The following is a 141,213-nucleotide window of genomic DNA, read 5'->3' on the forward strand; positions in this document are numbered from 1 at the left end:
AGCAAGATCCTGTTTCAAAGTAAAAAAAATAAAAAGGGTTGGGGATGGGGCTCAGTGGTTAAATGCCACTGGGTTTGATCCTTATACCAAAAAAGAAAAAAAAATGGAAAAATTCAGAATAGGAAACGCAGTCCATGCAGATCTCAGCAGAGCCCCTCAGCTCTCAGGAGCTGGTCTGTGAAGTGCAGGTGTTGGTGAGGTGACCTCTGAGGTCTGACACTCCCTGTTCTGAGGGACATGTGCCTGGCTCTGGGCTGTGAGTCATAGCTGTGTTAACACCGGCTCTATGCAACATAGAAGGTATTGTTTATGTCTGGAATAATTGTTTTCTTAAAAGAGTTAGGCCTGATAGCCCTCCAACCAAAACACTTAATGTCTCATTGACACATTTTCTTCCTTAATAGGAGTTGGGCAGATCAGGCATTTGAGGTATCTATAAAGCCATGGAAACTCTTGGAGGGGGGGGAAGTGTGACAGATCTCTCTCCTAAGCACCAGAGGAATAAGAACCAGGTCGGTCAGATAAAGGGTAGTTATTTATTATAAACCACCTGGGATGACACTGGTCTTTATGTGGGAGGAATTCACTGTCTAGCTCCTTGATTGACTGACCATGTACGGTCACAGGCGAGCCTGAGTCATGGGGTCCACAGAGGGCAGGCACCACGTGGGGAGTTAGGAGTGTTCTCTCCAGAATACCGTCAAAACACAGAGCAGCAGATCCGGGAAGTAAGATTTTCATCCTGTGATTTCTGTTTCTCATCTGTGCTCTTGACCTATCCCCCTCCCTGACAGATGCGACTGCTTGCTGTGTCTGTCACCAGCATCTGTGGACCTGGGGATGGAGAGGGGAAATGTCGCCTGAGTCAGGCATGGGTGGGGATGAGGTGTCAGCACCTGTGGACCTGGGGATGGGGTGGGGAAATGTCAGCCTGAGTGGGGCATGGAGGGGGATGAGGTGTCAGCACCTGTGGACCTGGGGATGGAGAGGGGAAATGTCGGCCTGAGTGGGGCATGGAGGGGGATGAGGTGTCAGCACCTGTGGACCTGGGGATGGAGAGGGGAAATGTCGGCCTGAGTGGGGCATGGAGGGGGATGAGGTGTCAGCATCTGTGGACCTGGGGATGGAGAGGGGGAAATGTCAGCCTGAGTGGGGCATGGAGGGGGATGAGGTGTCAGCACCTGTGGACCTGGGGATGGAGTGGGGAAATGTCGGCCTGAGTCGGGCATAGGTGGGGATGAGGTGTCAGCACCTGTGGACCTGGGGATGGAGAGGGGAAATGTCGGCCTGAGTGGGGCATGGAGGGGGATGAGGTGTCAGCACCTGTGGACCTGGGGATGGAGTGGGGAAATGTCAGCCTGAGTCGGGCATAGGTGGGGATGAGGTGTCAGCACCTGTGGACCTGGGGATGGAGAGGGGAAATGTCGGCCTGAGTGGGGCATGGAGGGGGATGAGGTGTCAGCACCTGTGGACCTGGGGATGGAGAGGGGAAATGTCCCTGAGTCGGGCATGGAGGGGGATGAGGTGTCAGCACCTGTGGACCTGGGGATGGAGTGGGGAAATGTCGGCCTGAGTGGGGCATGGAGGGGGATGAGGTGTCAGCATCTGTGGACCTGGGGATGGAGAGGGGAAATGTCCCTGAGTCGGGCATGGAGGGGGATGAGGTGTCAGCACCTGTGGACCTGGGGATGGAGAGGGGAAATGTCGGCCTGAGTGGGGCATGGAGGGGGATGAGGTGTCAGCACCTGTGGACCTGGGGATGGGGTGGGGAAATGTCGGCCTGAGTGGGGCATGGAGGGGGATGAGGTGTCAGCATCTGTGGACCTGGGGATGGAGAGGGGAAATGTCGGCCTGAGTCGGGCATGGAGGGGGATGAGGTGTCAGCACCTGTGGACCTGGGGATGGAGAGGGGAAATGTCGGCCTGAGTGGGGCATGGAGGGGGATGAGGTGTCAGCATCTGTGGACCTGGGGATGGAGTGGGGAAATGTCAGCCTGAGTCGGGCATAGGTGGGGATGAGGTGTCAGCACCTGTGGACCTGGGGATGGAGAGGGGAAATGTCGGCCTGAGTGGGGCATGGAGGGGGATGAGGTGTCAGCACCTGTGGACCTGGGGATGGGGTGGGGAAATGTCGGCCTGAGTGGGGCATGGAGGGGGATGAGGTGTCAGCATCTGTGGACCTGGGGATGGAGAGGGGAAATGTCGGCCTGAGTCGGGCATGGAGGGGGATGAGGTGTCAGCACCTGTGGACCTGGGGATGGAGAGGGGAAATGTCGGCCTGAGTGGGGCATGGAGGGGGATGAGGTGTCAGCATCTGTGGACCTGGGGATGGAGTGGGGAAATGTCAGCCTGAGTCGGGCATAGGTGGGGATGAGGTGTCAGCATCTGTGGACCTGGGGATGGAGTGGGGAAATGTCAGCCTGAGTCGGGCATAGGTGGGGATGAGGTGTCAGCACCTGTGGACCTGGGGATGGAGAGGGGGAAATGTCGCCTGAGTGGGGCATGGGTGGGGATGAGGTGTCAGCACCTGTGGACCTGGGGATGGAGAGGGGAAATGTCCCTGAGTGGGGCATGGAGGGGGATGAGGTGTCAGCACCTGTGGACCTGGGGATGGAGAGGGGAAATGTCAGCCTGAGTCGGGCATGGGTGGGGATGAGGTGTCAGCACCTGTGGACCTGGGGATGGAGTGGGGGAAATGTCAGCCTGAGTCGGGCATAGGTGGGGATGAGGTGTCAGCACCTGTGGACCTGGGGATGGAGAGGGGAAATGTCGGCCTGAGTGGGGCATGGAGGGGGATGAGGTGTCATCATCTGTGGACCTGGGGATGGAGAGGGGAAATGTCGGCCTGAGTGGGGCATGGAGGGGGATGAGGTGTCAGCACCTGTGGACCTGGGGATGGAGTGGGGAAATGTCAGCCTGAGTCGGGCATAGGTGGGGATGAGGTGTCAGCATCTGTGGACCTGGGGATGGAGAGGGGAAATGTCGGCCTGAGTGGGGCATGGAGGGGGATGAGGTGTCAGCATCTGTGCACCTGGGGATGGAGTGGGGGAAATGTCGGCCTGAGTGGGGCATGGAGGGGGATGAGGTGTCAGCACCTGTGGACCTGGGGATGGAGAGGGGAAATGTCGGCCTGAGTGGGGCATGGAGGGGGATGAGGTGTCAGCATCTGTGCACCTGGGGATGGAGTGGGGGAAATGTCGGCCTGAGTGGGGCATGGAGGGGGATGAGGTGTCAGCACCTGTGGACCTGGGGATGGAGAGGGGAAATGTCGGCCTGAGTGGGGCATGGAGGGGGATGAGGTGTCAGCACCTGTGCACCTGGGGATGGAGTGGGGGAAATGTCGGCCTGAGTGGGGCATGGAGGGGGATGAGGTGTCAGCACCTGTGGACCTGGGGATGGAGTGGGGAAATGTCGGCCTGAGTGGGGCATGGGTGGGGATGAGGTGTCAGCATCTGTGGACCTGGGGATGGAGTGGGGAAATGTCGGCCTGAGTGGGGCATGGAGGGGGATGAGGTGTCAGCATCTGTGGACCTGGGGATGGAGAGGAGAAATGTCCCTGAGTCGGGCATGGAGGGGGATGAGGTGTCAGCACCTGTGGACCTGGGGATGGAGAGGGGAAATGTCGGCCTGAGTGGGGCATGGAGGGGGATGAGGTGTCAGCACCTGTGGACCTGGGGATGGAGAGGGGAAATGTCGGCCTGAGTGGGGCATGGAGGGGGATGAGGTGTCATCATCTGTGGACCTGGGGATGGAGAGGGGAAATGTCAGCCTGAGTCGGGCATGGAGGGGGATGAGGTGTCAGCACCTGTGGACCTGGGGATGGAGTGGGGAAATGTCAGCCTGAGTCGGGCATGGGTGGGGATGAGGTGTCAGCATCTGTGGACCTGGGGATGGAGAGGGGAAATGTCGGCCTGAGTGGGGCATGGAGGGGGATGAGGTGTCAGCATCTGTGCACCTGGGGATGGAGTGGGGGAAATGTCGGCCTGAGTGGGGCATGGAGGGGGATGAGGTGTCAGCACCTGTGGACCTGGGGATGGAGAGGGGAAATGTCCCTGAGTCGGGCATGGAGGGGGATGAGGTGTCAGCACCTGTGGACCTGGGGATGGAGTGGGGAAATGTCGGCCTGAGTGGGGCATGGAGGGGGATGAGGTGTCAGCATCTGTGGACCTGGGGATGGAGAGGAGAAATGTCCCTGAGTCGGGCATGGAGGGGGATGAGGTGTCAGCACCTGTGGACCTGGGGATGGAGAGGGGAAATGTCGGCCTGAGTGGGGCATGGAGGGGGATGAGGTGTCAGCACCTGTGGACCTGGGGATGGGGTGGGGAAATGTCGGCCTGAGTGGGGCATGGAGGGGGATGAGGTGTCAGCATCTGTGGACCTGGGGATGGAGAGGGGAAATGTCGGCCTGAGTTGGGCATGGGTGGGGATGAGGTGTCAGCACCTGTGGACCTGGGGATGGAGAGGGGAAATGTCCCTGAGTGGGGCATGGAGGGGGATGAGGTGTCAGCATCTGTGGACCTGGGGATGGAGTGGGGAAATGTCAGCCTGAGTCGGGCATAGGTGGGGATGAGGTGTCAGCACCTGTGGACCTGGGGATGGAGAGGGGGAAATGTCGCCTGAGTGGGGCATGGGTGGGGATGAGGTGTCAGCACCTGTGGACCTGGGGATGGAGAGGGGAAATGTCCCTGAGTGGGGCATGGAGGGGGATGAGGTGTCAGCACCTGTGGACCTGGGGATGGAGAGGGGGAAATGTCAGCCTGAGTCGGGCATGGGTGGGGATGAGGTGTCAGCACCTGTGGACCTGGGGATGGAGAGGGGGAAATGTCAGCCTGAGTCGGGCATAGGTGGGGATGAGGTGTCAGCACCTGTGGACCTGGGGATGGAGAGGGGAAATGTCGGCCTGAGTGGGGCATGGAGGGGGATGAGGTGTCAGCACCTGTGGACCTGGGGATGGAGTGGGGAAATGTCAGCCTGAGTCGGGCATGGAGGGGGATGAGGTGTCAGCACCTGTGGACCTGGGGATGGAGAGGGGGAAATGTCAGCCTGAGTCGGGCATAGGTGGGGATGAGGTGTCAGCACCTGTGGACCTGGGGATGGAGAGGGGGAAATGTCAGCCTGAGTCGGGCATAGGTGGGGATGAGGTGTCAGCACCTGTGGACCTGGGGATGGAGAGGGGGAAATGTCAGCCTGAGTCGGGCATAGGTGGGGATGAGGTGTCAGCACCTGTGGACCTGGGGATGGAGAGGGGAAATGTCGGCCTGAGTGGGGCATGGAGGGGGATGAGGTGTCATCATCTGTGGACCTGGGGATGGAGAGGGGAAATGTCAGCCTGAGTCGGGCATAGGTGGGGATGAGGTGTCAGCATCTGTGGACCTGGGGATGGAGTGGGGAAATGTCAGCCTGAGTGGGGCATGGAGGGGGATGAGGTGTCAGCACCTGTGGACCTGGGGATGGAGAGGGGAAATGTCGGCCTGAGTGGGGCATGGAGGGGGATGAGGTGTCAGCACCTGTGGACCTGGGGATGGAGTGGGGAAATGTCAGCCTGAGTCGGGCATGGAGGGGGATGAGGTGTCAGCACCTGTGGACCTGGGGATGGAGTGGGGAAATGTCAGCCTGAGTCGGGCATGGGTGGGGATGAGGTGTCAGCATCTGTGGACCTGGGGATGGAGAGGGGAAATGTCGGCCTGAGTGGGGCATGGGTGGGGATGAGGTGTCAGCATCTGTGGACCTGGGGATGGAGAGGGGAAATGTCGCCTGAGTGGGGCATGGAGGGGGATGAGGTGTCAGCACCTGTGGACCTGGGGATGGAGAGGGGAAATGTTGGCCTGAGTCGGGCATAGGTGGGGATGAGGTGTCAGCATCTGTGGACCTGGGGATGGGGTGGGGAAAGGTCGGGGTGGGGGACCAGAGACTCCAGCTTTTGCTGGCCATGGCTGGACTTTGCCGTAGCTAAAGTCGTGGTGAAGTGGAGGCGCTGGTCTCCACAGTGCCCACAGGGTGAGTGACAGGCAGTGAGTGACAGGTCAGCCTGACTCGCCTCTGAGGGTTTGGGGGCAGCTGGCCTGATGGGGACAGGTTTGGCTGGTTGTGACATTTTTACAGTCATCTCTCTTTAGGGGTCCATTGAAACCCAAGAGAATGAAGAATAAAAATACGTGGCCAGGTACAGGGATGTACCCTCTCAGTGACTTGGGAGGCTGAGGCAGGAGGATGTGAGTCCCAGGCCAGCCTCAGCAACTTAGCAAGCCCTGTCACAGAAGGCCTGGGGTGTGGCTCAGTGGTACAGTGGCCCTGGGTTCATCCCCAGCATCAAAGAAGAATGATGATCCCTGACTCAGTCAGACTAGGTGGGGATCCATAGCAGCCCCCTATTAATAAATACCCACGAGGGAGCCCTTTGTGTCACAGACTTTTAAGGTGGAGGCGAGAAGCTGGAAGAGACGGTAGGTGGTATGGAAAAGAGCAGCCACAGCAACTGGAAGACCATGGTGGGGAGAGTTCTAGGAGAGGGGCAGGAAGAGGCAGCTGGAGCACACAGAGTCCCTTCAGTTTGAAGTGGGCCACACTGTGGGGTGTGATGGGGGCGAAACCCCAGGAATGGCTGAGACAGAGCCATGTCAACAGCAGGACTGACGTGGGGGTGCACATAGAGCAGGGGAGGTTGAGGGGGTGTACCGTCACCTCTGTCACTGAAGGGCTGTGGCTGTGCCTAGAGCCTTGGGAAAGGATCAGGAGAAGGACCAGCTGCGAGCACAGTGCAGAAGGGGCAGGAGGCACAAGCCGCCTTGTGAACGTGGTCTGGGGCAGAGAAACCTCTTCCTGTGAAGTAGAAGTGAAAATTGTGGAGATGGATACATTTGAATACCTTCTTGGTCCATGGCTCAGGGGTGAGGTGGTGAGGGAGTTTGTGTCTGATGGCTCGTCTTCACTCCATGAACTTGGGGCACATGACACCACTCACATCTGAGCAGAGGCAGAGCCTGGGTGCAGTGAGCACAGCAGCAGAGAGAAGCAGCACAGGGTGGCTGGAGGTAGGTCCCACCGGACAGGGGCACCCTGGGTTGGGGTCCGCCCCACGGATTTCTATTGGCAGCTACACATAGATGGCAGAGCTCAGTCATCCAAGCCCACACAGGTCATTGGCTGTGTTCATGCTGGTGAAGGGCAGAGTGGATACAGAGGCCAGGGTCTGTGGACTTTGTGTCCTGGTGAAAGGTTCACTATGCCTCCGGATGGGGTAGAAAAATAAGAGATCCATTAGGGTCATGATGAACTGGGGGTCAGGGCAGAGTTTAAGAGCCTCTCAGTGAAGCCCAGGACAGTCAACTCTGGGGAACGCCAGGGCCCTTCATGGAGATGAGAGTCAGATCTGGGATACTAGAACTTGTATCCAGAAATGAGAGCAGCCCCAGATCCAGATTGAGCTGCCTTTGGCTTAATGCAGTGGCAGGACTTTGGGTGAAGAGCTTTAGATTGGGAATTGATGGGCATCCGCTCGAAAGCAGTCATGGGTGGCTGTGGCGGGGCAGGAGAAGATGAGTCACACCAAGGCCCAGTGGTGGCAGGTGAGCAGGCTACAGCCCACGGTGACCTGAGGTGTTTTGTCGGTTGACGGTTTCTTCATAGGTGGAGTTCACGTACCCTTCACAGCCTGGGTGGCAGACAGGACTGCTGGGGCAACTTCACAGATAAAGGCTGAGATGTAAGTTGGGATCTGGTGAACAAGAGTCACTGAGGCAGAGAGAGATGGAGTTGAGGTGGAAGCCCGCGTGTCCCGACTGTGGATCTCAGGTTCCTTCCAAGATGGCACATTGTCCTGGCTCAGATGCAGTCTACCTGGGAGCAGAGGAGTGCTCTGAAACAGCCATGCTGTGATCCAAACACAAGATATAGTACTTGTGCAATTCAGGAGCCCTCTGTGCTCAGTGGTGCTGTCCCAGATGCTGCTAAAAGAAGGAAAAGCTTCTGCACAGGTTGAGTCAGGACCCACCCTGAGTCAGGCTGCCCCTGCTGAGGGCAGAACCGACCCCACCGCACCACAGGTGCCTCCCCATAGAGCCTCACTGACACCTGGGGAGGCAGGGAAGGCTCAGGACACATGGCTGGCCCTGAGCTAGCTACCTAAAGATGTCAGAGGGAGCGGGCTGCCCTGTCCATCTCGCAGGACCCTGTGTCCTCTCAAAGATGGACACACTGATAACACTCGCAGAAAAGGCTCTGGAAAGCGCCACCCTGTCCAGGAGCAGGAAGCAGAGACGTGGTTGTTTGAACTTCTGGTTGGCTCAACAGGACTAGCAAGGCCCAAAGCACGCCATGCGCAATAAGTTCTCACCCCCCCTCCTTCCTGTCATTGTCACTCTGGAGTCTATCATGACAAAACACCGACAGAGTGAGGTGGGTCGCGGGAGGCTGGGCTCCTGCCTGCCCAGGGCAGGGCAGAATGTGTCAGGGCTAGGAAATGGCAAAGCCCACGGCCCACTCACGACGGGCAGGTCTGGGAGGGAGAAAGTGGCCGAGAAAGGCAGGCCCAGCACCCTCGGTAGGAAGCCTTGAAATGGAGGGGAACCAGGTTCAAGAGCCTGGTGGAGCTGTGAACCTTCTTTCCATCTGGATGGCAGTGGACATTCAGGAGGTGCGGGAGGGGACCCCCTTTTAGGGAGGTGCCAGATGGGCAGGTTGCCTTGGATTTGGATGGAGTGGATTCACAGATGGCAAGACAGAAGAAAATGAGAATCACAGAAAGATATCAGACGCACAATGGTGAGCCAGCTGCTTCCTGGGCGGACTCCATGGAGAGGATTTGAACCTAAGGAAGTCTGGCAGCTTCACCTCCTTAGGTGTGGGGAGGAGCAGGAAGAGGCTGAGCTGGGAGGCAGCTGCAGTCAGACGCCACCCAGACCGGGTTGCAGAAGGGAGTCCACCAAGACCCCCCTGCAGGGCCCTAAGGCAAGAAAGAACTCTGTTGATGGAGGTGAAATGGCTGAGACCATCAGCCTGGTCCCAGGAAAGGGCTGCCAGATGCAATGGGCACCATCACTGGGGGACTGAATGAAGGAGGTTTATAGAAGATGGTGTGACAGTGGGTGCTGGAGTACTATGGGTCACACCCTAGGGGTCTGAAGCATGGAAACAGCAGCCTGACCCAGAGACACATCTCACAATGCCGGCCGCAAATACCACCCGGGCCCAGCCCTGTACCACCTGAGCACAGAGAGATACTGCCGGGCATGCGACACTCAGGAAAATCCGTCTTCAGCTTTGACACTGCGTGCACGTGCTGATCGGTGCCCTGTAAGGAGGAGCCCATGCACTTGAGCAGCCCCTACTCAACCTCAGAGCACTCAGCTCTGCCCAGAACATACCCTGGCTCCTGGCTTCCCACTCTGACCTGTTGGCCAGTTCACCCTGCTTACTGACCTCATCATGGTCGGCACTCTGCAAGTGGGCTGTTCTTGACACAGGGACGGATGGGCTCACTGAGGCTATTCCCTCAAGAGCCCTGCTGGACACAGACCAAGGCCCTGCCCTCTGGGGGAGAAAAGAGGGATCAAACGTCTGGATGGGAATCATCCTGTCCCACAGGATATTGAGGCTTCACTGAAAGAAAAATAGAGTGTGACCTTCTTGAAAGGTCCTCTTCTCCCCGACGTCCCCCTTCCCTGCCTCTACAGTGGCCACCAGTTCCAGGGAATAGAAGAAAGCTGGTGATTGTAGATCCTGACCTCATACACAAACTGGGAAATGGAGACTGAGGACTGAGGTGTCCAGTCCCAGTCCTGGAGCAAGTCCTGGGCGGAGCTGGTGGTGGAGCTCAGAAGGCCCGAGAGAAAGGCCAGGCAAGTCCCTGCTCCCATGAGCCCTGGCAGGAGGGCTGTGCAGGTTTCAGGGGCAGAGCCAGGCTCAGCATCTACACAGAGTCAAGGGAGGAAACAAGGCCACCAGATGGAGCTGTCCAAGCCAGTCTTGAGGACAAACCCAGAGTGGCCCCAGTCCTTGTCCCTGTACCAGGAAGAGGGAGGGCAGAGAGCTATCTGCCCAGACCAGGAAACAATGAGCAGGGAAGACCCGACCCAGGAGGGCCATGAGGAGGACAGAGAGCTGCCTGACCCGACCCAGGAGGGCCGTGAGGAGGACAGAGAGCTGCCTGACCAGACCCAGGAGGGCCCCGAGGAGGAGACAGCAGGCCCAGGAGGGCCATGAGGAGAATGGAGAGCTGCCTGGCGGACCCAGGAGGCCCATGAGGAGGACAGAGAGCTGCCTGACCAGACCCAGGAGGGCCATGAGGAGGACTGACCAGACCCAGGAGGGCCATGAGGAGGACTGACCAGACCCAGGAGGGCCGTGAGGAGGACAGAGAGCTGCCTGACCAGACCCAGGAGGGCCACGAGGAGGAGACAGCAGGCCCAGGAGGGCCATGAGGAGAATGGAGAGCTGCCTGGCAGACCCAGGAGGGCACAGATCTTCCAGACCAGAGCCCTCAGGGAAGCCGCAGTAGGCCAGCCAGGGCCTGTGGTGCCCGTGTGGGACAGTGATCAGCAAGCAGCACCCTCTCTGGGCCTGTCTGCGTGGACTACCCACCACAACTGTGTTGAGACTGGGAAGAGAGGAATTGAGAAGCCCTGTCCCTCCGGCCAAGCTCTGCCTGGCATCAGCCGCTGAGCAGTGAAACGCAGAGTTCCAGGTCCTCTCTCCCAAGTTGGCACATCAGACTGACAGCAGTGCACATGCCACTCACACTGTGACGAGGTCCAGGTGAATATGCACAGATGCCCTTCAAGGCCACAGCCGTCCGCTGCATCCATCCTGAACCTCCAGTCCTGCGGCCCCTCGGGGGTCACATGGGGCTGGTGGAGCGCCCACAGGCCGCCAGGGCTGTTTTTCTCCCAAAATCTGTCTGTGAGCAAAGCTGAGGATGCTCCTGGCCTCATGCCTGCAAGCACACGAAGAATCGCGTGGTGGTAAAAATTGCAATGCTAAGAACATTTTCCCCAAGAAAGCAAATAGGCAAATGAGAATAGCAAATATGTCTGCAAGATTCATAAATAAACCAATCAACCAAAGACCCACTAATAGGCTGAAGATTAAGGTAAATTATCACACAGGATCGAGAGCAAAATTTTTATTATAAATAATTTATTATAAATATGTCTAATTCCAAAGCTTGTGAAATACGGCCTCATGGAAAAAATAAATGAAGAAGGTTAGTCTTTGGGTCTGAATCCCCTTCAGGTCTCCCTGGTTCTGCCACCTTGGGCAAGTTGCTTGCCCACTCTCTACTTTTCTGCACCTTGGTGTTCTGTGTGTAAGTGGAGATTGGAAGCCCAGGCTGGATGGCTTGCGCTGGGAAGACATCTAAAAAGGACTCTCCTAACGGGCCCTCCCGGCCAGGCCCGCCTGGCAAGCACCTGCAGCAGGGATGGAGCCCCGGGGTTGTGCGTGTCCCATTGAGCTGCCCGTGAGCCCGCGCAGCACAGGCACCTGGAGCCATGGGCTCAGTGCTCCTCGACTTCTGCGGGGCCTCCCTAGCACAGCTGCTTGTGTCTCCCCTTCCTATCAGGAGTGGCTAGTCCATCCCCTGAGTGCCCAGGCTTGGCGCCCACCCAACTACAATCCTCCAAAGCAGGCTCTGTCTCTGCCAGCACTTTGGAGCTGCTGTAATTCCCCTTTCTGAAAGTTCTCCCTCTGACCGGGCTGTTCCTTGGTAGACTCCAGGTCAAGTATTCTAACAAGCTATGAAAACCTGCCTCGGTTCCGGGAATTGCCCAGCAGCTGTGGGCAGAGCTCACGTGCCCCTCCATCCCTCCCTAACAGTTGCTACGGCAAGGCTCCTGGACCTGCCCCTGCCGGGACACTGACAGCTCCTAGAGGTCTGGCCTGTCCTGGGTCATCTTTTCTACAGCGCCTGACGTCAACTGGGAGTTGAGATATTTAGTTCCGCAAATGAAGAGATAAACCACTGTCATTGTCTACTAGCTGTGGACACCTGAGTGTGGGAGACAAACCTCGCACACGACTGAGTTAACTCCCCTGCTGGGCGATGTGGCGTCAGGCACCCATGCTGCTAGACTGCCCCGCTCTTCTAGGGTTCCAGTGACTGTGTCTTCATGCCTAGGCATGGCTTCCTACAGCCCCGTGGGTGGAGCTACGCTCACCTGTTCCTTTGTAATATAACCCCTTGCCCTGTTTAGGATAGAATCTTCCATGGAAGTGCCTTGTGTGTGTCCCCTTATCTTACTGTGCCCTGGGGTGTGGCCTACGCAGATGTCAGTCAACCTGCTGACAGTGGACATCATGAAGATAGACTCAGCCCCCTGAAACCTGACCCCTGGCCTCATTTGAATAGCTTTTCCTCAATAAAAGGGGTCAGCACCTCCTTCTGAAGGAAAGGCCATGAATCTTGGTTAAGTAACTCAAGGTGAACAGCTAATAGAGAAGCTTACAAGGTCAGGAAGAAGGAGCCCTGGGGAGAGAGCAAGGTCCCGGCAGCTGAGGGCCTCTGTGCTATCAACCTCGTCTTGGGGCCTGAGTAAGCCACGGCAGAAAGACCCAGATGCAAGGGGGGAGGGGCTTTGCCCTCTGAGCCATCTACATACCCAGGCTCACATCTGTCTCTTACCCTCCCACAACCAACTTCTGAAAAGGGTCTTTGTTGACAAGTTGTTTTGTAGAGACCATATGAAATACAATCTTCCTGAAGCGGAGATTTTCCGAGAGAGGTGCTCTGAGAAATTAGTTGGGTTTCTCCTCCAACAATATTCAAAACTAACAATGTTTTTATTAGTTAGACTGCAAAGGCTGCAGGCATGCCTCTTCTCCATGCAGTGGACGCCTGTGCATCCCACCCTGCCCAGGGCCTGGTGGGGATGGGCTCAGGCCAGCCACCCAGCCAGACCTCTTCCTGGGGGGCACTGTCCCCTGAGGTGCTTGGGGATCAGTCCAGGCCAGCCTACGGCCTTCAGGTCACATCTGAAAGAGGAAACCACAGAATCTTCATGGGAAAATTAGACAGGATATAAAAGTATGATCTAGCACCCCAGGGAGGTCGTAAGGCTGACCTGAAAAAGGCCAAAAACTCCGGGAGAAGCAGAGAAAGCCAGGCTGGGTAGAGGCCAATCCCAGCTGCGAGGGCCGTGGGTGCTGCTCTCTGGACCTTGCTTCCTTTCTGGCCATGTACCAGTGAGGTCCTGTGAGACACGGCTGGTGCTGCTCCAAGTAACTCCCTTTGTAAGAAGCAAAGTAGAAACCCCAACAAACAACCAAAACCTAAAACAAGACTGATTTTGAATGTGTGGAAAGCAGAAGGGACGTTTTGCCTTCTGGTAGTTGACTGGAGTCCAAGACTTTGGGCCTCCTGCCCTCACAGGCCCTTTTCCTCCCAGAGAAAGGTGCCACCAAGCTGGCCCTCAAGGGTCCTCAGGGCTCAGCCCCTCACCTTCGCAGCTGCAGACTCCACCAGGCAGGGTGAACATCCCTCCTTTGTGCCTCTAGTCACCCCTGGTGCATTGCTTAAAGTCACCTCTTGCCCACCTGTAGCTGCTAAGCTGTTCTGACTGCCTGGGCTGGAGCAGGATGCTCACTCCTGGGGAAGAGACCATCTTAAAAATCCTGGCATCCTCAAGTTGGTGGCAATGCTTAGGATGGAGTGAAAGGTCACAAAGATATGTGCAGGTAAACAGGAAAATGAGAAAAAATGGGCACAGAAAACAGAGAAAGGTACTGGCAATAGCCTGTCTTTCAAATTCTTCCCCAAAGAGATGGCAGAACACTTGGTCCAGGTGCCATGCAGCTTTCCAGCATCCCTGGGCCTGCAGGTGCTCTTCCCTCTTCACCCATCATCTGGAGAGAGGCCCTGGCATCTCTGCCTCTGTCCTCTGGGTGGGGAGTGTGCTGTCAGGCTGCCCTGCATCTCTGCCTCTGTCTCCCAGTGGCGGGGCTTGTGCATGTCCAGCTCAGGACCACTTGTATCCTTCTTCTCCTCCCCATACATATCTACAGCATTCCTTGCTTCCTGGTTGGGAGGAAAGGACTTCTAATCTGATTGCTGAGCTGCCTGTGAGATGCTCTTTTTAGTGTGAAGTCCCTCTGGAGCAAGGCTGCTATTGCAGTTAATCACCAGCCAGTCCTGTGGCTGCTCCTCAGGGGGGGACGTACGTCTGCCTGCTGGCTGATTTGTCCTCTCCAGCCTGCTCTCCGTGTCTTCCTGCTTCTCTCCACTGGGGGCCTCATGTGTCTGTGGGAAAGCACTACTCTTCTCTCCTACTCCACTCACGGTCAGCGTGGTCAGGTTAGAAAGGCTGAAGAAGACAGAGCCGCACATGTATGCCAAGGCGCTCTGACCTAGGCAGCACGAGGCCCCAATGTGGACGCCAGGTCAGTTGTGTGGACACTGTGGCCCTCTGATGTGGACCTGGGAGGAAGAATCTGCTGTAGCACTTTGATGTGAGCAGGGGCAGAAGGCAGCTTCTGCCGTCATTAGGAAGATATACAAATGTTGGCATTGCAGAGGGCCTTCGGGGTCACTCAAACTGACCTAATCCTCCATCATCCCTCTTCTTGGGTGTCACATGGCTCTCAGGGGAGGAGACCCTGTCTTCAGGAGCCCCGGGTGACATGGTAGAGTGTCCAGTGTGCTCTGGTACCCATGTGACTGCAGATGGAGATGCACAGGCCAGGGAGCAGTGGCTCCTTCCAGCTCACGGGAGCAGCTAGAAGTGAGTCCAGGACCAGAACCTATGGCTGGTGCTTGTTAGCAGCGCAAGGCTTTTCCCAAGCAGCTCCCAGCAGATTCAAGTGTCCACCCTTCAAATCACCTGTTTGTTAGAGTCTGTCTCCAAAAGCTCATCAAAATGCCAGCATGCACCTCTCGGCTTTGCTGCCGTGGATTTGTACAGATGAGTTCCCGACACTGAGTAGAAGGGGGAACCCGGGAGATTGGGTCCATGGACAAGAGCGCCTCATGTTGGCTGACATTCTAAGTCTCTGTTTTTCATAATACTGTGATCTGTCAGATACCAATTGAGGACAAAAAGAGAAATAATTTTGGTAACTCAATTGATAAACATTGGAACAAACACAATTAAATGGGTTTTTTATTTTTGCTCTGCAAATGGCCCTATAAAAAGTATGAAAAGACAAACGGCACACAAACTATTTGCTAACTGCATCTGACAAAAGACTCTTATATAGGATATTTTGAAAGTTCTCAAAATTCAATAATAAAACAGAGAAAAAACATAAATGGCAAAAGAGCAAACTCTTGAGAGGAAAATTCATCAGGATGAACGTGCAGGTGGCAGCACACACGGGAAAGGCCTCAGTACCACTAGACAAGGACACAAGCACTGTCCTCAGTGCCACATGGTGCTCACACTCGTGGCTTGAGCAGGTAACACCAGATGTTGGTAAGGCCATAGAGTGGCTGGGCTCCCTACTCGTTGTTATTAAGCCTACCAGATGGCATCACTGTCTAGAAAATAAGTCAGAAAATCAAATATAAGCCAAGCCAGGCAAGGTGGTACAGCCTGTAACCCCAGCAACTCAGGAGGCTGAGGTAGGAGGATGACAAATTCAAGGCCAGCCTCAGCAACTTAGTGAGGCCCTAGGCCACATAGCCAGATCCTGTCTTAAAGTGAAAAAAAAAAAAAAAAACAGGGCTGGGGATGTGCTCAGTGGTTAATATCCTTGGGTTCAATTTATAATACCAGAATTTAAAAAAACAACAAATATATATTTAACATACAACCCCCAGTCACACTCCTGGATGTTTATGCCAGAGAAATGAGAACTTGAGAGGAATGTCCGTAGAGGCTCTGTTGGTAATAGCCAGGAGTTGAACAGAGTGCCAATGTCCCCCAGTGGCTGATAGGTGCATGGTGTGAAGACGAATGGACAACTGTGTGTGCAGCAACTTGGAGGAGTCTCAAGGAAGACTCGCTGAGTGAGAAGGATCCCCTCCCATAGCTACATGTGCCTGGGCCACTCATGCTACATTCCCCAGGGACAAAGCTGCAGAGCGGGAGACAGCAGTTGCTCCAAGGGCAGGCTGACGCCACATTGGACCGGTGGCCATGTGTCTGGGCTGACGTCCTGAGCTGAGGAGCCCTCAGCATCCCGAGGGCACTTGGAGCCGTGAGATCAGATGAGGATACCGTGGAAGGGCAAGACAGAGAGGTGCCCTCCCAGGACTGAGCCTGGGTCCCAGAGCATCTGAGAATCACCAGGAGAGGGGGGCTGGCACGGGAAGCAACGGCGATCTGGCCCAGAGTCAGGGCCGGGGGACTTGGGGTGGTTTCCTTCTTTTTTTACCTTCTGGTTCTGCAACTTTAGAAATGATAAACAGTTTAAATCAGTCTTGCATGTGTTGGCCAAACTGTTGGCATCAGAGCCAATCTGAGAGCTTCCTGGGTTTCCGTGTCAGGGACCCCACAGGACAGAGCTGCTCATGCAGGAAGACGGTACAGCAGAGGACCCAGTTCACCTGCCTCGTGTTCTCACTCTCACATGAAGGACAAGGACCCTGGACGCATCCCTGATGATCCCCTGTCCTGCAGAGAGTCCTGGCGGGGATCCTGATACCCCAGGCCAGTGGCAGCATGTTTCCAAGTCTTGTGAAACATAGGTTAGCTGAGAGCCCAGACACCTGACCCTTGCTCCATGGAGCCCGCCTGGTTGGTGGCCAAGCCCTGGTGGAGCTGGTCCACAATGTTTACATGTCTGCATTTTTGCCCTTTAATGGATGCAACTTTATAGGCCATAAATTAAAAGGCCCAGAGAACCTCAGAAGTTATTTATTCTTGCCCTCGTTGCCAATCCTCTGTGTTGAATTCCTGACTCCACAGAGCTTAGCTGAAACTGGCATTATTCTGACACTAATAATATTCTCTCTGTTCTTCAGGGTCTTTCTTGCAAGAACTTCAGAGAGCAGAGAGGAAGCAGGAAAAGGCCTTATGTCTGCTCAGAGGCCACATCTGAAAGGCATAGGCACTAGCCCCCAGACATTCTCTGTCCCAACACACCTGACCTCAGCGAGTGAGGAGCTGGTTCTGCCTGCAGCAGAGTGGTTGCCAGGCCCAGCATGACTGAGAGTGCTGGATACGCATTCAAGAAAGTTCTGAGAGTTAAAGGCCCTAGGCCCAACTCTTGCAGCCACCTATGTATCTGTCTGTGGCTCTTCTCTTTGCCTCAGTGGTGATAACTGTAGTGACTGCTTCCAGAATGTCTCGTCAGCCACATGTGTCCCTGTGCCTTGCCTCTCAGTTCTGAAGGAGCCGCAGACTATTCTTCCGCAGCACCTTCATGTTCACAATTTTTGCAGAAAGGCTGAGACCCGACTGGGGAACCCCATGGTTATCCTTGGGGCCTTTTGTCCTGATTCTCCCAGAGTCGTTAAACTAAGGAATGGGCTGAGCTGCCCGCTTCGTGCCCATGTTGGCCTGGGATCTGTTGCAGCGTTGGACCTAGCATCAGGAACACCAGGCGCTGAGCCGGGGAAGCTGAGAGAAGGCCAAGAGCCAGCACTTCCCAGTGCTCCCTGGTGTCAGCTCATCTATGTGTCCTGAAGAACCCTGCCTGGCCCTCCCCGCACCTCAGGGGAGGGCCAGAGGAAACCAGGCAGGGAAAGATCCAAGGTTTGCAAGAAAGTTGGGGTCTGTTGTTGACCCTCTGAGAGGAGGATCTTCCCTGTGAGAAACGAACCAGAAGGCTGAGGACAGATGTGATGGTTCAGAGGCTGTGCCACAGAGGTGGGAGGAGTGGGAACGGGCTCGAAGCTGCCCAGGTGGGAGCCATACTGCCTGCTTTTCCACAGAGGAGACTCTGGCTTCACTCTCCTGGAAGCCGACAGCCCTGAGGCTGCCTGCCCCTCACCCCGCCTTCCAGCCTGGGAGCAAGGATGGAGCCCTGAAGAGCCAGAGCCTCCTCCCTACCCGGCAGCTGCGAGTCCCAGGAAGCTTGGTGAAGCCAAAGACCGAGAGCACATCTGTCTTTTTACTGCTGTCTCTGCCCTTGTTATGAGAGGAGACAGGACTGTCACCTGCCTGCATGAGGAGAAGGCAAGCTCTTGCCCCCTGTGGTGCAGCCGACAGCTCTCTAGCTTCTTCCTTGACATTTAGATGGGTAACTGGACTTGGCTCTGTCCAGTGCTGGTGGCCATATTCAGAGTGAGGGCTAAAATGGCCACAAGTTGGTCCCAGACATAACCTGGCACCTCACCTCTGGAGCCTGGTGGGTTTTTCATCCCTTCATCTGGGATGGAGTCACACTGCTGGGCCTGCAGCCTGCCCTGTGTGTCAGACTCAGAAGCAGAAGAGTCTTTGATAACAGCAGAGTCTTTGATCCCTATCCCTGGAGATGAGTCCACTGGGAAAGCAGGGGTGAGGCCAGGAGGCCACGTGCAGGGGCCTGGGGAGGAAGCTGGCTTTATCTCTACCTGCCACCCACTGACCAGGAGGAGGTGCAGCTGTGGATCTGAAAGAAGGGCACTGCCCACCCCACAGCTGTGCCTGCCCCAGGGACAACCCGTCCAGGGTCTCCACGGTGAAGCAGAAGCAAGGTTGTTCCCTGGAGACTATTTGATGAGCTCAAGTTCATGGGGCAAGCGGTGAAGGAGGGAAGCAGGACCTGCATCAAATGACTGACGGAAAGGCAACCACTCCAGGGCCACCCACCCGGGGCCAGTGCTGTGCCAGACCTGAGGGCAAGATCAATAAATGAATGGGATTCCTGTCTGTGTACACAAAAAAGCAAAAGGCAGTGTGCAAAAGGACCTCCAATCCACTCAACATAATCCCACAACCAGAGGCCTGAGTGGGTGACTTGAACACGCTTTAGTAAGGCTGGACGCAGAATGATTGGCTCTGTGTGCCAGGGTCCACGTCCACAGTGGACTACATGTACCACAGTCCACATCCATGCTAAATTGATCTACATGGGCAAGGCACCCAGGCCAGGGGTGATACAGCTGTAGAAAAGAAGGGCATTCTAGGGCGATTCTGAGAACCCGGAAGCCCAACATGCTTTTCACTAGAACAAACCCAAATTTTCCCATCAAACATTTTCCTAAAATTATCCAGATGCTATTTGATGTCTCTGGGAAAGTTCATTGTCCCAGTAAATCCCAGAGGGGCCAGCGCATAATCCTAGACTCTTGCAAGTTGTGCAAGAGAAAAGTGGGTGGGGAGCATGAATCTCTGTAGAACTCTCCTCTGCTGGTGGGAGCTGTCCCGGCATCCAGGAGCTCTCACAGAGGGCTGCTGTGCGTGAACCACAGGCCAGGGGGAAAGGCCTCGTTGCACCTCACCACTCCGGGCAGGCCTGCTGCAGAGTGCCACTTTCTGAGCACACTGGGTCAAGTGCCCCCTAAATATGGCACATATGGTCACAGTTGGTCCTCACTGCAGGTCATCTGAGTTGGTATTGATACTCCCATTTTTACAGATGCATAGTCAGAAAATCTAAGAGGTAAACAATGTTCCTTTGTTTGCAAAGTAGTGATTAATAGTTAAGATTTTTTTTTTTTTTGACTCCTCAACTAAGATACAGAGAACACTATGCCAGGCCTTCAGAAGAGGTGATCATAACAAATCTTGGTTCCTGGTTGCCAGAACCTTCCCATGTGCTGGGGAAGCAAACGTTGGTGACAGTGAAGTGGTGGTGGGAGAGTGAAGAGTCAGCAGCATCAGAGAGAAAAGTGAAGGGTGGGTCCTGAAGGAGACAGGCACTCTGTGAGACCCCAGGCGTTGACCCTGCATGTGTGGGCACTGGATTCTGGGCAATGTGCCGGTGTGGTGGTGCCCAAGGTTGGTGGGTGGACGAGCTGGAGTCCAGGTACACAGTCTTGAGGCTCCAAGGTAGGGTATGGCCCAGAGAGGGGAGTAAGAAAGAGCAGGACTACACACCATCCCCTCAATGGAGAAATTTTAAATCTGAAAATTCTGATTGCATTTCTGGATATTTTCTATGGATAAAAATTTTCATTGTTGTTTTTCTGAGAAAATCTTCTCAGTAGATTATGTTCAATAATGTGAGCCTAGGTTTTATTTCTCAGCTCTTCCCTCTAATTTCTCTCCCTCCTGTCTACCTAGATCATCTGGCAGGTATGAGAAGGGAGTGGATCGAGATCTCTGAGCCCTGTGGAGTGCAGAGCTGGGACAGTGGGAGGCCGAGTCAGGAGCCTACTGTGGAATCAGGCCTCCCCACAGCAATGGTGCCCATGTGCTCCGTCCACACGGCTGGACTTGGCACAGAGGGCTGTCAGATGAATACCACAGAGCCGGCTGAGCCCCAGCACAGGTCTGTGTGGTGCTGGCTCTGCACTCTTGCTGGATGAGCCTACAGTTTTGCTCTCAGTGAGTCCATCTGGCTGCATTCTCTGTTCCTTCACCAGCACATTGACACCCAGAGAGAGGCTAATCACAATCTTCTGTGAGCACTTCAATTTGCTTTCTCATGTGTTGCTAATATCATTGATTCTGCTAATGTTGTTTTAAACATCTGCCAAAAAATAAACAATCACTTGGAATCTGTGGCTTTCTTTCTCCGTGAGTGTTAGAATTTGCTGCAGTACAAATTCCAAGCAGTTGGGGACAGTGTGTTTGATACACTTAGCTGTGCCGTCGCTCTGGAGACACGCTGAGCACTGGGGGGTGTGTGGCAGAGCCAGGGAGAGCCGGGAGGCCTGCCTCGGCGGGAGATTCTGAGAAGTAGAGGAGACCTGAACAGGACTGGTGGGTTCTGCATCAGCAGCTGGCTCTGCTTTTGTTCAGCCTGCAGAGTCGTGGCCGAAGGGACATCCTCCTGGCTTTGCAGGTCTCCTGCTGCTCCTGGTAAATGCTGCTACTACATCATCTACTGTCTGGGACTGGCAAACCGTCCTATAGGATCCTCAGCCCTTCAGACGCTGGGGACCAGAGCTGTGCTGTGCAAGCTGTGCTCCGTGCCTAACAGAGCTGTAAGGCCATGCTCCATCCTACCTTGGAGTGTCTACGTGTCTTCTGCCACATTAACCAGCTAGTGCAGGAGGTAGGCTCTCCCAATTCGAAAGCCAGGCCCTCTGCTCCACAGGCAGTAGAATACACCCCTGCACTGTGGACTGCTGCTGCCTGTGGGGACCGTCTGGCTCTGGAAAGGTGCAGCAGACACCTTGAGAGGGAGAACTTGTGCCCCACTGGACCCTGTCACCTGGACCCTCACACAGCATTGGTCTCCCTGAGGAGCCAGCGGGGGGTGCTATGAGCTGGGGAGACTTGAGATCAGGACGCCAAGCCCAGGGTCAGGGCGCACCCAGCTCACAGGGTCTCAGATGAAGCCGCATTCATTCACTCTGAAAGGCATCAATCTTGGGTGGAGAATTAGGTAAGTGGTAAACCATCATCTCCAACAAAACACAGAATCTCTCCAGCATACCTAAAACCCCTCATTTCCACCTCTTGGGGCCTTGCCTGCCTTCTGACCTGCAGCCTGACAGTCCTGGCCTAGATTTCCTGTCAGTGCAGAGCACACACACTTTCCGGCGAGTTGGGTTGGCTCAACATACTCTTGAGCTCTATCCACGGCTTTGCAGGTCTCACAGCCATTTCTTCACTTCGACTGAATGATTCCCTGAGTATGAACATGCCCCGAATGTCCATTTCCCCTTGGTATTCTTCTGAATTCTTTCCAGTCTCTGACTATTATAAGTAAGGTTAAGAAGTGCAAATTATTGTTTTTACGTATCTTTTCATTTCTTGTGGGTAAATATTTAAAACAGAGTTGCTGGACCATAGTGCCCATATTTTTTACTTAAAATGAAGCAAAACTTGCATGCAGGGTTTGAAAGTAGTTTATCACTTGTTATGGTTTAGATGAGGTGCCCCCCAAATCTCCTCTGTGAGACAATGTTCAGCGGTGGAGTGATCGGGTCATGAGATCCTTAACCTAGTCAGTGCATTAATCCACCTTAAGGGATTAACTGAGTAGTAACTGTAGACCAGTGGGGTATGGCTGGAGGAGGGGGTCCCTGGACGTGACTTTGGGGTTTCTCTCTTGTCCCTGGTGAGCTGAGCTCTCTACTTCCTGGCCGTCATGTCTTGAGCAGCTCTTTCTTCCACACCCTTCCACCATGACACCTGCCTCACCCCAGGCCCACAGCAATGGCATTGGCCAATTATGGACTGAAAGCTGTGAGCCAAATGAGCTTTTCCTCCTGTTGCTTTGTTCTTGTTAGTCTTTTGATGACGGTGTGTAATCCTGGGCCCTGGCATCCTGACACCCTCCACCCTGTGTCACTTGGAGAGAGTGTTCAGGGCTTCACCAGCAAGATAAGACTTGGAGCAAGGCCTCCTCCAGGAGAATGCAGCCCTGCAGGACCCAAGAAGCACAGGAGTGTCTACAGTAATACGCTAGCTTTAAGTCACTAAATTTTTGTTGCTTTATTATGCAATAACAGATAACTGAAGTAGAAATTGATTTTGTTTTCAAAATTCTTCCCCCAGAGAACAACGTAGCCTAGACAATTCCCTAATGGATGTCACGACATTAGTGGAGAAGTAGAGCATTCTGTCATGAAGTGGAGAAGCAAGGCACACCTCACAGCTCACTTCACAAGGTCACCAACTCCGATGTGAACAATGAACAAGGGTATTTATTACAAAGAAAAGGATGTCAGGTCCATAGTCCTCGTGAACACAGGAGCAAACGTCCCTCAGAGGCCATGGGCAGTTGAATCAAGAAATACACAAACTGGAAATCAAACCAGTACTAGGTGAGTTCCATTCCAAGACTGCAGAGTTGGTCTACAGTGGCCAGCCCACACTCACTAGCTGAACACAGCAAGGGAAATACCACCGTCTCTGGAGAAGGGTGCTTACAATGAAGAAGTACTCAGGAAAGCAGGGGTGGAAAGGAGCTTCCTCTGATGAAGGCCACTCGTGAAAGTGCTGTGGCCAGCAGGGTCCTTCTCCCAGGATCCAGAATGGGCCATCCTGCTCCCACCCCTTTCACTCCACCCAGAACTCAAGGTTCTGGCCAGAAGCAGATCAGGGGGCAAATGTAAAAGATTGGGCTTAGAACTGAGTACATATTGATTGACCAATTCAAATATTTACTTAAAAACAACATAGTTGTTTACATAGAAATTTCCACAGAACCCTATTTCCACTGGGAATGATCTGTTGAGGGCTGGTGAAGCCAGTTGCTCACAGTCCAGGAGGAGCCTGGACTTAGGTGGCAGACACACATCTTTTATTTCAGGTCACATGTTAATAAAGGAGCATGTTTACTGCGGAAGAACCTCAGACCCTGCTCACCACTAGGAGCCAGTTAATGACATCGGTGATGGCAGTGAAGGTCACCAGCCATGCGCCTCTGGATGCCATGCCACGGGGACAAAGCAGCCCCGAGGATGTGGCCTGTGGGCTCCAGGATCCAAATCTAACCATGAAGACGTGTTTTCAAAGACAGTCAGGAACACTCTGAAACCTTTGTTCTCAGCCAAGAGTCAAGGAAGGCCAAGGAAGGAGGTCTTGAAAACTAAATTCCGGGGCTGGAGTTGTGGCTCAACGGTATAAATAAAACAAATGTAATGTGTCTAACTCCAACTAAAAAAATAAATATTAAAAAATTATTTTAAAAAAAACCCTAAATGCCCTGGGAGACACAGGTTTAGGAGGTCCCAGGGGCTTCCAGCGAGATTCAGAGGTGAGGCTGGCGGCGAGCCATAGGCAGCATGGAAGGTCAGAGTCCTGTTGGCCAACAGCCCAGGCCCCTGTGGCCCATGTGCTGCCGCAGGGATCCCAGTGCCAGACACAGCTGCAGAGCTCAATATCTGCTGGGTTTCAGTCCCACTCTTCTCTGATCCTCCTTTACACCCACAGATTCCACCCTTTGGAAGGGACATGTTTTCCTGAGACCCTGCAGCTTGCAAGTATGCAGCTGTGTTTCTGCCTTCTTACAGGGACATGCCTCAGTGGAGACTTTGGATTTGGAATTTGAGCAGTGCTAGAAAAGTTGGCTGGGGACATTTGGAGATGGACTGAATGTGTTTTTCCCTACCTAAGGACATGGTACTCTGAATTCTATTGATAGTTTCAAAGCACTGAGGTTCATGGAGAACAGATTAAGAAGCTGTGGGCAGAACCATCTCTCATAACCCTGTGTAGCTCCAGGTTATCATAGGCTTTGCTTCAGGCCTATGCTCCCACAAAGCCCTGTTTCCCACTTCTAATGTCCAAAAGGGATATTTAGAGATCAAGCTTGTCTTGAATGCAGCCATAATAAAGCAATATTGTTAACAGTGCAAACCAATCAAGGTTGGGTTCTCTTTTTTCCCACCAAGGCCCCAGGTCCTCTGCTCTTCTCCCACCAAGGCCCCTGATCCTCTGCCCCTCACCCACTAAGACCCCAGGTCCTCTGCTCTTCTCCCACCAAGGCCCCTGATCCTCTGCCCCTCACCCACTAAGGCCCCAGGTCCTCTGCTCTTCTCCCACCAAGGCCCCTGATCCTCTGCCCCTCACCCACTAAGGCCCCAGGTCCTCTGCTCTTCTCCCACCAAGGCCCCTGATCCTCTGCCCCTCACCCACTAAGGCCCCAGGTCCTCTGCTCTTCTCCCACCAAGGCCCCTGATCCTCTGCCCCTCACCCACTAAGGCCCCAGGTCCTCTGCTCTTCTCCCACCAAGGCCCCTGATCCTCTGCCCCTCACCCACTAAGGCCCCAGGTCCTCTGCTCTTCTCCCACCAAGGCCCCTGATCCTCTGCCCCTCACCCACTAAGGCCCCAGGTCCTCTGCTCTTCTCCCACCAAGGCCCCTGATCCTCTGCCCCTCACCCACAAGGCCCCAGGTCCTCTGCTCTTCTCCCACCAAGGCCCCTGATCCTCTGCCCCTCACCCACTAAGGCCCCAGGTCCTCTGCTCTTCTCCCACCAAGGCCCCTGATCCTCTGCCCCTCACCCACAAGGCCCCAGGTCCTCTGCTCTTCTCCCACCAAGGCCCCTGATCCTCTGCCCCTCACCCACTAAGGCCCCAGGTCCTCTGCTCTTCTCCCACCAAGGCCCCTGATCCTCTGCCCCTCACCCACTAAGGCCCCAGGTCCTCTGTTCTTCTCCCACCAAGGCCCCTGATCCTCTGCCCCTCACCCACTAAGGCCCCAGGTCCTCTGATTTTCTCTCACCAAGGCCCAAGTCATCTGCTCCTTTTCTCTCAAGTTCCAGATTATCAGCCATGATTAATTAGTTGCCTTTGTTGAGTTGGCCAGTGAGCGGCAGAGCCTGGATACATTCTCAGTATTTGTGGACATCCATTTGGACATCCAAGTGACTGACTATGCTTAGGGTAGGGTTGCAAAAAAGCAGAGAGGGCCGTTGTTCAAAGACAAATGCACACACATACACACTCACTTATACAAGTACATATACACACGTAGACACATACATACATACACACATACATATAAATGCATACATATACACATACACACATATATACTCATACATACACATACACAAAAAACATGTACACACATATATAAATGTACACTCAAACACATATATACACACACATACATACACAAATACATACACATATATACACACATGCATATAAACATATACACACATAGACACATACATTCACATCCATACATTCACACATATACACATATGCATATAAACATTACACATACAGACACATGCATTCACATCCATACATATGCACATACATATACACATACACACATATACATGCATACAGGCATAAATGTGTACACACATACATACACATACATTCACACACATACATATTCATATACATATACACACATACTCTCATACATACACACACACATACACACATACATATACATATTCATGCACACATACGTAGTCATACATACACACATTCACTTGTGCACGCATACACATACATTCACACACATACATATTCATATACATATACACACATACTCTCATACATACACACACACATACACACATACATATACATATTCATGCACACATACGTCGTCATACATACACACATTCACTTGTGCACGCATACACATACATTCATGCACATACATATAGACACACATGCATATACACATATACACACATACACATACATGCGCATATGTTCACACACGCACACACACACACATACACACATTTATAAGTGCTTTGATTTGATAAAGGTCACTTTGTCTCATCTGTGGCTGGACTCTGGCCTTGGCTCCTGGGCCTCCTCCCGCCTCCAGTCTCTGTGGCAGCCTGACCTTAGAGTCGGAACCAAGGTCCTTTGTAAGTGGTCCCCAGCCAGCCCTGCAACACTGAGGAGATCTCAGCAGGAGAGGGCGGCAGCCCAGCAGCACAGCCCTGGGGAGGTCCCAGCCCTCTCCTGCTGCAGCCTCCTCTGCAGCCCTGGATTGGTCCCGAGAGCCAAAGGGGGCTGGGCCAGAGCCCTATATATCTCTCAGCGGGAGAGGCAGCCCCAGACCCTGAGGAAGTTTTCAAAGACTTTTCCTGTTCACTGTTGAGAAGTTGTGTGCAGAGCGGAGGCCCCAGACCACTTGCCAGGATGTGTAAGGGGCTCGCAGCGCTGCCCCATTCCTGTCTGGAGAGGTGAGAGGTAGAGCTCTGATGTTATCTGGGGGTGCCAGGGGGTTCCTCACCCTGAGGCACATCTGCTGTGGCAGAGCTGGGTTGACTGGGGTCATCTGTAAAGAGCAGAGATTCTGAAGGGTCCTCACACCTCCCTTAGGACCCAGAACAGTGTTCCTCCCTGGTGGGGGTGCTGCCTGTTCCACAAGTGCTTGTGCAGAGTGAGGGAACAAGGCTCAGAATGCAGATGCCATCAGCAAACTGCCTGGGCCATGTCCTACCTCCTCTGCTCCAACTGAGGCTCTGGCCAGTGTGTTTAAGCTCTCTATTTCAGTTTCCTTATCTATCTGTAATACGCAGATGCTGAGAGTCTGCCACAGGCTGGCTCCGGGGATTGAGTGAGTTCCTGAGGAGATGTGCTCAGAAGGGGTCTGGATGTGCAGATGGTCACCTTCCCTAATGACAGGGAGAGGAGGGGGCTGGTGGAGGCAGAGGGGGCTTCTCTCTGTGCTCAGAGGGTCTGGATGTGTAGATGGTCACTTTCCCTCATGACAGGGGCCAGGAGAGGAGGAGGCTGCTAGAGGCAGAGGGGGCTTCTCTGCCTTCTCTGTACCCTGACTGCATCAGATAGAAGTAGCTAGATTGCTGGACAGAAGAAGGTATTGGGATGCAGGGGTTACCCAGCCCGCATTCCTGGAGCTGGTTGTCCTGGGGCCGGACAGTGCTCTTGAGGATGTCCCAAGTGTCTAAAGTGAACAGAAGCAGAGCAAGTATCTCATTAGAAAATTTCTCCTAACAATCCTGTGTGGTGCATGGAGGAAGGGACGTTTCTCCTATTATAAGGAATGGATTTGACTAAGTTTAGTTTGATCTGTATTATCAAAGGAAAAGCACTTGCATTCTGCCCTGAAGCCATGCCAAGGCTTATCTGAGAAAGTCACCTAGAACTTCTGTCTCTTTAAGAACCCGGGTCTTATTTTGGATGACTTCCACCCTGGACACAACATCAAATTGATTTCTTGGGAGATAACACAGCCTGTTTCTGGTTTCCACAAGGCTCTATAGTGATTTGAATGAGGCCCGAGGGGGCTTGTTCACTGTGGTCAACAGCAAGATAGTTAAGGCCCTGCACACAAGAGGGCCTGGGAGCAGTTAAGTCCCAGCTGTCAGCCTCCGCTAGGGCATCCGTGTGGCCCAGGGACCCATGCAGGCCAGAGCTGCTGCTGTTCACGGCTGCCCCTGCCCCTACCTGCTCTGGGTAAAGCCTGAGGAATGGGCTCAGGTACAGAGCTGGAGCCCAAACACCTGGAGATGAGCTGCAACCAGCAGCCTCCTCTGCCCCCAGAGAGCTCAGCTTGCCTTACCTGTGTGTCTTGGAGACTCGCTGGGCCCAGCTTGCCTCTCCCCTTCCACCGCCCCAGAACTCAACAGCCTCAGGCCTCGTGGCCCTGAGGCACACTCCTTGGCCAGCAGAACACCCAGCGTTGGCTTGCCACTGGTTCTGCCCTCCATATTTTTGTAAGTTGGCTTAAAGTTTCCTGAGACTCCTGAGGGAAGGCTTGTCTAGTCGTCTCCATCACTGATGTGTCTGATTCACTGTCACCATCATCACTCCTGGGGGAGCGCTTGCCCAGCTGGGGTCAGATCAGCAATTCTGTGCCATGTACACCAGGTGGACTCACACCTGATCCTCATGTGTTGTTCAGGGTCTCACCCTGGGCTCTGGGTGGGCAGGGTGGCACACTTCCCACTGTGTGGTTCTATTGATACAGTAAATCCTCATACTCCAGGATGAGTGTTCACAGGGAACATCAAACAACAGCTAGGGAGCCAGCTCTTTTTAGCAGATTGATGAACTTTCTAATTTACTGCATGTGTACAATCCTGAGATTAATACGTGCTGTTGCATGTGCTTCATGATCTTCTGCCACTGTGAGTAAAATTGTACTTTTAATCACATGTAGCCTAGCAGAATGTTCTGCAGAGATGGAAGCAGACCTGGGAAGCTGTTAGCAGGCACCCAGGGAGCCGCTCTAGGACTGTTCTCAGAGGCACCTGAGAAAGTGCAGCCCACCACCCTTGCCTCCCTGGCTCTCAGTTCCTGCACCCACAAGGTCCTTCCTTTCCATCCTCCTCTCCAAGCACCAGAAGGGACCTGGTGGCTGCCTCACTGAGGGCAGGCGAGAACCTTTATGAAATAGGTAGGGTAGTCTTGTGCTTTGCCAACAGGTCAACTTCTAAGGGAAAGCTCTGAATTATACCCTGCATCAGGCCCTAGAAACAATCAGCTTACAGAAGCCCAGTGAACACATTGTCCCTGTCACATGGAGGCCTGCTTGTGGGCACTCAAGCAGATCCGCTCTGTCGGTTTCCAGGTCATGCCCCTGGGCAGCTGCTTTCCCCCTGAGACCCTGCTTTCCAGCTGAGCAGGTGAAACTTGGATTCATGGCTCTGTGCAATATAGAGATGCACCCAACATCAGTGACCAGGAAGACAACCCCAGGGATGTTGGTTCCCCTGGCTTTTCTCCGAAAGTCTGGAGTGGGTTGGATGGAGGGAGTGGGAAAATGTGGAACCCTTAGGGCCCCAGGCCTGGGGAACCAGGAGTGGTTCTAGAGCCTGAGGGGCTGTGCTTGACCTCATGAGGGAGGCCATAAGGCCATGAGAGCTTCTCCCAGGCCTGGGCAGCCCCAGGTCAGAGACAGCTGCCACGAATGTGTAGGAACTGTGTCTGTATGCCTAGGTTTGCCCCATGGTAAAGTGGTGAGCTGGTACCTCATGCCCCATAGTGTGTGATGAGTTAGGAATTCTGTGTAGGAAACAGGGCCAACCCCAGATGTTAGAGTTCTCTGGGCTCTATAAGGTGTGATGAGTTAGGAGTTCTGTGCAGGACCAGGCCAACCCCAGATGTTAGAGTCCTCTAGGCTCAGGAGGGCGTGGTGAGGTAGGAGCTCTGTGCAGGACCAGGGCCAACCCCAGATGTTAGGGTCCTCTGATCTCAGGAGGGTGTGGTGAGGTAGGAGTTCTGTGCAGGACCAGGCCAACCCCAGATGTTAGAGTCCTCTAGGCTCAGGAGGGCGTGGTGAGGTAGGAGCTCTGTGCAGGACCAGGGCCAACCCCAGATGTTAGGGTCCTCTGATCTCAGGAGGGTGTGGTGAGGTAGGAGCTCTGTGCAGGACCAGGGCAAACCCCAGATGTTAGGGTTCTCTAGGCTCAGGAGGGTGTGGTGAGGTAGGATCTCTGTGCAGGACCAGGGCCAACCCCAGATGTTAGAGTCCTCTAGGCTCAGGAGGGTGTGGTGAGGTAGGAGCTCTGTGCAGGACCAGGGCAAACCCCAGATGTTAGGGTTCTCTGATCTCAGGAGGGTGTGGTGAGGTAGGAGCTCTGTGCAGGACCAGGCAAAGCCCAGATGTGAGAGTCCTCTAGGCTCAGGAGGGTGTGGTGAGGTAGGAGCTCTGTGCAGGACCAGGCCAAGCCCAGATGTTAGAGTCCTCTAGGCTCAGGAGGGTGTGGTGAGGTAGGAGCTCTGTGCAGGACCAGGCAAAGCCCAGATGTGAGAGTCCTCTAGGCTCAGGAGGGTGTGGTGAGGTAGGAGCTCTGTGCAGGACCAGGGCCAACCCCAGATGTTAGGGTCCTCTGATCTCAGGAGGGTGTGGTGAGGTAGGAGCTCTGTGCAGGACCAGGCCAAGCCCAGATGTTAGAGTCCTCTAGGCTCAGGAGGGTGTGGTGAGGTAGGAGCTCTGTGCAGGACCAGGCCAACCCCAGATGTGAGAGTCCTCTAGGCTCAGGAGGGTGTGGTGAGGTAGGAGCTCTGTGCAGGACCAGGGCCAACCCCAGATGTTAGGGTCCTCTGATCTCAGGAGGGCGTGGTGAGGTAGGAGCTCTGTGCAGGACCAGGGCCAACCCCAGATGTTAGGGTCCTCTGATCTCAGGAGGGTGTGGTGAGGTAGGAGCTCTGTGCAGGACCAGGGCCAACCCCAGATGTTAGGGTCCTCTGATCTCAGGAGGGTGTGGTGAGGTAGGAGCTCTGTGCAGGACCAGGCTAACCCCAGATGTTAGGGTTCTCTAGGCTCAGGAGGGTGTGGTGAGGTAGGAGCTCTGTGCAGGACCAGGGCCAACCCCAGATGTTAGAGTCCTCTAGGCTCAGGAGGGTGTGGTGAGGTAGGAGCTCTGTGCAGGACCAGGATCAACCCCAGATGTTAGAGTCCTCTAGGCTCAGGAGGGTGTGGTGAGGTAGGAGCTCTGTGCAGGACCAGGCCAAGCCCAGATGTTAGGGTTCTCTAGGCTCAGGAGGGTGTGGTGAGGTAGGAGCTCTGTGCAGGACCAGGCTAACCCCAGATGTTAGGGTTCTCTGATCTCAGGAGGGTGTGGTGAGGTAGGAGCTCTGTGCAGGACCAGGCCAAGCCCAGATGTTAGGGTTCTCTAGGCTCAGGAGGGCGTGGTGAGGTAGGAGCTCTGTGCAGGACCAGGCTAACCCCAGATGTTAGGGTTCTCTGATCTCAGGAGGGTGTGGTGAGGTAGGAGCTCTGTGCAGGACCAGGCCAAGCCCAGATGTTAGGGTTCTCTGATCTCAGGAGGGCGTGGTGAGGTAGGAGCTCTGTGCAGGACCAGGCCAAGCCCAGATGTTAGGGTTCTCTGATCTCAGGAGGGTGTGGTGACGTAGGAGCTCTGTGCAGGACCAGGCCAACCCCAGATGTTAGGGTTCTCTGATCTCAGGAGGGTGTGGTGAGGTAGGAGCTCTGTGCAGGACCAGGCTAACCCCAGATGTTAGGGTTCTCTAGGCTCAGGAGGGTGTGGTGAGGTAGGAGCTCTGTGCAGGACCAGGCTAACCCCAGATGTTAGGGTTCTCTGATCTCAGGAGGGTGTGGTGAGGTAGGAGCTCTGTGCAGGACCAGGGCCAACCCCAGATGTTAGGGTTCTCTGATCTCAGGAGGGTGTGGTGAGGTAGGAGCTCTGTGCAGGACCAGGCTAACCCCAGATGTTAGGGTCCTCTGATCTCAGGAGGGTGTGGTGAGGTAGGAGCTCTGTGCAGGACCAGGCTAACCCCAGATGTTAGGGTTCTCTGATCTCAGGAGGGTGTGGTGAGGTAGGAGCTCTGTGCAGGACCAGGGCCAACCCCAGATGTTAGGGTCCTCTGATCTCAGGAGGGTGTGGTGAGGTAGGAGCTCTGTGCAGGACCAGGGCCGACCCCAGATGTTAGGGTCCTCTGATCTCAGGAGGGTGTGGTGAGGTAGGAGCTCTGTGCAGGACCAGGCCAAGCCCAGATGTTAGAGTCCTCTGATCTCAGGAGGGCGTGGTGAGGTAGGAGCTCTGTGCAGGACCAGGCCAACCCCAGATGTTAGGGTCCTCTGATCTCAGGAGGGCGTGGTGAGGTAGGAGCTCTGTGCAGGACCAGGCCAAGCCCAGATGTTAGGGTTCTCTGATCTCAGGAGGGCGTGGTGAGGTAGGAGCTCTGTGCAGGACCAGGCTAACCCCAGATGTTAGGGTCCTCTGATCTCAGGAGGGCGTGGTGAGGTAGGAGCTCTGTGCAGGACCAGGCTAACCCCAGATGTTAGGGTTCTCTGATCTCAGGAGGGTGTGGTGAGGTAGGAGCTCTGTGCAGGACCAGGCTAACCCCAGATGTTAGGGTTCTCTAGGCTCAGGAGGGTGTGGTGAGGTAGGAGCTCTGTGCAGGACCAGGCTAACCCCAGATGTTAGGGTTCTCTGATCTCAGGAGGGTGTGGTGAGGTAGGAGCTCTGTGCAGGACCAGGGCCAACCCCAGATGTTAGGGTTCTCTGATCTCAGGAGGGTGTGGTGAGGTAGGAGCTCTGTGCAGGACCAGGCTAACCCCAGATGTTAGGGTCCTCTGATCTCAGGAGGGTGTGGTGAGGTAGGAGCTCTGTGCAGGACCAGGCTAACCCCAGATGTTAGGGTTCTCTGATCTCAGGAGGGTGTGGTGAGGTAGGAGCTCTGTGCAGGACCAGGGCCAACCCCAGATGTTAGGGTCCTCTGATCTCAGGAGGGTGTGGTGAGGTAGGAGCTCTGTGCAGGACCAGGGCCGACCCCAGATGTTAGGGTCCTCTGATCTCAGGAGGGTGTGGTGAGGTAGGAGCTCTGTGCAGGACCAGGCCAAGCCCAGATGTTAGAGTCCTCTGATCTCAGGAGGGCGTGGTGAGGTAGGAGCTCTGTGCAGGACCAGGCCAACCCCAGATGTTAGGGTCCTCTGATCTCAGGAGGGCGTGGTGAGGTAGGAGCTCTGTGCAGGACCAGGCCAAGCCCAGATGTTAGGGTTCTCTGATCTCAGGAGGGCGTGGTGAGGTAGGAGCTCTGTGCAGGACCAGGCTAACCCCAGATGTTAGGGTTCTCTGATCTCAGGAGGGCGTGGTGAGGTAGGAGCTCTGTGCAGGACCAGGCCAACCCCAGATGTTAGGGTCCTCTGATCTCAGGAGGGCGTGGTGAGGTAGGAGCTCTGTGCAGGACCAGGCTAACCCCAGATGTTAGGGTTCTCTGATCTCAGGAGGGCGTGGTGAGGTAGGAGCTCTGTGCAGGACCAGGCCAACCCCAGATGTTAGGGTTCTCTGATCTCAGGAGGGCGTGGTGAGGTAGGAGCTCTGTGCAGGACCAGGCTAACCCCAGATGTTAGGGTTCTCTGATCTCAGGAGGGCGTGGTGAGGTAGGAGCTCTGTGCAGGACCAGGCCAACCCCAGATGTTAGGGTCCTCTGATCTCAGGAGGGTGTGGTGAGGTAGGAGCTCTGTGCAGGACCAGGCCAACCCCAGATGTGAGAGTCCTCTAGGCTCAGGAGGGTGTGGTGAGCTAGGAGCTCTGTGCAGGACCAGGCTAACCCCAGATGTTAGGGTTCTCTGATCTCAGGAGGGTGTGGTGAGGTAGGAGCTCTGTGCAGGACCAGGCCAACCCCAGATGTGAGAGTCCTCTAGGCTCAGGAGGGTGTGGTGAGCTAGGAGCTCTGTGCAGGACCAGGCTAAACCCAGATGTTAGGGTTCTCTGATCTCAGGAGGGCGTGGTGAGGTAGGAGCTCTGTGCAGGACCAGGCCAACCCCAGATGTTAGGGTTCTCTGATCTCAGGAGGGCGTGGTGAGGTAGGAGCTCTGTGCAGGACCAGGCCAACCCCAGATGTTAGGGTCCTCTGATCTCAGGAGGGTGTGGTGAGGTAGGAGCTCTGTGCAGGACCAGGCCAACCCCAGATGTGAGAGTCCTCTAGGCTCAGGAGGGTGTGGTGAGCTAGGAGCTCTGTGCAGGACCAGGCTAACCCCAGATGTTAGGGTTCTCTGATCTCAGGAGGGTGTGGTGAGGTAGGAGCTCTGTGCAGGACCAGGCCAACCCCAGATGTGAGAGTCCTCTAGGCTCAGGAGGGTGTGGTGAGCTAGGAGCTCTGTGCAGGACCAGGCTAAACCCAGATGTTAGGGTTCTCTGATCTCAGGAGGGCGTGGTGAGGTAGGAGCTCTGTGCAGGACCAGGGCCAACCCCTGATGTTAGGGTCTTCTAGGCTCAGGAGGGTGTGGTGAGGTAGGAACTCTGTCAGGAATTTGGAACAGAGAACACATATATATATATTTCTCATTGTGCCGCAGAGCTACCCCTGGCCTCTGGCTTAGAGTCAATTATAACAGTCAATAAGTGCTGGCCCTGAGTCAGGGTACCCTTTCTTTTCCAACTGTTCAGCCTGCCGTGCTCCATGTGGAGACCTTCTGAGGTGGAGGGAATCCCGTCTGCGCTCTCTCCCATCCTGTTGGTCAGATGAAAGGCTGGGTGCTGCAAAGAGCCCCGCAGCCCTGACTTGGGCTGAGACCTACGTCTCCTGCCCTGAGCCTTCCGAGTGTTGAGTGATGTCAGGCTTCCTTCCTTCTCACTGCCTTCTCCTGCCTTTGCCTCGGCTTCTTCCTTTTATCTATACCCAGATCTCTACTCAGGGGGTGGCATGAGTTTTGCCCATTCTGTGGCCTCTGCCATGGGCCCTTGCCAGTCCCCAGGAGCCTCCTGCATCACCCTGCCCCTGCAGTGGCCAGTGGCTTTGCCCAGGTGCTGAATGAGGGGCTACTGGTACCACTGCACCCTACAGGGCCCTGGGGGTTTTTCCAGAGAGGAGAAGGCACAGTGCCCCAGACCCTTGGGCATCTCCCTTCTCCCAGGCCTGTAGTGGCAGCCCTAGTCCTCTGACGACTGTGTCTAGTGATGGGAAGTAATGTGGGTGATATGGAACATAAAGGGGACAGCCTCGTGCTGGGAAAGCATCCTCTGCCCTAATTCCCAGATCCACCAGCATGGGGGCCTCTGCTTTAGCACTCCTGTGCTGAGCCCATGAAGGCTGGACCAGCCTGTCCTGCCTGTCTCCAATCCACCCCTTTAGACAGCCCATGTGTTAGTTCCCGTCCCATGTCTCTGAAGATGATCTCTGCCCGTCGGGGGTTATGGGTTTCAAATTGAACTCCTGGTCTGCAGAAGTGACAGCCAGCCTTGCAGACCTGTGTGGTGCCTCTGAGCCCTGGTGCCTAACCCTGGAAAGTGAAGCCCATGGTCAGCATCTGATCCTGTCTAGATGCCCGCAGCCTCCAAGGTTCCAGCCTCAGCTCACTCCCTGCTGTGTGCAGGAGGAAGATGTCCAGAGTCAGCCCAGGTCTGCCTGGCTGCAGACTCTATGTCCACCATTTCGTGCCCCCGGGTGGCCATGCCCAACAAGGACAGGGATATCTCCTTCTAGACCCGGGATGTCCTGTTGATGGCAGGTCCTACTTCAATGTGCCATCAAATTCCCACAATGGAGACCCCCTCATGAGATGAGACATTTGCTGTGGGTATGCCTTTGATAGGTTTGGTTGCCACTGCCCTTCTCTCTGGCCAGGTCTGTGGCCACTCCCCCTGACTCAGTGGAAACTGGAGTACAGCAGCTGATCCACTGCTTGATTCTTCCATCACCGCTGGGGAAGCTGCAGGCCAACCTCTGGTCTGAGCTGTTCTCCCTTCTTTGGCTGGGGTGGCACCCTCAGCTGGACACGGTCCATTCATCTTAGAAGTGCTGTCCACTAGCCCAGCATGGCTTTGTCAGCCAGTCGAGTGCTCATGGGCACGGTCCAGGTGATGGCAGAATCTGCAGCTCTTACACTGTGCCAAAATAGTTCTGGGGAAAAAGGCTCCGTGGGTCCATCTCCTCCTTGCACCCTGGAAGCACGATTCTGTGTAAGTTCCCCCAGCTCACAAACTACCTGCTCTGCACAGCCGCCCATGAGAGGGCTTGCACATGGCCCAGGCACAGTGTTCAAGGCTCAAGACTCCTTTTTGTTCAAGGGTAGAGAGATGGTTTTGACTAATGTCCAGTGGCAAGGTAGGACATGCCCCTCCGAGGGAATCCTCTAGTATGTGTTGTGGCAGCACTGGTGGGAGGTCCTTGGGCTCTTGTCAGAAGCCCCAGGGTGCATAAAATGGTGGACATAGAGAGTGCAGCCAGGCAGCCCTGGGCTGAGTCTGGGCATCTTCCCCCTGCACATCCCAGGCAGAGTCCCCGCCAGTACTCTCGCTGCACCGACAGTGCTGTGGACCTGCGAAGAGCGTCTTCAGTTAGCAGGGCTTAGAGATCCGATTTCAGTGTCTCTGGTTTTACAGTCAGGTATGGAAACAGGTCCCAGCTGCATATGTTATCATGCCAGGTCCAACACGTGAGCCACTTCACAGAGCCTGTTCAGAGTCCAGCTCTGGGAATCTGTTGACCTTTCAATTCTTACGTGTCTCTCAGGGGGCATGAGGAAACGTGAAACTTCTGACTCCCTGATCATTTTACCTACTCATACAGAAGCTCTGGATCCCCTGCTGGGGCCGAGCCCAGCCCAGTGCCTTGGCCCCTCCTCATCTGGTCTCCATAGAGTGGTCCAACTTTTGCTTCAGGCAGTTTTGCAGGTCAGGTTCCTGATCATAGTTATTGTCTCCTGGTTTTTTAAACTTCTCCAACCTGGAAAACAGAGGGGCCTGTGTGGGGCCCTCTAATGTGGGAGGATCATGGGGTTTCTTGTCCCCAGCCCTCCGGGTGTCACACTGGACTGGCTTCCAGCCATCGATGGCCCTTGTATTCTTCTATCCTCCCTCCTCTTTGTTATGTCCAGTGTTGCACTGGCCCACCTCATTTCTTGGTGACCTTTTAAACATTTCGACCTTGGAGAAGAGTCTGGCTCTCCCTTCCAAACTCTTCCCTCCGTGTCAATCAGTCTGCTGTCTTATTGGCACCTGTAAGACACTCAGGAGGAAGCAGTGAATTTGACAAGGTTTCCTGGTTCTTGCTCCCCCTGCAGCAGTAAGGTGGGGAGCATTTGCCATGCCCAGGAAGCAGGCCTATTCTGTGGGTGGACACTGAGAATCACACGGCCAGCCTGCACACTCACATGCTGTGCTCATCCGCTGCCACCTCTGGGATACGTCACTTGGTATTCCTGCAGGAAGAGGGATGGTCACAGTGTTCCTCAGCAGTCCTGCAGGTGGGGGGACCCAGCCACAGCCGCCTGCCCCTAGACCAGGCACAGCCTCTGTAGAGGCCTGCTAGCCCCACCCACTGCAGGAAGCTCCTCAGGAGACTGAATTCCCTCCAGAACCCACAGCAGCCCCTTGCCCTGAAGCCCCAGACATCGCTTGGCTTCACCACCCCACCCTGGCTACCTCTTGGTGACCAGAAGTACTTTTGCTGTGTGGGTGAATTTTCCCTTTGCCAGCGGCTTCTAGGTTGGTAGTTAAAGCTCGGACAGACCCACCTCTGGGCTTGTCTGCAGTGGATCCTCAGTGGTGCTGAGGATTGGAACCCGGGCCGCACGCATGCCAGGAGAGCGCGCTACCGCTTGAGCCACATCCCCAGCCCCTTTGTTTGATTTTTTAAAAAAAGTGTGAACCACAAATGGTAGCCATGCCTGAGATCCCCGTGACTCAGGAGGCTGAGGCAGGAGGATGGCAAGTTCCAGGCCAGCCTGGGCAGTTTAGTGAGGCCCTGTCTCAAAGCAAAATAAAAAGGTCTGGAGTGAGCTCGTGGCAGAGTGTTTGCCAGCACATGCTGGGTCCTGGATTTTATCCCCAGCACCAAAAAACCAGCTGCACTTTCTGTATGCAAGGCTCTAGGGATTAATTCAGACAGCACACACATGTACACACGTGTAAAAACCAGGCTATGTGGACAGGTATGTAATGGAGGCCGTCAGACACGTCTGGTTTGAGCTTTTGGGCCAGGGACAGAGGAACAACAGTGGGCACAGCTGGGCCAGGAGGAGGCCACAGGCTAGAAGCAGATCATCTGGCCCAGGGGCAAATGGGCAGAGCCTGGCCTTAGGTGTCTACATGGTCTCTCTGAGGAGCAAAGGCTGAGTGCTCCTTGGGGTCAACTTGCCCGATGGCTATAGCCTTGCCGCAGGCTGAGTTATTCTCAGACAGGGCTGGAGGTCTCAGGGAGAAGGCCAGCACCACCTGCAGGTACATCCCACACATCCACTGGAGGCCGAGGGAGGAAGACATCGTTGGCCTCTCCTTACTTCGAAGGCCATCCGCATGCCTGGACCACGGCTCCATCCTTTACCCTCACAACCAGCAGTAGCATCTTGCAGTACTTCTGCTTCTCATCACATGACCCTGGCCCTCCTGCCTTGCCCATCATGACCCTTTGACCACCCGAAAGCCCAGCATAACCCCCACTGCAGATCCCGCACTTGACACCTATTGCAGAATTTTTTTTAAAACTTTTTTACAGTTAGCAGCACTTCTTACCCTATTTTTCTCAGATTCAACTTTGGTATTTGATATTTTCTGCAAAGCCCCTTCCTGTCCAGGCACTGAGGCCTGGGTGTCACTGGAGGGCCATTATGCTCCAGCCAGGACCCTGGGGGAAGGGGAACCTTCTCAGTGCAGGCCTGGTCTTTTCAAAGTTCAACCTTGTGGTTTCCTCTTGGAAGTCACGGTTCTTCCCTTTTCTCTGGGGCTGTCTCTGAGTTCTCAGGTCTTGTTCCTTGGTGTGTTTGATATCCAACAAGGGTCTGTCATCACCACTTGCTTTTCTGACATGAAAGCATCTCTTCAATTGCCTCAGTGGCACTCGACGGAGCTCAGCCTCGGGCTGGTGGACTCGGGGCACTGGAGAGACCTGGGCTTCCACTGGTGGTACTGGTGACCTCTACCTGGCTCTTACCCTCTGCCTCCACTCAAAGCCTGGTCTGGTCTGGGGCTCAGCAACCCCTGTTCGGTAACCACCCATGTGGGCGGCTGTCAGTCTTGTACTCGATGTGTGACAGTCACCTGGCAGACTGTACTGCTGGATGGGGGAAGCTGGAGGGGTGGTTTCAGAATTCTGGGGAGAAATTTCCAGGAGTGTGATCCTCAAATACATGCACGGACCTTGAAAACCTCTTTAAAATTTCCAGGAAGTGTTTTAGAACTGAAAGTGTGAGCTTCTATTAAACATTGGGAGGAAAACCTACAGAGCTGGGAGAGGCTTTGGGGTACACATGTTCTCTTCTTTCCTGGCATGCAGGGTCTCAGCCATGTCAGACATCCCCAGATACCTGCCTACCCAGGAAACTTTTCCTAGTTCTCCCCAGGGAGAAGCTAGTTCTCCATGCTTTTAACTATTGCAGAATTTTTTAAAACCTTCTTACAGTTAGCAGCACTTCTTACCCTATTTTTCTCAGATTCAACTTTGGTATTTGATATTCTCTAATTTAATTCTCAGTAAGATGTGCAGAGCAGGTATTGTCAACCTCACAGCTTTGCCAGTGAATTCAGTGTGCTCTCTGGGCTGGGGTCAACCGCAGGGTGCCGACCCCAACCAAGCTCTCTGCAGCACATCTCAGCAGCATGCTGTGTACTGCTGTGCCCTGAGGGGGTGGAAGCTACAAATAAGAAGGGTTTCCCCTGGTTTGGGAAACATCCCCATGGTTTCCAGGACAGCATGGCAAATAGCGGCTGCTGTGCTCAGGTCTTACAAGTAAATTAGTACAGAAAGCAGAGTTCTTGAGAATAGGACATTTAGTAGGGCGACATTTTGGGACCTAATTCTACACTACAGAATGGTGTTCTTATTCTCCTTGAGTCATCATTGGCTTGCTGAACATGCCCTTTTAGCCACGTGGCAAAGATACATGCCAACCAAAATGTTGGTGGCTGTGAATCTGCATCTCCACTGAGGCTCTGGGGGCTGACCGTTATTGAGTGACAGGACTCCTGTGCGTGCTCACCGAGATCCACTGGCTCTATTCTCCTCCTCCCTCCCCCTCCTTCTCCAATGCCCGGCCTCACTCTGGGTGCTTTTCTTTTGTCATGAATGAAACAAGGTTAAATGAAGGCCCACCTACAAGAAGCGCTGCATCCTGAAGTCCTTATTGGCCATTGAGAGAGGGATGTGGAGATGCTCCAGGGCTGTGGGAGGACAGCATTGAGAGAAGCTCTCACGGGAATTTCCCCTGACCCTCCACCTTTGGGACCCAAAATAGCCATGGCGTCTGTCTGCCCCAACCAGAGGACCATTTTCCCACAATTCATTATCTAGTTTTCAAACTGGATTTCCAAAAGTCTAGAAACGCTGCCAGTGACACTTTGAATAAGATGGGACTTGAAGGTCAGAGGGAAGGGAGCTGTTTCTGTCCTGCCTGTGTGTCCCCCCCCCCCCCGACCCCTCTCACTCCAGAGGAGGATGTCAGAGACAGGCCAGAAAAGCATGGGAATGTCCTGGTCTCCATGGGAACCCTTAGCTTGGGGAAAACAATACTATTTTTAAAATACCATGGGGGTGATACTGCCATGTGCCTGAGCCACCCAAGGTAGCTGCAGAGGCCTCCAGCTCACTACCTTTGTCCCTCCACCTCCGGGTGCCCAGTGAAGGGCCAACAGCAATATTCTCCAATATTCTCAATGCTTTCAGAACGAGTCCCATAGTTATGAGGGGGAGATGTTCTGGAAGGAGCTCATCTTGAGTGCCCAGGGGATCTTTGTATACCCCTTTCCACCCCATCCCACCTTGTCCTATCCCATCCCATTCCACCCCATCTCATCCTATGCACGTGCTCCATCCTATCTCATTCCATCCATCCCATCCCACCCCATCCTATCCCATCCCACCCATCCCATGCCATGCCATCCCACCCAATCATATCCCATTCTATTCCATCCCACCCATCCCATCCCATCCACCCATCTCATCCCATCTTATCCCATCCATCCTCTCAATCCATCTCATCCAGTTCTATTTCACCCTATCCTATCCTATCCCATCCCATCCCATCCCATCCATCCTATCCCAACACCCTATCCCACCCCATCCTATCCCATTCCATCCCATTCTATCCCATCCCATCCATCCTATCCCATCCTAGCCCATCCATCCTCTCCAATCTATCTCATCCCATTCTATTTCACCCCATCCTATCCCATCCCGTCCATCCCATTCATCCCATTCTATCCTATCCCTTCCCATCCCATCCTATCCCATCCCATCCTATCTCATCTGTCCCATCCTATCCCATCCCATCCCATCCCATCCTATCCCATCCCATCTATCCTATCCCACCCAATCCATCCCTCCTTCCTATGCAATCATACTTCATCCCTTCCACACATCTGTTTAGCGTCTGCCCATTAACCACACCTTCTGCACCTCGCCACCATGGGGGAGTGTCAGTAATAAGAAGTAGCCATGTGGTGGGTGTTTTCTGTGCACTGAGTGTATTCTAAATGCTTGAGTGCATTGTTTTCCTCAGCCTCACAATGTGTCCATGAGGTAGGAACTCTATTATCACCATTTTACCCAGGAAATGAGGACTTGAAATGAGGGAACCTGCCCAAGTCACCCTGCTGGTAAGGAGTTGGAACAAGCCCAAGGCCTGGTGGCTTCTCCTCTCTGCCCCAGCAGCTAAAGCAACGTCAACCACTTACCACTGTTGAGATGCTCTGTAGAGACGCAGGCAGCATGCCCTGCCTTGCTCCAGGAGGCTGTTCCCTGAGAATGTGAACATGGAACTCTAGGAACCAAGAAAATCTGCTGTCCTAGCTCTGCTGCTTACTAGCTATAAGAAGTGGAGGACATCTTCCAATTTCTATGTACTCAATTTTTCCACTTTTAAAATGGGAGCAAAGCAAATTATTATTTTTTTTGAGAATTTTTTTATTGGTTGTTCACAACATTACAAAGCTCTTGACATACCATATTTCATACATTAGATTGAAGTGGGTTATGAACCCCCAATTTTACCCCAAATGCAGATTGCAGAATCACGTCGGTTACACATCCACAATTTTACATAATGCCCTATTAGTAATTGTTGTATTCTGCTACCTTTCCTATCCCCTACTATCCCCCCTCCCCTCCCCTCCCATCTTCTCTCTCTACCCCATCTACTGTAATTCATTTCTCTCCTTGTTTATTTTCCCATTCCCCTCACAACCTCTTATATGTAATTTTGTATAGCAATGAGGGTCTCCCTTCATTTCTATGCAATTTCCCTTTTCTCTCCCTTTCCCTCCCATCTCATGTCTCTGTTTAATGTTAATCTTTTCTTCCTACTCTTCCTCCCTGCTCTGTTCATAGTTGCTCTCATTATATCAAAGAAGACATTTGGTATTTGTTTTTTAGGGATTGGCTAGCTTCACTAAGCATAATCTGCTCTAGTGCCATCCATTTCCCTGCAAATTCTATGATTTTGTCATTTTTATTGCTGCATAGTACTCCATTGTGTATAGATGCCAAATTTTTTTTATCCATTCATCTATTGAAGGGCATCTGGGTTGGTTCCACAGTCTAGCTATTGTGAATTGTGCTGCTATGAACATCGATGTGGCAGTATCCCTGCAGCATGCTCTTTTAAGGTCTTCAGGGAATAGTCCGAGAAGGGCAATAGCAGGGTCAAATGGTGGTTCCATTCCCAGCTTTCCCAGGAATCTCCAAACTGCTTTCCAAATTGGCCGCACCAATTTGCAGTCCCACCAGCAATGTACAAGTGTACCCTTTTCTCCACATCCTCGCCAGCACTTGTTGTTGTTTGACTTCATAGTGGCTGCCAATCTTACTGGAGTGAGATGGTATCTTAGGGTGGTTTTGATTTGCATTTCTCTGACTGCTAGAGATGGTGAGCATTTTTTCATGTACTTGTTGATTGATTGTATGTCCTCCTCTGAGAAGTGTCTGTTCAGGTCCTTGGCCCATTTGTTGATTGGGTTATTTGCTATCTTATTGTCTAATTTTTTGAGTTCTTTGTATACTCTGGATATTAGGGCTCTATCTGAAGTGTGAGGAGTAAAAATTTGTTCCCAGGATGTAGGCTCCCTATTTACCTCTCTTATTGTTTCTCTTGCTGAGAAAAAACTTTTAAGTTTAATTAAGTCCCATTTGTTGATTCTTGTTATTAACTCTTGTGCTATGGGTGTCCTATTAAGGAATTTGGAACCCGACCCCACAGTATGTAGATCGGAGCCAACTTTTTCTTCTATCAGATGCAGAGTCTCTGATTTGATATCAAGCTCCTTGATCCATTTTGAGTTAACTTTTGTGCATGGTGAGAGAAAGGGATTCAGTTTCATTTTGTTGCATATGGATTTCCAGTTTTCCCAACACCATTTGTTGAAGATGCTATCCTTCCTCCATTGCATGCTTTTAGCCCCTTTATCAAATATAAGATAGTTGTAGTTTTGTGGATTGGTTACTGTGTCCTCTATTCTATACCATTGGTCCACCCGCCTGTTTTGGTACCAGTACCATGCTGTTTTTGTCACTATTGCTCTGTAATATAGTTTGAAATCTGGTATCGCTATACCGCCTGATTCACACTTCCTGCTTAGAATTGCTTTGGGAGCAAAGCAATTTAAAGACTCTCTAACATGGTTTAAAAATGCCTCTATCTTGTGATTTCACAGTAGGGAGGAGAGAAAACAGGCAAGGCTAGTGTGGCTTCAAAGGTCTGGGGAGGAGAGGACTGTCTCACCCAGAGTATCAAAAGTTTCAAGCTGGTACCTAGGTGGAGGAAGGGAGCCGGCTGCAGGTGCTGAGGAGGCTCCAGGATAGGGCAGGAGACACTGGAGGAAGAATGGAGTGAGGTGAGGGAGGGAGGACTTGGAAGCCGGAGAGGAGAGGGGGAACACCTGTGGTTCTCCATTGCTCCTGGCCCAAGGTGCTCTGGGTGGGCCCAGAGTCTGTTCTCCAGGTGAATCTCCTGCCCTCTCATGGGAGGAGCCACTGTGGCTGTTGCTGGGACCCATCACAGGTGAGCAGGGGAGGTCTCCAGAGGCTGGCTCAGCAGTGAATGAAGATGGCGTTGAAGGAGAAGATGGAAAAAGTGAGGCCGAGGTCTCAGCCTCAGCCTGGAGAAGGGCGGTGCACTTAGGAGGGAGAGGACGGGCACACTCGGAGCATTCTCTAGGAGACAAGAGCAATGTGCATGCAGCTTATTAAGAATGAGGAGGACAATCTAATGGTGATACCAAGGCTGCTGCTCCTAGAGCTCCCGGCACCAGCATGGTGGGGACTCATGTCGACTCAAGGCAGCTAGGTGCATGCCTGTTACTCATTGAGAAGTGGCCTCACCCAGGCACCGTGGTCACCTGTCCCACAGAGGAGGAAACAGGCCAGGGGGTGTGCAGAAGCTCACCCAGCGTCACACCTTCAGAAAGGAAGATCTGGGTAACTGGCACCAACATTCTTGCTCTTTGCCACTGGTATTCCATCACTTGTCTTTAGGGGATAGAGCTTGGCTTTGGTGTTATTTTGGTTTTCTGGACAAGAGTGCAAGGCTCCACGTGGCTCTCTCCAGGAACAGCCTTGGCAAGGTGTAGATTAGGGCCGTGCAAATGCTGCCAGCTACATCACCGTCACCCGGGTCAGGACGTTCACTGCAGTTGAAAGATGCATTCCTGCCAGGGGCAGGGAAGAGAGTGGCTGCCCTCAGCAGGTTGCTGGTGACCATGATCATGGCCAGAAATCTGGGACATGCCTAGTAATATCCATGCACCATTCAAATGTCATGGCATCTGTATGAAATGGCTGGTATCTGGTCTCCTGCTGACTTCACCTGGGTGGGAATTCTGCCGCACTCCCTGTCCAGGTGGTGAGGGGCTAGTGAGCTCCCTTCTCTGTTCAACTGGAGCAAGCCCTGTCCAAGGGAGCCTTTCTGCACTTCCAGGAGGCTGGTCCCTTAATGATTCTAATTAATAATAATGATTCTGATTAATAATTCTAGAAGGATGCATGGCTGTTTGTTTCCTGTTTGAAGCTCCATTCTCTGTCTGTCCTGCAGGTTGGGTTCCAGTCAGATTCCCGGTGCTAGGGGTACCGCTTCTCCGTCCCTCTCTGTGGTGCTGCCAAGGTGTGCGGTGTGGGGTGACAAGCTAGAGAACCTACATGGCTGCCGTGGCCTTGCCCTAGGGTGCCCCTCTCTCCCCTCTTGGTTTTCCTGCTTTTTTCTTATCATTCATTGAGAAGTGGTCTTCTCCATCCTCTTGGGGGATGAGCTTGCGTTTCTCCCCGGGGAGTTCTGGGTGGGGAACAGGTGGGAATGGGCTCCTATCATCTTCTCAGAGACAGGAGCTCAAATCCTGGAGTTCTACGCAAGAGGAAAGTGCACACAGAGGGACACTGGAGCTGGCTCCTCAGGGAGGAGAGCCAATGTCGGTAGAGTGGTCCAGGTTGCCTGTATTCTGTCCCTGGCTGGAGGACCCTGGTGGAGTCCTTGATGGTGGGTTCAGGGGTTGTGTGATCAGTTCGACGACTGGGATCTCACCTGGCTGTGCACCCTGGGACATCTCAAGACCCCGGAGACAGGATGTGTTTCTCCCAGGTGACCAGGAAGCAGTGGACCTTCCTCCTGTGCCTGAAATGAGTCAGCTCTCATTTCTTCTTTCAGTTGCTGTTTCACAGTGCACTGTCTCCTGGTGTTTGAAGCCTAGCTTTCTTCTTACCTTCCACATGTGGAATCACCAGGAATCACATCTGGCTTATCTTAATTCTTTTCACATTTGTGTCTTTGTTACATTACCAAGAAAGTCAAATTTGAGGAGAGAGTCCATTCACCCACTGAGGAGGGACAGAGCCTAAGGAATCAAATGTGACTCCCCAGGAATAGGAAACGCCTCAAGGCAGCTAAGTGCATACCTGTTACCCAAGTGGAGGTGGTGACAAGAAGGTGGGTGACAGCAGTGGCACAACACCGGCCGTGACTTGAGTGCCATTCCTGTGCCAGGCGCCAGGGAGATTTTGCAACGACGCGTTACTTCTTGCACTCCTCCCACTCCTCCTACAGCAGCATTCACGGTCACCATCATTTCTGGGGCTGATGGATCTAAGGCCCGGAGATATTGCAGAATTTGCACAAGGTCCCTCAGATAGTAAGCAGCCTGGAAGATGAGCCCATATCAACTTGCTCATGACCAACTCCAGGTGTTTTGGGTAGATACCTATAACTATTAGTAGTTAGTGGTAGGCTGAGGGCTAAGTGCACATTTCTGCCATCCTGTGGCTGGGGCAGCTGTTCCCAGAGTGGTGTCCCCGATCCAGATCTTCCAGAATCAGTGCCATGATTGAAGGGAGCCCACTGTCTCCCACACAGGAAGCTCATTGCCAGCGCCGTGTTGCTGACTGGCAGTGTATGGCCTTGATCCTGACCAGGTTGGCCGAGACACAGAGCAGTCACCTCGGGAGTATGACCTTCAAACAGCTGCTGATGACCACTAAGAAGTGCATTCCACACTACGGCCAGCAGAAAGGTCAGCTACTGCCCAGATGTCACACTGTGCAATGACGGCCAGCTCCCACTACAGCCAGCTTGAATTATAACCAGCCACAGTTACAGCCAGCACAGTTACAAACAGACACAGTTACAACCAGTCTCCTTTACAATAAGCCATCATTTTTCATGGTTCCCATTCCTTGTTTTGTGTCTGTCTCACCCAACTAGAACATAAACTCCTGGAGAGGACTGTCTTCTATCATGGGGAATTTCAAACATGTCATAGTGAATGCCAAGGGTCTGGCATTCAGTAAGCATATTTTTTATCTTGACTAAATGAATGAGCAAAAGGAGAAGCTGTGTGAGGCCAGGCTATGGTGTTTTAAGATGAGGTCAGCTTTGCTGCCCAGGCCAGCTTGGAACTCATGGGCTCAAGGACTCCTCCACCCTTACCTGGGATAGCAGGTGCTGACCCCACAGTCCTGACCGAAAGCCAGCTTCTTCAAGCAGTCTGGACTCCCCAGTCTCTTCCTTCAGGCTGCCCGTGAGGGGCTTGGTGGCAGCAGCAGAACTGAGAACTCTAGAGAATGCAGCTGTGGTGAGGAGGACGCACTGAGGGGGGCCTTAGAGCACTGTGGGAGGTGCAAGGGCTGAAGGGTAAGTGCTTCCCATGGATACAGCCAACAGGGCTGACTCCTGCTCCCTCAGCCGCCTGCATGCCTCAGGCATCAATATCCAGCCCCAGCACATGAGGAAGGACTCTGTGTCCTTGGAGAGATGGACAGGTGCAACTGTATCACAAGTCACTAACACATCTATGTGCGGAGGTCTCCACATTCCTCCACCATTCTAAAATTGGACCAATGAAGAATGGTTCCCACTAACTGACCATAAAGCTATTTGCCACAACCCTCCAGTTAATTACGTGTCAGCTAGGACAGTGATACAAGCCAATACTGTCCTGCACCAGACCTCTGCTAAGACAGTGATATATACTGTAGCACCCTGTCCTGAACCAGACCTCTGCTAGGACAGTGATACATGCTGTAGCACCCTGTCCTGCACCTGACCTCTGGTAGGACAGTGATACACACTGTAGCACCCTGTCCTGCACCAGACCTCTGCTAGGACAGTGATACACACTCTAGCACCCTGTCCTGCAACAGACCTCTACTAGGACAGTGATACACACTGTAGCACCCTGTCCTGCACCAGACCTCTGCTAGGACAGTGATACACACTCTAGCACCCTGTCCTGCAACAGACTTCTGCTAGGACAGTGATACACACTGTAGCACCCTGTCCTGCACCAGACCTCTGCTAGGACAGTGATACACACTGTAGCACCCTGTCCTGCACCAGACATCTGCTAGGATAGCGATACATAATGTAGCACCCTGTCCTGCACCAGACTCTGATAGGACAGTGATACATACTGTAGCACCCTGTCCTGCACCAGACCTCTGCTAGGACAGTGATACACACTCTAGCACCCAGTCCTGCAACAGACCTCTGCTAGGACAGTGATACACACTGTAGCACCCTGTCCTGCACCTGACCTCTGGTAGGACAGTGATACACACTGTTGCACCCTGTCCTGCAACAGACCTCTACTAGGACAGTGATACACACTGTAGCACCCTGTCCTGCAACAGACCTCTACTAGGACAGTGATACACACTGTAGCACCCTGTCCTGCACCTGACCTCTGGTAGGACAGTGATACACACTCTAGCACCCTGTCCTGCACCAGACTCTGATAGGACAGTGATACATACTGTAGCACCCTGTCCTGCACCAGACCTCTGCTAGGACAGTGATACACACTCTAGCACCCTGTCCTGCAACAGACCTCTGCTAGGACAGTGATACACACTGTAGCACCCTGTCCTGCACCAGACCTCTGCTAGGACAGTGATACACACTGAAGCACCCTGTCCTGCACCAGACATCTGCTAGGATAGCGATACATAATGTAGCACCCTGTCCTGCAACAGACTCTGATAGGACAGTGATACACACTGTAGCACCCTGTCCTGCACCAGACCTCTGGTAGGACAGTGATACACACTGTAGCACCCTGTCCTGCACCTGACCTCTGGTAGGACAGTGATACACACTCTAGCACCCTGTCCTGCAACAGACCTCTACTAGGACAGTGATACATGCTGTAGCACCCTGTCCTGCACCAGACCTCTGCTAGGACAGTGATACACACTGTTGCACCCTGTCCTGCACCAGAACTCTGCTAGGACAGTGATACACACTGTTGCACCCTGTCCTGCACCAGACCTCTGCTAGGAAAGTGATACACACTGTTGCACCCTGTCCTGCACCAGACCTCTGCTAGGACAGTGATACATACTGTAGCACCCTGTCCTGCAGCAGACCTCTACTAGGACAGTGATACACACTGTAGCACCTTGTCCTGCAACAGACCTCTACTAGGACAGTGATACACACTGTAGCACCCTGTCCTGCACCAGACCTCTACTAGGACAGTGATACATACTGTAGCACCCTGTCCTGCACCAGACCTCTGCTAGGACAGTGATACACACTCTAGCACCCTGTCCTGCACCAGACCTCTGCTAGGACAGTGATACATACTGTAGCACCCTGTCCTGCACCAGACCTCTGCTAGGACAGTGATACACACTGTAGCACCCTGTCCTGCACCAGACCTCTCCTAGGACAGTGATACATACTGTAGCACCCTGTCCTGCACCAGACCTCTGCTAGGACAGTGATACATACTGTAGCACCCTGTCCTGCAGCAGACCTCTTCTAGGACAGTGATACACACTGTAGCACCCTGTCCTGCACCAGACCTCTCCTAGGACAGTGATACATACTGTAGCACCCTGTCCTGCACCAGACCTCTGCTAGGACAGTGATACATACTGTAGCACCCTGTCCTGCAGCAGACCTCTTCTAGGACAGTGATACACACTGTAGCACCCTGTCCTGCACCAGACCTCTCCTAGGACAGTGATACATACTGTAGCACCCTGTCCTGCACCAGACCTCTTCTAGGACAGTGATACACACTGTAGCACCCTGTCCTGCACCAGACCTCTGCTAGGACAGTGATACACACTGTAGCACCCTGTCCTGCACCAGAACTCTGCTAGGACAGTGATACACACTGTAGCACCCTGTCCTGCACCAGAACTCTGCTAGTACAGAGATACATACTGTAGCACCCTGTCCTGCACCAGACCTCTGCTAGGACAGTGATACATACTGTAGCACCCTGTCCTGCAGCAGACCTCTGCTAGGACAGTGATACACACTGTTGCACCCTGTCCTGTACCAGACCTCTGCTAGGATGGTGATACCTACTGTAGCACCCTGTCCTGAACCAGACCTCTGCTAGGACAGTGATACATACTGTAGCACCCTGTCCTGCAGCAGACCTCTGCTAGGACAGTGATACACACTATAGCACCCTGTCCTGCACCAGACCTCTGCTTGGACAGTGATACACACTCTTGCACCCTGTCCTGCAACAGACCTTTTCTAGGACAGTGATACACACTGTAGCACCCTGTCCTTCACCAGACCTCTGCTAGGACAGTGATACATACTGTAGTACCAGTCCTGCACCAGACGTCTGCTAGGACAGTGATACACACTGTAGCACCCTGTCCTGCACCAGACCTCTGCTTGGATAGTGATACATAATGTAGCACCCTGTCCTGCACCAGACCTCTGCTAGGACAGTGATACATACTGCAGTACCAGTTTTGCACCAGACGTCTGCTAGGTCAGTGATACACACTGTAGCACCCTGTCCTGCACCAGACATCTGCTAGGACAGTGATACATACTGTAGCACCCTGTCCTGCACCAAACCTCTGCTAGGATGGTGATACATGCTGTAGCACCCTGTCCTGCACCAGACCTCTGCTAAGACATTGATACATACTGTAGCACCCTGTCCTTCACCAGACCTGTGCTAGGACAGTGATACACACTGTAGCACCCTGTCCTGCACCAGACCTCTGCTAGGACAGTGATACACACTGTAGCACCCTGTCCTGCAGCAGACCTCTACTAGGACAGTGATACACACTGTAGCACCCAGTCCTGGACCAGACCTCTGCTAGGACAGTGATACACACTGTAGCACCCTGTCCTGCCTCAGAACTCTGCTAGGACAGTGATACACACTGTAGCACCCTGACCTGCACCAGACCTCTGCTAGGACAGTGATACATACTGTAGCACCCTGTCCTGCACCAGACCTCTGCTAGGACAGTGATATACACTGTTGCACCCTGTCCTGCACCAGACCTCTGCTAGGTCGGTGATACATACTGTAGCACCCTGTCCTGCACCAGACCTCTGCTAGGACAGTGATACATACTGTAGCACTCTGTACTGCACCAGACCTCTGCTAGTACAGTGATACACACTGTAGCACCCTGTCCTTCACCAGACCTCTGCTAGGACAGTGATACATACTGTAGCACCCTGTCCTGCACCAGACCTCTGCTAGGACAGTGATACACACTGTAGCACCCTGTCCTGCACCACACCTCTGCTAGAACAGTGATACACACTGTTGCACCCTGTCCTGCAGCAGTCCTCTACTAGGACAGTGATACACACTGTAGCACCCTGTCCTGCACCAGACCTCTGCTAGGACAGTGATACACACTATAGCACCCTGTCCTGCACCAGACCTCTGCTTGGACAGTGATATACACTCTTGCACCCTGTCCTTCACCAGACCTCTGGTAGGACAGTGATACACACTGTAGCACCCTGTCCTGCACCAGACCTCTGCTAGGACAGTGATACACACTGTTGCACCCTGTCCTGCAGCAGACCTCTACTAGGACAGTGATACACCCTGTAGCACCCTGTCCTGCACCAGACCTCTGCTAGGACAGTTATACACACTCTAGCACCCTGTCCTGCACCAGAACTCTGCTAGGACAGTGATACACACTGTAGCACCCTGACCTGCACCAGACCTCTGCTAGGACAGTGATACATACTGTAGCACCCTGTCCTGCACCAGACCTCTGCTAGGACAGTGATACATACTGTAGCACCCTGTCCTGCACCAGACCTCTGCTAGGACAGTGATACATACTGTAGCACTCTGTACTGCACCAGACCTCTGCTAGGACAGTGATACACACTGTAGCACCCTGTCCTGCACTAGACCTCTGCTAGTACAGTGATACATACTGTAGCACCCTGTCCTGCACCAGACCTCTGCTAGGACAGTGATACATACTGTAGCACCCTGTCCTGCACCAGACCTCTGCTAGGACAGTGATACTTACTGTAGCACCCTGTCCTGCACCAGACTTCTGCTAGGATGGTGATACCTACTGTAGCACCTTGTCCTGCACCAGACCTCTGCTAGGACAGTAATACACACTGTGGCACCCTGTCCTGCACCAGACCTCTGCTAAGACAGTGATACATACTGTAGCACCCTGTCCTGCACCAGACCTCTGCTAAGACAGTGATACATACTGTAGCACCCTGTCCTGCACCAGACCTCTGCTAGGACAGTGATACACACTCTAGCACCCTGTCCTGCACCAGACCTCTGCTAGGACAGTGATACATACTGTAGCACCCTGTCCTGCACCAGACCTCTGCTAGGACAGTGATACATACTGTAGCACCCTGTCCTGCACCAGACCTCTGCTAGGACAGTGATACATACTGTAGCACCCTGTCCTGCACCAGACCTCTGCTAGGATGGTGATACCTACTGTAGCACCCTGTCCTGCACCAGACCTCTGCTAGGTCGTTGATACATACTGTAGCATCCTGTCCTGCACCAGAACTCTGCTAGGACAGTGATACACACTGTAGCACCCTGTCCTGCACCAGACCTCTGCTAGGATGGTGATACCTACTGTAGCACCCTGTCCTGCACCAGACCTCTGCTAAGACAGTGATACATACTGTAGCACCCTGTCCTGCACCAGACCTCTGTGCTCTCATACTCTGATCAAGCCCAAGCAATGGGTAAATTTTATACAGTTCTAACAAAGCGTTAATTTGGAAAAAGGCAAGATGCCATAGTGATAGATGTTCTTTCTCCACCCCTTTGAATCACTGCCGCTTTCTCCCTGCCTGAGAGCTGATCTTGATTTTAGGAGTTGTGTTCAGAGGACCCTGGGCTTGAGAATTGCCGTCATAGAGCTGACCTAATTTCCACCCACATGCCCTTGTATTGTGCAGGTCCTGGAATCTCACTAGCCCTGCTTGTCTCTCCTGAGCTCTCCCTGTCTCACAAAGTTCTCTGATCCCATGTCCTATCTGCCTCCAGCCCACAAGTTCTTCTTGGTGGCCTGGCGCAGTGAGCCAGTGTCCTCTGGGCTGTCATGTCTGGCGGCCCCTCTTGGGCTCCATGTACCTCTGAGCTCAGTTACCCAGGACTGGCTGGCCCATTTCCTCTTTCAGTTCTTGAGACTGATTGTAGTAAGTTTTGTAAACGCTTGCATTCATATTCCCTGGGTGTTTGCTGAATTTTTAGGAGGCAAAAATGACATATTCTTTCTGCCTATATGCAAATTTGCTTTTGTAGTGTTTCCTCTGAAGGAGCCTGGACTCTAGGCTCTTGGGCTGGCTCATGCCTTCCTGGCCAGCAGGGGGCATCTGCAGCAGAGACTTAGGCTGCACTGAGGTTAATTGGCCAGTACCTTTCAATTTTAATTTTGCAGCCCGCATACCTACACAGGGAGCAGATTCAAAACTGGTGAACCCTAAACTCACTCAAACCCTTTCAGTTGAAACCACTAATGTGAGTCATCTCCAGAAAGAGTGATCTTCCTCTGAGCCTTTAATCAAACTCTCACCTGGGCATTTCCCATTGATTTCATTTCAAAACAAGTTTTTCCTTATAAAACAAAAGGATAACAAGAGGGAGGATGATGTAAGAAGGTATAAAATCGTTTCCTGTTAACAGGCCTTAGTGACAGCCAGAAAGAAATGCCTGGTGTGTTCATAAACTGCCAGTAAACAGGCCAGACAGCTGCTTTTGACTCTAAGGTCAGCTAGGCTCCAGTTTATTTTTAAAGGGGAAATAATTCAGTGAGCTTGGGCTTTGTTGTAGTTTCCATTGGTCCTGCTGCATTCCCGGAGTCCTATGGGTGCAGCTGAGAGGAGAGGAAGGGGACAGGGGTGTGAAGGCATTCCAGAAGCCAGGAGGAAACAGGCCCGACCCTTTCCTCCTGAGACTGAGAAGCGCCCACGTTAGGCGTGACTCCAACTGTGATTGCCCTGGATCCTGCACACAGACGCAGCCAGGCCCTTGTGCCCCAGCAGGCTTCTAATTAAGCAGACTGGCATCCCCCACGCAGGCTGTCTCTGAGGGGCTGTGCTGGCAGCCCCCGGAGGGAGCAAGGCATCCGTCGCCAACAGGGCTTCCCCTCCCACCTCTGAGGCCAACAAGGGGGAAAATGGAATGTGACTTCCTTTATTTTTTTAAATTTGTCCTTTTTATATATCCATGCCAGTAGAAAGTACTTGGACATTATCCATACATGGAGTATGGCTTATTCTAATTAGGATCCCAAGCTTGTGCTTGTGCATGACGAGGAGTTTCACTGCTCCTGTGTTCACATATGTGCATAGGAAAGTGACGTCCCATTCATTCTGTCTTTCCTACTCCCATTCCCCCTCCCTTCCCTTTGTTCCCCTTCGTCTAATCCAATGAACTTCTACTCTTCCCTCCCCTTATTGTGTGTTAGCATCCACATATCAGAGAGAACATTCTGCCTTTGATTTTTGGAGATTGGCTTACTTCAGTTAGCATGATCATCTCTAGTGCCATTCAATTACTGGCAAGTCTCATACAGTCATTCTTCTTTATGGCTGAGTGAAATGGAACGTGATTACTACACATGATGAAATGTGAAACATGGAATGGAATGGAATGTGATTATCTACAACAATTTTATAAACAGTTGATTTCCACATAATTCCATTAAAAAAAAAAACAACTATAATTAAGTGACTCCTGGGAATCTGATTCAAACCGATGGTAAAAGTTTTCTGTGGAGTATCTGGAGCACTTATCTACAACGTATAAACAGTGTATTCATGGGGAAAGCATAAATAAACAGTAACAGAAAACTTGAAACGAAAAGTGTTTATAAGACAGAGCCTGCTCCTGGCATAGGGAAGGTCTTTGAAGACGATTTTACTTACTTCTGTGTCATAATTGCATTCATGTCAGATTTTCTATAGGCAAGAACAATGCAGAAAACCTCCATAATACCTCCCAGACTATGGTACTACATCAGGTGAAGGCTGTGCACTGTTCCAGACACTCAGTGTGTCATGGTTCCTAATACACCTAGAGGTGCATAGAGGACCCTAACATCTGGGGTTGATCCTGGTCCTGCACAGAGCTCCTACCTCACCACACCCTCCTGAGCCTAGAGGACCCTAACATCTGGGGTTAGCCTGGTCCTGCACAGAGCTCCTACCTCACCACACCCTCCTGAGCCTAGAGGACTCTAACATCTGGGCTTGGCCTGGTCCTGCACAGAGCTCCTACCTCACCACACCCTCCTGAGCCTAGAGGACTCTAACATCTGGGGTTGATCCTGGTCCTGCACAGAGCTCCTACCTCACCACACCCTCCTGAGCCTAGAGGACCCTAACATCTGGGCTTGGCCTGGTCCTGCACAGAGCTCCTACCTCACCACACCCCCTGAGCCTAGAGGACCCTAACATCTGGGGTTGATCCTGGTCCTGCACAGAGCTCCTACCTCACCACACCCCCTGAGCCTAGAGGACCCTAACATCTGGGTTGGCCTGGTCCTGCACAGAGCTCCTACCTCACCACACCCTCCTGAGCCTAGAGGACCCTAACATCTGGGCTTGGCCTGGTTCTGCACAGAGCTCCTATGTCACCCGCCCTCCTGAGCCTAGAGGACCCTAATATCCCGGCTTGGCCTGGTCCTGCACAGAGTATCTTGTTCTACAGCCTGCCGTGCTGGGCAGGGAGGGAGCCAACCCACTGGGTTAGTGGTAAGAAGGTCTTGGGGAAAGAGCAGAAGGGATGGGCAATGCAGAATGGACTTCTTGGCAGTAGTTATCGTACCCCTGTGCTAAGGAAAATGGGGTGTCAAAACTAGGTATTTAATGGAGTACTCTTCACTTCTCTGACATCTGTAATCACTCCTCCTGGCATTCTGTAACTTGAAGTCTTTCATCTGGTCTCCCTGTGGTTTGTGGAAAAGAAGCAGAACCTAACTTAACTACAGGTTGACCCCACGGCTTCTCTGTCTCGCCTGGTTATGATTAGCTTCCACTCAAAGAAAAATGTTAACAGCTCTATGAGGAAAAAGACCTAGATATTTTCAGCAAGTATTCTTGAATGTTTTTCATGCCAGCCTTTTGCCAGGCACAGGGGATGGAAGCCTTTAAGATTCCTACTTTCCAGGAGTTCTCTTGTCAAATTGGAAACAGTCACATAATCATGAATGTCATACAGTTTGACATCACCCTTAAGAGCTGGGTGAAGTGCCACAGCACCCAGGCGAGGACCATCTGGGTGTCTGCAGGGCTCGCTCCTTGGTTAGAATCAGAGCATTGCTCAGTGCTCTTTATCTCAGTCCCGATAAAGGGAAGCATGACCTCAAGATTACCCTTAGGACTGAGAGTGAGAAGGCTGCATCTTGGAGGAGGGGAGTCCAGAACCGGGACTACATTCACGCCCTGAAATGCTGGCCACACAGGGCAGCAGACAGCTCTGGCAGGTCCGAGGCCACCAGTGTGCCTCTGTGAAGGTGGCTGCATGTGAGAGGCTCTGCCAGCTGGCTGGGGCCAGGCACTGGGGCTGAGGAGGAAGCCCTGTGGAGAGGAATGTCACCCAGCAGAATACATGACGCTGTGGCTGGGACGGCTCACACACATCTAGACACACTCCGTCCTCCTGCAGAAGGGGGAGCTGGGGTCAGGCAGTAAACAGTAATTTATAAAATGTCATGTACCCAACTGGTAGTTGGGCACAGAGTCCTGAGGATGGGTGGACTATGCAGAGCCATTACCCTGTCAACTCCAGAGACACTCGGGCTCACCCTGGCTGGTTGTCGTAGGTATTTAAGCTCCCTGTTATTCAGTTTTCTCATCCTCAGGATGAAAATGGCACGACTATAGCTTCTATGTAGTAAAGAAGAGAATGCATGTATAGCGATTACGATTAAAACAAGACGGTGCCGATTAACCAGGGCCAGCCTGGAAGTGCTGACGAGCAGTCTCTGCACTGGTGCTCTTCCTGCTGCAAAAGCACAGAGGCCGTGGCATGGGTTTGTCCTTTGTTTCCTGGAGGCAGAGGAGGTCTGTTTTTGAGATCTGTGTGCTGGTGTGACATTCCTGTTCCCCTCTCTCTCTTCCAGGGCCAAGGAGATCAAGATCAAGTTGGGCACGCTCCTGCAGAAGCCCGACTCGGCTGTTGACCTCATCATTCCATACAATGAGAAGGTGCAGAAGCCAGCCAAGCCCCAGAAGTGAGTGAGCCTGGGCACCCCTGCTCCACAGACCCTCATCACTCTCTGCAGATCAGAGTCCTCCGAGAGTTGACTTGTAGATAAACTTTCCCTATGATTCCATTTATGGAGGACGATATCAGATACTGACAGAATAACACACACACACACACACACACACACACACACACACACACACACACACTCAGTGAAGGAGAGTGAGAAAGAGCCCTTACCTTGGGAAAGACATACCATACTCTGTAAGAGGGAGCAGCCGCCTGCTTGGTCAGCCAGCACTCAGATCTGGCACTCCCTGACCATGGGCCAGGAGGCTGCAGCTGGCAGCTGGGGGCAGGGCCAGCGTTCTCAGGGTGTGAGGAGCGTTTTCCTCTGAGGGTCAGGCAGATGATTCAAGACTCAGCTTCTTCTCCAATGTGGAGACCTCCCAGGTCCAGAGAAGAGTGGATGCTGGATGGCCATTGTTAAGTCCTGCAGAGCAAGATCTCTGTGCTCAGGTGAACTTAGGCACCACAGGAAGCTGCAGTGCTAGGGAGTCGAGATGTCAGCTCCTGCAGGACGCTGGCCCACTTTCCGTCAGCATGGGAGGCACAGAGTCCCCACGTGCTCCTAGACTACCACACAGGGTGGGCAGCCCTCCTCTCTCTGCATAGAGGAAGAAACCAGGTGAATTCTACCACTGAAGATCCTGGAGACCAGAGTGTGCCTGCCAGCTTCTTTCTCCTTCCTAAACTAACATTTGGGTGCTCCACCAGCCATGCCTGTCTAGGTACCTCCCAACTCCAACTAGCTGGACTAGTTGAGACTCACCGACATGGATTTTTCTTTTTAAAATTGCCATTCACCCTAAGTGGACATCTCCATTTGCCTCCAGTGGACTCTCACAGCTGAAAGGGCTCATCAGCAGGAAGCAGCAGTCTCAGACCAGTGGGTCAGGTACTGACCTGCTGGGATCGGCATTAAGAAATGGCACTGTGCCTGCCTTGACGGGCTGCTCGGAAGCCCCACAGACATGCTTGCAGTCTGGGCCCAGGGATTCCTGCTAAAGCCCCGGAGGAATGCTGGACCCCATCTGCAGGGTCTCTTGCCCCTTGATCTCCATCCCCACCCCTCCCAAAAGTTCTCAGGGTTGAGAAAATCCTTTCATTCCTGGGAGTGCCTGCTGATATCTGCTGCTCCCAAACTTGCCACCCTGCCCACCCATCCTGGGGCGCCGGGTCTGTGCCCCTTGCCTGGCAGGCAGCTTGGTGCGTGCACCCTGATCTCTTTCCTCCCCTGGGTGCTCTCTACCCACGTTCTATCAGAGGATAAGTACCTTCTCTTCACAAAGTGTTTCTGACCCTCTCCTTGGCATTAGCAGGGATTCCTCTCCTGGGAGACACTTTCTTTTATTTATTGTTTTAAAAAACATTCATATTTGCATAAAAATTAGGCCATTGAGAAAAATAGAAAAAGCTGCCGGTGTCCTCCCCCAGAACCAGCTTTGCCTGGTAAGGTTCCTGGTTCTCTGTCCCTTGAACCCTCCACAGAGCGGGGCTGTGCCTATTCCAGTCTGCACAGGTCTCAGCCGCCCTTCTTGGCTCTTAACCACTCACTCTCATGCTGACTGCAGAGATTGAAGCCTATACCTGCCCCACCACCCAGCATTTCCTTGCCTCCTTCTTATCAGGCTTGAGGCTTATGGCTCAGGGAAGCTTGTGTGCCTAGTCCACCTGGTATCTGCCCATGAGCTCTGTCCTCTTCAGAGTTCTCACTTGACCACCAGCTACCTTTCCTTAGAGCTCTGACTTGTGCACCAGGGTGTCTGCCCACCAGCTGCCTCTTCTTAGACTTCCAACTTGTTTATCAGGGTGTCTGCCCACTGGCTGCCTCCTCCTACAGCATTCTTCCTAGCGTCTGGGCCTCTGTACTCCCCACCAGCCTCTTCTTCAAGTGGCCCCACGTTCGCCCACCCTTTGCATCTGAGCAGCCCCAGGCCGGCTGCAGCCCTCACAGCAAGCCATGAGCAGAGTCAACAGACCACGTGGGTTTAGCCTGTGGCCACTGCAGGTGGGGCTATGATCGACCATGGTATGGCAGGGGAGACCTGGCGCTCCTCTGAGGTTTTCACTCCAGGCTCCCATTTCTGCCTCTTACGTCCCATCTCTGGCGGGGCCTGGGGGTCCTGCTATTGCTGTTGCTGTTTGCAGCTCAGGGGCTTTGGGCTGACTGCACACAAATGCCCCTTACTGGGCTCTGAGTACCATCGCCCGTCACAGCTGTGGCCAGGGTAGATTCACCCACTGCCTGCAAAGAGGGTCCTGCTGAGGATCAAAGACATGCGGCCTCAGAAAGTGCTGCTATTTAGAAGCCTGGTCACTGCTAGCCACGGGGTGAAGGCGGGACAGGGTTCACAGACTTGGGCTGGTCCTGAGCAGCTAGACCTGTGGGGAGGGCAGGGCGAGCAGAGCAGGCCTTGGTGAGTATCACTACGCCCCTGGGGATCACCTTCCCACCACCGGAGCAGGGACCTGCAAAGACACTTACCAGGAATATTAAGTCTGCACCCTGCAGACTGCAAACCAAGCCCAAGCCCAGACAGGCAACACAGCAACCCACACCAGCAGTGGTGCTGAGAGAGGTCATGACACCCTCCCCCTACCTGAGGTCACAGCCCATGCATGGCACAGCCACCAGCAGGCGTGGCCATAGCTTCTTAGAAGCCACTGAAAAATCTCAGTTCATTCAGTTGTGGCTATTAGCCACCCATCCTGCCTCTGGGTAAGTGGGCCAGCACTTACGTACTCAGCACCTGGACATGTCTGTTGCAGGCTGCCCTGCAGTGCCTGCAGCTCACAATCAGCCGCAGATCCATGAGGATCTGCTGAATCCTTATCCCATGGCCGATGTTGCCCTGGGCACCATGGACAGGGTACCAGTGGGGAAACCCTGGCCTTTTTCCACGTCCATGTGTGGACCCCAAATTGCAGACATCTTTTACCCTCACAAGAAACTCATGCATTAGAGGCTGGTGCTGCAGGGGCTAGGCCACAGGGCAGGGAGAAGGGGAAGGTTTCCTGAAGACTGTGATCCCCCAGGCAGTGAGAGAGATCAGGCAGGGTGGGTGGGAGAGTGGACAGGAGGGGCTTCCAGTTGAGATGGCCCCTGAACCACAAAAGCGTGGCCTTATCAGACCTCCACCAAAGCTCATTTGCCCTCCTTTCACTGAGCTTCCTGTCCCTCCTTCCACACTCACACACAGAGGGCGCCCACTCTGTGTGGTCAGCTCTGACCTTCAGCTCAGGATGCCGACTGGCCATCCTGCATCTGTCTTGTTTCCAAGAAGTTGGACCTAACGAGGGCTTATGCATTCTGAGAATCAGGACAGGATGAACCTCTATGGCCTCCCAGGGAGCCATCCGAAGGAGCTGTGGGGCTTTCGTCCACCTGACTACCCTTACCTTACTATGGGCCAACTTAGCCCTGAGTGGGCCCTGCATGTATCCTTTCCAGGACTGATCTGGGCTGTGATGTGCTGCTGGCATTGACCATTAGCTGGCTCCAACAAGACCACCTGGGACAGATAGGATTTGGCAAGGTGTTTAAGCTTGGTGCACCTGCTCAGACCATGGCTCTCCCACTTCTCACCCCAGAGGAAAGGACACAGGGAAGTGATTTCATTTTACTTACACCAGGATCAGAAGATTTACTTACTCCAGGATCAGAAGATTCAGTGAGTGCATCAGGCCTTCCCCTTTTCTGAGCCAGTTTCTTTTATCCAGTAACTTAATATTCTGCTGCTTCTATGTACAATTTGATGTGATATGTGTCTATTAAGTACAAAATATTGAAACCACTCTAGTGAAGAAATTAGGGTATACAAGGCCTTGTGACAGCAATGTAGGAGCAAAAGAACACATTCATAGGGAGAGTCTCAGTATGAGGCAGTGTAGAAGAGCCCAAGTGGTCATTGACCGGAAAGTAGAGGGACTCAGGTCTGTGCCATTCCCCCTCTCCCTTTCCCCCTGGATGAAGGGCAGAGAAGGTGGCTCACCTGTTCAGCCAATGACAGCTATGTCTTCCTCAGTCTGTGCAGGCTCTGTCACGGGGCATGGAGTCAGGGTGTTAGCTCAGCACTGCAGGTGCCACTGCTCTTGCAGACAGTGAAGCTGCTTCTCAGCCTGCAGGACAAGGACCCACAGCTGTGTCAATCTCAGCTACTAGATCGAAACATTAAAAGCCACCTGCTATTTCTCAAACTAGAAACAGGAACCCAGGGGCTGTGTGCAGAGTTGGCTGTGGTGCCGGAACTAAAACACCTCCCTGGCCCACCGTGCTCCGTCTCTCTCTCTGTAGCAGGGAGAGCCGGACACCTCCCAGATGAGGCCAGCAGGTCCCTGGCACACTGATGGGAGGGAAGAACTGGAAGGAGGGGATGGGCACTATGATGAAGCACCAGAGAGGTCATGGCAAGTGGCCACCGATTCTCCTTAGTCAGCACCGCTGGCATTTGTGGCAACGTTCCATTCGAGGTGTACCAACCGCTTTTCTCAAAAATATTCCCCTGTCCTAATGGGCAAGGAAAACCGGCATGGATGTTTAAAATGCAGACTTGCTATGATCACTTCCTGGCATGAGGCACAATCACAGCCCATCTTCCACCATCCTGGCTGATGGCCTGGGGATGGGGAGCCCCAGGCCCCGCAGAGCAAATGGGCAAGGCTGAGAGGAGTTCAGCCCTGTGAGGGGTGGCCTGCCCTGGGGTGTGCCTGGGATGGAGACCACAAAGCCGCTGGCATGGGACACACGGGTCATGAAGCTTGGCTCTGTGGAGACAGATCTGCCAGGGGACACCACAGCACAGCCGCTGACTGCCAGGACCCATTTGCTGGGACACCACAGACCGTCCTCGCACCAGAATGGTGTCAGTGGCATCATGCTCAGCAGGGCAGTGGCACTGCCGTATGCTGGCTGCCTGCCCAGGCCTGCTTTCACCGTCCTCCCTCCTCTTCAGGCCCTCGCGGGACGAGGCTCTGCAGTGGCGTGACTCGCTGGACAAGCTCCTGCAGAATGACCGTAAGTGCTCAGGTCCAGGGCTGCATCAGGGCACGCCTGGCCCTCTTCCCGCCTTGGCGATTCTTCAGTCCTGCCAATGGTCTCACCGGGGAGGCTGGCCTGGGCTGTGGCTGTGCTGTGGCCAGGAGGGCCAGGAGGGTGGAGGGTGGAGACAGGCCGGGCATGCAGGGATGCACAGTGCAGGCTGTGTGCCCTCTGCCTGCTGCTCCTGAGGCAGAAGAGGTGGCTGGGCCCACGTGCTGCCTCCTTTGTGTTCTCCAGAGACCCAGTCTTGCTGTGTTGTCCAGCTGGCCTTGACCTCCTGGGCTCCAGTGATCCTCCACCGAGCCTCTGGAGCAGCTGGGACTCTAGGCACTGGCCACCGCACCCAGTAGACCTGTGTGCATCTTAAACCTTATTTGAACAGATGGAACTAGAGAATATCATGCTAAGTGAAATAAGCCAATCCCCCCAAACCAAAAGCTGAATGATTTCTCTAATAAGCAGATGCTAGTCCATAGTGGGGTGGTGGGGCGGGGTAGGGAAGAATGAAGGAACTTTGGTTTGTGTAGAGGGGAATGAGGGATTGGGTGGGGCTGTGGGGATGGGAAGGATGGTAGAAAGAGACAGACATTATTACCCTGTATACATGTCTGATTACACAACAGGAGTGACTCTGCATCATGTACAGCCAGAGGAATGAGAAGTTGTGCTCTATTTGTATACTATATGTCAAAATGCATTCTACTGTGAAATTAATTAGTTAATTAAGAAGGAAGGAAGCAAGGAAGAGATCAAGGAAGGAAGGAAGGAAGTAGTGCTATTGCCAGGCACAGTGGGGCAAGCCTGTGATCCCAACTGCTTGGGAGGCTGAGGCAGGAGGATTGAAAATTCAAAGCCAGCCTCAGCAACTTAATAAGGTCTTGAGCAACTTAGTGAGAACCTGTCTCAAAATAAAACATAAAAAAAAAATGGCTGAGGGGAGGCGCTGGGTTGTGGCTCAGAGGTAGAGCACTCGCCTAGCACATGCAAGGCACTGGGTTCGATCCTCAGCACCATATAAAAATAAATAAAATAAAGGCATTGTGTCCAACTACAACTAAAAAATAATATTAAAAAAAAGAAAATGGGCTGGGGATGTGGCCCAGTGGTCAAGTGCCCCTGGATTCAACCCCTGGTACCAAAGTTGGTGCCCATCTCCTAATGGTTAGGAAGGACCTGGCCTGACAGGTAGGGCAGGGCAGCCTGTCAGACTGGTCCAATGTTCCTGGGACCCCACGAGGGCTGCCACCCCTCCTGCCTTGGTTCCCTGCCCTCTACAGCCCTTTCCCACAGCATCAGTTCGTAGGCCACACACTCAGGCATCTCAGGCTGCTAGGGGATGGGCGCTGAGGGCTAAGAAAGCCAGCAGGGGCTGGGGACCTGGCTCAGGTGGTAGCGTGTTGGCCTCACTTGCACAAGGCCCTGGGTTCAATCCCCAGGACCACACACACACTCACACACACAAAATAAAGAAAGAAAAAGAAAAAGAAAGAAAGAAAGAAAGAAAGAAAGAAAGAAAGAAAGAAAGAAAGAAAGAAAGAAAGAAAGAAAGAAAGCCAGCCACATCAGGGGGCGGAGTGTGAGGCAGTTGGTGCTGATGCCAAGGCTGGGAGTCAGCAATGTGCAGAGGACCCTGAGCAGCTGGCCCCTCTGGACTCACAGCAGTTTCCTGTTTCTCAGAGGGGAAGACCTGTCTCCACCCAGAACTCATGTGTGCACTTGGGCATGTCAATAGAACACCACACAGAGCTTCTAGTGGAGATAACTGTGTTTTAGAGTCATTGTGCGTTCACGTTTGTATATGTAACGTGTGTCTATGTCTGTGGACATGATGTGAGTGTCTATGTTTGTGTACTGTGTGTGTCTGTGTACATGATGAGTGTGTCTGTCTGTGGACACAGTGTGTGTCTGTTTATGTAATCTTAAGCTCCAGATAATCATCCTCCTAAGAGATTTGTATTCTTAGGGTCTGTATAATAAATGGTCCGGGTCCAGTGAACTTTGTAGCCTGCTTGTTGTATGAAGGGCCACTGGTCCTTTCCTTCTAGCTCGAGCAGGAAGGGGCATTTAGGCTTGGGTGGGAAAGATCTCACAAAAGCCAGGTGAGTCCCATGGGTGAGGCTGATGAGGGTCCTCAGATGGTCCCTGGGGACTGACGAGGGCCTCAGGTGGTCCTGTGGGGACTGATGAGGGTCCTTAGATGGTCCTTGGGGACTGACGAGGGTCCTCAGGTGGTCCTGTGGGGACTGATGAGGGTCTTCAGATGGTCCTGTGGGGACTGACTGGGTCCTCTGGTAGTCCGGTGGGGACCCACAAGGTCCTCAGGTGGTCCTCTGGGGACTGATGAGGTCCTGTGGTGGCCCTGTGGGGACTGATGAGGGCCTCAGGTGGTCCTGTGGGGACTGATGAGGGTCTTCAGATGGTCCTTGGGGACTGACTGGGTCCTCTGGTAGTCCGTGGGGACTGACGAGGGTCTCAGGTGGTCCTGTGGGGACTGATGAGGGTCCTCAGGTGGTCCTGTGGGATGAGGGGTCAATTTGCCTGGCTTATTCTATAGAATGGCTGGCTCCTCTGCAGTCCTAGATCTGGTTGTATGGGATCTCCTCAGGTTTCATTTTCTGGCAAACAGAAAGTGCCTTAGAAATTTCTATTCGACAGAGACTGATACCTTTGGCTTAAGACTCATGAGAGCTTTAGCCGCAGGGAAGGAGAGCTACCCGACCTCTCCTCTTGGCACACACCTGGCCTTGTGTTCTCAAGTGCATTGGAGAGCAGCTGCTGCTACTGGTCAGTCTGTTCCAAGAAGCAGAACAAGGTAGCTCTGAGCAGATAGGCTCTGAAGCACGGAATCCAAGTCCAGCTGCCTAGCCTGGAGTCCACTCTGCTTCTGGCCAGGTGGGCCTCTGTGGGCAGTCACTGACCTCTCTGGCCTCACTTGTAAAATTGGACTTTTCAGTACCTTTCTCTCAGGTTTGCAGTGAAGATCCAGGAATTGACATTTGTAAGGTTCTTATGTCAATGACAGACACATTCGGGAAGTCACTTGGGAGGTGTGGAAAGGTTCAGTGTCACTAAATAAATTAACAAATTTCCCAACTGACTTCTTGCCTTGCTAGAGGCCCTTGCCAGTTTCAAAAGTTTCCTGCAGTCTGAGTTCAGTGAAGAGAACCTTGAGTTCTGGCTTGCCTGTGAGGACTACAAGAAGATCCAGTCACCTGTCGAGATGGCGGAGAGGGCAAAGCAAATCTACGAGGAATTCATCCAAACGGAGGCTCCTAAGGAGGTGGGTCCTGGTGGCAGGTGGGTGGGCACCATTAGCCAGGGTCCACTCGTCCCCAGGATGGCTCCAGCTGAGACATGGCCAACGCTGGAGCTCAGGTCTGCTCCTGGTGGCACAGTGTCTGCACAGGGCAACATTGGAGCTCTCGATTCTGTCTGGTCAATTTCCACCCATGGCCCCATGTCCTGGTGTGAGCAGTAAGCTGCAATCTTGGAGGAATTGCTGTCTCTCTAACCTAGTTCCTCCCCTTGTGAAACAGGAATAAGGGAGACTGCTTTGTAGAGTTGTTGGAGGATTAAATTAGGCTTGGAAGCACCCACCCCAGTGTCTGGACTAATGGTGCCCCCGAGCATCCCGCCTCTGGCCCACACTGTCTTTATGCCCCTAACCCTAACCCCTCAGCTCCTTCCCCCTCCTCCCTCCTCTCCCATCCTATTTCCCCTGCCTCTGTCCTTGGGCATCTCCTCTGTCCGTGGGGCGACAGGACAAGACTTCAGTCTATGAAAGCTAGCACAGATAGCTGCTAGACATGGAGCCCATGTGCCCCTGGCTGAGCCCGCAAGACCGGCTCTGATTCAGCCATGAGGAGACTTTGAGGGAGTTTGTTTTTTTCTTGCTATTACTGAAACCAAACTTCAAACCTGACAAGGAAGTGCAGACACAGCAGCAAGGACGTCAGTGCTGTGTCAGGCCACTCTAAACCCAGCCTGGACACTCGGGGTCTCAGCGAGACTGGCCGAGCAAGCCTTCAGGCAGCAACAGTGCCTTCACGGTGACTGGCAGGGAATCCCACTGCCCTCTGCTCCCCAGGGCCAAGAGCTGCAGTCACAGCATCAATTGTTAGTTCCTTTGTAATCCCTCTCTGGCCCTGTTGAGAGGACCATGTATATGGATGGATGGCAAATTGTACACCAGTGGCCATCAGGCCAGAAGTGCAGAGGACCTTGGGCAGTCCGGGAGCTGAAAGGTGCTGGAGGGAATGGGGATCCCGCTCTGTGCTCTGAGCTCAGGAATACCCTGCTTGCCTTCGGCTCCTCCATGCCCACTGCGAGCTCTCCCTCCTGGGCTGCCATTCGGGTCCAGCATCCTATTTCTGTCCCTATGGACCCTATGTACCGTGAGCAGGTGAACTGGAATGGAGGTTACGTTGGAGTTAGGTTAGGACTACACTCCCTATTCCCAGTATGTCCTCTCCCAGTATATTCTCCTCTGCAGCTTGATTCCTACTGTCGTCATTCCTATGCATAGGATTCTAAGATTTGTTGAAATATCTAAAAATGGTGGAAATCACCCAGACCTTTGAAAGTTGTTCTAAGCTCCAGGAAAACATTGCTCTCAAGGTCCCTTTGAAGTTATCATTGGTATGAGAATATGATTCTTAAATAGTTTCAAGATAAATCCTGGCTGGATAACCTACTAGAACAAGAAAACAGAGGACACGAATCACAAGCTTCTAATTAAAATAACATAGACCTCCCTTCTAAATGACACAGGCTGATGGAATGGAATAATCCTATGCATGGATTCCAAATGCAGGCCCTGCATTGTGAGCCAGAGAGGGCAGTAGGGAGGTAGATACCGTCTCCTGGGTAACCAGCCAAGGCAAAGAGGTGGATTTTGCTCCCTGATAATAAGGCAGAGCAGAGGACGGGAAAGGTGATTCTGCCCCAGGTATGAGCAAGAGCAGGGCACCAGGGAAGTATTTTCTGCCCCTTGTAAATGAGCCAGAGCAGGGTATCAAGGAGGTGGATCCTATTGCCTGGTAAAGAGCCAGAGCAGGACCTCAGAGAGGTGGACCCTGCCCCCTGGTAATGAGCCAAAGAGAAAGATCCTATACCCTGGGTAATGAGCCAGAGCAAGACACCAAGGAGATGAATCCTGCCCCTGGGTAATGAGCCAGATCAGGACAGCAGAGAGGTAGATCCTGCCCCCTGGGTAATGAGCCAGAGCAGAACAGTAGGGAAGTGGATCCTACCCCTGGGTAATGAGCCAGAGCAGGACAGAAGGAAGGTGGATGCTGCCCCTTGGGTAATGAGCCAGAGCAGGACAGCAGAGAGGTGGGTCCTGCTCCTTGGTAATGAGCTAGAGCAGGACAGCAGAGAGGTGGATCCTGTCCCCTGGGTAATGAGCCAGATCAGGAAAGCAGAGAGGTGGATCCTGTCCCCTGGGTAATGAGCCAGATCAGGACAGCAGAGAGGTGGATAATGCCCCCTGGGTAATGAGCCAGAGCAGGACAGCAGAGAGGTGGGTCCTGACCCTGGTAATGAGCCAGAGAAGGACAGCAGAGAGGTGGATCCTGCCCCCTGGGTAATGAGCCAGAGCAGGACAGCAGAGAGGTGGGTCCTGACCCTGGTAATGAGCCAGAGAAGGACAGCAGAGAGGTGTATCCTGCCCCCTGGGTAATGAGCCAGAGTAGGACAGCAGGGAGGTGAATCCTGCCCCTGGTAATGAGCCAGAGCAGGACAGCAGAGAGGTGGGTCCTGACCCTGGTAATGAGCCAGAGAAGGACAGCAGAGAGGTGTATCCTGCCCCCTGGGTAATGAGCCAGAGCAGGACAGCAGAGAGGTGGGTCCTGCCCCTTGGTAATGAGCCAGATCAGGAAAGCAGAGAGGTGTATCCTGCCCCCTGGGTAATGAGCCAGAGTAGGACAGCAGAGAGGTGTATCCTGCCCCTGGAAATGAACCAGAGCAGGAGAGCAGAGAGGTGGATCCTGCCCCTGGAAATGAACCAGATCAGGACAGCAGGGAGGTGGATCCTACCCCCTTGGTAATGAGCCAGATCAGGACAGCAGAGAGGTGGATCCTGCCCCTGGAAATGAACCAGAGCAGGACAGCAGAGAGGTGGATCCTACCCCCTGGGTAATGAGCCAGATCAGGACAGCAGAGAGGTGGATCCTGTCCCCTGGGTAATGAGCCAGAGCAGGACAGCAGAGAGGTGGATCCTGCCCCCTGGGTAATGAGCCAGATCAGGACAGCAGAGAGGTGGATCCTGTCCCCTGGGTAATGAGCCAGAGCAGAACAGCAGAGAGGTGGATCCTGCCCCTGGGTAATGAGCCAGATCAGGACAGCAGAGAGGTGGATCCTGCCCCTGGGTAATGAGCCAGAGCAGGACAGCAGAGAGGTGGATCCTGCCCCTGGGTAATGAGCCAGATCAGGACAGCAGAGAGGTGGATCCTGCCCCTGGGTAATGAGCCAGAGCAGGACCTCAGAGAGGTGGATCCTGTCCCCTGGGTAATGAGCCAGATCAGGACAGCAGAGAGGTGGATCCTGCCCCTGGGTAATGAGCCAGAGCAGGACCTCAGAGAGGTGGACCCTGCCCCCTGGTAATGAGCCAAAGAGAAAGATCCTATACCCTGGGTAATGAGCCAGAGCAAGACACCAAGGAGATGAATCCTGCCCCTGGGTAATGAGCCAGATCAGGACAGCAGAGAGGTAGATCCTGCCCCCTGGGTAATGAGCCAGAGCAGAACAGTAGGGAAGTGGATCCTACCCCTGGGTAATGAGCCAGAGCAGGAAAGCAGAGAGGTGGATAATGCCCCCTGGGTAATGAGCCAGAGCAGGACAGCAGAGAGGTGGATCCTGTCCCCTGGGTAATGAGCCAGATCAGGAAAGCAGAGAGGTGGATCCTGTCCCCTGGGTAATAAGCCAGATCAGGACAGCAGAGAGGTGGATCCTGCCCCCTGGGCAATGAGCCAGATCAGGACAGCAGAGAGGTGGATCCTGCCCCTAGGTAATGAGCCAGAGAAGGACAGCAGAGAGGTGGATCCTGCCCCTGGTAATGAGCCAGAGAAGGACAGCAGAGAGGTGGATCCTGCCCCTGGGTAATGAGCCAGAGAAGGACAGCAGAGAGGTGAATCCTGCCCCTGGTAATGAGCAGAGCCACACAGCAGAGAGGTGGATCCTGCCCCCTGGGTAATGAGCCAGAGAAGGACAGCAGAGAGGTGGATCCTGCCCCTGGTAATGAGCAGAGCCACACAGCAGAGAGGTGGATCCTGCCCCTGGGTAATGAGCCACAGAAGGACAGCAGAGAGGTGGGTCCTGCCCCTGGGTAATGAGCCAGAGCAGGACAGCAGAGAGGTGTATCCTGCCCCCTGGGTAAGGAGCCAGATCAGGACAGCAGAGAGGTGGATCCTGTCCCCTGGGTAATGAGCCAGAGAAGGACAGCAGAGAGGTAGATCCTGCCCCTGGTAATGAGCAGAGCCACACAGCAGAGAGGTGGATCCTGCCCCTGGGTAATGAGCCACAGAAGGACAGCAGAGAGGTGGGTCCTGCCCCTGGGTAATGAGCCAGAATAGGACAGCAGGGAGGTGAATCCTGCCCCTGGAAATGAACCAGAGCAGGACAGCAGGGAGGTGGATCCTGACCCTGGTAATGAGCCAGAGAAGGACAGCAGAGAGGTGGATCCTGCCCCTAGGTAATGATCCAGAGCAGGACAGCAGAGAGGTGGATCCTGCCCGCTGGGTAAGGAGCTAGAGCAGGACAGCAGAGCGGTGGATCCTTCTTGGGCATTGGCACACCAGGACTGTCTGGTTAATGTTCCTGAGGTCAGTGGATGCCTGTATCCAACAGACCCATACTAGATGTGTGGCTTTGTGCAATTCTCTCAGGCCTGTGTTCTCTCAGAGCTTGTTTCTCTTGACTATGGACATTTTGCATTCATCTATGTTTAATAAATTTTGCTAATCTTGCATTTTGATGTAAATATTCACTCTTTCAATTTGAAAAGATTGATCTATATTACATAGTCATCCAAGTTTTTTGTTTCTCTTAATTTTTACTTCAGCTCGCTTTTCAGGATCTGAGAGATACAATCGTAGAGATTGGAACTAAGATTTTTTAAAATGAAATGAAATGGCCATGTGTAGCTGGATATGGAGACAACTTGTGCATTGCATCATTTGCCTACATCTAAGTTATATTTTTTTTTAAAGAGAGAGAGAGAGAGAGAGAGAGAGAATCTTTTTTTTTTTTTTTTTTTTTTTTTTTTGTAGATGGACACAGCACAATGCCTTTATTTTTATGTGGTGCTGAGAATCGAACCCAGGTCCTGCGCACGCTAGGCGAGCGCTCTACCACTGAGCCACAATCCCAGCCCTACATTTAAATTATTGATGTAGGGACGAGGCAAGGCACTAAAGAGAGCAGGAACAGTTTTATTTGGCTGCAGCCAGATTCAGAGGGCACAGCTTTTGCTGTAATTAATCAATCCTCTGAACCCCAAGTTCAGGTAGTTTCAGAATTTTATACCCAGCGTGTAAGGAGAGGGGCTCAGAAGTTCACAATCTGTAGAAGTTCACATAAAAGCAGTTTTTCTTTACTGTTCTGGGCAAGTTAACCCCTCAAGGACAGCTCCTGAGGAGGGGAGAGCTTCTTCTCCCCTCTCTTCCCTCCCCCTGCCAGCTGTTACCATGGAGCTCAATTGGTAACTTCTTTTAGAAGGGTAGACCTCTCTGTGAAGCCCAGCTCAAGGCCAGAGGCCTTGTTAAAGGATCTGTCTTCTTTATCATATTCTGCACTTGCAAACACACTTCTACAAACTACTATACTGGGTACAGGTTTGTGAAAAACAAGTAAAGGGGCGTCCAGCACCTGCAGTGCTGATCTCTTCCCGGCCAGTGGCCAAGTAGAAGAGGGCAACTCGAAAACAGGGAGTTTACCTCCATGGAACTCTTTTGTAGAGACTCTTTTGTGACAGTCCTAAAATCAGCTACCGTGAAGATTTCTGGAGCCACCCAGTTAAGACTTTTCTGTGGAGAAAGGAGGTGCCAATACAGTGGGAGGAGCTCTGAACTGAGAATGGAGGAGTCTGCTGTGGCTGCCCCTCTGCCCAGACTCCTGCCCCTGGACTTGCAGTTTGAGCTTGCCAGCCAGAAAACTGGCATGAAAGGCAGGTCTTGGGCCTATCCTCCTGCAGGCTGCTCCCCCTCCCACCACTGCTCTTCCCCCGGGCCAGTACCGGGCACTTGCCCTGAGCTCACAAGCACAGCTCAGTCCTGCTGTCTTCCTGCCCTGTCCTCCCCAGGCCTGTCTTAGTCTCTGATTAGCCTACTGCTGCTCCTAAGTATCTGAATTACGGAAATGGCTCTGTTCAGTGGCAGGACCTCCAGTAAACCCAGGAAAGACCCTCAAACCTCCTCCAGGATTCCAACTCAGGACCACTGGCCCTTTTGATTCTGTTTTCTTCTCTATTACACTTAGACCCCTTGAGAGTCATTGAAGCATATTGTGAAGTACAAACATTCTTTTCAAATCACACTCAGGCATGTTCTTGAGGCTGTTCCCTGCTCAGCCACAGGGGAACCGGCCACACAGTCCTGATATGAGTGATGCCCAGCTTGGGCAGTGCATGGCCCTGCACACAGCACATGTGAGCCCACCACCTTCCATGGCTTTGCTGGCTTCTTGATTTGCTTTTCACCACTGTGACCTTGAGCAAATCACATACTGTTTCCACATCTCTGTTTCAGCTGAGAAATAAAGATAGATGGAAGTACCCTCTTGATGTGGTTATAGGATCCCCAAGTTTATCCACAGGAAGAGCACACCACCGGCAGAGATGAACCACTCAACAAATGTTAGCAGCTATGTGATCATTCTCTCCTGTTTCCTCATTTTCTTGATTTTCTAGAGTCATGGATGAGGTCATGGGTCCCTGGTCAAAATTTCCTTTTCTCTCTGCTCCCTCTGCAAGGTGTGAAAGCAAATGCTGTGGCAGAAAGGTGTGAGATTCAGTGGCAAGACCCCTGGGCTCAGACACACTCCTTAGTGTTCTGGTCTCAAAGCCACTGAACGTTCTATGTGTGTGTATGTGTGTGTGTGTGTGTGTGTGTACAAGCATGCATGTTCATGATGTTCATATGTGTGGGTGCATGTATGTGCATGTGTGAGCATGTGAGCATGTTTATGGGTACATGTGTGGGTGCTGTATGAGCATATGCATGGGTGTGCAGGTGCATGTGTGTGAATATGTGCATGTGTGAACACATGCAGGTGTGTGTCTGTGTGTGCATGTACATATGTGATCATGTACATGTGTGTGCGTGTGCATGTGTGAGCATGTGTGTGTACATGTGTGAGCATGATTAAGTGTATGTGTGAGCATGTGCAGGTGCATGTGTATGCATGTGAGCATGTGCAGGTATGAGCATGTGCAGGTACATGTGTATGCATGTTCATGGGTGCATGTGTGCAAATGTATATGTGTGTGTACATGTGCATGGGTGTTCATATGTGTGTATGAGAGCATGTGCATGTATACACATGTGCAGGTGCATGTGTGTGAGCATGTGCAGGTGTGTGTGCGCATGCATGCATGCATGCATGTGGGTGCATGTGTGCACATGTGTATGGGTTCATGTGTGCACATGTTTTGTGTGCATTCATGTGTATGTGTGTGAGCATGTGCATATGTACATATTTGCAGGTGTGTGCAGACATGCATGTGTGTTCATGTGTATGTGTATGATCATGTGTGTGTGTGTGCATATGCATGCATGAACATGGGTGCATGTGTGTTCACGTGAATGTGTGTGAGCATGTGTATGTGTTTGTGTGTGCATGTGTGTTCTGTAAAGCAGTGTCTCCTTGGTCTTGCTAGGCTCAACAGTGTGCTGCCTGCTGTGCAGGCTCTGGTGGGGCCGGGGTCTGGGGGCGGCCAGGAGAGTCTGAGTCACTGAAGTGTGCTTTCCTGGCCTCAGGGCTGACTCACCCCGCCTTCTCCCTGTTTAGGACTCTTCCCTCAGGTGTTTTATTGGTACCTTCAGCCTCCTTCTCCGTCCCTCTCCACCTGCAGCCTGGACTGACCCTGCAGCCTTGCTTCTGGTCCACAGGTGAACATCGACCACTTCACCAAGGACCTCACGGTGAAGAACCTGGTGGAGCCTTCCCTGAGCAGCTTTGACTCTGCCCAGAAGAAAGTCCATGCCCTGATGGAGAAGGATTCACTCCCTCGCTTCCTGCGCTCCGAGTTCTATCAGGAGCTGGTCAAATAGTGGCCTGGTCCTGAGCCATGCCCTCCACCATAGCCGGCCCTTTGCACACCCACCTACCCTCCAAGGCTTTGCTCACGGTGCGTAGCGAGGGCCAAGCGCTGCTCACCCTGGCCCACTGCTTTGGAGTGGCTCTGCCTCTGCTCCATTCTTAATCAAGCTCTGCCTGATTTCTGTTAGCCCCAGTCAGAATCAGATGGTCCTGCCTCAGACATATGTGCAAGACAAGAACAGGGTGTCATCAAGTGTGGCCGAGATAGCAGATGGCCACCGGCATCGGCTGAGGAGTGTGGAAGGGAAGCCGGTTTCCAGGGACCTTAGTTAGTTACCCCTTTTTCATTCCTGAATTTGGTCAGAAGAGGTGGTAAGAGTCTTATTGATGTTTAATTCTAAAGTGAATTTAAAATTCTGCTCTTTCCCTTCAAGCATCTTCATATTTGCTGGATAGTGTTGAGATACAACCACAAATACTGTGTTTGTATAAAACCAATCCAAATATGATTCAGGCTAATTCTGTCCTTATCCCTCCCTCACTTCCTCCCTATAAATTCACCAAATTATATTTTAAATCAATGACCTCAGATCAACAATGGGCTGTTTTGTAAATGTATTCATGTTCATGGGATGTAGACCAAAATTTTTATTTCCAAATTATTTGAAATCCTTGTGAGGGTACAATTAATTCCAAAAATTCTCTGATCTTATAAAGCTGCTGCTGTTCCCTGGAGTGACTGCCTTCTAGGTGTCAGGGGGGTGTGCACTTCCAAGGGTAGACGTGGCCTGCAGTGGTTGCCAGGCATGCAGATCCCTGTCAGTGAAGGCTGACTGTCAGGCAGGCTCATCATCCTTGGAGGGCAGTGTGGTTGTCACTGAAGGCTTCCAAGGAGAGGCAGTTCCAAGGGGCCCTGCAGTTTGCAATTTGCAAAGCTACCAGCCCTCCATGACCCCACCCTGTCCTGCCTCCTGCCTGAGTGGCGGCTACCTTGGAGGCTGAGCCTCACTCCCCACCTGCCTCCTGCACAGCTAAGGCATAGGCCACGCTATATCGTGGACCTGAACTTCTGATTATACATTGCATTATCATAAACGTTGTTAGACTTTTCCTGAACTGTAGTAGGTCTCATTAGAGATGATTCACATAATTTGGTAATAAGCAAAATCAAGCTGAACCATGTATGTGAGATCAAGGAGGACACCGGGCTAGTTCACAGAGGGAGGTGATGAGGGGAATCCAGGGGAAGGTGACCCTGTCCAGTCCTACCTTCACTCCTGCCCATGTGCATGCTCCTTTCTCATGGGTGCAGCTCCTGCTTGTAATCCCCTAGGAATGTCCGGAGAGCGGCAGCTGTGCTACTGTTCTTAGGGCCAATCCAAGTGTGCTGGCCTTTGTGTTTTTGTGATTTCAAGGGATAATGTGTTTGAATTCTTGACTGGAAGTGGAGTGACTGAGTTGGCACCACATCTGCAGGGGGGTGGACTTGTGCAGCCCAGGTGAAAGTCCCTGTGTCAGTTGAGGGCAGTCAGGGACCAGGCTGTGTGTGTGAGTCCAGCTGTGCATCTGTGTGGGTTCACAGGAGCTCAGACAGGAATGCCAGGGCATGCTGGCACCCTCTTCCCCAGCACCTGACTGCTCTGCTTTGAGTCAGGGAAATGCCAACACCTGCCTTTCTCATGCAGCTAGAAATGTTGCAACCAAAAAATCTAGGTGACTTGTGTTTTTCTTGAATGCCAAACATTTTTAAGAAAAAAATAATTAAAAATTTAAATGTCTTATCCACATTATTTTAAATACCAAGCATTTGAAAACACCCAGAGATTGAAGTGGACATTACAGATTCCACCCAGAGGTCTGCTGATCGCAGATCGCAGCTGGTGCTTCTCAAGCCAGTGCAGACCTGTGGCAGATGTTGCAGGGGAGGAGGAGGCAAAGCGCAGGAAGGGCCCCAGTGGTACCTTGCTGGGATGTGGCCAGGCATGCTCTGCTTACCTACATGTAGCTGTACATTCAGAGCAGAATACACAGGTCCTACCAGAAACTTCCAGCATACAAGTAGTGCAAGGAACGTAAATATTCCAGCCTGAAATGAGAAACCAAATGTATTAAAACTGCCCTGGAAAAAATTCTGAAAGGTTTGGAAAGTATTTTGAAACTTGGAAAAACAAAACAACACCCCATGTTATTAGTTGTTTCCATGGTAACAGGAAGAAAACACATTCCTTTAGATCTGGGGAACTGAGAAGTTAGAAAAGTGGGAGGAGCTCTCCAGGAGCCAATGTGCATCCCTTTCTCCCACTCCTCTGCCCTGCCCTGAGTGAATGAGAGGCTTTGGCGGTTTCCCTCCCCTGGAGTCGCAGCCCCTGCAGGAGGACTTGGGAAGTAGGGAGGTGTGGAGCAGGCTGTGGTCCCTGGAGATGGATGAGATGGGTGCAGTGGCCCAGGTGTTGGTGGCTGTTCTGCCTGGGTTTGGTATAGGGTGGGGCTGGGCAGATGAGGTTTAAGTTAGAGCAGGACAAGGAGACTGGATTCTAGAACAGATCAGGAAGCTGAGCATGGTGTTCGGCTACTGCAGCAGGGCTTGCTCCTGTAACCCCCACCCAACAGCTTGTGCACATGGTGCTGCCCTGGCTCCCGGACCTCACTCAGAGCAGCAGTCACCAGGTGAAAGTCAATGTCCTACTTCTGCTCTCCACACCTGTGTACCACTTGACTATACAAATTAGATTCAGCAGATTTCAGATTTTAGCAGAGGGAGAAGAACTTGATGAAGAATTTTTTTTTTCATCCTCTCTAAAGCCTTGGGTTTTACTTAGTGATGTGTTCTTGTACACAGTTCATTTCAACAGGGTGACCTTAATCATTGCCCAGAGAACAAAAGGGGTCCATTTACAAAATGCTCAGAAGTAATGAGCACCCCAGGCCTCGCCAAGCCACCTGTCCCATATTGTGATGATTCCAGGTCACCTAAGGGCAGCTGTGTCCTGGGGAAGTGACTTCCTACTGCTGCCCCTGCTCCCTCTAGCAGGCCAAGACCTGTAAGTTGAGCCCACTGGCTAGGAGGAAGCAACCCAGCCTGGTAGTCAGTGCAGCTGCGTCTTACTGTAGAGCAGCAGGGTGGGTCCCTGACTCAGTGGAGCCGGAGGAGACCTCAAGCCAGCACCCCAGCTGCTGGCCCTGGAAAGACAGAGTGGACACCCCCTTCTTTCCCTATTTGCCTTAGGTACCAGAGGGCAGAGTGGAGAGACTAGTTTTCAACACAGATGCATTCAAACCTGGGGCCAGGCAGCCCTGCATGGGCTCAGGGTGCATCCCTGAGCTGTAAAAGGGTCTGGCCAGCTGTCCAGTCTCTGCTTCTGCTAGACAAGTGTGTGTTTGTCATTGCTGGGTCAGGTTCTGCAGGTGACAATTAACAGCTGTTTCTTGTGTTGACATGATTTACCAAGGAGGTCCTGTGGCAGACCAAGCCATCAGTACCTAGTACCCACAGAAAGGCCTTCCTACACTGCCCACCCCAGCTGCCAGGGCCAGGGCTCCCTGGAGGAGGTGTCCAGGAGGGGAACTCATGGCACACAGAGATGAGCAGGATAAACACACTGGAGACCCGTGGAGTGTCCCTTGGTGTCATATCTAGCAGGCTCCTCTTATAGAAGAGAAGCTATGAAGCCACCCTCTTCCTGTCCACGCTAGCAAGCCTCTTGCCCATCACTGATCTTACTTGCTTTTCCTCCTGCCTCACTCTGATGGCCTCCTTTCCTCCCTCTACGAGAGGAAACATCCACCATGTCTGCCCGATGTGCCACGGTGTACAGCAGAGCTTTCCCTGGCCACCCCGGCGGGGAGTGCAGGGCTGTAGTGGGCAAAGGGCCAGGGCAGAGATTCGCCCCTGCAGATGAGTGATTCTGATATGCTTGCTAAGAGTCCTCTTCATGTCCCGTGGTGTCAGGACTCGGGAGCTGAAGGCTTCTAGGAAGCTGCAGCTCCCTGGACATTTCCGGCAGCCACGGCCACAAAGGGAGCAGAAGGGAAGGGTCATCTCCCCACATGTCAGCATTTGTCCACAGCTGGTAACTGTGAGAGTCATGTCTGTCTTCTGGTTTTCACATCCAACACTTTACATACTATGTGATTCATGCTTCTTGATAAATAAAGCACCACATCCATATCTGTGACTATGTGGCATGTGTACATGAAACGGGCATCTATGTGACAGCCACCTCAGGGTCCTCCTTCCCAGGGTGCAGGTGCCCTTCCTGAGAAGTCAGCTGGAACAGCTCGACCTGCGGGACTCCACAGAGGAGATACAAAGTGCCATGTCCATATTCTCTGATGGCACTTTGTTCTGGCAGGGGTGACAGTAAGTATTGTCACTGCTGTCACCCCTGGGAGAACAGACAGCACAGCACTGATGTGGACCCTGTGATGCTCAGTGAGGGTGATGGCTTCTTGTTCTCCCTGAGCCAGTGAAGGGTCTGAAATCCTGATCTTACATGTGGTAAGTGACATGCTGAGGTCACAAAGCTAGTGAGACTCAGATGGAGTGGAAGGGGAGAGCTTATGCAGAAAATAAGTGAAAATAGGAGCAGTGATAGGAAGCCACGTGGAAAGAGACAGAGACAGCAAGAAGACAGGTGGACATGGGAGAGACGGGGGACGCGCCTGCCTTGGCCTTGGCAGGCTTCAGGTTCTCAGTCCTGCTCCTATGGGCCCGGCTGCATCTCCTATAGTTGCAACACCCTGAATCACTCCAACACTGCCTCTTCACTGCAGTCATCTTGGTTGGGTTCATTTCTGGGAGTTTCCACCAAGAAACTCCAGTAGGATAAAGATCACGGACACTTCTGACTCCCCCCAAGCAAGAGGTTTTCTCAGGCCACCATGAAAACACATGTAAAGCAGGGTTCAGAGATCAGATGCCTCCCAGGCTCCTGTCTGGTCCACCAGATCAGAGGAGCCACCTGCGACTCCAAGATGCTGGTGTTATTGGCCCCAACCTGAGCAGAACCGGCCCTGTCCAGTGGGAGCCCATTCTGCTCCCACCAGGCAGGTAAGGCAGGCTCTCCCACATTCAGATGTCCAAAGCACACTCATCAGGGTCTTGCAAATGATGCCACCCATGGACCTCTTTCAAATGTTGACTTTCAGCTGGGCTCCCGGGGCCTCCACTGGGTTCTGCCATTCAGTCAGCCCATCAGGCAAGTCCCTGGGCTGCTTCCTGCACTTCCCATTTTCATGCCTCTGGTTTTAACTTGTTAAAACAGTGACACAGATAAAAATGTCACTGAAAAGTAGAGCTGGCTGGGGTGGTCCTGGCTCATCCTGGCAGACAGGCCTCAGGGTCTCCTCCTTGAGGTCACAATTCCAAGTCACTTGCACCACTGGGGCTGCTGCTGGTGGCAGGTGATGGGGTGAGGGTGCTGCGCTTGAGCCAGCAACGCCGTCCAGTGCCGGGGGGTCGGGGGGGAAGTCAACCATGGGAAGACCAGGTGGCACCTGGATCTGCTCTGCTCCCTGAAGCCCGGGTGCTCCACCTGAGTCCCAGAAGCCCAGGAAGTGGGAGCCAGGGCCAGTGAGTGAGGTGGCAGCTAAGGCCCTCAACCTAGCAGCTGGAGCCTGCTGAGTTTCTCTAAGGAGACAAGAAGGAGCTCCAGGGGACTCCAGGTCCTGAGACGTGTGGGAGCCATCGGCCAGACTGAAGTCATGCCAAGACAGCAGCAGGGTGGCCCAGGGGCCTGGAGAGGCCAGCCGGCCACTGTCAGCCCATACAGAACCCCCACCTCCCTGATCATCCTGACCCTCGACCTCCACCGGAAACCCAGGATCACGGGCAGCAATTTCTTCCAAGCCTTTGTCAGCACAGACCATCTTCAGAGGCCATCGATTCCTCCTGTGAGGAGCTTCACCTCAGACAAAATCCAGGCCATGCCAGGGCCACAGGCCTTCCTGGCTCAGTGACAGATATCATTCAGCTGGTGTAAAAGAGCACTGCGCTGGGCCAGCAAAACCTGGCTCCTCAGAGTAGGCCCCTGCACCACTCCACCCCTCCTCCTCACGGACAGCCCCCTGTCCCCTCCACCCTGCTCCTCACAGACAGCCCCTGTCCCTCCACCCCTGCTCCTCACAGACAGGCCCTGTCCCTCCACCCCTGCTCCTCACAGACAGCCCCTGTCCCCTCCACCCCTGCTCCTCACAGACAGCCCCTGTCCCTCCACCATGCTCCTCACAGACAGCCCCCTGTCCCCTCCACCCTGCTCCTCACAGACAGCCCCTGTCCCTCCACCCTGCTCCTCACAGACAGCCCCTGTCCCCTCCACCCTGCTCCTCACAGACACCCCCCTGTCCCCTCCACCCCTGCTCCTCACAGACAGCCCCTGTCCCTCCACCCCTGCTCCTCACAGACAGCCCCTGTCCCCTCCACCCTGCTCCTCACAGACAGCCCCTGTCCCTCCACCCTGCTCCTCCCAGACACCCCCCTGCCCCCTCCACCCCTGCTCCTCACAGACAGCCCCTGTCCCCTCCACCCCTGCTCCTCACAGACAGCCCCTGTCCCCTCCACCCTGCTCCTCACAGACAGCCCCTGTCCCCTCCACCCTGCTCCTCACAGACAGCCCCTGTCCCCTCCACCCTGCTCCTCACAGACACCCCCCTGCCCCCTCCACCCTGCTCCTCACAGACAGCCCCTGTCCCCTCCACCCTGCTCCTCACAGACACCCCCCTGCCGCATGCACCCTGCTCCTCACAGACAGCCCCTGTCCCCTCCACCCTGCTCCTCACAGACACCCCCCTGCCCCCTCCACCCTGCTCCTCACAGACAGCCCCTGTCCCCTCCACCCTGCTCCTCACAGACAGCCCCTGTCCCCTCCACCCTGCTCCTCACAGACAGCCCCTGTCCCCTCCACCCTGCTCCTCACAGACAGCCCCTGTCCCCTCCACCCTGCTCCTCACAGACAGCCCCTGTCCCCTCCACCCTGCTCCTCACAGACACCCTCCTGCCCCCTCCACCCTGCTCCTCACAGACAGCCCCTGTCCCCTCCACCCTGCTCCTCACAGACAGCCCCTGCCCCCTCCACCCTGCTCCTCACAGACAGCCCCTGTCCCCTCCACCCTGCTCCTCACAGACACCCCCCTGCCCCCTCCACCCCTGCTCCTCACAGACAGCCCCTGTCCCCTCCACTCTGCTCCTCACAGACAGCCCCTGTCCCCTCCACCCTGCTCCTCACAGACAGCCCCTGTCCCCTCCACCCTGCTCCTCACAGACACCCCCTGCCCCCTCCACCCTGCTCCTCACAGACAGCCCCTGTCCCCTCCACCCTGCTCCTCACAGACAGCCCCTGTCCCCTCCACCCTGCTCCTCACAGACAGCCCCTGTCCCCTCCACCCTGCTCCTCACAGACAGCCCCTGTCCCCTCCACCCTGCTCCTCACAGACAGCCCCTGTCCCCTCCACCCTGCTCCTCACAGACACCCTCCTGCCCCCTCCACCCTGCTCCTCACAGACAGCCCCTGTCCCCTCCACCCTGCTCCTCACAGACAGCCCCTGCCCCCTCCACCCTGCTCCTCACAGACAGCCCCTGTCCCCTCCACCCTGCTCCTCACAGACACCCCCCTGCCCCCTCCACCCTGCTCCTCACAGACAGCCCCTGTCCCCTCCACCCTGCTCCTCACAGACAGCCCCTGCCCCCTCCACCCCTGCTCCTCACAGACAGGCCCTGTCCCCTCCACCCTGCTCCTCACAGACAGCCCATGTCCCCTCCACCCCTGCTCCTCACAGACAGGCCCTGTCCCCTCCACCCTGCTCCTCACAGACAGCCCCTGTCCCCTCCACCCTGCTCCTCACAGACAGCCCCTGTCCCCTCCACCCTGCTCCTCACAGACACCCACCTGCCCCCTCCACCCTGCTCCTCACAGACAGCCCCTGTCCCCTCCACCCCTGCTCCTCACAGACAGCCCCTGTCCCTCCACCCTGCTCCTCACAGACACCCCCCTGCCCCCTCCACCCCTGCTCCTCACAGACAGCCCCTGTCCCCTCCACCCTGCTCCTCACAGACAGCCCCTGTCCCCTCCACCCCTGCTCCTCACAGACAGCCCCTGTCCCCTCCACCCTGCTCCTCACAGACAGGCCCTGTCCCTCCACCCCTGCTCCTCACAGACACCCCCCTGTCCCCTCCACCCCTGCTCCTCACAGACAGCCCCTGTCCCCTCCACCCTGCTCCTCACAGACAGGCCCTGTCCCTCCACCCCTGCTCCTCACAGACACCCCCCTGCCCCCTCCACCACTGCTCCTCACAGACAGCCCCTGTCCCCTCCACCCTTGCCCCTCACAGACACCACCCTGCCCCCTCCACCCCTGCTCCTCAAAGACAGGCCCTGTCCCCTCCACCCTGCTCCTCACAGACAGCCCCTGTCCCCTCCACCCTGCTCCTAACAGACAGCCCCTGTCCCCTCCACCCCTGCTCCTAACAGACAGCCCCTGTCCCCTCCACCCTGCTCCTCACAGACAGCCCCTGCCCCCTCCACCCTGCTCCTCACAGACAGCCCCTGTCCCCTCCACCCTGCTCCTCACAGACAGCCCCTGTCCCCTCCACCCTGCTCCTCACAGACAGCCCCCTGTCCCCTCCACCCTGCTCCTCACAGACAGCCCCTGTCCCCTCCACCCTGCTCCTCACAGACAGCCCCCTGCCCCCTCCACCCTGCTCCTCACAGACAGCCCCTGTCCCTCCACCCTGCTTCTCACAGACAGCCCCTGTCCCCTCCACCCTGGTCCTCACAGACAGCCCCTGTCCCCTCCACCCTGCTCCTCACAGACACCCCCCTGCCCCCTCCACCCCTGCTCCTCACAGACAGCCCCTGTCCCCTCCACCCTGCTCCTCACAGACACCCCCCTGCCCCCTCCACCCCTGCTCCTCACAGACAGCCCCTGTCCCCTCCACCCTGCTCCTCACAGACAGCCCCTGTCCCCTCCACCCTGCTCCTCACAGACAGCCCCTGTCCCCTCCACCCTGCTCCTCACAGACAGCCCCTGTACCTCCACCCCTGCTCCTCACAGACAGCCCCTGTCCCCTCCACCCTGCTCCTCACAGACAGCCCCTGTCCCTCCACCCCTGCTCCTCACAGACAGCCCCTGTCCCTCCACCCCTGCTCCTCACAGACAGCCCCTGTCCCTCCACCCTGCTTCTCACAGACAGCCCCTGTCCCCTCCACCCTGGTCCTCACAGACAGCCCCTGTCCCCTCCACCCTGCTCCTCACAGACACCCCCCTGCCCCCTCCACCCCTGCTCCTCACAGACAGCCCCTGTCCCCTCCACCCTGCTCCTCACAGACACCCCCCTGCCCCCTCCACCCCTGCTCCTCACAGACAGCCCCTGTCCCCTCCACCCTGCTCCTCACAGACAGCCCCTGTCCCCTCCACCCTGCTCCTCACAGACAGCCCCTGTCCCCTCCACCCTGCTCCTCACAGACAGCCCCTGTCCCTCCACCCCTGCTCCTCACAGACAGCCCCTGCCCCCTCCACCCTGCTCCTCACAGACAGCCCCTGCCCCCTCCACCCTGCTCCTCACAGACACCCCCCTGTCCCCTCCACCCTGCTCCTCACAGACAGCCCCTGCCCCCTCCACCCTGGTCCTCACAGACAGCCCCTGTCCCCTCCACCCTGCTCCTCACAGACAGCCCCTGCCCCCTCCACCCTGCTCCTCACAGACAGCCCCTGCCCCCTCCACCCTTCTCCTCACAGACAGCCCCTGTCCCTCCACCCTGCTCCTCACAGACAGCCCCTGTCCCCTCCACCCTTCTCCCCACAGATAGCCCCCTGCCCCCTCCACCCTGCTCCTCACAGACAGCCCCTGTCCCCTCCACCCTGCTCCTCACAGACAGCCCCTGTCCCCTCCACCCTTCTCCTCACAGACAGCCCCTGTCCCTCCACCCCTGCTCCTCACAGACACCCCCCTGCCCCCTCCACCCCTGCTCCTCACAGACAGCCCCTGTCCCTCCACCCTGCTCCTCACAGACAGCCCCCTGCCCCCTCCACCCTGCTCCTCACAGACAGCCCCTGTCCCCTCCACCCTTCTCCCCACAGATAGCCCCCTGCCCCCTCCACCCTGCTCCTCACAGACAGCCCCTGTCCCTCCACCCCTGCTCCTCACAGGCAGCCCCCTGCCCCCTCCACCCCTGCTCCTCACAGACAGCCCCTGTCCCCTCCACCCTGCTCCTCACAGACAGCCCCTGTCCCTCCACCCCTGCTCCTCACAGACAGCCCCTGTCCCCTCCACCCTGCTCCTCACAGACAGCCCCTGTCCCTCCACCCCTGCTCCTCACAGACAGCCCCTGTCCCCTCCACCCTGCTCCTCACAGACAGCCCCTGTCCCTCCACCCCTGCTCCTCACAGACAGCCCCTGACCCCTCCACCCCTGCTCCTCACAGACAGCCCCTGTCCCTCCACCCCTGCTCCTCACAGGCAGCCCCTGTCCCCTCCACCCTGCTCCTCACAGACAGCCCCCTGCCCCCTCCACCCTTCTCCTCACAGACAGCCCCTGTCCCCTCCACCCTGCTCCTCACAGACAGCCCCTGCCCCCTCCACCCTGCTCCTCACAGACAGCTTCTGTCCCTCCACCCCTGCTCCTCACAGACAGCCCCTGTCCCCTCCACCCTGCTCCTCACAGACAGCCCCTGTCCCTCCACCCCTGCTCCTCACAGACAGCCCCGGTCCCTCCACCCCTGCTCCTCACAGACAGCCCCTGTCCCCTCCACCCTGCTCCTCACAGACAGCCCCTGTCCCTCCACCCCTGCTCCTCACAGACAGCCCCTGTCCCCTCCACCCTGCTCCTCACAGACAGCCCCTGTCCCTCCACCCCTGCTCCTCACAGACAGCCCCTGTCCCCTCCACCCTGCTCCTCACAGACAGCCCCCTGCCCCCTCCACCCTTCTCCTCACAGACAGCCCCTGTCCCCTCCACCCTGCTCCTCACAGACAGCCCCTGTCCCTCCACCCTGCTCCTCACAGACAGCCCCTGTCCCTCCACCCTGCTCCTCACAGACAGCCCCTGTCCCTCCACCCTGCTCCTCACAGACAGCCCCTGTCCCCTCCACCCTGCTCCTCACAGACAGCCCCTGTCCCTCCACCCTGCTCCTCACAGACAGCCCCTGTCCCTCCACCCTGCTCCTCACAGACAGCCCCTGTCCCTCCACCCTGCTCCTCACAGACAGCCCCTGTCCCTCCACCCTGCTCCTCACAGACAGCCCCTGTCCCCTCCACCCTGCTCCTCACAGACAGCCCCTGTCCCTCCACCCTGCTCCTCACAGACAGCCCCTGTCCCTCCACCCTGCTCCTCACAGACAGCCCCTGTCCCTCCACCCTGCTCCTCACAGACAGCCCTTGCCCCCTCCACCCTTCTCCTCACAGACAGCCCCCTGCCCCCTCCACCCTTCTCCCCACAGACAGGCCCTGTCCCCTCCACCCTTCTCCTCACAGACAGCCCCTGTCCCCTCCACCCTGCTCCTCACAGACAGCCCCTGTCCCTCCACCCTGCTCCTCACAGACAGCCCCTGTCCCCTCCACCCTGCTCCTCACAGACAGCCCCTGTCCCCTCCACCCTGCTCCTCACAGACAGCCCCTGTCCCTCCACCCCTGCTCCTCACAGACAGCCCCTGTCCCTCCACCCCTGCTCCTCACAGACAGGCCCTGTCCCTCCACCCCTGCTCCTCACAGACAGTCCCTGCCCCCTTGTATGGAGTGAATAGTAGTTAAATAAGTATTAGGTATTGTATGGAGTGAATATTAACTTTAGGTAAACATGTTTTGATGTTGTGCTACAAGTGTGCAGTGTGTTAGGTATAGATAAGATAGCGATGAGTGCGAAGTGTGTTAGGTATGGATAAGGTAGTGAAAAACAAATGATGTAAGGGAAAAACCCCAATAAGATGTAAACAAGTTAGGCTTAGTATAAATATAAGGCACGGAGGACAGGCAGCACCTCTCAGGTCAGGCACTGACACCAGCCGCCTGATTGGTCCGTCCGGTCTCTGCTCCGCTGCTGCTGTGAGAGGACTGCAGTGAGAATAAAGGAAGCATTGGAAAGACATCTCCGTGAGTCCGTGTGGTGTGTTCGCGTCGCCGGGGGTTCTGGTCCGGGTAGGACACGGCCGGGGACCCACCTGCGGTTGACCTCCGAGACCAAGGCCCGCTCCAGCTTCGGGAGCTGCTCGCGACACCCCTCCACCCCTGCTCCTCACAGACAGCCCCTGTCCCCTCCACCCTGCTCCTCACAGACAGCCCCTGTCCCTCCACCCTGCTCCTCACAGACAGCCCCTGTCCCCTCCACCCTGCTCCTCACAGACAGCCCCTGTCCCTCCACCCCTGCTCCTCACAGACAGCCCCTGCTCTCTTCACCCCTGCTCCTCACAGACAGCCCCTGTCCCCTCCACCCTTCTCCCCACAGACAGGCCCTGTCCCCTCCACCCTGCTCCTCACAGACAGCCCCTGTCCTCTCCACCCCTGCTCCTCACAGACAGCCCCTGTCCCTCCACCCCTGCTCCTCACAGACAGCCCCTGCTCTCTTCACCCCTGCTCCTCACAGACAGCCCCTGTCCCCTCCACCCTTCTCCCCACAGACAGGTCCTGTCCCCTCCACCCTGCTCCTCACAGACAGCCCCTGTTCCTCCACCCCTGCTCCTCACAGACAGCCCCTGTCCCCTCCACCCTGCTCCTCACAGACAGCCCCTGTCCCCTCCACCCTGCTCCTCACAGACAGCCCCTGTCCCTCCACCCCTGCTCCTCACAGACAGCCCCTGCTCTCTTCACCCCTGCTCCTCACAGACAGCCCCTGTCCCCTCCACCCTTCTCCCCACAGACAGGCCCTGTCCCCTCCACCCTTCTCCTCACAGACAGCCCCTGTCCCCTCCACCCTGCTCCTCACAGACAGCCCCTGTCCCCTCCACCCTGCTCCTCACAGACAGCCCCTGTCCCCTCCACCCTGCTCCTCACAGACAGCCCCTGTCCCCTCCACCCTGCTCCTCACAGACAGCCCCTGTCCCCTCCACCCTGCTCCCCACAGACAGCCCCTGTCCCCTCCACCCTTCTCCCCACAGACAGGCCCTGTCCCCTCCACCCTTCTCCTCACAGACAGCCCCTGTCCCCTCCACCCTGCTCCTCACAGACAGCCCCTGTCCCCTCCACCCTGCTCCTCACAGACAGCCCCTGTCCCCTCCACCCTGCTCCTCACAGACAGCCCCTGTCCCCTCCACCCCTGCTCCTCACAGACAGCCCCTGTCCCTCCACCCCTGCTCCTCACATACAGCCCCTGCTCTCTTCACCCTGCTCCTCACAGACAGCCCCTGTCCCCTCCACCCTGCTCCTCACAGACAGCCCCTGTCCCCTCCACCCTGCTCCTCACAGACAGCCCCTGTCCCCTCCACCCCTGCTCCTCACATACAGCCCCTGCTCTCTTCACCCTGCTCCTCACAGACACCCCCCTGCCCCCTCCACCCCTGCTCCTCACAGACAGCCCCTGTCCCCTCCACCCTTCTCCCCACAGACAGGCCCTGTCCCCTCCACCCTGCTCCTCACAGACAGCCCCTGTTCCTCCACCCCTGCTCCTCACAGACAGCCCCTGTCCCCTCCACCCCTGCTCCTCACAGACAGCCCCTGTCCCCTCCACCCTTGCCCCTCACAGACACCACCCTGCCCCCTCCACCCCTGCTCCTCACAGACAGGCCCTGTCCCTCCACCCCTGCTCCTCACAGACAGCCCCTGTCCCCTCCACCCTGCTCCTCACAGACAGCCCCTGTCCCCTCCACCCTGCTCCTCACAGACAGCCCCTGTCCCTCCACCCCTGCTCCTCACAGACAGCCCCTGTCCCCTCCACCCTGCTCCTCACAGACAGCCCCCTGCCCCCTCCACCCCTGCTCCTCACAGACAGCCCCTGTCCCTCCACCCTGCTCCTCACAGACAGCCCCTGTCCCCTCCACCCTGCTCCTCACAGACAGCCCCTGTCCCTCCACCCTGCTCCTCACAGACAGCCCCTGCCCCCTCCACCCCTGCTCCTCACAGACAGCCCCTGTCCCTCCACCCTGCTCCTCACAGACAGCCCCTGTCCCCTCCACCCTGCTCCTCACAGACAGCCCCTGTCCCCTCCACCCTGCTCCTCACAGACAGCCCCTGTCCCTCCACCCTGCTCCTCACAGACAGCCCCTGTCCCTCCACCCCTGCTCCTCACAGACAGCCCCTGTCCCCTCCACCCTGCTCCTCACAGACAGCCCCTGTCCCCTCCACCCTGCTCCTCACAGACAGCCCCCTGCCCCCTCCACCCTTCTCCTCACAGACAGCCCCTGTCCCCTCCACCCCTGCTCCTCACAGACAGCCCCTGTCCCCTCCACCCTGCTCCTCACAGACAGCCCCTGTCCCCTCCACCCTTCTCCCCACAGATAGCCCCCTGCCCCCTCCACCCTTCTCCCCACAGACAGCCCCTGTCCCCTCCACCCTGCTCCTCACAGACATCCCCTGTCCCTCCACCCTGCTCCTCACAGACAGCCCCTGTCCCTCCACCCCTGCTCCTCACAGACAGCCCCTGTCCCCTCCACCCTTCTCCCCACAGATAGCCCCCTGCCCCCTCCACCCTGCTCCTCACAGACATCCCCTGTCCCCTCCACCCTGCTCCTCACAGACAGCCCCTGTCCCTCCACCCTGCTCCTCACAGACAGCCCCTGTCCCTCCACCCTTCTCCCCACAGATAGCCCCTGTCCCCTCCACCCTGCTCCTCACAGACACCCCCCTGTCCCCTCCACCCTTCTCCCCACAGATAGCCCCTGTCCCCTCCACCCTGCTCCTCACAGACAGCCCCTGTCCCCTCCACCCTTCTCCCCACAGATAGCCCCCTGCCCCCTCCACCCTGTTCCTCACAGACAGCCCCTGTCCCTCCACCCCTGCTCCTCACAGACAGCCCCTGTCCCTCCACCCCTGCTCCTCACAGACAGCCCCTGTCCCCTCCACCCTTCTCCCCACAGATAGCCCCCTGCCCCCTCCACCCTGCTCCTCACAGACATCCCCTGTCCCTCCACCCTGCTCCTCACAGACAGCCCCTGTCCCTCCACCCTGCTCCTCAGAGACAGCCCCTGTCCCTCCACCCTTCTCCCCACAGATAGCCCCCTGCCCCCTCCACCCTGCTCCTCACAGACATCCCCTGTCCCTCCACCCCTGCTCCTCACAGACAGCCCCTGTCCCTCCACCCCTGCTCCTCACAGACAGCCCCTGTCCCCTCCACCCTGCTCCTCACAGACAGCCCCTGTCCCTCCACCCTGCTCCTCACAGACAGCCCCTGTCCCTCCACCCTGCTCCTCACAGACAGCCCCTGTCCCTCCACCCTGCTCCTCACAGACAGCTCCTGCCGTCTTCACCCCTGCTCCTCACAGACATCCCCATGCCCCTCCATCCCTGATTCCCATGGACAGCCCCTGCTCCCTCCACCTCTGCTTCCCAGACTGGGGCCCCTCACCCCTTCTATAAGGATTCTCCCAACTATGCTTCCTTTGGGGCTCACCAACCTTCCTTCTGGTGTGTGTCCCTACTGGAATGCCATTACCTCTTCCTTCTTTAACAGGGAAATCCCCTGGCACCAGCTCACCTATTTCTTATGTCTTCCTGAGAAGCCAAGGGCACATCTGCCCAGCTTCCAAGATCAGGGATCACTGTGTGCTGGACTAGGTGGGGAGGGGCCTCTACCTAGAGAACCACGTCTCCTGTATGCTCTCTGGCACCTGGGCCCACTGCTGTGCTCTCTGCCTGGGTCAGAGGAGCTGTGAGAGCTCCTAGGCTGAATCCCCAGAGGGCCAGAGCATCTATCTGCTCTGATGATTCTTCTGCTTAAAGCCCCACCTTTATGTGTATCTACATATGGATTGTTCCGGATCACTTGTGGCAGGTAGCTGCAGTGACTCTCCACTCCGGAGCCTCTCTGTTCCACTGCAGGGGGCCACAGACCCAGGGCAGAGGCTTCCAGAGTCTGTAAGTCACAGGGGCTCTGCACTGTCTATTTTCTGAACAATACCGCACAAGCACTGCTGTTAATAGCAAAAAACACAAATTCACTTCGATAAACTCTTGAAAGTCTCTTAGCTTCTCATTTGAACATTTTAAATTAATAGGCAACAATATTATAACTACTCTCAAATGGATTGCCCTCAAAAAATCACTTGTGTTCTTAGAAGGCTGTTATCATTCTGAAATTGTAATTGCCACACCTTAGCCCATGGCATCTGGCTGGTTCAGCAGGTTCTTGCTCCATGTCCTCTAGCTGGGACACAGATCCTGGGGCCAGCTCTCCCTCCAGGGCCTGTTTCTCCCAGCCATGCCCACAAAGCCTTAGGAATCAGGAGCAGACATTATGTCTCCAGGTCAAGCTCCTCAGGCTCTTCTGACCCATCCACCTGTGGGCTCCCACTGGCCCTGTCCCCATCTAGCAGCTGGGAGCATGATGTAGGGCGCGGGTACTGCTCTTTAAGAAGTGTTGGAGGGCAGGTGTTGCTGTGACTCAGTGGTGGAGCATTTGTCTAGTATGTGTGAGGCCCTGGGTTCCATTCTCAGCACCACATCTAAATAAATAAAATAAAGGCCCATCGGCGTCTAAAAAAAGTATTGGGGGGACAAAGTCTGACATTTTAACTTCTGAAGAAGTCTGGACACAGAATCTTCCAGATCCTGCTCTGCCCCTGGGTGATCAGGAGGACAGTCTGGGACCAGGTCTCCCCCAGAGGAGCACTCAGCAAACAGCACTCCACATCCTGATGCTGGCCACTGAGATGGGGAGGGTGGCTGTGGGACAATGGGACCCTCATGGGGCCTGGGAAGGCTCTGTTCGTCCCCAGAGCAGCCTCTGTGCTCCTTGTAGGGACACATCTATTAGGCCCTGTGCTCCCCACACAGCCCACTGCCGACCCTAAACAGAGCAAATGGATTGTTCCGGATCACTTCCGTCAGGGAGCTGCAGTGACTCTCCACCCCGGAGCCTCTCTGTTCCACTCCAGGGGTAGCAGGCATAGAAGGCTCATCTCAGTATCTGAATCTCCACTTCATCCTGCAAGAGTTCAGTGGCATTGGAACTGCGTGACCCCCAGTTCATCTTTTTGAATGAGGAAGGGTAGCAGAGAAAGCAGAAGAGTGTGGTTTCCAGATTGTGTAGTGAGGCCCTCCAGTTCATCCAGTCTCTGGGCTCCTGGCTCCCAGGCCAGGCCATGGGGGAGATCTGGGGACATGGATGGCATGCTTTGACAAAGCCAAGGCAGTGCTTTCTGCACTGTGTGCACACGAGAGCACTGTGCACGGGTGACATGGGCTTCAGGTGCCCTTCTAGCTCAGCCCTCATCTCCCTCAGCTGACTCCGGGTCCTGTGGCTCTGAGTCTCCAGGTTAGAGTTGCCGGCAGGTTCTTCCTTTACCTGACCTGGGCAGCAGGCATAATTCCCCAAGCTTCTTATTCATCTGTGACCCTGGGGCAGAGGGCCACCTCATCAGAGCCATGATAGACAGCAAATGAAAAGAAATGTGTCCAAAGTTTTGCAGCCTGAAGCACAGCTGCCTTCCCAGAGCCCCAGTGGGCATGGGCTCCCTTGCCCTTCTTCATGGTGTGAGTCTGCAGGACAGGAACAGAAGCAGCTCCTCTCTGGTTAGCCAGTTCCCGACTGTGAGCTGGAAGGGCCAGCGCCACAGGGCTTTCTGTGTGCTCAGAACCTGGAGCACAGTGTCCTGATGAGAGTCCCCCGCAGGGAGCTGGTCTGCAGGTGTCTGCGGCCCCTTAGCCCCTTCTGCTCATGCCACAGCAGCCATGGCAGCTACGGCCTGGTCAGCTCTCCCTGGGCATCTTGCTGGGCCATCAGAGCTTGGGGGAGAGGAATGATCACCCATGTTCACTTTGCACATGAGAAGTCTGAGTGTGGAAGGTCAGGGACTTGGCAGAGTCATGGGAAACCCTCAGCTACCTGAGCCAGTGAGATGATCCTGTGGCAGGGTCAGGAGCTCAGCTCTGTGCAGGTCTCAGGGCTGGTGAAAGAGCTCAGACCCTGGGCCTTTGTGTGCCCAGAGGGAAGATCCCTGGCAAGATGGTTGTGCCAGTGTGCGAATGCATAGACCCCTCCTCCCAACCCGTCCCACCAGAGGCCAACCCCACAGATGTGCAGTCCTCTGAGAGGGTGAGGAGAGAGAAGGTGTGTGCACATGGGACCCCTGCAGGCTCTGTCAGCAGGTGGGGGCAGGCCCAGGCCGCCAGTCACCCCTGGTTCCCCAGAGCCAGGAGCTCTTGGTGAACGTCTGAGGTCAGGCTCTTGAGCCCACCTGAGAGGACCTGCCCTTGGGGCTTGGCGTGGTGAGCTTGCCCTCGTGTCCGATGCCTTCCCACACCTAGACGTTGCCTCAGACTCTGGAGCCATTTCTGCATGTGTGACTGCACGGGAGCCATACCCAGCCGCTATTCCCTGAGGCCCAAAGCTGCTCTGGGCCCCGCAGTCCTATTCTGGGATAAGCTAGGTCTTGATCCTTGGGACTAAGCCTTCCTGCCCTCCTCTGGATGTCCTTTCTTTTCTCCTTTGACCCCTTTCCACAATTTATTTTTAATTTCTGTGACAGAGCTTTCCTCTTATTCAAAATGTCATTTGCCTATATTCTTGGGGTCCATGATGCTGTGTCTCACACAGTTTCTGGGACACATCTGCTGGGTTCTCTGTGATGGTGGAACTGGGCTCAGTGAGGCAGGAGCCAGGGTGGGGTCCCTGGTGAACACCAAGCCTACTGCTCCTTTCCTCCTTCCTTCGTTTCTTGTGTTTCTCTCCCTTTTTAGCTTCACACCAGGTGATTTTCACATGAAGGCCTGGACTTTTTTCAGAGGTACGTGACTCCAGGTGCATCTTGCCTCCCTTCCTGCAGGGCCACAGTGGTCTGTGTTCCAGTTTTGTAGAATTTGGCTTTTAGCTTTCCACTCTTATCTTTCATTGACCATCAGGTCCCTCATGGACTCACCTCCCTAAATGTGGGGACAGGTCTGCTGAGGGCTCTGTGGGCAGCAGTAAAAGGCCAGAGATCTTCCAGGGCAGCTATTGTTTCAAGGGGCCTGTTGTCTTTCCTTGTATGTACACTTGGTGGGCTGCATGCCCCAGTTTTAAGTTTGAAGACATTTTTCTTCCAGCTAGCCCATTACTCAGCCCAGACAGACCAGGTTTCCATAACTGTGGTAGAGTTGATAAATCTGCCGCTGTGGAAAAATTCATTCCTATGCTTCAAAAGACAGACAGCTGAACTTTCTAGATGCTGAGGGATTGTGGACAAGTCACAAAGAAGGTCCTTTTTGTAGCCCGCAGTCTGTAGGGTAGACACAGGACCTGGTCCGATTCCTGATCTCTGCTTCAGGAAGCTCGGGAGTACTCTGCACCTTGGCCTCCCTGCCACCGGCTGTCAGAGCCTCGATCCCTCAGCCTTCCTCGAAGGTGCTGAATGCAAGCATCTCACTGAGTCCTGACCCTGCAGGTCCTGGCTCCTTTGACAGACACCAGGGGAACCAGGTCGCTTTCTGAGAGCTCAGGTTTTCCTTGGGAAGTACCGAGTTCCACAGTTAGGCCATGAGCCATGTGCTGAGGCTCAGGAGGGTGGAACTCTGCAGGAGGATCCTCCCCAGAACCTGCACACACAGCAGACCCTGTGCCATGTCCTCCTGCACCCGCTGCCCCCACACCATCCTGGTGCTCCTCAGGAGCTGGGGTCCCCATCCCCACCCATTCTTAAAGACACACGTGAAGGCCACATAGGCACTGGCCACACTCCTCTAGACACAGACTCCTCTTCTCAGTGCCCTCTCTGAAATAATGGCACTAAGGAAGGTAAAATAAAGATTCGTGCTATGCAGGCCTGTTACAGCACTTCTTCCCATCCTCTCAGTGACCTCAAGGAACAGAGGTGAGGGGCAGGTGAGAGTGCCTGCTGTGACCACAGGAGACAGACCAGGTGTGGTGCCGCTGCCCTGACCCAGCTCCAGGCCTCATTCCCTATTCCCAGCAGGAAGCAGGGCACGGAGGTGCCTGCAGCAAGGCACATGCTCTCGGGCATGTGTTCAGTGGAGGGGTGCGAACGCTGAAGCAGTTTAGGGAGATGAGATGTTCTGCGCAGATCCCGCAGACAGACGGGAGCAGACAGGTTCAGAGTTGTCTCCCTGGTTAGGAAGGAACTGCAGACTCGGAAGCGGGCAGCGGCGGTCCATCCGGAGAGGCCCTGACTGTGACACTCTGGCTCCTCTGGGCCTGCTGGTGGTGCAAGGCCAAGCGGGCCAAGTGTCTTCAGCCAAAGGAGCCCTCACTTGTGGGTCAGGGGACCAGCAAGAGGATTCTTCCCACTGCCCAGTTTGCCTTCTGGTCCCCAGGCCCACCAAGCCCACTGGAGGCGGATTCTGTTTGGGGAACTAAACTCAGACGTCCATCTACTAAAATCCCACGTATACAGATCAAGCAAGACTAAGGGCCGCCCATGGACTCCCCTGGCAATGCCAACACCAGACTCTGGTATTTGCTGCTGGTTCCACTGTCCCTTTGGGTCCCCTCCCACCTTTTCTGATGATCATGCTACGAGTGCTCTGATGCCTAGGGCTACATTAGGACCCTACTCTGCTGTGCAGTCTCCACTGTACCTGTGACAACAGGACCAGCCACCACAGAGCTCCCAGCACCCACCTGGTAGAGGTCTCCTCTGAACTCGGATGGCTAAGAAGGTCTTGTATGAAGAAACAGCCCAGCACCCCAATTCCCTGAGCTAAAACATGCCAGGGGGATTCTCACGTTTCAAGAAAGCCACCATTGGAGCCTTTTTAAGTCAAACAACCAAACAATTTTCTATCCCCTTGAACTAAAGTGTGCATTCTTGAATCTCTGCTTAGTGAGCCCATAAATTTGGGTTTATCTGTTTTTATTTTCTTCCACCTTGATCCTAAAGCTTTAGGATCCATTTGCACACATACACTCCAGGTTTCCATCGATACAAGTTTATAAAATCAGGCCAGTCTTTTGGAGTACAACACACCTCCTCTGTTAACCAGCTTTTCATTGCTGTGACCAAAACGTCGGACTGGAACAAGCTAGAGGAAGAAAAGCTTATCTGGGCTCACAGTTTCTGAGGCTCAGTCCATGGCTGACGTGGGCCCAGGTGAGGCAGAACATCATGGCAGAAGGGAGTTGGAGGGGAGCATTCAGCTCATGGCAGCCAGGAAGCCGAGGGGCACACAGAAGATGGCACACCCCAGGGACCCACCTCCTCCAGCTTTGGCCACCTGCCTACAGTCACCACTCAGTCAGTCCATTCGAACAAAGATGGACGGACCAGACTACAGCTCTCACAATCCAGTCATTTTACCTGAACATTCTTCAAATTCAGAGCTTTTAGGGACACCTAGTATCCAAATCATAGGACTTTGTCCCCGGTCTGCGAAAGCTCCATCTCCCAGACCCTCTTAGTCTTAACAGTCCCAGCTCTGCCCCAAAGTCTCGTCTGAGACTCCAGGCAAACTCTTGCCTCTGAATCCAGTTATACATATCCCATACACACTGGCACAGAGTAAACATTCCATTCCAGAAGGAAGAAGAGGGGCCCAGGAAGAAGGGTGGGGCCCAAGCAATACCTAACCCAATGGAGCAAACCAGTTGTGTGGCTCAGCCTCTGGCCCCTGGACACGTGGTCATGAGTGTGCTGTCTAGGCCCTAGGAAGTTCTGCCCCTGGCCTTCTGGCTGCAGAACTCTGGCCCTCACAGGCTGACTTTCTCCACAGCCAGCAGCTTTTCTCAGCAGCCAGTCCACCTGGCTGACAACTCTCAGTCCCTGGGTCTCCATTCCCACTTCAGCTTCACCTTCATGTCTCACACACTGCCCTCTCAGGGGCTCTCTGCAGGGACTCTGACCCTGCTGCACTTTGCCTGGCCTCCCAGACCTTCTTTTGAATCTTGGTGGAAGCCTCCATGGCCCTAACTCCAGCATCCTGCAGAACCAGCACCACGTGGTGGACCCCAGGTCCACACTATCTCCAGCCAAAGCTAAGTTTCCAGGAGCCCTGTCTGCAGGCTCTGAGTGCGTGTGTGATTGAGAGAGGAAGAACCACTTCCCAGGCCTCCCTGTGCAAGCAGGATGCCCCACTGTCCTCTTCTCAAAGGACATTTTGCTTTTACTCCCTGGAGCCTGAAATGGGTGTGGTCTTGCCAATTCCTGAGACGCCCTGGGGCCATCTCTCCTGCAGTCTGTATTTGAGGTACCTATGATCTCTTAAGTGACTGTACTGTCTCAACAACTTCACTCTTCTTGTGCAGATTTACATATTTTTTTACTAAACTGTAATTTTTTAAATCCTTTTTCTTTGCTTTGCTTCTCACAGTAAACAGCCAAAACTGCCAGAAATGTCCATGCCTTGGCCTGAAGGACATGCTGCCTTGAAATCTCTTCCACCAGATTAATTAGGCCACTCCCTTCAATTCACCCTCACCATCTCAGACATGGGCAAATATGGACAAGTTCTTAGCCAGAACACGGCACGCATGAGTCCCCTTTCCCTCTGAGACCTAGCAGTGCATTCTTGGCTGTCGGCATTGCTGTTGGACCCCTGGAAGCCCATCAAAAGTGCCCATTCAGTTCTGCTCACAGCATTCTGAGGCCTCTCCAGCCTGCGTCTCTAGACTTCTCCCCAATCCTGCAAACCAGTCCCGGAGGTTTCTGAACCACATGTTCGGGTTGGTCACAGTAACTAACCCACTTCTCTGTTGCCAGTTTCTGAGTAAGCTAGATTTCCCCATGTGACCAAAATGCCTGACAAGAACAGCTTAGAGAAAGAAAAATTTACTACAAGGTCACAATTTCAGAGGTTTTGAGCACGATCAGATGACTCCAGAGCTCTGGGCCCAGGTGAGTCCGAACATCCTGACAGAAGGGTGGGGTGGAGGAAAGCCTAGGACATGGCATCTGGGAAGGAGAGAGGGGAAGGAGCCCTTCCAGGGAAGCCCCCAGGGAGGCACCCCCCTGGCCACACTCCACTTGCTGATATTACCACCCAGTCAGTCCACTGGCACTGGGATGGTTAGCTCGCAGCTCTCACAATCTGAGCATTTACCTCTGAATGTCCTATATTAACAGGAGGTTAGGGGGCGCCTCATTCACACCACAGTGCTCACACTTTTTACCTGGCTCTTGGAAATCTCCTGAGGCTTGAGTTGGCTATGGGTGAAGAAGCAAGAAGAGGAAGCAGGACAACCAATAGCTCCACAAGGCAACAATCTGAAAGGAGGCCACTGCAGTGGGGTGTAGGCAGGTGGGACCCTCCACAGGCAGGTGGGAAAGCTGGCGTTACTACCCAGAGCAGTGCATAGAATTCAGACATCCAAGGTCCACAGCTTCTTCAGAACCTGGGCATATGCCCTAATCCCATTATAAGAATTCCATTTCTACCCAGTGAGTGGCCTAGATTTAGTAAGAAAGACCCTCTGAGACTGAGAATTCAACTTTCACTGTAATTCAGACTCCTGAAAGAATGGATGGGTTTAATTTTCAGAATTCTAGGCCCTGTGGCTACGGGAGGTGAATCTCTCTTCCTGGGAAGTCATGGGATTTTCAGATCTCTACATCTGCAATCATCTGGGAGTTCAAGTCCTGGCTCAGGCTGTTTCTCCAGCTGGAAGCAATGTCCAGCACCACTGCACTCCCCTGTCAGAGAGCTTCTAGCCACTCTGCTTGCGCTGTGCATTGACCTGTGCAGAAGGTAAGGGGAATAATGCTTCCCTTGCCCTCCCAGACCTGGAAACAGTGGTGTCTGGACTGGGCAGGGCGCGGTGGTCGAGGGCCTACCTCCCAAGTGTGAAGCATTGCACTCGCTACTCAGCACCACATAAAAATAAATAAGTGAAATAAAGGGTTGTGTCCAACTACAACTAAAAACAGAATATTTAAAAAACCCAGTAATATCTGAGAACAAATCAGAAATGACAGAAGCATGCAGAGAACTCAACTCTAAGAATCTGTTCCTCTGGAACTATTCTCAATGCAAATCCTATGCCAGTCACTATCAGGAAAGCAGAGTTACTAAGATGGAGCTAGAGGAGAGAAAGAGAGAGAGAGAGAGAGAGAGAGAGAGAGAGAGAGAGAGAGAGAGAGAGAGAGGAGACGAGTACAGGTATCACCGGGTAGGACTGTGTGCCCTGTAGGGATCTCCTGAGCAGCCTCTGAAAGCCTCTTGTCTGTATGTCCCATGCAGGAGCTGCTTGTCCACAGACAGAACAGATGGGAAATGAAGACCTACTTGAAATACAAGAGAGGACAAAGAGCTAGAGCTCAAGCCAAGCCACTACTGCCTCAGATTTCAACAGGTCAAATTTTGCACAAAGAATGGAATCCAGAGATACACATATAATAAAGCCCAGAGTTGGAAATCAGAAAGAGGATCCCAAGGAAGGTGGAGACACTGCAGTCCAAGAAGCTGCCTCTATGTACCAGCAAAATGTGTGGCTTCAGAGTGAGCCATGTACAATTCCAGTACAGGCTAGGGGACATGCAGTGCACCCTGCTCCCACCACAGCTTGACCACATTGTGAGGACAGTGCAGTCCACCTGATACCACTCAGCTCCAGCACAGGAGTGAGGACAGTGCAGTCCACCTGCTCACACTCAACACTAGTACGGAAAGTGAGGACAGTGCAGTCCACCTGCTCCCACTCAGCTCCAGCACAGGAGTGAGGACAGTGCAGTCCACCTGCTCCCACTCAGCTCCAGCACAGGAGTGAGGACAGTGCAGTCCACCTGCTCACACTCAGCTCCAGCATAGGAGTGAGGACAGTGCAGTCCACTTGCTCCCACTGCAGCTCCAGCATAGGAGTGAGGACAGTGCAATCCACTGCTCCCACTGCAGCTCCAGTATAGGAGTGAGGACAGTGCAGTCCACCTGCTCCCACTGCAGCTCCAGCAGAGGAGTGAGGACAAGCAGTCCACCTGCTCACACTCAACACTAGTATGGAAAGTGAGGACAGTGCAGTCCACCTGCTCACACTCAACACTAGTATGGAAAGTGAGGACAGTGCAGTCCACCTGCTCACACTCAACACTAGTACGGAAAGTGAGGAAGGTGCAGAACACCGGCTTCCACTCAGCTCCAACAAAGGAGTGAGGACACTGCAGTCCACCTGCTCCCACTCAGTTCCAGCACAGGAAGTGAGGATGGTGCAGTCCACCTGCTCCCACTCAGCTTCAGCACAGGAGTGAGGACACTGCAGTCCACCTGCTCCCACTCAGTTCCAGCACAGGAAGTGAGGATGGTACAGTCCACCTGCTCCCACTCAGCTTCAGCACAGGAGTGAGAACACTGCAGTCCACCTGCTTCCACTCAGCTCCAGCACAGGAAGTGAGGATGCTGCAGTCCACCTGCTCCCACTGCAGCTCCAGCACAGGAGTGAGGACAGTGCAGTCCACCTGCTCCCACTGCAGCTCCAGCACAGGAGTGAGGACAGTGCAGTCCACCTGCTCCCACTCAGCTCCAGCATAGGAAGTGAGGACAGTGCAGTCCACCTGCTCCCACCCAGCTCCAGCACAGGAAGTGAAGATGGTACAGTCCACCTGCTCCCACTCAGCTTCAGCACAGGAGTGAGGACAGTGCAGTCCACCTGCTCCCACCCAGCTCCAGCACAGGAAGTGAGGATGGTGCAGTCCACCTGCTCACACTCAACACTAGTACGGAAAGTGAGGAAGGTGCAGAACACCGGCTTCCACTCAGCTCCAACAAAGGAGTGAGGACACTGCAGTCTACCTGCTCCCACTCAGATACAGCACAGGAAGTGAGGATGGTGCAATCCACTGCTCCCACTCAGCTTCAGCATAGGAGTGAGGACAGTGCAGTCCACCTGCTCCCACTCAGCTCCAGAATAGGAGTGAGGACAGTGCAGTCCACCTGCTCCCACTCAGCTCCAGAATAGGAGTGAGGACAGTGCAGTCCACCTGCTCCCACTCAGCTCCAGAATAGGAGTGAGGACAGTGCAATCCACCTGCTCCCACTCAGCTCCAGCACAGGAAGTGAGGATGGTACAGTCCACCTGCTCCCACTCAGCTCCAGCACAGGAAGTGAGGATGGTACAGTCCACCTGCTCCCTCTGCAGCTTCAGCACAGGAGTGAGGACAGTGCAGTCCACCTGCTCCCACCCAGCTCCAGCATAGGAGTGAGGACAGTGCAGTCCACCTGCTCCCACTCAGCTCCAGCACAGGAAATGAGGATGGTACAGTCCACCTGCTCCCTCTGCAGCTTCAGCACAGGAAGTGAGGATGGTACAGTCCACCTGCTCCCTCTGCAGCTTCAGCACAGGAGTGAGGACAGTGCAGTCCACCTGCTCCCACCCAGCTCCAGCATAGGAGTGAGGACAGTGCAGTCCACCTGCTCCCTCTGCAGCTTCAGCACAGGAGTGAGGACACTGCACTCCACAGAGCTCCCACTCAGCTCCAGCATAGGAGTGAGGACAGTGCAGTCCACCTGCTCACACTCAGCTCCAGCACAGGAGTGAGGACAGTGCAGTCCACCTGCTCCCTCTGCAGCTTCAGCACAGGAGTGAGGACACTGCACTCCACAGAGCTCCCACTCAGCTCCAGCACAGGAGTGAGGACAGTACAGTCCACCTGCTCCCACTGCCACTTCAGCACAGGAATGGTAAGGAATGCAGTTCATGTGTGCTGAACCCTTCGCAGCAGGAGGTCAACTTTGAGGCTCTCATGTTTTATCTAATATAGCTCTTCCATTGTACATTGTTTCCTGTGAGACAAGGAACATCTCTCCCCAAAGACCCTCACCAACAAGTAGTGTTTCTGCTGCTTCCCTCAGTTACTTTGTGACCATATGTTTAGTGCAGCTGTCAGTTACCTGATCCCAAAATGAGCACGAGTAAGAAGGCACTCAGAGTCGAAGGCATGTGTTTTCGATACCCACCCACTTACATTTTGCCCATTTCATTGCTTATCCTTCTATTACTGAAAGGTTGGAGTCCTTTCTGTATTCCGGATGTGGGTGGTTCCTTGGGATTATCTTGAATGTTTTTCCAGGTCATAACTTGCCTTTTTTATTTTCTTAATAGTATCTTCTACTAAGCAGGGTTTTACATCACTTTCATAGCCTGTGCTTTCTGTGTCCTGAGGTATCCTGGCACCGCTCAGGACTTTGAGGACGCTTCCCATTGGCTTCTAAAATATTCACAATATTGGTTTTTTCATGGTCAGACATAGTTTACAGTGGGGACATTTCACTTCATCATGTGGATGTTTCTTTATGAGCAATGTCAGTTGAAATCACTTCCCTTTCTCGGTGCCTCTGTAAAATTCATTAGTATAGTAGTGTGCATGCATTTCTGGATTTTAATTTGATAAATATGCTTATCACTATTCTAATGATAAGAATCACTATTCTAATGATAACCAAGCTACCTCATAACTGTGGTTTAAGAAAGCTCTGGAAAACAGACAAAGTGTGTCCTCTAATTGGGCCTTTTTAAAATTTGTTTTGGTTTTCCTATGGCTTTTGCATTTCTGTATACATTTTTGAGTCAACGTCTATTTCTATTTTAAAAACTGCTTAGAAATTAATTGGGATTTTGGGGAATTTTAAGTCAAATGTGGGAAAAATGAATATCTCAATACTGGTGAATCTTCCAATTCATGAACAAGGAAATTCAGAAGCACTAGTCTTGGTTTTCTTTCAACACTCGTGAGCACAGATTCTCCTTGGCTTTTGGTGGAGTTGCATCCTGATAAAGCCACTGAGTTGTAACACAATGGGTAACTATGCACTTGCCCTGTCTGACCTGGCCTCATGGCTTAGCCCAGCCCCTGGAGCCCACGGGGACATCGTACACCGCTACAGGGCAGCACCCCTCACCACCTCACATAGCTCCTCAGAGGCTATTGGCCTCTCCTGCAGTTGATGGAATGCTGCCTGGGAAGAGGAAAACAGAGTGACTGTTGGTGCCCAACCAGAATGACTAGTGCCACAGCTTGGGAAGCCAACCGTCCCAGCCAAGCCCAGGGTTAAGCCGGGAGCCATCTGCTGGCAGCATGCATAGATTTCTCTTGAAATCATCCTAAGTATTTTAAACTTTTACTTTTAATATTGTTGTATAGAATTTTAATCTCCAAGATTTATTTCTATCAGAGCTACAGTCAACCCCCCAAGCGTACCAAAATCCACAGATGCTCCTGCCCCTTAGGTAAGGTGGCACCGTATTTGCATATAGCCTAAGCTTGTCTTCCTCTGTACTTAAGATCATATAGACAGCTTTCAATGCCTGATAGAGTTGTTGTGCTGTGCTATTTAGATGACAACCTTAAGAAAGCCAATCTGCGCACCTGCAGTCACACACGACCAAGCAGGTAGAACCTCACTCCACTCCTGGGGAGTATCTTCCTGCAGTGCCTGCTTGTCCAGGCTGCAGCCATCTGTGCACTGGCTCTGAAACCTGAGTCTAGAGGGCTCCTTTATTTCCCCTCCTCCTCCTCCAGGTCCTCCTTCTCCTCCATCTCCTCCTTTTTCTCTCTTCCTTCTATTCCTCATCCTCCATCTCCTCTCCTCTGCCTCTTTTTCTTCTCTTCCTCCTTCTCCTCTTTTTCTTCTTCTTTCTCCTTACCCTTCTCCTCCTTCTCCTGTTTTTTTGTTTGTTTTTCTTGTTAGACTCTTTAGTATTTTATGTGCACACATGAAGTTGTCACCAGCAGGGACAACCTCGTTTCTTTCTTTCTACGCCTCTGAGGGTGTTTGTCTGTCCTCCGTCTCACAGGGCTCCTTCAGGAGGACAGCACTTACAAGTGCCTCCCTCGGGAGCACCCAGCAACGTCAGCTTGCTCATCATGCAACAGAGCAGAGATGCTTCCAGTTCACAGGCTGGGTGCCTCAAAGGTATGCAGCTTTTATTTGTCAATCAGACCACAGCAAAGCAAAAGTTTCACTAGACTTGGTATCTGTGCTGCTTTCCGTGGTGAGCATGCAGGAGAGAGCCCTTTCCTCCCACTCTCGGCAGCATGTGCTATTGCCCATATCGTCACATCAGCCATCATGGAAGGCATGAGGTGGCAGTCATATGGCACCTTGTAGTGCCCTGGCTCAGCTGTCACCTTCTCTGGAGGAACGTCTGGATCTCTCGCTCAGCTTTAATCTGGCTGCTAATTTTGCCATTGATGTGTGTGAGTCTGCACATATTTTGGGGACTAACCGGTTTTCCTGATTTATTATTTGGAAGTGTCTTCTCCATTGCCTGGCTGTGTTTTCATTTTGCTGAGTGTTGCTCTGCTGTGCAGGAGTTCAGCTGACACAGCCGCCCTTGCTTATCTTCACTTTTGCTGTATGTGTTTTTGGTGCCACAGCTGAGAAATCTTTGCCAAGACCAGGGTTTCTCATCCAGGGTTTTACAGGTTAAATGTGTCTTTGACCCTTTGAGTTCATTTTTGTGTAGGGTGTAATGTTCCAATTTCACTCTTGCACAAGCAGATCCAGTTCCCCCAACACTGTGGAAGACACTGTCCTTCCCCACTGTCTTCTGGCGGTGCTGCCAGGCCTCAGGTCCCTGGGCAGGTGGGTCTGGACCCACAATGGCTGGGAGGAGCCTGCCAAGCCACAGCCTGCTTACTCTTCTGGTTACTGTGCCTGAATGTGGGAGCCCCATTACAGTTGGCCACCTCTCCACCAGTCTTTCTTCCTCTTGCTTTTTGTATTTTGTTCTTTGCTATTTGGTGTCCACACATTGGCTTGTTCTGTTGAAATACTGACTTGTTTTGTGTTCTTCTGTGGAGCCCCTGTCGGCCATCGTCTGTGCAGATCTATGTGTGCCATGTCCATGTCTCATGAGCAGGGCTACACACTGGCCTTGCCCTTGCTTTCTTATTTGCTCTTTATTTTGTCTTCCTTTGCAGTGGACACCTGTAAGGAAGGAGGAAGGGGCCAAGAGTTTGCATTCCTTTGGCTTGGGGGGTTTTGTAGCAGCCAGTAGTCAGCCTCACCCTGTTCTTTGCAGCGTAGACTGCCTTTCTGCTCTCATCACTGACCCACAGCTGTTTCCCGGTATGTCTGCTTGGCGTTGCAGGGACCACAGTTGGAGTCTGGACCACAGTGCTGTCTCCTCTGAGGAGCATTGGAACTCTCCCGGTAGGTGTTAGCTTGCTGACAGACCAACTCCCTTTTGAACAGGTCTGTTTTGGGCTTTGACAGGGCTTAACATGGTACCTGACCTTTGACATATCGGGTGTGCTCCTGCACCATGTCCTGCAGTCTCCATTGCACGGCCCTCATGTCCTGCTGGGTTCTCAGGACCCCAGAACTCCACTATGCTGGGTGTGTGATCACCTTCATATCTGCCTGCTCCCTCTGCCAAGCCCCCAGAGCTTTCCTTGTGCTTGCTGAGTTTCAGACTTGACACCCAGTGCTGCAGCTCCACAGAGCTCTGGAGCTTCTTCTGTACAATCCTTGCCTCTTCAGGGCCCTGATCTGCAACTCCATCCTCTGCAGAAATTTCAGGCTCTGGGTTCTCTTGCTTCCTTCCAGCAGAACTGTGGCATTCTCCTTTGATCTCATGTTTCTCAACCATGATTAAAAATGCCCTTAAGTGGAAAGCTGGGGTCAAAGTGGAACTCAATTTGTGTTTCCATTCTGCCCAGGATCACAGGATCAATCTGTGTCCAATATTGGAGAAGAGTTGCTTTATGTATTTTGTTCTGTTTCATATCTGCTTAAGACAAAGAGCTAAATCTGATACCTGCTCCTCCAAGATGGTATGGACGTTCACTGGTAGTTTTATAAAATGCACTTAAAATTTTCTGAAGTTCTCCTACAATAAAGTGTGTGCTTTGGGTTATATGGCCCCTGAGTTTCGGACAAATGCATGATGTGTATCACCACAGCACCACAAAGAACAGTGCCCTCTCCACCCCCAGCCAGACAACGAGGTTCTATGGCTTCATTCCTGAACACCAGCACACCACGTCACCCCGTGTGCATCCTCCCCCTTACCAGATGATTTGAAGTCCATCCACGCTGTGCACTACCAATAGTCCACTCCTCCTGCTGCTGGCTATTGGTTGAGTCTTCGAGGTTTCTTCTCTACCTGATACCAGGAGGCAATCGTGAGTAACACTGCTATCTGGGTTGAGGTTCAGGTTTGGTATGAATGGTTTCCAATCCACTTGGGTAGATGTGCAATAACTGTGTCATGGGTAACACCAAGTGTACGTTAGTCCTTGTGAGAAACTTCCAAACTGTTTCCCGGAAGGCTGCCAGCACACTGCCTTCCAGCCATCTGTGTGCATGCCACTCCACACCCTTGGCACTTGAAATGGCATTTACTAAGTGGTGATCTGGTCTTGTTGTGTGTGTGTTGCCATGATGGGTACTGAAAACCCCATCATGGTTGTTACACGTGGGAGGTGTGCCCTCAAACTATATATTCATTTAATGTTTAAAATGTATATTCATCAAAATATATACCCATTTAACATTTAAAGTATGCATGGTCTTAAAAAATTTAACCATATTCTGTATGTGTATATATCAAGACTTAATTTTTTTAAAAAAAATTAAAATTGCACAGTTACACAGAGGTAATGTAGCTGTCAGTAATGATAACTAAAAAATCCACAGATGTTAGGAAATCAAGCAATAGACCTCTCAATAACCCATGTGTCAAAGAGCAATTTAGAGAATTAGGAGGAATTGAGCTGCACATTGAAGACCCTGTGTCATGCGAGGTTCATTGCAGGATGCCAGACCAGGCCTTGAATAACTGGTAGTTCAACTCTCATGTCGGAATGCTGAAGCCTGCAAGACCACAAAGACCAAAGCAGAAGATCCAAAGGCAGGAGCAGAAACTTGTAATGCTCTGCCGAAAACAGATGGAAGCAAATAGAAGTTGGAACAAGACAAATAGAAAATGAGACTGAAGAGTGTTATGGTGCAGATGTGAAGTGTCCCCCAAGTTCATGTGGGTTACAGAGCAGGAGGGTCTGGTGGTGGAGTGACAGGGTCCTGGGAACATCAATCCCTGACCTGATGGCAGGTGGCTATGGCTGGGGGAGGGGTCTCAGGGGCGTGCCTTGAGGGGTTGTGTTCTGTCCCTGGTGAGCAGACCTCTCTGCTTCATGATGCCGTGTCCTGATCTGCTGTGCTTCCGTGCCCCTCCACCACGACTCCCCCTGCTTCAGTGTTCATCCACCTCTGATGGTGGACGGTGGACGGTGCCACCATTTCAACATGGCCATCCTGGGCACAAGGCTCCCAGTGCCAGCCTCTGGGAGGCTCACCCACACTCAAGCACCTCTAAGCAGAGCACCCCTCCACTCAGCCCTTCATCCAGAGTTCCCTGAGCCTGCTGTCAACATGACCCCAGGGACCAGCACCTGGAGGGACACCTACTCAATGTCACCCCAAGGGCCAGCTTCTGGAGGGCCACATACCCAGCACCAGCAGCAGGTGGTGTCTGTGGCTGTGCTTGGTCTCCAGGCCACGTCACCATCCTGCTTTCTATCCTTAAGCAAGTGTGTACACCCTGCCGTTTCATTTATGCAAGCTGTAGCTCCCTACTTGGTTTATGTTCGAGCAAAAGATCATATCACCTGGTCCTGCCTGAGCCGATAGGTCTGATCACCTGCCAAAAGTCATCTACTCTTTTTCTAACTGCATGACATTTTATTGTGGAGATTTATCTGAATTTGTTCCACCAGCTCTTCAGTGACTGGTGTTTCCACTGTCTCCGTCTCTCATTGCTATCAAGGCTATTGAGTTATTATTGAGTTAAAGAGAGGTGGCATCCAGGGTTTTGACTGACTTCTGACGGACATGAAGGAGGTTGTCTTCCCAACCTTGCCAGCACTGTCTACGATATATGAAGCTTTCATTCTTCCATCTGATAATAAAAATGCTGTCTTTTCAGTAATTATAATCGGTGCTTTCTGTGAGTGCATATGGATTTCTTCTTATTTAATTAACATTTGCAATATTCTCTGTGACAGTTTCATATTCATTCCATTAAATTTTTTTAATTGATTCACAGAGACTTTTTGTAGGCAATGGAAATTTATCCTTCACAAATAGTTCCCAACTTTTCGTTTATATGCCTGTTGTCTTTGCATTTTCTTGTGATTTATATAAAATAATTTAGAAATGGAATCAAAACTGTGTGCCCACTTCAGTGACCCCGAGAAGCCACCTCCTCCTGCCCCCACATGCGAATCTCAAATGGCGTATTCCACTCTTCCACTACTGGCCTGAATTTTGTTGGTCAAATTTTTGCTTTTCTTTATAAGATTGTCAGTTATATATCCTTAAATAAAATATTCCCCTATTTTTCTGTTACTGACATTCACGAAAGTGGAACAGTATATGTTTGCAGTGTACACACTTGGTGTGTTTGAGATGCTGCTGAAGTTTGCTGGGTAAGTTTATTAATTTTCACTGTTGTATAGCGTTATAAGATATAGAAAGCACTATTATTCATTTACCTATTTGACACCTGAGCTCTTTATTATCTGTGAATTTGCCAAGTTTGATGGTATGTATGATCAGTGCTGAGGGAGTGTTTTCCTACTCCTATGGATTCACAGGGGCAAATACTGCCTGATATTCCTATACGTAGGACAGGTTTTGAACGATGGGTGTTGATATTGAAGAAATCATTCCACATTGCTTTCCAAGGTGGTTTTCGCAGTTTGTGGTCCCATAAGCAATGTGCCCTCCTCCTCCACAGTCTTGCCCATGCTGGGTATTAGGTGATTGTGCATCTGGTTTGTATTACAGGTGCTTTTCTTGCCCATGCTAAAGGTGAATTGTTTATTTAGTTTTCCTTTTGTGTGCTTTCATGATGTGGAGACTCCTGCGCCTCTTGACTAGTCTCATGGCAGGGTCAGGGGAGCCCTGAGTGCTGCTTATGGCCTGCCCACGTCCCCTGAGCCATGCAATGCCATGTGCTGAGGGTGGACATGGCTCCCAGGGCTGTGGGAGGAGGGGGGCTGCTCTGGTCAGCAGGCTTCTCCTCAGGGCCTGCTGCCAACCTGCGGCTTCTGCCCATGGCCCGTGGGTGGTGGAGGGGTTGTTCCTGCTCCTGTCTTCAGCCCTCCTTCTTCTTGGGCTCTGTCTGGGTCTCCCCCTTTCAATGTCTGAACTTGGAGGATTAACTCATCATTTTTCACATTTTCTTATTTTTCTCTACAAGGTTTTAAATAATGGATGTGCTAAGTAGCACTTTGACTCTGGGATACAAATTCTGACATGTACTTTTTTTATGGTTACTTGATTCCAAGGAGATTCTATTTTCCTTATGATTTTACCCGTGACTGTTTAACTGTACATTTCTAAATTTTCAAAAGTTTATTTTTCTGCTTGTTCTTGGTTTTTTTGTAGCTTAAATATATTGTTTAATTATAAAAGTGAATTATTTGATTTGTTTAGGTTCACTTCTTAGCACATGAAAAATTCCTGCAGCTTTTCAAGACAGCTTAAGAAGAACCTTCATTGTCTGACTGTGGCTTTAACATCGAGTTCACCAGGTTTTCCAGTGTTTAACTTGTGCTGTTTAGATCATCTAACTCTCACCAGCTCCTTGTATGGTCAGTTGCTCACTGTGTTGAGGGACATTCACCAGGACAGAGTAACCTGTCTACCACTGCTGGGCACCACAGTGGAGTGGGAAATAAGACTAGCTGCAGGAAGCCATCACAGGCACCAGAATCCCTCCTCTGCCTTCTGCATTTTCCCCAGGGTATCTGGGGCTGCTGGTGGGTGGCGCCCTGAGGAGTGGGGGCCTTCAGTGGGCAGCAATTGTAAAGCCATGGAACCCAGAGGCAGCAGCACGTGGGAAGCTGGCACACTGAGGAGATGACCCTGCTGAAAAGCGAGTCCCCTGCTACCGAGTTTCCAGGCCATGAGGATGACCCAGCAGCCATTCTCCTGCTGGTTCAGCTTCGCTGTGGGCTTTATTATCAGCCTCAGGGCTTCTGCAGTGTCTTTTATTGTTTTTTGGTTTTGGGGTACTGGGATTGAACCCAGGGGCACTCAACCCTGAGCCACATCCTCATCTCTTTTATCTTTTATTTTCTGACAGGGTCCCACTAAGTTGCTTAGGGCGTGATAAGTTGCTCAGGCTGGCTTTGAATTTGCAATCCTCCTGCCTTGTTGTAGGACAGAAGAGGCTAGACACTGAGGAATTAGCAGGTAGCAGGTTTATTGGCTAGAGCCAAGTCCAGATTTAGGCTTTTGCCTAAATCAATTCACTCTTCTGAACTCCAAGTTCAGAAATGTTTAGAATTTTATACCCAGTGTGTAGTAGGAGGGGGAGCTCAGAGGCTCACAATCTGCAGAAGTCCACATAAAAAAGTTTTTTTCCACTATTCTGGGCAGTCAACCCAGGCCTGAATACAAAAATAACCCAAGGACACTCTGCGAAAATCAGTGCCTGGGAAAGGGAGAGTTCCCCTCCCCTTTCCTGCCCTCTGGTTTCCAAGGAACCTAATTCGCACCACACACTCTCATCTCTTATTGTAAAGGACTTTCCCTAGTATCTGACTACATTCCTTTGAAATGTAAATGCTTCTGTGAAGGCCGCAGACCAAGGCTAGAGGCCTTGAGCCAGTCCCCCTGATCACATTCTGCTTTTGTAAACACACCTTCCACCTGAAAACTCTTTTGCACAAATTCTTGCTGGTAAGAACAATTATGGTGAGCATTTCTGGAGAAGCTTAATTAAGATGTTCAGTGGACAGGGTGTGCCACTACAGCTTCAATCTCCTGAGTCGCTGGGATCACAGGCTTGGCCTCAGCTCCCTGCTCTTCAGTGTCTTTGTAGGGATGAGCAGGTATTTGAGTCCTCAGATATGTCTCTTGAAGAAAGCTGGTATGAGCCAATAGCTTTGGACATGTTTACTGCTTTCAAACTTCCTCAATTGGTGTGACCAGCATGACCAAACTCAAAGTTTGAGTGAATTCAAAGTTCACAATAAGGGGTGAAGGGAGATAAGAAATATAAACACTCATACATGCAGATTTTGAAGATAAAACTGGGATCAGGAGTGCTGCTCTCTGATGGAGAAGCAGATCTAAAGAGTTATGCCAGCCATCTTTATGTTCATTATCAGATTGAAGACTATGCAAGCATAGTCTATTTTGTATTCAGGAAAGTTACGGAACTAGAAACATCTATGGAGCTTTTCCACCATTGCAATCCACAGTTGCAATGTGCAATGTTAGGAGCTTTGTGTAGCATTCAATAAGGTCCATTGTTTAAAATTACTGTTAAGTAGGCAGGCTCAGGAGCAGCAGAGCCAGTGAAACATTATGTTTGTCTAGTAATGAGAATCCCTCTCTTCCCAGGAGCTATGTGCCTAAAATCAAGGTCAAAACTGATAAGACTCTTTCACAGAGTCTCCTTAGGCAGGGTGTTACCATGCAACTGCACAGAACCATTCTCAGGCACCAGGCACACCACAGCCTTGAGGTCATCAGAGATCCTCAATTTCAGTCACTGCTCTTCCATTTTCTGTCACTACTCCACACTCAATGACATTATCACACAGTCACCCCACTGCATTTCTTTCCTTTCCTTCTTTTCATCCAGGAATTAATAACTGTCATGTAGAAAGTGTACCCAGCAGTAAGGGTGACACAAGACTAGCAGAAGGAACTTTTGGAGAAATATTTTTTGGGGGGACAGAGAGGTAAATTGATCCTCATTTTTGAGCAATAACCCATTTTTTTATCTGATCAGCATAAGTCTGAGCTATGTGAGAGGCAGGTGGGCTCTGGAGCCACACTGTCCTGAAGCCATCCTGGTTATGGGCTGTGTGAATTGGGCAAGACATTTGCCTCCGTGCCTCAGTTTCTCATCTTTAAATGGAGGTGATAATCATTAGAGCTTCTTTGTTAGAGGGTGGTGACATGTTTAAAGTAAGCTGATGGGAATAGAGTGGTACCAGAAAAGAATAACAGATGCTGGTGGATTGACCCTGTGGTTGTAATGAAGAGGTTTGTGCATTAACCACACACGATTATATGTAAATTAGAAGCAAATTTAATTACATGCATGACAGATAGGAACACAGCATCTGCTCACTTGACTTCATCAAAGTCTTTTCTTTGTAAAAGGCTCAAGCAGATCATCCTGCTGTACTCGTCAGACCAGACCCAGCACAGGCTGGGAGGAGCCTCCCGCATTTCCAGGAGGGAAGTGACAGGACCTCAGTGGGAGGGCTGAATCCCAGGAGTGCTCTGGACACTGGGGAGTGGGAGGGCCCATGGGTCACTTCTGGGAATCCAGGAGCTCCCGAGCTGGTGCCAGTCACCCTTTCAGCAGGCTCTCAACCTCCAAGCACTAGGGTCCTCAGCTGGTGCAGGGTGACGAAATCCAGGCCACATGCCCACGTCCTGAGGCACCAGCAGCACAGTTTGTGAGATAAGTTTATAACTCAGTGGACCAGGAAGCCCCGAAGGAGCACCCAGCATGCGGGCAGCAGCAGAACATCCCAGGCCAGCAGGTCTGGAGCTGCTGAGAACAGCAGGAGTGAGCCAGATGATGAGTGGGGCTGACCAGGCAGAAAGAGACAGCTGACACCCACTCCAGGAATCATCCCAGCTGAATCCATCAGAACTATCCAACATGAGACTAGAAAGCTGCACAGATCCCAAAGCCATGGAGTCCTGATGCTGGCCTAGGGATCTGGAGACTTTCAGGAGGAGGAGGAGATCAAATGTGCACGTGAGAACACAGCTGCAGTTACGTGAATGGAACTAGAGGGTGTCAGACTGGTGATAGGGAGACCAGCAGCAAGGCCAAGACCCTGACCAGGCCTGGCCTGTAATGTCTGGGTAGACAGTCACCCCTGAAGATGGAGGGCGGCTCTGGCTGCAGAGCCAGGTGCTGTCCTTAAGTGGAGCCAGAGGGTGGAATTCTGGCCATCACCAAGGTAGCAAGAAGCAGAAAAGGCAAAACCTCTGATGGGGAATTTGCAGTCTTAATGGTTAGTTAACACCCCAAATCATGAAAATATCAGCTAGAGGACAAGATCAGCAGGAAGAAAGAACCACCGGCGGGGAGAAAGGAGAGCAGAACAAGGCGACTCCTGTGGCCTGTGGTGGGGTACACAAAGCAGGGCTGGTCTCCACCTGACCACACCAGGCTTCCTTGCCCACAGTTCATTGTTATTGAGCTGATATCTCAGGGACCTGTGTCAGCTTTGTATGGTTCGGACCAAAACACCTCACAAGAACAACTTAGAGGAGGGAAAGTTTGTTTTGGCTTATGGTTTCAGAGGTTCAGTCCACAGATGGCCGACTCCATTGCTCTGAGCCCAGGGAAGGCTGAACGTCATGGAAGGCTGAATGTCATGGCAAAGGGCCCAGAAGAAGAAGGCCACTCAGCTCCTGGTGGGGTCAGGAAGAGAGAGAGAAGAAGGAGTCACAGGGAAGATGCACTTTCCAGGGCAGCCCCCAGTGACCTACCCCCACCCACCTACAGTTGCCCCCAGCAGTTTAATCAAACTAGGATGGACTTACTATGTCACAGATCCCACAATCCAGTCATTTCTCATGTGACTATTTCTGCATTGAGACAGGAGCTATTGGGGACACCCCACAGTGAAACCCTAACAAGACGTCATGGTCAATCCGTTATCAGCTGACAGCTTGTTCTCTCCTCCTGAGGTGAGGCAGAGCATCATGGTGGAAGAGCATGGTGGAGGAGAGCTACTCAGCTCCTGGTGGATGGGAAGCAGAGAGCCAGAGAAAGGGATTGGAGACAAGACAGTCCCAGGGTAATTCCACCACATCCCAGTGGTCCATTCAGTGTCCATGAACCAATGTGCTGATGAGGTTCCTCATGACCAATCATCTCCCATGGCCCCCTGATGACCCACTGCACAGGGGACCAGAACTTCAGCTCATGGGCCTTTGGGGACATCCCAGTTCCAAACCATGGAGGCCCACTTTCCTACTACGGGATGTCTGGAGGGATTGGCGGAACCCTCTGGGACTCAGAGAGCAGTGCAGCTCTGTTTCCCCTTCTTCAGAAGCAGTGCACCGGCCCACCCTGCCGTCCCTCCTGTGGTCTCTGCCTCCCGTTCCCACGGCCAGGCTCCTGACCTGGGTGTGTGGCTGCCTCAGATGCACTCTGGTGTGGAAGGGACAGTGTCTTTAGCTGTGCCCCAGGTCGCACTGACTCCCCCCAGGGGGCAGGAGCAACGTGACCGGGACCTCGAGCCCAGTGCCTGTGTCTCGCCGGGCCAAATCATGTGACTCCCACGCAGAGAGGGCTTCAGCTGCTCGCATGACGGCAGCCAGGCCAGAGAGCCAGGCTCCACTCAGCTTCCTCCTCCAAGTGAGTGCAAGGACAGTGGCTCTGGGATACGCAGATTCAGAGAAAGGAAGGCAGCCCCACGGGCAGACCCTGCCTGGGCGTGCACACCATGCTGGCACCTTGCCTCTGCACTGGCCTAGCACCCACCGCCCACACCTGAGACCCATCACCCACCTCCTCACAGCTGGAAATGCCTGGAAATGGACACACCTCACATGTCCCTCTGTCTTCCACCTTTGCTCTGCACTGCCATTCCCTCCTGTTGTTCTTCTCTTGGTTGCTTTCCTTGCCTTCTCCTTCTTCCTTGAGCAGAATGAGTAACCATGAGCACTCTGCAGGCCAATTTCTGGCTTGACCATGCTTTTTGCCATATGATCTTGGGCACATTTCTAAATTCTCTGGTATCAAAGTCTCCCATCCAGAATGGAAAGGCTCTGTGAGGCTGCCTGGCATGGACTTGGCCCTTAGCACAGAACGCACATGCCAGGTGCTCCTGAGTTCAAGTTTCCTTAGGGGCCACATTCCAGCTATAGCACTGTGGTCACTCATGCGCTTAGAGAGTCCCCAAGTGTCATGACCACATGGCCAATCTAGAAGGTTTCTGGGAGGGGTGAAGGGGGATAAGAAAAAAAAGACTCATGGACTCAGATTATGAAGATAACAACTGGAGTCAAGTGGAGTGCTGCTCTCTGAAGGAGAAGCAGGTCTCAAGAATTATGCCAGCCATCTTTATTTATATACATCTCGTGATTAGATTAAAGCAATCATTATCCTTGGAATTCACAAAAATTACAGAGCTAGCAACATTATGCAGCTTATTCCACAGTTACATTCTACATTTGCAATGTACAATGTTAGGAACTTTGGTAGCTCTCAAGAAAGTCCATTGTTTAAAGTTACTATTATGTGGACAGGTTCAGGAGCAGCAGAGCCAGTGAAACATTGTGATTGTCTAGCAAGAGAGTTCCTCTATTCCCAGGAGCTGTGTGCCTGCAAGCAAGGTCCAGGCAGATAAGACTCTAGGATGGAGCCTCCTCATGAAGGGCAGTACCACAGCAACTAGGCATCCTGCGCCTTTGCACAGAAACTTTCCTAGACACCAAGCAAGCCACAGCCATGAGGTCATCAGAGACCCCAATCTCAGAATTCTCTATCCCCACTCTCCACATTCAACCGTGACTCTCACATTGGATTCTAAATCCCAATGAGTCCTAAGTCAATTGACTCAATTTTCCTCTATTTAAGATCACAAAAAGGGAAAATCTCAGTCATTTTCCTTCTCACATCATATTTCCCTGTGGCATGTAGATGTTGGAGGCAAAGCCATGAGAATTGAGATGAGGGGAAATTCAGATGGTCTCCTTATAACTTAACAACCTGCTTTGGTTTGGACATGTGGTTCCCCCAAAACTCATTTGACCCATTATGCAAGAAAGCCCAGAGCTGACATGACTTATATTAGCCTGGGCCATGCATTCATCCTCTGAAGGGTTAACTGGGTGGCAGCTGCCAGCCGGTGGGATGTGGCTGGAGGTGGGGAAGCGGGGCATGCCCTTGGGGTTTGTGTTTTATCCCTGGTGAGCAGAGCTCTCTCTGCTTCCTGATGCCATGTTCTGAGCTCTATTTCTCTGCCACAGCTTCCTCCATGAGGCTGTGCCTCACCTGGGCTCAGAGCAATGGAACCTGACTCTGCTGACGGAGACCTCTGAAACCCTGAGCTGAATAAACTTTCCCTCCTCTAAGGTGTTCCTTTCAGGTCTTTCAGTCAATGGGGAAAGGCTGATGACTATGCGTGCTGAACAGATGCATGTTTTGAGCTCAGCCTCTGAGTCAAAGGAAGGGGGCAGTTCAGTTCCACACAGGGCCTGGTTGCAGAGCCAACCCAACTATGGGCTGAGCTCTCCTGGAGGACATGCTTAGCCTGGTCTGATGACTAGCCGGTTTCCCTTGAAGGTAGTTCTACTTTGTGTCTTTTCTTCCATCTTTGCCCCTTTCTCCTTTTTCATCTTTTTATCTTCTAATTTCTAACTATACAAGTCTAAGCAATCATTGTGCAGAAGCCAGAACCCAGCCTAAGTCACCTGGGCTGTGGAAACCCCAGTGCATCTTCTCTGTTTTCCAACACTGTGCTGAGAACCACTCCTCTGGAACCATGCCCTGGGATCTTCCCCACCCCAACGCAGCACGTGGTGAAGAGCATGGTCTGCACCTTGCCAGAGGGAACAGCACTCTGCCACCAGTACAGACAGCCCTGTGAACAGGCTGCTTAAACCAGGGGCCCATGTCTACTCTGAGGCCAGCACCAGGCTCTGCTGCTTCCCACCTTCATGGAAGATGTTCTAAAGAAGTGGCCGCACGAGGATAGAGAACACATTGGGCCGTTCTATACCCCTACCTGAAAGGGGGCTTTACTGTTACTCCACCAGCACCAGCACATGGGACATGGGGAAGAATTGTAGGAGGCCAGAGAGCCAGTTCTAGTCCCCACGCTGCCCCCTGCAGGAGGCTTCACCTTGACCTTGAACTTACTTCCCTGTGCCCTGCTGTTCTCATCTGTAAAACTGCAGAGAAATGTACATGACTGACAGTAAATCCAGCATTCCCTTGAGGGCTAAGAGTCCTCCAATATCCAGAATGAAAATGAGGGGCCAGGGACATAAATGGAGATTGGAGAACTATAGTCTCTATGTTTCAGGGAAATTTAGATGTATTTTTCTAAGGAAATAATCCAAACTGATCAATAGAACCTCAAGCTTTCATTACTCAACAGTATTTCACATCCAACACTCCAGTGACTGCCTTGGTCCTCTGAGTGCAGGAGGGGCAGGAACAGGGCCTAAAGACAAGGATGACGAGGTCCTGTGAGTGCATGAGGAGCAGGGGCAGGACTGAGGACCAGGGCTGCCATGGTCCTGTGAGTGAGGAGGGACAGGGGCAGGACTGAGGACCAGGGCTGCCATGGTCCTGTGAGTGAGGAAGGACAGGGGCAGGACTGAGGACCAGGGCTGCCATGGTCCTGTGAGTGAGGAAGGACAGGGGCAGGACTGAGGACCAGGGCTGCCATGGTCCTGTGAGTGAGGAAGGACAGGGGCGGGTCCTGAGGACCAGGGCTGCCATGGTCCTGTGAGTGAGGAGGGACAGGGGCAGGTCCTGACGACCAGGGCTGCCATGGTCCTGTGAGTGAGGAGGGACAGGGGCAGGACTGAGGACCAGGGCTGCCATGGTCCTGTGAGTGAGGAGGGACAGGGGCAGGACTGAGGACCAGGGCTGCCATGGTCCTGTGAGTGAGGAGGGACAGGGGCAGGACTGAGGACCAGGGCTGCCATGGTCCTGTGAGTGAGGAGGGACAGGGGCAGGACTGAGGACCAGGGCTGCCATGGTCCTGTGAGTGAGGAGGGACAGGGGCAGGACTGAGGACCAGGGCTGCCATGGTCCTGTGAGTGAGGAGGGACAGGGCAGGACTGAGGACCAGGGCTGCCATGGTCCTGTGAGTGAGGAAGGACAGGGGCAGGACTGAGGACCAGGGCTGCCATGGTCCTGTGAGTGAGGAGGGACAGGGGCGGGTCCTGAGGACCAGGGCTGCCATGGTCCTGTGAGTGAGGAAGGACAGGGGCAGGACTGAGGACCAGGGCTGCCATGGTCCTTTGAGTGAGGAGGGACAGGGGCAGGACTGAGGACCAGGGCTGCCATGGTCCTGTGAGTGAGGAGGGACAGGGGCAGGACTGAGGACCAGGGCTGCCATGGTCCTGTGAGTGAGGAGGGACAGGGGCAGGACTGAGGACCAGGGCTGCCATGGTCCTGTGAGTGAGGAGGGACAGGGGCAGGACTGAGGACCAGGGCTGCCATGGTCCTGTGAGTGAGGAGGGACAGGGGCAGGACTGAGGACCAGGGCTGCCATGGTCCTGTGAGTGAGGAGGGACAGGGCAGGACTGAGGACCAGGGCTGCCATGGTCCTGTGAGTGAGGAGGGACAGGGGCAGGTCCTGAGGACCAGGGCTGCCATGGTCCTGTGAGTGAGGAAGGACAGGGGCGGGTCCTGAGGAACAGCGCTGCCATGGTCCTGTGAGTGAGGAGGGACAGGGGCAGGACTGAGGACCAGGGCTGCCATGGTCCTGTGAGTGAGGAGGGACAGGGGCAGGACTGAGGACCAGGGCTGCCATGGTCCTGTGAGTGAGGAAGGACAGGGGCAGGAATGAGGACCAGGGCTGCCATGGTCCTGTGAGTGAGGAAGGACAGGGGCAGGACTGAGGACCAGGGCTGCCATGGTCCTGTGAGTGAGGAAGGACAGGGGCAGGACTGAGGACCAGGGCTGCCATGGTCCTGTGAGTGAGGAGGGACAGGGGCAGGACTAAGGACCAGGGCTGCCATGGTCCTGTGAGTGAGGAAGGACAGGGGCAGGACTGAGGACCAGGGCTGCCATGGTCCTGTGAGTGAGGAGGGACAGGGGCAGGACTGAGGACCAGGGCTGCCATGGTCCTGTGAGTGAGGAGGGACAGGGGCAGGTCCTGAGGACCAGGGATGCCATGGTCCTGTGAGTGAGGAAGGACAGGGGCAGGACTGAGGACCAGGGCTGCCATGGTCCTGTGAGTGAGGAGGGACAGGGGCAGGACTGAGGACCAGGGCTGCCATGGTCCTGTGAGTGAGGAAGGACAGGGCAGGACTGAGGACCAGGGCTGCCATGGTCCTGTGAGTGAGGAGGGACAGGGGCAGGACTGAGGACCACGGCTGCCATGGTCCTGTGAGTGAGGAGGGACAGGGGCAGGACTGAGGACCAGGGCTGCCATGGTCCTGTGAGTGAGGAGGGACAGGGGCAGGACTGAGGACCAAAGCTGCCATGGTCCTGTGAGTGAGGAAGGACAGGGGCAGGACTGAGGACCAGGGCTGCCATGGTCCTGTGAGTGAGGAGGGACAGGGGCAGGACTGAGGACCAGGGCTGCCATGTTCCTGTGAGTGAGGAAGGACAGGGGCAGGACTGAGGACCAGGGCTGCCATGGTCCTGTGAGTGAGGAAGGACAGGGGCAGGACTGAGGACCAGGGCTGCCATGTTCCTGTGAGTGAGGAAGGACAGGGGCAGGACTGAGGACCAGGGCTGCCATGGTCCTGTGAGTGAGGAGGGACAGGGGCAGGACTCAGGACCAGGGCTGCCATGGTCCTGTGAGTGAGGAAGGACAGGGGCAGGACTGAGGACCAGGGATGCCATGGTCCTGTGAGTGAGGAGGGACAGGGGCGGGTCCTGAGGACCAGGGCTGCCATGGTCCTGTGAGTGAGGAAGGACAGGGGCAGGACTGAGGACCAGGGCTGTCATGGTCCTGTGAGTGAGGAGGGACAGGGGCAGGACTGAGGACCAGGGCTGCCATGGTCCTGTGAGTGAGGAGGGACAGGGGCGGGTCCTGAGGACCAGGGCTGCCATGGTCCTGTGAGTGAGGAAGGACAGGGGCAGGACTGAGGACCAGGGCTGCCATGGTCCTGTGAGTGAGGAGGGACAGGGGCGGGTCCTGAGGACCAGGGCTGCCATGGTCCTGTGAGTGAGGAAGGACAGGGGCAGGACTGAGGACCAGGGCTGCCATGGTCCTGTGAGTGAGGAGGGACAGGGGCGGGTCCTGAGGACCAGGGCTGCCATGGTCCTGTGAGTGAGGAGGGACAGGGGCAGGTCCTGAGGACCAGGGCTGCCATGGTCCTGTGAGTGAGGAAGGACAGGGGCAGGACTGAGGACCAGGGCTGCCATGGTCCTGTGAGTGAGGAGGGACAGGGGCAGGTCCTGAGGACCAGGGATGCCATGGTCCTGTGAGTGAGGAGGGACAGGGGCGGGTCCTGAGGACCAGGGCTGCCATGGTCCTGTGAGTGAGGAAGGAGAGGGGCAGGACTGAGGACCAGGGCTGCCATGGTCCTGTGAGTGAGGAAGGACAGGGGCAGGTCCTGAGGACCAGGGCTGCCATGGTCCTGTGAGTGAGGAGGGACAGGGGCAGGACTGAGGACCAGGGCTGCCATGGTCCTGTGAGTGAGGAAGGACAGGGGCAGGTCCTGAGGACCAGGGCTGCCATGGTCCTGTGAGTGAGGAGGGACAGGGGCGGGTCCTGAGGACCAGGGCTGCCATGGTCCTGTGAGTGAGGAAGGACAGGGGCAGGACTGAGGACCAGGGCTGTCATGGTCCTGTGAGTGAGGAAGGACAGGGGCAGGACTGAGGACCAGGGCTGTCATGGTCCTGTGAGTGAGGAGGGACAGGGGCGGGTCCTGAGGACCAGGGCTGCCATGGTCCTGTGAGTGAGGAGGGACAGGGGCGGGTCCTGAGGACCAGGGCTGCCATGGTCCTGTGAGTGAGGAAGGACAGGGGCAGGACTGAGGACCAGGGCTGCCATGTTCCTGTGAGTGAGGAAGGACAGGGGCAGGACTGAGGACCAGGGCTGCCATGGTCCTGTGAGTGAGGAAGGACAGGGGCAGGACTGAGGACCAGGGCTGTCATGGTCCTGTGAGTGAGGAGGGACAGGGGCAGGACTGAGGATCAGGGCTGCCATGGTCCTGTGAGTGAGGAAGGACAGGGGCGGGTCCTGAGGACCAGGGCTGCCATGGTCCTGTGAGTGAGGAAGGACAGGGGCAGGTCCTGAGGACCAGGGCTGTCATGGTCCTGTGAGTGAGGAGGGACAGGGGCAGGACTGAGGATCAGGGCTGCCATGGTCCTGTGAGTGAGGAGGGACAGGGGCAGGTCCTGAGGACCAGGGCTGCCATGGTCCTGTGAGTGAGGAAGGACAGGGGCGGGTCCTGAGGACCAGGGCTGCCATGGTCCTGTGAGTGAGGAAGGACAGGGGCAGGACTGAGGACCAGGGCTGCCATGGTCCTGTGAGTGAGGAAGGACAGGGGCGGGTCCTGAGGACCAGGGCTGTCATGGTCCTGTGAGTGAGGAGGGACAGGGGCAGGACTGAGGACCAGGGCTGCCATGGTCCTGTGAGTGAGGAGGGACAGGGGCAGGACTGAGGACCAGGGCTGCCATGTTCCTGTGAGTGAGGAGGGACAGGGGCAGGACTGAGGACAAGGGCTGCCATGGTCCTGTGAGTGAGGAGGGACAGGGGCAGGACGGAGGACCAGGGCTGCCATGGTCCTGTGAGTGAGGAAGGACAGGGGCAGGTCCTGAGGACCAAGGCTGCCATGGTCCTGTGAGTGAGGAGGGACAGGGGCAGGACTGAGGACCAGGGCTGCCATGGTCCTGTGAGTGAGGAGGGACAGGGGCAGGTCCTGAGGACCAGGGCTGCCATGGTCCTGTGAGTGAGGAAGGACAGGGGCAGGACTGAGGACCAGGGCTGCCATGGTCCTGTGAGTGAGGAAGGACAGGGGCAGGTCCTGAGGACCAGGGCTGCCATGGTCCTGTGAGTGAGGAAGGACAGGGGCGGGACTGAGGACCAGGGCTGCCATGGTCCTGTGAGTGAGGAGGGACAGGGGCAGGTCCTGAGGACCAGGGCTGCCATGGTCCTGTGAGTGAGGAAGGACAGGGGCGGGACTGAGGACCAGGGCTGCCATGGTCCTGTGAGTGAAGAGGGACAGGGGCAGGACTGAGGACCAGGGCTGCCATGTTCCTGTGAGTGAGGAGGGACAGGGGCGGGTCCTGAGGACCAGGGCTGCCATGGTCCTGTGAGTGAGGAAGGACAGGGGCAGGTCCTGAGGACCAGGGCTGCCATGGTCCTGTGAGTGAGGAGGGACAGGGGCAGGACTGAGGACCAGGGCTGCCATGGTCCTGTGAGAGAGGAAGGACAGGGGCAGGACTGAGGACCAGGGCTGCCATGGTCCTGTGAGTGAGGAAGGACAGGGGCAGGACTCAGGACCAGGGCTGCCATGGTCCTGTGAGAGAGGAGGGACAGGGGCAGGACTGAGGACCAGGGCTGCCATGGTCCTGTGAGTGAGGAGGGACAAGGCGTGGCCTGAGGACCAGGGATGCCATGGTCCTGTGAGTGAGGAGGGACAGGGGCAGGACTGAGGACCAGGGCTGCCATGGTCCTGTGAGTGAGGAAGGACAGGGGCAGGACTGAGGACCAGGGCTGCCATGGTCCTGTGAGTGAGGAAGGACAGGGGCAGGACTGAGGACCAGGGCTGCCATGGTCCTGTGAGTGAGGAGGGACAGGGGCAGGACTGAGGACCAGGGCTGCCATGGTCCTGTGAGTGAGGAAGGACAGGGCAGGACTGAGGACCAGGGCTGCCATGGTCCTGTGAGTGAGGAGGGACAGGGGCAGGACTGAGGACCAGGGCTGCCATGGTCCTGTGAGTGAGGAAGGACAGGGGCAGGTCCTGAGGACCAGGGCTGTCATGGTCCTGTGAGTGAGGAAGGACAGGGGCAGGACTGAGGACCAGGGCTGCCATGGTCCTGTGAGTGAGGAAGAGAGGGCAGGACTGAGGACCAGGGCTGCCATGGTCCTGTGAGTGAGGAGGGACAGGGGCAGGACTGAGGACCAGGGCTGCCATGGTCCTGTGAGTGAGGAAGGACAGGGGCAGGACTGAGGACCAGGGCTGCCATGGTCCTGTGAGTGAGGAGGGACAGGGGCAGGACTGAGGACCAGGGCTGCCATGGTCCTGTGAGTGAGGAAGGACAGGGGCAGGTCCTGAGGACCAGGGCTGCCATGGTCCTGTGAGTGAGGAAGGACAGGGGCAGGACTGAGGACCAGGGCTGCCATGGTCCTGTGAGTGAGGAGGGACAGGGGCAGGACTGAGGACCAGGGCTGCCATGGTCCTGTGAGTGAGGAAGGACAGGGGCAGGACTGAGGACCAGGGCTGCCATGGTCCTGTGAGTGAGGAGGGACAGGGGCAGGTCCTGAGGACCAGGGCTGCCATGGTCCTGTGAGTGAGGAGGGACAGGGGCAGGACTGAGGACCAGGGCTGCCATGGTCCTGTGAGTGAGGAGGGACAGGGGCAGGTCCTGAGGACCAGGGCTGCCATGGTCCTGTGAGTGAGGAGGGACAGGGGCAGGACTGAGGACCAGGGCTGCCATGGTCCTGTGAGTGAGGAAGGACAGGGGCAGGACTGAGGACCAGGGCTGCCATGGTCCTGTGAGTGAGGAGGGACAGGGGCAGGTCCTGAGGACCAGGGCTGCCATGGTCCTGTGAGTGAGGAGGGACAGGGGCAGGACTGAGGACCAGGGCTGCCATGGTCCTGTGAGTGAGGAAGGACAGGGGCAGGACTGAGGACCAGGGCTGCCATGGTCCTGTGAGTGAGGAAGGACAGGGGCAGGACTGAGGACCAGGGCTGCCATGGTCCTGTGAGTGAGGAAGGACAGGGGCGGGTCCTGAGGACCAGGGCTGCCATGGTCCTGTGAGTGAGGAAGGACAGTGGCAGGTCCTGAGGACCAAGGCTGCCATGGTCCTGTGAGTGAGGAGGGACAGGGGCAGGACTGAGGACCAGGGCTGCCATGGTCCTGTGAGTGAGGAAGGACAGGGGCAGGACTGAGGACCAGGGCTGCCATGGTCCTGTGTGTGAGGAGGGACAGGGGCAGGACTGAGGACCAGGGCTGCCATGGTCCTGTGAGTGAGGAAGGACAGGGGCAGGACTGAGGACCAGGGCTGCCATGGTCCTGTGAGTGAGGAAGGACAGGGGCGGGTCCTGAGGACCAAGGCTGCCATGGTCCTGTGAGTGAGGAAGGACAGGGGCAGGACTGAGGACCAGGGCTGCCATGGTCCTGTGAGTGAGGAAGGACAGGGGCAGGTCCTGAGGACCAGGGCTGCCATGGTCCTGTGAGTGAGGAGGGACAGGGGCAGGACTGAGGACCAGGGCTGCCATGGTCCTGTGAGTGAGGAGGGACAGGCGCAGGACTGAGGACCAGGGCTGCCATGGTCCTGTGAGTGAGGAAGGACAGGGGCAGGACTGAGGAACAGGGCTGCCATGTTCCTGTGAGTGAGGAGGGACAGGGGCAGGACTGAGGACCAGGGCTGCCATGGTCCTGTGAGTGAGGAGGGACAGGGGCGGGTCCTGAGGACCAGGGCTGCCATGGTCCTGTGAGTGAGGAGGGACAGGGGCAGGACTGAGGACCAGGGCTGCCATGGTCCTGTGAGTGAGGAGGGACAGGGGCAGGACTGAGGACCAGGGCTGCCATGGTCCTGTGAGTGAGGAGGGACAGGGGCAGGTCCTGAGGAACAGGGCTGCCATGGTCCTGTGAGTGAGGAAGGACAGGGGCAGGTCCTGAGGACCAGGGCTGCCATGGTCCTGTGAGTGAGGAGGGACAGGGGCAGGACTGAGGACCAGGGCTGCCATGGTCCTGTGAGTGAGGAGGGACAGGGGCAGGACTGAGGACCAAGGCTGCCATGGTCCTGTGAGTGAGGAGGGACAGGGGCAGGTCCTGAGGAACAGGGCTGCCATGGTCCTGTGAGTGAGGAGGGACAGGGGCAGGACTGAGGACCAGGGCTGCCATGGTCCTGTGAGTGAGGAAGGACAGGGGCGGGACTGAAGACCAGGGCTGCCATGGTCCTGTGAGTGAGGAGGGACAGGGGCAGGACTGAGGACCAGGGCTGCCATGGTCCTGTGAGTGAGGAAGGACAGGGGCAGGTCCTGAGGACCAGGGCTGCCATGGTCCTGTGAGTGAGGAAGGACAGGGGCAGGACTGAGGACCAGGGCTGCCATGGTCCTGTGAGTGAGGAAGGACAGGGGCGGGTCCTGAGGACCAGGGCTGCCATGGTCCTGTGAGTGAGGAAGGACAGGGGCAGGACTGAGGACCAGGGCTGCCATGGTCCTGTGAGTGAGGAAGGACAGGGGCGGGTCCTGAGGACCAGGGCTGTCATGGTCCTTTGAGTGAGGAGGGACAGGGGCAGGACTGAGGACCAGGGCTGCCATGGTCCTGTGAGTGAGGAGGGACAGGGGCAAGACTGAGGACCAGGGCTGCCATGGTCCTGTGAGTGAGGAAGGACAGGGGCAGGACTGAGGACCAGGGCTGCCATGGTCCTGTGAGTGAGGAGGGACAGGGGCAGGACTGAGGACCAGGGCTGCCATGGTCCTGTGAGTGAGGAAGGACAGGGGCAGGTCCTGAGGACCAGGGCTGCCATGGTCCTGTGAGTGAGGAGGGACAGGGGCAGGACTGAGGACCAGGGCTGCCATGGTCCTGTGAGTGAGGAAGGACAGGGGCAGGTCCTGAGGACCAGGGCTGCCATGGTCCTGTGAGTGAGGAGGGACAGGGGCAGGACTGAGGACAAGGGCTGCCATGGTCCTGTGAGTGAGGAGGGACAGGGGCAGGACGGAGGACCAGGGCTGCCATGGTCCTGTGAGTGAGGAGGGACAGGGGCAGGACTGAGGACAAGGGCTGCCATGGTCCTGTGAGTGAGGAAGGACAGGGGCAGGACTGAGGACCAGGGCTGCCATGGTCCTGTGAGTGAGGAGGGACAGGGGCAGGACTGAGGACCAGGGCTGCCATGGTCCTGTGAGTGAGGAAGGACAGGGGCAGGTCCTGAGGACCAGGGCTGCCATGGTCCTGTGAGTGAGGAGGGACAGGGGCAGGACTGAGGACAAGGGCTGCCATGGTCCTGTGAGTGAGGAGGGACAGGGGCAGGACGGAGGACCAGGGCTGCCATGGTCCTGTGAGTGAGGAGGGACAGGCGCAGGACTGAGGACCAGGGCTGCCATGGTCCTGTGAGTGAGGAGGGACAGGGGCAAGACTGAGGACCAGGGCTGCCATGGTCCTGTGAGTGAGGAAGGACAGGGGCAGGACTGAGGACCAGGGCTGCCATGGTCCTGTGAGTGAGGAGGGACAGGGGCAGGACTGAGGACCAGGGCTGCCATGGTCCTGTGAGTGAGGAGGGACAGGCGCAGGACTGAGGACCAGGGCTGCCATGGTCCTGTGAGTGAGGAGGGACAGGGGCAGGACTGAGGACCAGGGCTGCCATGGTCCTGTGAGTGAGGAAGGACAGGGGCAGGACTGAGGACCAGGGCTGCCATGGTCCTGTGAGTGAGGAGGGACAGGGGCAGGACTGAGGACCAGGGCTGCCATGGTCCTGTGAGTGAGGAAGGACAGGGGCAGGTCCTGAGGACCAGGGCTGCCATGGTCCTGTGAGTGAGGAGGGACAGGGGCAGGACTGAGGACAAGGGCTGCCATGGTCCTGTGAGTGAGGAGGGACAGGGGCAGGACGGAGGACCAGGGCTGCCATGGTCCTGTGAGTGAGGAGGGACAGGCGCAGGACTGAGGACCAGGGCTGCCATGGTCCTGTGAGTGAGGAGGGACAGGGGCAAGACTGAGGACCAGGGCTGCCATGGTCCTGTGAGTGAGGAGGGACAGGGGCAAGACTGAGGACCAGGGCTGCCATGGTCCTGTGAGTGAGGAAGGACAGGGGCGGGTCCTGAGGACCAGGGCTGCCATGGTCCTGTGAGTGAGGAAGGACAGGGGCAGGACTGAGGACCAGGGCTGCCATGGTCCTGTGAGTGAGGAAGGACAGGGGCGGGTCCTGAGGACCAGGGCTGTCATGGTCCTGTGAGTGAGGAGGGACAGGGGCAGGACTGAGGACCAGGGCTGCCATGGTCCTGTGAGTGAGGAGGGACAGGGGCAGGACTGAGGACCAGGGCTGCCATGGTCCTGTGAGTGAGGAAGGACAGGGGCAGGACTGAGGACCAGGGCTGCCATGTTCCTGTGAGTGAGGAAGGACAGGGGCAGGACTGAGGACCAGGGCTGCCATGGTCCTGTGAGTGAGGAGGGACAGGGGCAGGACTGAGGACCAGGGCTGCCATGGTCCTGTGAGTGAGGAGGGACAGGGGCAGGACTGAGGACCAGGGCTGCCATGGTCCTGTGAGTGAGGAGGGACAGGGGCAGGACTGAGGACCAGGGCTGCCATGGTCCTGTGAGTGAGGAGGGACAGGGGCAGGACTGAGGACCAGGGCTGCCATGGTCCTGTGAGTGAGGAGGGACAGGGGCAGGACTGAGGACCAGGGCTGCCATGGTCCTGTGAGTGAGGAGGGACAGGGGCAGGACTGAGGACCAGGGCTGCCATGGTCCTGTGAGTGAGGAAGGACAGGGGCAGGTCCTGAGGACCAGGGCTGTCATGGTCCTGTGAGTGAGGAGGGACAGGGGCAGGACTGAGGACAAGGGCTGCCATGGTCCTGTGAGTGAGGAGGGACAGGGGCAGGACGGAGGACCAGGGCTGCCATGGTCCTGTGAGTGAGGAGGGACAGGCGCAGGACTGAGGACCAAGGCTGCCATGGTCCTGTGAGTGAGGAGGGACAGGGGCAAGACTGAGGACCAGGGCTGCCATGGTCCTGTGAGTGAGGAGGGACAGGGGCGGGACTGAGGACCAGGGCTGCCATGGTCCTGTGAGTGAGGAAGGACAGGGGCAGGACTCAGGACCAGGGCTGCCATGGTCCTGTGAGAGAGGAGGGACAGGGGCAGGACTGAGGACCAGGGCTGCCATGGTCCTGTGAGTGAGGAGGGACAGGGGCAGGACTGAGGACCAGGGCTGCCATGGTCCTGTGAGTGAGGAGGGACAGGGGCAGGACTGAGGACCAGGGCTGCCATGGTCCTGTGAGTGAGGAGGGACAAGGCGTGGCCTGAGGACCAGGGATGCCATGGTCCTGTGAGTGAGGAAGGACAGGGGCGGGTCCTGAGGACCAGGGCTGCCATGGTCCTGTGAGTGAGGAGGGACAGGGCAGGACTGAGGACCAGGGCTGCCATGTCCTGTGAGTGAGGAGGGACAGGGGCGGGTCCTGAGGACCAGGGCTGCCATGGTCCTGTGAGTGAGGAGGGACAGGGCAGGTCCTGAGGACCAGGGCTGCCATGGTCCTGTGAGTGAGGAAGGACAGGGGCAGGACTGAGGACCAGGGCTGCCATGGTCCTGTGAGTGAGGAAGGACAGGGGCGGGTCCTGAGGACCAGGGCTGCCATGGTCCTGTGAGTGAGGAAGGACAGGGGCAGGACTGAGGACCAGGGCTGCCATGGTCCTGTGAGTGAGGAGGGACAGGGGCAGGTCTTGAGGACCAGGGCTGCCATGGTCCTGTGAGTGAGGAAGGACAGGGCAGGTCCTGAGGACCAGGGCTGCCATGGTCCTGTGAGTGAGGAAGGACAGGGGCAGGACTGAGGACCAGGGCTGCCATGGTCCTGTGAGTGAGGAAGGACAGGGGCGGGTTCTGAGGACCAGGGCTGCCATGGTCCTGTGAGTGAGGAAGGACAGGGGCAGGACTGAGGACCAGGGCTGCCATGGTCCTGTGAGTGAGGAGGGACAGGGGCAGGTCTTGAGGACCAGGGCTGCCATGGTCCTGTGAGTGAGGAAGGACAGGGGCAGGACTGAGGACCAGGGCTGCCATGGTCCTGTGAGTGAGGAAGGACAGGGCAGGACTGAGGACCAGGGCTGCCATGGTCCTGTGAGTGAGGAGGGACAGGGGCGGGTCCTGAGGACCAGGGCTGCCATGGTCCTGTGAGTGAGGAGGGACAGGGGCAGGACTGAGGACCAGGGCTGCCATTGTCCTGTGAGTGAGGAAGGACAGGGGCAGGACTGAGGACCAGGGCTGCCATGGTCCTGTGAGTGAGGAAGGACAGGGGCAGGACTGAGGACCAGGGCTGCCATGGTCCTGTGAGTGAGGAGGGACAGGGGCAGGACTGAGGACCAGGGCTGCCATGGTCCTGTGAGTGAGGAAGGACAGGGGCAGGACTGAGGACCAGGGCTGCCATGGTCCTGTGAGTGAGGAAGGACAGGGGCAGGTCCTGAGGACCAGGGCTGCCATGGTCCTGTGAGTGAGGAGGGACAGGGGCGGGTCCTGAGGACCAGGGCTGCCATGGTCCTGTGAGTGAGGAGGGACAGGGGCGGGTCCTGAGGACCAGGGCTGCCATGGTCCTGTGAGTGAGGAGGGACAGGGGCAGGACTGAGGACCAGGGCTGCCATGGTCCTGTGAGTGAGGAGGGACAGGGGCAGGACTGAGGACCAGGGCTGCCATGGTCCTGTGAGTGAGGAGGGACAGGGGCAGGACTGAGGACCAGGGCTGCCATGGTCCTGTGAGTGAGGAAGGACAGGGGCAGGACTGAGGACCAGGGCTGCCATGGTCCTGTGAGTGAGGAAGGACAGGGGCAGGACTGAGGACCAGGGCTGCCATGGTCCTGTGAGTGAGGAGGGACAGGGGCAGGACTGAGGACCAGGGCTGCCATGGTCCTGTGAGTGAGGAAGGACAGGGGCAGGACTGAGGACCAGGGCTGCCATGGTCCTGTGAGTGAGGAAGGACAGGGGCAGGACTGAGGACCAGGGCTGCCATGGTCCTGTGAGTGAGGAAGGACAGGGGCGGGTCCTGAGGACCAGGGCTGCCATGGTCCTGTGAGTGAGGAAGGACAGTGGCAGGTGCTGAGGACCAAGGCTGCCATGGTCCTGTGAGTGAGGAGGGACAGGGGCAGGACTGAGGACCAGGGCTGCCATGGTCCTGTGAGTGAGGAAGGACAGGGGCAGGACTGAGAACCAGGGCTGCCATGGTCCTGTGAGTGAGGAGGGACAGGGGCAGGACTGAGGACCAGGGCTGCCATGGTCCTGTGAGTGAGGAAGGACAGGGGCAGGACTGAGGACCAGGGCTGCCATGGTCCTGTGAGTGAGGAGGGACAGGGGCAGGACTGAGGACCAGGGCTGCCATGGTCCTGTGAGTGAGGAGGGACAGGGGCAGGACTGAGGACCAGGGCTGCCATGTTCCTGTGAGTGAGGAAGGACAGGGGCGGGTCCTGAGGACCAAGGCTGCCATGGTCCTGTGAGTGAGGAAGGACAGGGGCAGGACTGAGGACCAGGGCTGCCATGGTCCTGTGAGTGAGGAAGGACAGGGATGGTCCTGAGGACCAGGGCTGCCATGGTCCTGTGAGTGAGGAGGGACAGGGGCAGGACTGAGGACCAGGGCTGCCATGGTCCTGTGAGTGAGGAGGAACAGGCGCAGGACTGAGGACCAGGGCTGCCATGGTCCTGTGAGTGAGGAAGGACAGGGGCAGGACTGAGGACCAGGGCTGCCATGGTCCTGTGAGTGAGGAGGGACAGGGGCAGGTCCTGAGGACCAGGGCTGCCATGGTCCTGTGAGTGAGGAAGGACAGGGGCAGGACTGAGGACCAGGGCTGCCATGGTCCTGTGAGTGAGGAAGGACAGGGGTAGGACTGAGGACCAGGGCTGCCATGGTCCTGTGAGTGAGGAAGGACAGGGGCAGGACTGAGGAACAGGGCTGCCATGGTTCTGTGAGTGAGGAAGGACAGGGGTAGGACTGAGGACCAGGGCTGCCATGGTCCTGTGAGTGAGGAGGGACAGGGGCAGGACTGAGGACCAGGGCTGCCATGGTCCTGTGAGTGAGGAAGGACAGGGGCAGGACTGAGGAACAGGGCTGCCATGGTCCTGTGAGTGAGGAAGGACAGGGGCAGGACTGAGGACCAGGGCTGCCATGGTCTTGTGAGTGAGGAGGGACAGGGGCAGGACTGAGGACCAGGGCTGCCATGGTCCTGTGAGTGAGGAAGGACAGGGGCAGGACTGAGGAACAGGGCTGCCATGGTCCTGTGAGTGAGGAAGGACAGGGGCAGGACTGAGGACCAGGGCTGCCATGGTCCTGTGAGTGAGGAGGGACAGGGGCAGGTCCTGAGGACCAGGGCTGCCATGGTCCTGTGAGTGAGGAAGGACAGGGGTAGGACTGAGGACCAGGGCTGCCATGGTCCTGTGAGTGAGGAAGGACAGGGGCAGGACTGAGGACCAGGGCTGCCATGGTCCTGTGAGTGAGGAGGGACAGGGGCAGGTCCTGAGGACCAGGGCTGCCATGGTCCTGTGAGTGAGGAAGGACAGGGGCAGGTCCTGAGGACCAGGGCTGCCATGGTCCTGTGAGTGAGGAGGGACAGGGGCAGGTCCTGAGGACCAGGGCTGCCATGGTCCTGTGAGTGAGGAAGGACAGGGCAGGTCCTGAGGACCAGGGCTGCCATGGTCCTGTGAGTGAGGAAGGACAGGGGCAGGACTGAGGACCAGGGCTGCCATGGTCCTGTGAGTGAGGAAGGACAGGGGCAGGACTGAGGACCAGGGCTGCCATTGTCCTGTGAGTGAGGAAGGACAGGGGCAGGACTGAGGACCAGGGCTGCCATGGTCCTGTGAGTGAGGAGGGACAGGGGCAGGACTGAGGACCAGGGCTGCCATGGTCCTGTGAGTGAGGAGGGACAGGGGCAGGACTGAGGACCAGGGCTGCCATGGTCCTGTGAGTGAGGAGGGACAGGGGCAGGACTGAGGACCAGGGCTGCCATGGTCCTGTGAGTGAGGAGGGACAGGGGCAGGACTGAGGACCAGGGCTGCCATGGTCCTGTGAGTGAGGAGGGACAGGGGCAGGACTGAGGACCAGGGCTGCCATGGTCCTGTGAGTGAGGAGGGACAGGGGCAGGACTGAGGACCAGGGCTGCCATGGTCCTGTGAGTGAGGAAGGACAGGGGCAGGTCCTGAGGACCAGGGCTGCCATGGTCCTGTGAGTGAGGAAGGACAGGGGCAGGACTGAGGACCAGGGCTGCCATGGTCCTGTGAGTGAGGAGGGACAGGGGCAGGTCCTGAGGACCAGGGCTGCCATGGTCCTGTGAGTGAGGAGGGACAGGGGCAGGTCCTGAGGACCAGGGCTGCCATGGTCCTGTGAGTGAGGAAGGACAGGGCAGGTCCTGAGGACCAGGGCTGCCATGGTCCTGTGAGTGAGGAAGGACAGGGGCAGGACTGAGGACCAGGGCTGCCATGGTCCTGTGAGTGAGGAAGGACAGGGGCAGGTCTGAGGACCAGGGCTGCCATGGTCCTGTGAGTGAGGAAGGACAGGGGCAGGACTGAGGACCAGGGCTGCCATGGTCCTGTGAGTGAGGAAGGACAGGGGCAGGACTGAGGACCAGGGCTGCCATGGTCCTGTGAGTGAGGAGGGACATAGGCAGGACTGAGGACCAGGGCTGCCATGGTCCTGTGAGTGAGGAGGGACAGGGGCAGGACTGAGGACCAGGGCTGCCATGGTCCTGTGAGTGAGGAGGGACAGGGGCGGGTCCTGAGGACCAGGGCTTCCATGGTCCTGTGAGTGAGGAGGGACAGGGGCAGGACTGAGGACCAGGGCTGCCATGGTCCTGTGAGTGAGGAAGGACAGGGGCGGGTCCTGAGGACCAGGGCTGCCATGGTCCTGTGAGTGAGGAGGGACAGGGGCGGGTCCTGAGGAACAGGGCTGCCATGGTCCTGTGAGTGAGGAGGGACAGGGGCAGGACTGAGGACCAGGGCTGCCATGGTCCTGTGAGTGAGGAGGGACAAGGGCGGGTCCTGAGGACCAGGGCTGCCATGGTCCTGTGAGTGAGGAAGGACAGGGGCAGGACTGAGGACCAGGGCTGCCATGGTCCTGTGAGTGAGGAGGGACAAGGGCGGGTCCTGAGGACCACGGCTGCCATGGTCCTGTGAGTGAGGAGGGACAGGGGCAGGACTGAGGACCAGGGCTGCCATGGTCCTGTGAGTGAGGAGGGACAGGGGCGGGTCCTGAGGACCAGGGCTGCCATGGTCCTGTGAGTGAGGAGGGACAGGGGGAGGACTGAGGACCAGGGCTGCCATGGTCCTGTGAGTGAGGAAGGACAGGGGCAGCTCCTGAGGACCAGGGCTGCCATGGTCCTGTGAGTGAGGAGGGACAGGGGCAGGACTGAGGACCAGGGCTGCCATGGTCCTGTGAGTGAGGAAGACAGGGGCAGTTCCTGAGGACCAGGGCTGCCATGGTCCTGTGAGTGAGGAGGGACAGGGGCAGGACTGAGGACCAGGGCTGCCATGGTCCTGTGAGTGAGGAGGGACAGGGGCAGGACTGAGGACCAGGGCTGCCATGGTCCTGTGAGTGAGGAGGGACAGGGGCAGGACTGAGGACCAGGGCTGCCATGGTCCTGTGAGTGAGGAAGGACAGGGGCAGGACTGAGGACCAGGGCTGCCATGGTCCTGTGAGTGAGGAAGGACAGGGGCAGGACTGAGGACCAGGGCTGCCATGGTCCTGTGAGTGAGGAGGGACACGGGCAGGTCCTGAGGACCAGGGCTGCCATGGTCCTGTGAGTGAGGAAGGACAGGGCAGGACTGAGGACCAGGGCTGCCATGTTCCTGTGAGTGAGGAAGGACAGGGGCAGGACTGAGGACCAGGGCTGCCATGGTCCTGTGAGTGAGGAAGGACAGGGGCAGGTCCTGAGGACCAGGGCTACCATGGTCCTGTGAGTGAGGAAGGACAGGGGCAGGTCCTGAGGACCAGGGCTGCCATGGTCCTGAGAGTGAGGAAGGACAGGGGCAGGTCCTGAGGACCAGGGCTGCCATGGTCCTGTGAGTGAGGAGGGACAGGGGCAGGACTGAGGACCAGGGCTGCCATGGTCCTGTGAGTGAGGAAGGACAGGGGCAGGACTGAGGACCAGGGCTGCCATGGTCCTGTGAGTGAGGAGGGACAGGGGCAGGACTGAGGACCAGGGCTGCCATGGTCCTGTGAGTGAGGAAGGACAGGGGCAGGACTGAGGACCAGGGCTGCCATGGTCCTGTGAGTGAGGAGGGACAGGGGCAGGACTGAGGACCAGGGCTGCCATGGTCCTGTGAGTGAGGAAGGACAGGGGCAGGACTGAGGACCAGGGCTGCCATGGTCCTGTGAGTGAGGAGGGACAGGCGCAGGACTGAGGACCAGGGCTGCCATGGTCCTGTGAGTGAGGAGGGACAGGGGCAGGACTGAGGACCAGGGCTGCCATGGTCCTGTGAGTGAGGAAGGACAGGGGCAGGACTGAGGACCAGGGCTGCCATGGTCCTGTGAGTGAGGAGGGACAGGCGCAGGACTGAGGACCAGGGCTGCCATGGTCCTGTGAGTGAGGAGGGACAGGGCAGGACTGAGGACCAGGGCTGCCATGGTCCTGTGAGTGTGGAGGGACAGGGGCAGGACTGAGGACCAGGGCTGCCATGGTCCTGTGAGTGAGGAGGGACAGGGGCAGGTCCTGAGGACCAGGGCTGCCATGGTCCTGTGAGTGAGGAAGGACAGGGGCAGGACTGAGGACCAGGGCTGCCATGGTCCTGTGAGTGAGGAGGGATAGGGGCAGGACTGAGGACCAGGGCTGCCATGGTCCTGTGAGTGAGGAGGGACAGGGGCAGGACTGAGGACCAGGGCTGCCATGGTCCTGTGAGTGAGGAGGGACAGGGGCAGGACTGAGGACCAGGGCTGCCATGGTCCTGTGAGTGAGGAAGGACAGGGGCAGGACTGAGGACCAGGGCTGCCATGGTCCTGTGAGTGAGGAGGGATAGGGGCAGGACTGAGGACCAGGGCTGCCATGGTCCTGTGAGTGAGGAGGGACAGGGGCAGGACTGAGGACCAGGGCTGCCATGGTCCTGTGAGTGAGGAGGGACAGGGGCAGGACTGAGGACCAGGGCTGCCATGGTCCTGTGAGTGAGGAGGGACAGGGGCAGGACTGAGGACCAGGGCTGCCATGGTCCTTTGAGTGAGGAGGGACAGGGGCAGGACTGAGGACCAGGGCTGCCATGGTCCTGTGAGTGAGGAGGGACAGGGGCAGGTCCTGAGGACCAGGGCTGCCATGGTCCTGTGAGTGAGGAGGGACAGGGGCAGGACTGAGGACCAGGGCTGCCATGGTCCTGTGAGTGAGGAAGGACAGGGGCAGGACTGAGGACCAGGGCTGCCATGGTCCTGTGAGTGAGGAGGGACAGGGGCAGGACTGAGGACCAGGGCTGCCATGGTCCTGTGAGTGAGGAGGGACAGGGGCAGGACTGAGGACCAGGGCTGCCATGGTCCTGTGAGTGAGGAGGGACAGGGGCAGGACTGAGGACCAGGGCTGCCATGGTCCTGTGAGTGAGGAGGGACAGGGGCAGGACTGAGGACCAGGGCTGCCATGGTCCTGTGAGTGAGGAGGGACAGGGGCAGGACTGAGGACCAGGGCTGCCATGGTCCTGTGAGTGAGGAAGGACAGGGGCAGGACTGAGGACCAGGGCTGCCATGGTCCTGTGAGTGAGGAGGGACAGGGGCAGGACTGAGGACCAGGGCTGCCATGGTCCTGTGAGTGAGGAGGGACAGGGGCAGGACTGAGGACCAGGGCTGCCATGGTCCTGTGAGTGAGGAAGGACAGGGGCAGGTCCTGAGGACCAGGGCTGCCATGGTCCTGTGAGTGAGGAGGGACAGGGGCAGGACTGAGGACCAGGGCTGCCATGGTCCTGTGAGTGAGGAAGGACAGGGGCAGGACTGAGGACCAGGGCTGCCATGGTCCTGTGAGTGAGGAAGGACAGGGGCAGGACTGAGGACCAGGGCTGCCATGGTCCTGTGATTGAGGAGGGACAGGGGCAGGACTGAGGACCAGGGCTGCCATGGTCCTGTGAGTGAGGAAGGACAGGGGCAGGACTGAGGACCAGGGCTGCCATGGTCCTGTGATTGAGGAGGGACAGGGGCAGGACTGAGGACCAGGGCTGCCATGGTCCTGTGAGTGAGGAGGGACAGGGGCGTGGCCTGAGGACCAGGGCTGCCATGGTCCTGTGAGTGAGGAGGGACAGGGGCAGGACTGAGGACCAGGGCTGCCATGGTCCTGTGAGTGAGGAAGGACAGGGGCAGGACTGAGGACCAGGGCTGCCATGGTCCTGTGAGTGAGGAAGGACAGGGGCAGGACTGAGGACCAGGGCTGCCATGGTCCTGTGAGTGAGGAAGGACAGGGGCAGGACTGAGGACCAGGGCTGCCATGGTCCTGTGAGTGAGGAAGGACAGGGGCAGGACTGAGGACCAGGGCTGCCATGATCCTGTGAGTGAGGAAGGACAGGGGCAGGACTGAGGACCAGGGCTGCCATGGTCCTGTGAGTGAGGAAGGACAGGGGCAGGTCCTGAGGACCAGGGCTGCCATGGTCCTGTGAGTGAGGAGGGACAGGGGCAGGACTGAGGACCAGGGCTGCCATGGTCCTGTGAGTGAGGAGGGACAGGGGCGGGTCCTGAGGACCAGGGCTGCCATGGTCCTGTGAGTGAAGAGGGACAGGGGCGGGTCCTGAGGACCAGGGCTGCCATGGTCCTGTGAGTGAGGAGGGACAGGGGCGGGTCCTGAGGACCAGGGCTGCCATGGTCCTGTGAGTGTGGAGGGACAGGGGCAGGACTGAGGACCAGGGCTGCCATGGTCCTGTGAGTGAGGAGGGACAGGGGCAGGACTGAGGACCAGGGCTGCCATGGTCCTGTGAGTGAGGAAGGACAGGGGCAGGACTGAGGACCAGGGCTGCCATGGTCCTGTGAGTTTGGAGGGACAGGGGCAGGACTGAGGACCAGGGCTGCCATGGTCCTGTGAGTGAGGAGGGACAGGGGCAGGACTGAGGACCAGGGCTGCCATGGTCCTGTGATTGAGGAAGGACAGGAGCGGGTCCTGAGGACCAGGGCTGCCATGGTCCTGTGAGTGAGGAGGGACAGGGGCAGGTCCTGAGGACCAGGGCTGCCATGGTCCTGTGAGTGAGGAGGGACAGGGGCAGGACTGAGGACCAGGGCTGCCATGGTCCTGTGAGTGAGGAGGGACAGGGGCAGGTCCTGAGGACCAGGGCTGCCATGGTCCTGTGAGTGAGGAAGGACAGGGGCAGGACTGAGGACCAGGGCTGCCATGGTCCTCTGAGTGAGGAGGGACAGGGGCGTGGCCTGAGGACCAGGGCTGCCATGGTCCTGTGTGTGACGAAGAACAGGGGCAGGGCCTGAGGACCAGGATGCTTTGGTCCTTTGAGTACAGAAAGGTCAGCGGGAGGGCTTGAGGACCAGGATGCCTTGGTCCAGCGCTTCCCTTCTGCTTTTCACTAGGTTCGTGTTGGAGGGCTAGAGGTTCAATGTCCTGCTCCCTCATGTTCTTCTGTGTGTCTGGAGGATGTTAACAGGTTTCCAAGAATACAGTTGCAGGAAGCATTTATAAACCTTTTTGTATGATGCTTGTGCTCTACAGGAATCTGGGCCTTCAGGCCTAGAAAGCATACAACAGAGGCAGGTGTGTATACGGAAGTTTTTGTCCAGAACTTTGAGCAGGGAAGCTTTCCACGTCAGTCAGGAAAGTACAATGAAGAACCACTCAAACATATATCCCACAACGTATTTTACTTCTCATTTGGAACGGCCTTCCAGGCCGGCCTAGGAGGTACAGTCTTTGGCCACATGTACACTCAGAAGTCAGGATGTCACAAAGGGCAAGGTCATCTGCACAGGTGGACCGTGACATCATCAGGAGACAGGACTGTTAGACAGTCTGATGAAAAGAACAGTGAGATCAGCCAGGGTGATGAAGGACACCACCAGGAGCTTGTGTGTCCAGCAAAGAGATGCACACCTCCAGGGTTCTCACATGCAGTTGGGGTACCCGCTAAGCAGCAGCCTGTGTCGGGGTGAAAGAGCAGTATGTGCACTTTCCAAGGCAGCAGCTCAGGAGAAAGGTAAGGAAAGGCTTCCTGGTCTTTCCCTAATTGTCCAAGCCAGGCCCCACCCCTGCCTGCACAGCGAGGCAACACTAAACACATGCCCAGATGAAATTCAAAGACAGCACCCATGAGGCATTGTCAAATATTTCAAGTGCCTTGGAGAGCTTAAAACTAGTTGTTAGGACAGTTGGTCTCCTTTCCCACTTTCTTCATTTCTCTTTTCTTTGCTCTCAGGACATAGAAGAAAATTTTTCCGTCTGTGATGTTTAGGATGGTATGAACAAGATTTGCCTTGAAGAGAAAACTTTCTGAGTTTGTGAAAACTTGTTTCCCCTTAGAAATGTACCCTTTCTCCACTGCTGGGTTTATAAATGCAGGTACATAGCCTGGAACCCTACAGGAAAGAGCCTGCCAGGGGAACTCAGTAGCTTATCTGATGGCCAAGGTTCTCAGTTCTCAGGGGAATAAAAACAGACCTTGGTCAGGAGGGGACAAGGGTCACAGACAACAGCAGTGACCTGGAGCTCTGTGCCCTGGCCCAGCCAGAGACTCACTCTCACAAAGCTGGCTAGACCCTGCCTACAGCTCCTCACTCCCTCCATCTCTGGATGCCAGCCCAGCCTGGCTGCTCACTAGCATGCCTGAGCACCCAGGAAAGGGGCCTGTGCCAGAGCCCTGTGATGTCAGGTACATGAGCCTTCCTGGCAACTTTACTGAGGGCGGAGGCTGTCAGGGCTAAACCTGCAGGAAGTCCCTTGGATTCTTCTCCAGCAAAACCCATGGATTTTATAGAACCAGGGTGCACAGGTTGTCACCCCCTCTTAGACTGCATGGCAGCTAGCTCAGCTTGCCCTGTGCCAAGGCAGCAGAAAGGCTAGAGATGAGAATGTGCGTGGAAGTGTGTACACACACTGATTTGAGCACCTGAGGCCTTCTGTCTAATCCTGCAGAAACGTGTATACACATACAAATTAACAACATATATGGATATATAGACACATAAATGTATGCAGAATGCATATGTATGTATTATAGATATTTAATATGCACACATACTCATGTGTACCATACATGGACCTCACCTAACACCGCACCTGCAGAAGTGCTGACCAGCAGAATGCATGTCCACATGGGTGTCAGAGGATGTGCACCAGCGGAGGTCATGCTGTGGGAGGGCACTGCCAGTGCGTCTGGAATCCCAGCCCTGAGGCTATCACTTGGGTGCTTGCTTGGGGAGGGTGGGCTGCTCCACCCAAGTCTACATGGCAGTGACTTACGCAGGGCTGTGCAGAGTCACCACGCTTGTTGTTGTCCTCAGTGTTGTCCTCAGGTGTCCAGAACACAGCATCTCCCATTCCAGGCTGGGCCTCAGAGGGAATCAGGCACACTGCGGGGGTAGGGACGCACAGTCTGCAGGACCCTTGGCTCCCTTCTGCTTCTCGGCCCTGCCACTGGAAGGCGTGGCCAAATCCAGATAGAACCGGGACTTGAGGAAGCGGCGGTAGGAGTCCTTCTCCATCAGGTTGAAGATCCTTCTCTGGGCCTCGTCAAAGCAGGTCACTGTGGGCTCCAACACATTCCGGCCAGTCTCCTCCCTGGTGTGAGAGTCCAGGTTCACCTGGGGACAAAGATAGAGGCTCCATCAGACCGGATCCCTGCCAAGTCAGAGGTGCAGCTCCGTGCTGGGATGCAGGTGGCTACACCCTGCACCCAGGACACCCAGTGCCATGGAGCACCTAGGAGGTGAGGAGGTCCATCCTGCTTCAGGTGGGAAGAGCAACATCTTCCTTTCTGTCTCCCAGATTGGGGAGATTTATCAGGAAAAAGCTTTAGAGGAGGCAACTTAAGCCCGTGGATGAAAGACATTTCCTTAACAGGCTTACTTGGGATGGTTGAGGGGTGCGACAACATGCTGGGTGGCTTTCCTAGCTCTAGGACCTGAAAACCCCACCCCACACCTATCCCTAGGAGCTCCTCCCAGGTCCAGGAAGACTGCTGGTGGAGAATTACCTCCTTGGTGGCCTGCACAGAGATGAACTCCTCGTAGATCTTCTTGGCCTTAGGGCTGAGCTTGGCGGGTGACTTGGTCTTCCTGTACTCCTCACAGCTAACCCAGAAGTCAATGTTCTCCTCACTGTACTCAGACTTCAGGAATGCCCTGAACGTGGCCAGCCCACCTGGTACAGGGAGAACCACAGCTGTCAGGCTTCAGGCCCTGAGCATCATACTTCAAACAGATCCCAGTTATACCTAGTGATCCCTAACCAAGGTTCAAGCCCCTTTCAAGAAATTGTTACATCTCAGAGATGTCTACACAGCCATCAACCACCAAGATGGCATTGAAAGAGAAACTGAGGCTAATTCTACAGGAAGATGTCCATATTCAGAATATTTTCTCTTTGCCACTTTTCCATGTGATGAGAACAATAATTATTTCTGTATGAATTTCCACTGTGTATTGCAAAATTCTAGGCACGGTAAAGTGTTTAACAGATGGTATGTGAGAACAAGTTTATCCTGGTCTGGTAACTAGAAAGATATCAACGTTCCTGCAGGTCTCATTAGACCAGCACAAGGTAAACTTGTCTTATCCTGAGTGCCTCTGTCCAGGGTCCCGGGTAGGAGGGGGCATCAGACTTACACTCATGGGTAATCAGGTTTTCCAGTGATTCAGCCCATTTCTTGACTTCCTCTTGGCTCACCCTAGAGATATCACAGAGAAAAAGCATAACTTGAATGCCATGATGTAGAATTGGAGAAAGACGTCTAAGATCCTAGGTAATATGCAGAGATGTTATCTTCTGTCATTATAATGAGATCTGCTGTCAATTAGGACAGTTTTTCACTAAGCATGTGAAAATTTCGAATCCAACTGTGACCTCCAGGAGAATGGAGGTCCTCTGGATTCAAACCTTGCCTTCAGGATACAGACTCCATCCCCTGTCACAGACATCTCCTCAGCAGTTGTCATGCACAGCTGATCTTCACCAAGGCCATTTCTCTCACCTCTGGCAAACAGCCACTTTGTCCTTCTTGCTGTGGGCAGAGCTGTGCTCGCAGGAGTCGGACTTCTGCAGCAGGAAGCCTAGCCGGTGCTTCATATCTTTTGCACTACATGGAGGAAGACGAGGACAGTTAGCAATGAGGCCGTCCCCAAGAGACACCTGTCAGTGGAGCCTGAGGATCTCACTACTGGTGCCAGGGGCAGAGGCAACTATAAAGGGAATGGGACTCAGAGTGGGAAGGAGCTACCAGGAGGACAGGGTTCTAACACTGGCTCCTTCAGCTGCGACCCAGAAGCCTCTTCTGCACACCCTCCCTCTTTTTCAATGTGGCGCCTCTGGTCTGGCCAATGGAACAAAACTGGACACAGGACTAATCTTGATTGTTCTAGTTTGAAAGCAAAATACCATGCGTCTTGCTGCACGCCCCCTCCTGGCAGCTGGCTGCTAGTTCATCTGCCTTCCTGCTGGCAGAGGGATACAGGGCACACTTGGAGAGCAGGTGAGTTCAGCCCCACCAGCTGGCCCAGCAGTTGCTATGGGGGCACTGAGCTCACTGAGGTGTGCAGTGCATGGGATGGGGGGTGGACATGAGCACCATCTGGGCTGGACCCAAGCTCCTGGAGGATGCATCCAATCTCCAGCTGCCACCTTCCTTTAAAAGCCAGGAGGCATCCAGAGGCTTTGAAAGGAGCAGGAGGCTGGAGTTGTCCCTGGAGCAGCTTAGGGATACAGAGCTACAGGCAGCCAGGCTGCAGTGAGTGGCGGAGGAGCTGGAGGAGGACTCCTAGTAAGGAGGGGGAGGAGGACCCCTCCTGAAGAGCAGAGAGGGGGACCCCTAATGAGCAGAAGGGAGGAGGACTCCAAATGAGGAGCAGAAGGAGAATCCCTCATGAGGAGCCGAGAAGAGGACACCTAAGGAGGAGCAGGGAGGAGGACCCCTAATGAGGAGTAGGGAGGAGGACCCCTCATGAGGAGTTGGAAGAGGACTCCCAATGAGGAGCAGAAGGAGAATCCCTCATGAGGAGCAGAGAAGAGGACACCTAAGGAGGAGCAGGGAGGAGGACCCCTAATGAGGAGTGGGAGGAGGACCCCTCATGAGGAGCAGGAGGAGTAACCCTGATGAGGAGCGGGAGGAGGAACCCTGATGAGGAGCGGGAGGAGATCTCCTAATGAGGACTGGGAGGAGGACTCCTCATGAGGAGCAGAGAGGAGGACCCCTAATGCGGAGTGGGAGGAGGACTCATAATGAGGAGCAGGGAAGAGGACTCCTAATGAGGAGTGGGAGGAGGACCCATAATGAGGAGCAGGGAAGAGGACTCCTAATGAGGAGCAGGAAGAGAATCCCTCATGAGGAGTGGGAGGAGGACCCCTCATGAGGAGCAGGAGGAGTAACCCTGATGAGGAGCGGGAGGAGATCTCCTAATGAGGACTGGGAGGAGGACTCCTCATGAGGAGCAGGAAGAGAATCCCTCATGAGGAGCAGAGAGAAGGACCCCAATGAGGAATGGGAGGGAGGACCCCTAATGAGGAGTGGGGAGGAGGACCCTAATTAGGAGTGGGAGGAGCCCTAATGAGGAGTGGGAGCAGGACCCCTAATGAGAATCAGGGAGGAAGACCCATATGAGGAGCATTAGGAGGATCCCTTAAGAGAAGTGGGAGGGAGGACCCCTAATGAGGAGCAGGAGGGAGGACTACTAATGAGCTCTTGGCTCACTCTCTCCCTATCATTTTCTGTCTTCACTTTACCTCTTTTATTGTGAAAGCCAAGAAGTCATTTAAGAAGAGAAAGGTATTTTAAAAGAAAAAATAACTAGACGTTCCTGCTGGTGAGGAAAACATGGAACCCAGCGTGGAAGACCCTCAGGTGGCTGCCGGCCTGGAGTGCACCTGTGGTCTCTCGTGCTGCCCTGTAGGAGGTCCTTCCTCTGCCCCTCCAGCAAAGCCTGCTCCATGACAGCAGTCTCTGGGCTATTGGTCCTGAGGGCCTGGTTAGAGACTCAGTGCCAACAGAAGCCATTTCACAACTCCACCTGCTGCCTCTGCTGGCCCAGTGGCCATGGAGCGGGGTCACAGCATAGGACAACCGAGAGGGCACAGCTCAGGTGACTTCGCCATCCTTGGATACAGGGAGCCAGACTCCTCACAGCGCCATCCATGTGGGCAGAAACAGTAAGGCCCTCTGGGGCCTGGACTGGGGGAGATGCGCAGCAGCTGGGCCAGGAGGGGCAGCCTGCTGAGCAGGTCCCTGTCAAGTTGGCAGCCGGCTGAGGGCAGAGCCGCGCGTAGCCTTCCCATCCCCACCATCCCCAGCCCTCTAGGTTTACTCCATAGGTAACTGGAGCTGGAGGCTAGTGGCTTCTAGTTCCCCTGCCAGACCCCTGCTGCTCTGGAGAAGCCTGGGCAGGGTCTTGCCCTGAGGGCAGAATGTTGGAAAGGTAAACTCCTAGTGACACATGAAAAACAATTTTATTTCCAAATTGAAATTTAATGTGATTTCTACTTGCAGGGAGACAAGAGAGGAGTTAATATAACTTCAG

At 54.9% G+C, this 141,213-nt stretch overlaps 2 protein-coding genes and 1 long non-coding RNA gene across 4 annotated transcripts in view; 2 read left to right on the forward strand and 1 right to left on the reverse strand.

Annotated features, from left to right (window-relative positions):
- The first annotated feature begins 26,427 nt into the window (after positions 1 to 26,427).
- On the forward strand, positions 26,428 to 77,230 carry RGS5 (regulator of G protein signaling 5). Of its 2 annotated transcripts, none has more exons than XM_081298164.1 (5): positions 26,428 to 26,584; positions 56,613 to 56,723; positions 61,714 to 61,775; positions 64,913 to 65,079; positions 72,868 to 77,230. In XM_081298164.1, exons 1-5 carry the CDS (start codon positions 26,541 to 26,543, stop codon positions 72,973 to 72,975), a joined length of 492 nt encoding a protein of 163 aa, XP_081154290.1. In that variant the 5' UTR covers positions 26,428 to 26,540; the 3' UTR covers positions 72,976 to 77,230. The 2 variants fall into 2 exon arrangements, with proteins under 2 accessions (XP_081154290.1, XP_081154289.1); XM_081298163.1 differs by having other exon boundaries at positions 72,905 to 77,230.
- Positions 77,231 to 101,840: 24,610 nt separating this feature from the next.
- LOC308650863 lies at positions 101,841 to 104,168 on the forward strand. Its single transcript, XR_014022425.1, has 3 exons — positions 101,841 to 101,959; positions 103,140 to 103,201; positions 103,987 to 104,168. It is a non-coding gene; the product is annotated as an uncharacterized lncRNA (long non-coding RNA).
- Positions 104,169 to 135,354: 31,186 nt separating this feature from the next.
- RGS4 (regulator of G protein signaling 4) overlaps positions 135,355 to 141,213 on the reverse strand; it is a 6,695-nt gene continuing 836 nt past the window's right edge. The window contains exons 2-5 of the mRNA XM_081297103.1: positions 138,678 to 138,782; positions 138,313 to 138,374; positions 137,682 to 137,848; positions 135,355 to 137,289 (exon numbers count right to left, since the gene is read on the reverse strand). Of these exons, the coding sequence (XP_081153229.1) occupies positions 137,050 to 137,289; positions 137,682 to 137,848; positions 138,313 to 138,374; positions 138,678 to 138,782 (574 nt within the window). The 3' untranslated portion in view covers positions 135,355 to 137,049. The remainder of the gene's footprint in view (positions 137,290 to 137,681; positions 137,849 to 138,312; positions 138,375 to 138,677; positions 138,783 to 141,213) is intronic.

Source organism: Spermophilus citellus (assembly GCF_964194105.1).
Source record: "Spermophilus citellus genome assembly, chromosome: 6".
Taxonomy (NCBI): Eukaryota; Metazoa; Chordata; class Mammalia; order Rodentia; family Sciuridae; genus Spermophilus; species Spermophilus citellus.

What these genes read in the sequence shown, in the direction of transcription:
- RGS5 (XM_081298163.1), top strand. Translation starts at nt 26,541, where the DNA reads ATGTGTAAGGGGCTCGCAGCGCTGCCCCATTCCTGTCTGGAGAG. An exon ending in CAAGCTCCTGCAGAATGACC is followed by an intron (nt 61,776 to 64,912) that starts GTAAGTGCTCAG and finishes TTGCCTTGCTAG; the next exon opens with AGGCCCTTGCCAGTTTCAAA. An exon ending in AAACGGAGGCTCCTAAGGAG is followed by an intron (nt 65,080 to 72,904) that starts GTGGGTCCTGGT and finishes TCTGGTCCACAG; the next exon opens with GTGAACATCGACCACTTCAC.